The sequence below is a fragment of the Thermobia domestica genome, chromosome 1 (genome assembly GCF_964235325.1).
Source record: "Thermobia domestica chromosome 1, izTheDome1.hap1.1, whole genome shotgun sequence".
Classification (NCBI taxonomy): domain Eukaryota; kingdom Metazoa; phylum Arthropoda; class Insecta; order Zygentoma; family Lepismatidae; genus Thermobia; species Thermobia domestica.
The window spans coordinates 139,818,672-139,939,979 of NC_137454.1; the positions used below are offsets into that span (position 1 = coordinate 139,818,672).

General features: G+C 35.1%; 2 protein-coding genes across 12 annotated transcripts; one reads left to right on the top strand and one right to left on the bottom strand.

The window, feature by feature from the left end:
* Positions 1-575: 575 nt before the first annotated feature.
* On the bottom strand, positions 576-18,275 carry prel (preli-like). Its single transcript, XM_081763821.1, has 4 exons — positions 18,118-18,275; positions 15,641-15,793; positions 2,914-3,127; positions 576-1,586 (listed from the first exon to the last, which is right to left on the bottom strand). Exons 2-4 carry the CDS (start codon positions 15,730-15,732, stop codon positions 1,245-1,247), a joined length of 648 nt encoding a protein of 215 aa, XP_081619947.1. The 5' UTR covers positions 15,733-15,793; positions 18,118-18,275; the 3' UTR covers positions 576-1,244.
* Positions 18,276-18,860: 585 nt separating this feature from the next.
* On the top strand, positions 18,861-102,125 carry LOC145689601 (small G protein signaling modulator 3 homolog). Of its 11 annotated transcripts, none has more exons than XM_081763805.1 (17): positions 18,861-18,910; positions 30,101-30,249; positions 34,744-34,943; positions 37,901-37,999; positions 39,495-39,658; positions 41,252-41,462; positions 45,435-45,565; positions 55,855-56,088; positions 61,266-61,360; positions 63,502-63,647; positions 76,073-76,170; positions 82,152-82,331; positions 83,889-83,999; positions 85,633-85,799; positions 87,487-87,633; positions 95,287-95,447; positions 99,838-102,125. In XM_081763805.1, the coding sequence occupies exons 2-17, from the start codon at positions 30,181-30,183 to the stop codon at positions 100,028-100,030; spliced, it is 2,406 nt and encodes an 801-aa protein (XP_081619931.1). In that variant the 5' UTR covers positions 18,861-18,910; positions 30,101-30,180; the 3' UTR covers positions 100,031-102,125. The 11 variants fall into 11 exon arrangements, with proteins under 11 accessions (XP_081619931.1, XP_081619921.1, XP_081619916.1 ...); XM_081763795.1 differs by having other exon boundaries at positions 18,877-18,921; XM_081763790.1 differs by having other exon boundaries at positions 18,895-18,964.
* Positions 102,126-121,308: the final 19,183 nt, after the last annotated feature.

The window sequence follows — 121,308 nt, forward strand, 5'->3', positions numbered from 1 at the left end:
CAAATTTTCCAAATTCCCTGATTTTCCCAAGACTTTTTCAGTAACTTCAAATTCCCTGATTTTTCCAGGTTTTCCAGTTTTTCCAGTCGCGTAGCAGCCCTGTACATGGTTGTTGTTCACTATTTTCACGAACACGAACTATTTTTGGATTTTACAAGGGGTGGTAAGGAACTTATGGCCCACCCTGTATATATATTTCACACATAGCCCTATTTTATGTACAATTGGTTGGCTGACGTTCCTATTCAGCACCGAGGGTATTTAAGACAGGACTTACTGTTTAAAGGAGATCCTATCCACTACTCGTATTTGTAGCCGGTTCAAGTACCCCTACCGGAAATCGAATCCGAGACCATGCGTAAGCCATTTGACCATGAAGAGGTACATAAGTAATTCGTGTAATTTAAATAGTAAAATGTGGAATGCAGCTTGAATATTAACATATTCTCTTAAAGAAAATAATAACAGTCGAAGATAATAGGAGTTCATCCAATGATGGAAAGAAAATAACATTATAATTCATTAATAAAGAAAGATGGGACAAACTGAAGAGCAAAAACGTATGTGTAAAACAATTAAGAATTACTGTATTCTTTATTTTTATTGATATTACAATAACAAGATATACTAAATCACTGAAATGATTTGTATGAAACATACATAGTAATAAATGGCTTTTATTCATCAACGATATTACAAAATAAATTAACGAATTTATGATGTCTGTAATAGAACAGCATCAAAGTCTAAATGGACCTGTACACCTAACAAAATGTTACAACACATTCGTCAAGAAGAAAATAAAGATCGCTGCTAATTCTGGCAAAACTTCTATTGAATCACATGGAATTAACAATTCATTGCAATAATCTTTTTCCTATATCAGTTAACATTCTAAACTCTTTCTGCTACATGTGACAGACAACCACTCTGCAGATTTACATTCGTTCCGTCTACACTGATCAGTGTTCTACATGCTAGTAACTGAATCTAACACAGCACAAACTACTTGATTCTATGAATGTTGAGACAATATTCACATACAAATAACCCCAAAAGATCAATAATCCACCTGCCTTGCATACAAAATGCAATGTAAAATTCATTTAAAAAAAACGAAATGCACATAAAAGCAAGGCCAAATAAAGGAATCATTAGGATCTTATTAATTTTAGGAATTGGCCCTGCGTAAGCAGCTATGAGAATGATTAACAAGGATGAACACTGAAAGCAAGTTGACTAGATCATGACGACTGACACGCTGCATACATGGGCCCAGTCTTTGATTTGGATAAGGCCAGCTCCGTGGCTTTCTTCGCAGTTTCTCTGGCGGCGTCCTTAAGCATTTCCTTCTTATCCACTAGTGCGGGTGCCTGGGAAGGCGCTGACGATGGAAACATATTACTCAGTACGTAGTTAAAGCCAACGATCATCTTGCTACAATTCTTGCGGAACCTTTCGAATCCAAATGCCTGAATTGCTCGGCCGAAGCCAAATACTTGTGAATCAATCCATGCTGTACGTTCGGCAATTGTCCAACTCGAGTTTTCCTGGCTCTCTCTGTACACAACCTTCTCTATTATGCTCTGAAACGAAGCGCAAAAGTGAAAGATGATTCACGAAATACATGGATAGAACTTCACTCGTTCAATTACATATTATCTTTCTACGCAAATGTCTCAGCCTATTCTACAAATTACGCTTTTAGCACTCTGATTGGGAAATATCAAACTGGAAGATAGAATCAGATATGGTTGTTTCCATAGTCCCATCTTAGTAAAAGCGAGTATTAATTCAAGAATGGTCTTACTTCTCATCTTCCTATGTTAGGCTTGTACTTGTAAAAGTAGTCATTCGGTTGCTACCAAAGCATTCATTCCTTTAACTTACGAAAGAAAAGATTTTAACATTTGAAATTGTTGAAACAAATGTCGTGTTATGTGAATAATCGTCCACTGCTACTTATTTGCTTTACTTAATGAACTGTGCTCTTGGGTACATAGTTCATAACTCAAAACCTCATCACGTATCCCCAACTGCTGTGCCTGTTTAGGGCATCACTATACAAGATATTTCAGTTATTTCTGGAACCAATATGAAGTGAAGGGTAAGACTGGTTAATTATAGGAATAAAGATGTAAGTGCTCAAGTGTGAATGTTGTACAAACACAAAGTTTTCAAACACAAAGAATGACTCGTGTCATTTCGGCACACTGAGTGCACAAGGAGTAAGTGATACTTATTCTACAATTTTACAAGCTCTAAAACAGGTTTAAGCAACCAACACGGTTGGACATAAATAAGTAGTTAAGGCAATAGGTTTGTTTGTATAAAAACTCAGAAGTGTTGAACAGAATCATAGAATACTTGGTGCCGATTTTTCTATTTTCAGGTTTTGGAATGATATACTAACGTAATGATAAATAAGATTTCAGCTTGCATCGTACTTGCGCTTGATAATGGTTCCAGAGAGATCTGAAATATCAAATAATATCCTAAACAGGAGCGGCCGTTGGGGATACAAGGTGAGATTTCTGAGTATTTGTTTACGTTTACAATCCTATCCTAACCAAAATAAAGCCTATAATATATTTTCCCTAATCTAGCCTTTCCTGAAGAAACTAATGAATTTACCCAGTGAAAGAGACGAGGTCGATATTACACTTCTTATGATGAATTTAATGAGTAGGTAGGCATCATCATTTACGGCTGAATATATATAGTTTGATGAGATAAATGATGTTTATTAGGATCAACTTTAGAGAGACTTTTAAGTATTATTAAAGAAATTCACACCTATAAAGTGTGCAAAGTGTTGCAAATAATACGATTGAAGCCAAAAAATTGGAAACATACGAGAACAAACTACAATAGAATACAAATAAAATGCGAAACAACAGTCTAGATACTTACCATCACCCGAGTGTAGCCAATATTTCTGGTGTATGTTATTAGTAGTTTTCGTTGAGGATCTACAATAGATTCTTCGACAATTTTCACAGTACGGGAACTCACAAAACACTCTCCCCACTTAGGCACTCTATTAGTTTTCGTTAATAATCGTTTGGAAAATAATTTGTTTCCTCGAACTTCTCGTTGAATTGTGTCTTCGGATAATACATGCTTACTGAAACAGAAAAAAAAGAAAGGGTATAGAATGACGCTTTTAATACAAAGTTCGAATATTTTGGAGGTAATATATATATATATATATATGTGTGTGTGTGTGTATGTATGTATATGTATTAGACACTCTTCTCATTGTGATACAGCAACAAGTTGAAAGACTTACGAAATTCTAAACTATCCAAGTATAAGGATTTGGTTATTGAACGTATGAAACACATTATAATAATATAACAAAACTAACCTGAATAGTGTTCGTTTTTAAGTTATTTCTTAACCGATATTTCTAGTACTTACCTTGGTACTCTTTTTCGGAGATCAGGCTTAAAACTATTCTCTATGCTGGTCTTTATATTTATGTTGTAAGAAACAGTGATGTAAAAAATATATATACAAACTCTTTATATATATATATTGTAATAATTAGTGGAGCAAACCTAAATCCAATCTATTCGACCTAGATATGTCCTTTTAGTACCCCTTAAGTGTATGAATCTAATGTATTATATACAACGATATGAACTTACATAGTGTTGGAAGACATGCAACGTAGATTACAGGACTAGATAAAAAATGGTGAGATTTAGGTTTAGTGTACTAACTATTGTAATATATATATATATATTCACACTACTCTTTGTTACAACATAAATATGTGAAGAGCAGTATAGAGGATAGTCTTAAGCTTTAGTCCCGAAAAAGAGTATTCGTGGGAAGTACTGGAAATAACGGCTAAAAATACATAAAAGCGAACATTATTTAGGTTAGTTGCTACAAGGATTAGATTAATTTTATTACGCAGAAATTAATGTTCTTTAAATTGGTAAATTAATATTACTGAATCTGATGTACGGATTCTGAATAATTACAATATATTCAAGAAAGTATATTACAATCACTATAAACAAATCAAAGCTTTTAGTAACATTTATTTTTGATGCTTTATTGGCCCTCGTGGATAAGATTCGACATCTAATAGAACTGTTAATTTATATTTTCCTCCCATATGCCTAATCTGATTGGTATAATGGTTAATATAACCTTCTGAAGACACAACAATGAACGAATTAATTATCTTCAAACAGTCATTAATTGTGAGGGTTATTTCTAAAAATGAAACACTATAAATTCATAAGATAAATCAAGGTAATGCCTTTACTATTCTTACCAAGAGACACTACTACCAAATATATGATTCGTAATCAAAAAATGGTTGTAGTGCGGACTATGTTGAATACGTAGGAAAAAACAGGGTTTAGCTATACACAAAATATATTTCAACAAGAACATTAACACCGAATATTAAGCTAGATAAGAATTGAAGCTATAGGGTACATGTTCATAATGAAAGTGAAGTTTCTTAAAAATTGATATTGTTTGGTTTATGGCCTAAATTCAAGACTCTACACAATTGTGCTTATATATATATATATATATATATATATATATTCAAAGCTGCATTTAAATTCCGTACCAAAAGAGATCACAGGTTGTAAAAGATTACTACGAAGATGAAACATTGAATTTTGGTGTTGACGAAGTTAAAATGTGATTGTGGTCAAACGTATATCGGTTTTACAAAGATATATATATAGAAGCCAGAATAAAAGAACACAATTAGGGACGCTAAACATAATACTTCAGAGGTATTAGGATCATCTAAGCACTTGTGTGATTCTAAACTTTCCATTAAACACGTAGAAATTTTACAAAGAACTTCAACTGTGGAAAAATCTGTATGTGAACACTAGAACGAAAGATCAAAAATTGAGCTTAGATTAAGAACATTCGAATAAACAATGGGATTACAAAACAAGACAATTCAATTCATGAAAATTGATGATAAATTCTCTTCTCTTTTGCATCCAAAGTTACCATAAAAATAAATATAATAAGAAGCATTTTCTTTTTTCCTTAATTTTCCCTGTCTTCGGAATTTACAGAATTGTGGTCTGTAAATATTTGACGATTTTGGAACAAAATCTAAAAGTAGCGCCATCATAGTATATAGTGAGTAAGTTTGTGGATTTCAGTTACATGGTTTAATATATAACCTCTACTTTTTTCCTTTTTTAATTTGAGTGATGTACAACATTCTTTTGCAATATCAATAAGCTTTGTCTTCCTAACTTAATAAATAAAATATGGTGATTTGTGGATCACCACCTATAAGTTGGCAACCAATAAATTTTTACTATTACACAGAATGGGTGTTAACATGCAACCATCAACATATTATATTCTTCAGTGACAAATAAATACATTCAATGATGAACCTTTGACATTAGTTAACTTAGATTAGGGATATCAGTTTCTTTAGGATATGAGGCGAACATTTTGGACCAGGGAATGGTTAGGACAAAGAAATGGAAATTTTGCCTTAAATAACACATTGAGTGCAACTAAGAAAGCAATTTACAATTTTTCATTTACCCCTACACTATGCCGTAATACAGTTTTTAAACCTTTTTCACTTTTTTAGCACTAACTGTGCAATTTAAAACCTTACGGTATATGTATAAAAAAATTCACTTTATATATAAAGCGAATTATTTTATTGATGTGTCATAGGATTTTAAATTACACACTTGGTGTATATATATATATATATATATATATATAATCTGGGGAGCCGCGGTGGCTCAGTGGTAGAGCGTTCACCTCTGGTGCATGGGGTCCCGGGTTCAAACCCTGCTCCCGCCAAGTGAACTTTGTGGTGGACAAACACCGTGTGCGTGGGTTTTCTCGGGGTTCTCCCGTTTCCTCCCACTTTCTTCATTCCACCATTTCATTCATTACTCATCATCACCGTCTCCTTTAGCCTAACTGGCATAACCATGGGACGTAAAACTCACAATTTCATTTCCTGTCGTATATATATATATATATCAGGCTTCCCAGCAGGATATTGAAAAAATATAGGACAGTTTGGTTTATACAATAGAATAGTATGCTCTGAAGCATACAAAAAACAATAAATATATTGTAAGAAAAGGCTATCCTTCATTCATATGGGCAACTGGAAACAAGATTTAGATTAATACAGAATAAAAGTTTATATAACATTTTACTTTTTAAACTTAGTAGAACTGCTGTATTGTTTTGGAAAAAAGAAACTAATTGAAATAAATGACTTGATATACGAACTAACTGATTTATATTAGTTTTGCTATCTAAATAACTTGGAAAAAAATCACTGGACGAAGCAACGTTTATTATAAAAATTAATAACTGTGTAATGAAATATTCGAATCTAATTAAACATTGAATTATTTGATCAACGTATTTCCACCTAAAATAAATAATGTAACAGCATTTCATTTTTCATAGACCTTCGAATTATATATACACTTCTAAGAACTGTTATACAACATATATTTCAGGACATTTCCACTTCATAAATAATTTCCAGGACATTTCCAGGATTTTCACAATTTTTCTGCTTTCCATGACTTTTTCAGGACGTTTTCATGAAACATTTTTATTTCCAGGTTTTCTAGGACGCGTGGAAACCCTGCATATTATGTACAGCAATATTGCAAGGCGTTGGGATATGTTAATGAATACCAACATACCTGAATGCCCAGCCAATATTGCTGCACACACTGCTGAAAGAAAATGCTAACACAACTTTCGTTATAAGAGACTGGAGCATGGTAAGGTTCCTCAGCTAAGAATAAGCACATAGGAAACAGAAAAGAAGTGGACATAAGAGAATAGGAAAGAGAAAATTAAAAAAAAGAAGAAGAAGAAGTGGGGTTAGTGACTAGTCCCTTTAAAAAAGTGCTATGACTTATTTAGCATATTGCTAATATGTAGCAATTTAAATCATCACTGGAACTGTCCTTGGCTTGTATTTTTTATAATTCAATCACTGAAAAATATAGGAAAACAGGACTATCTTTCAGTTTAATGTTCCACGATTATGCCCTTTAGGCTAAAAGAGAGGAATGATTATGACAAGTGAATGATGATGGAAGAACTGGTGGAATGAAAATGTGCAGGAAATGGGAGTATCTCGAGAAAAACCATGGACATGATGTTATCTACTACAAACTTACTTGGCCAGAAATCGAACCAGGGACCCCACATACAGCGATACGCGCTCTACTACAGAGCCACCGTGGCCCCCGGGACATCGTTTGAAAATAGCTATCGTAACATTTAACATATTGAAATAATTTCGACATCTGCCTTCTACCCTTTTCATCAGTTACACTTCGAAAGATGAACTCACATACTGAAGGACTATCATCCTAATTTATCCTTTCCTAACACTGTCCACTCGGTTTTCAATAGAATAGTCCACGATGCAGTGTAGTCTTAGAAATGAACAAATACGAATGTAAGTTTTTCGACGTCTGTGTTAATCTTTCGAAGTGTGACTAATGAATAGGCCAGGAGTAGATCTCGAAAATATTTCATTGTGTTACACGTTATGAAATAATACAAGATTAGTTATTGTGTTATATTCAAATACTATATTTATATCACAAATAAAAACAGTTTTATCCAGTCTCCTCGATTTCGCAAAGGGAGATCTAAATATCTAGGGAGGAGATCATACGAGGCTTGCCTAAAAAACAACGGGACTGGCAACCCTTTCAGTAGTATACGTTGAGCAATGGGAAGCACATGCGCGAAGAGCAACCTTGAACCTTCGAGGAGAGAAATATATACATGAGTTGTCGCTCCCAGTCGGGTTTGGTCTGGAGCAGCGATTGAAAGAGAGGTGTGCAATCGTGTAGCAGGAAGAATGGCAAATGTGAAAATTGAGCAGCAGATGAACTTGAAATTCCTAGTGAAATTAAAGAAATCACCGTGTGAATGTATGAAACTGTTGCAGTTTGTGTATGGTAATAATACGATGTCACGTATGCGAGTGTTTGAAAGGCACTTAAACACTTCAGCGAGGGACGCGAGAATGTTGATTATGAACGACTGGATCGTCCTGTCACACCAACAACAGACGAAAATAGGGCAAAAGTGACTGACAATGTCCAAAAAGATCACAGGCTCAGCATTCAAATGACAGCAGACATGGTAGCCATCGATAAAGAGTCTGTCCACAAAATTCTCCACAATTTGTACATAAACAAAGTTTTCTCTAAAATGGCACCAAAAAACCTCAACAGGAGCAGGATTTCCGAAAGCACGTATGCAGTGACACAATGCCTCGAATCAGAACTGGACTTTTTAACTAAAATCGTCACTGGTGACTAGACGTGAATCTTTCAGTGTGATCCTGAAACGAAAAAATAATCCATGCACTGAAAAACTCTCATCATCGCGAATGAAAAAGGCACGCAAGAACAAATTGAAAGTGAAGGTCATGGTCATTGTATTCTTTGATATCAATGTCCTGTTCCTGATTAAATGGGTAGCATCAAGTCAGAAAGTAAACAAGCCGTATTATTAGCAGATTGCATGAGAATGCATGAGAAAGAAAAGCCCCTATTGTGGAAGAACAATGAATGGATTGTGAATCACGACGATGCTCCTCCGCATACTGCTTTGGCCGGACTTGGCACCGTGCGATTTTTTTTTTTTAATTACAAGGAAAAAATTGTTCTGAAGAGAACTCAGTTAAAGACTGTGGAAGAAATGAGGCAGAAAACGGCAGTTGTTCTCATAATGGGATACCTGAAGATTTCCACAACTGCTTCCAACAATGGCAATTTCGTATGCAAACTGTATAGAGAGGGGAAGGGAGTATGTTGAAGGAGATCTTTAATTTGTTAAGTTCGTGAGAATAAACCTACTTTTAACAACAGACCAGTTTTTTTTTTTTTTTTTTTAAAGCTAAAACCTCATATTTATTCATTATTTATGTAATTTTTTTTTTCGGGGGGAGGAGGGAATTCTAGAGCTTTGGGGAAGAAAAAAATCTCCCTTCCTAATATATTTGGATACGCACTTCGTAAAAATAATTTTGAAATGAAGCAAGGATTATTGTGCGAATCAAACTACATGAACTCTGGTAATTCTCGGGAGTGTACTTCTTCGTTCCATCTTCTGAAAGGATTGTACAGAACGTGACAGTAACTGACAAGGAAATGGAATCACTGCAGAATTTACGCAAAGAAAAATTCAACGCAGAATCAAATGACCTGAAAATCATCTCCCTCATAAGAAGAAAATAAGCTGTTCAGTGTTAAAATACTTGTAAAAGAACATACACACTCAGTTAAAACCTGACTGCACGTAAGAACTGAACAACATGAAAAATAAGATATGTGTAACCATATACGTGTATATTACATAACAGTAATCAATAACGGTAACGAATGGAAATTAAATCACTGACAGTCTATCTGAAGGAAAAATATGTACCCTCGTTATTGTTATTCACATCTTTAATCTGCATGTCTACGATCTAGAAATATAGCTTCTTGCAACTCCAAACATACAGAACCCACGTTGTAAGCCTGTAACTTTGCGTGTAGAAGTTTATCTCACAATGTTATTCGTCAAATTCAATTGCATTTGCCCCGACTCTCGTATATGAAAGTTTGCTATTCAGATTTAACTTCCCATAATTCAGTCTTGATCTCAAAACACATATCTACAAAATACATCTCGGGCTGATTCCAACTGACCCTGAAAGGATTGTGTGCATTCGTGTAAACCTCCTAAATGGTTCTGAATTTTACTAACTTTTGTTTCTACATGTTCTACACGATGGCATGTTTCTTCAGTTTGTTGTCTAACTTTGACGCTGGTCTGTGTGGCGAGTTCGATTGCCTGTTTAGTACTGACTTCAACAAGTTTGTTATAAATCTTAAGTGTTATGCCATCATATTTTTGTTCAAGGATTTCGTTCCTACGTTTACTTCTACAGTCCTAATACTTTGTTCTAATCTTTGGTTATTTTCGCGGCATTATTTTCGTACGGCATCTAGTTTATGACCTAATTCACTCTTTAGTCCCACAAAATTCTCTTTATTCTCATCCACTTTTTGTTCTAACCTAGCAAGATTCTCTTCATTTTTATCTGTTTTTTGTTCTAATCTCGCAAAATTCTCTTTAAGACGAGCAAAATTCTCTTTATTCTCAGCACGGTTCTGTTGAAAAAGTAATCTATCCTGTTAAGCAAATCTACCTCCTCATATGCCATCTTTAACAAAATAGAATAAACTATCACAAAAACATATGATTAGAAAACTTTTTTTTTTTTTTTTTTTCTTCAAATTCCTGGTTCTAAGCTGAAAAAGAAATGATGTATTAGAATATTGATCTTATAAGTATTCGAGCACCATCGGTCTCGACTCGGGTCGCTAGTTCGGGTGCCATTTATTTATATAACCGTTTTCCGGGGTCTGTCCTCCGTTGTCCTGCCAATGAGTATTTAGACCAGGACTTACCTGGGTAAGACATTGAAAGACATCTCCAAAAAGGGATTACAAAATCGTTCCAAAATTGCCCGCCGGTCTCAATAACAAGATGAGCATTAGGTACCGAGAGGTTCGGATGTCTCGCCTCGAAATCCTCACTGACAATCCAGACGGTCATTCAGACCACAACGCACACGAAAATTATTTATACATACAACAAAAGCACACTGGATTAAACGACACTATGCTTATTTATTAAAACACTATTTTAAAAAATGACGTAGTAGAAAAACAATCACAACACTCAACACTGAATATATATAATTATTTTCACTAATAAAATCACACTTTGCTTTTTCACTACACTATAGCCCTTTATCACTTTCATAAATTAGAATGGAAGATTATAATTGGGATTTCACTATAGATGCTTTTCTCACACCGTTAATGCATATGGGGGAGTAAAATCGGGATGATTCCACGAAGTAGTATGGTTGCTGCTTCAGAAAATCCTTAGAGGTCGACGTTAGTCTTCATCATAAGTATGTAGTCACCAAAATGGAATGATAATGTGGGAGGGCGCGTTTATAACTAAGACGCACTAGGTATGTGAACCTGGGATTTCACTGATTGGGGCTAGCCATAACTAGATCCTTGACTGGCTAATAACGTATGCTCCTTAGCACAACATTATGCTTGATGCCCGATGCAACGTACGTGGTTGCTGCTCACAGTTACGGAGTAAGACTCCTCGAACTCAGAGGTTCGAGATACGAGCTGCACTGATCGCCTGATCAATGTTGGCAGTTCATTCTCAAGAGCACTCAGATTAAATCACCTGTATGTACACTCATGTCCAAAATTATTGTCGCATGTCTATAAATATGTTGTTGTGGAATATAATTTGATAACGAATTCGCCCGGTATTTCTTATAATGTTTGTAGGTGCATAATCGGCAAAGACACGTATGTGGCAAACTTTATGTTAAAAGAACAGTAAATAAGAACAATAAAACGAAAATAAAACTTTCTTGTCCATTTAGCAACATTTTCTTTTACGTATTCTAATTTTCGTATTTATAATTCTTTTCCTATGAAATTTACCACAAGTATACATTTCCCGATTACACACATAGTATCAGTTTTAGAAGTATCCTACAAAATCATTATCAAATTACCGTATTTACTCGCGTAATTTTCGCACTTTTTTAGACGAAAGAAGTTTTTTTGAAACAAGGGTGCGTAAATTATGCGGAAAAAAAATTAACCACATCAGTGAAGAACATCTAATTTTTTCCCCAGTCAAAATAACACGAAAATACCGGTACACATTTTCTACAACAAACAATTGACAACAAACAACTAATTCTAAATTTGTAGAAAAATAGCATTAAAAAATTGATTAAGAAGTTTCTTACCTTAGAAATCACTCAAATCCTCGCGTGCGCAAATTACGCGAGGAAAATAAAATATACAGAAAATGCCCTTCAAAATTGGGATGCGAAAATTATGCGCGTATTTACGGTATATTCTTACAAGAAAACTGTTATAGATATGCGACAATCATTTTGGACATGAGTGTACATACAAACAGAATATAAAAAGAATTAACGTTAATTTTAGTCCACTGGTCACGACGTACATGACATTGCGATAACTTGATTGTGGGAACATTTACATAACGAACTGGCAAAACGATGTGGCTGGCGTAGTTCTGTCGCTCCTACACTTGGTGTGCTCTGAGTCACAGTATTTCCATAAATGATTGGAGAATACACTTAATTCAGTTCCAAATAACCACAGAACACAGCTTTTGCATATTAATATGTAAGGAAGAAACAGTGAGAAGCTTTGTCGCTCACTAAAATATTCTCACCACAAAGCAACGTTTTAGATATGTGATCAAAAGTATCCGGACACCAAGCTGAAAATGACTTACAAGTTCGTGGCGCCCTCCATCGGTAGTGCTGGAATTCAATATGGTGTTGGCGCACCCTTAGCCTTGATGACAGCTTCCACTCGCAGACATACTTTCAATCAGGTGCAGGAAGGTTTCTTGGGGAATGGCAGCCCATTCTTCACGGAGTGCTGAAGCAAGGAGAAGTATCGATGTAGGTCGGTGAGGCCTGGCACAAAGTCAGCGTTCCAAAACATCCCAAAGGTGTTCTATAGGATTCAAGTCAGGACTCTGTGCAAACCAGTCCATTACAGGGATGTTATGGTCGTGTAACCATTCCGCCACTGGCCGTGCAGTATGAACAGGTGCTCGATCGTGTTGAAAGATGCTTAAAATATCAATGTAGGCCTGCGCTGTGAGAGTGCTACGCAAAACAACAACGGGTGCAAGCTCTCCACCAAGAAAAACACGTCCACACCATAACACCATCACCTCCGAATTTTACTGTTGGCACTACACACGCTGACAGATGACGTTCACCGGGCATTCGCCATACCCACACCCTGTCATCGGATCGCCACACTGTGTACCGTGATTCGTCACTCCACACAACGTTTTAACACTGTTCAATCGTCCAATGTTTACGCTCCTTACACCAAGCGAGGCGTCGTTTGGCATTTACCTACGTGATGTGTGGCTTATGAGCAGCCGCTCGACCATGAAATCTAAGTTTTCTCACCTCATGCCTAATTGTCATAGTACTTGGGAGTGGATCCTGATGCAATTTGGAATTCCTGTGTGATGGGCTGGATAGATGTCTGCCTATTACACTTTACGATGCTCTTCAACTGTCGGCAGTCTGTCAGTCAACAGACGAGTTCGGCCTGTATGCTTTTGTGCTGTACGTATCCTTTCACGTTTCCACTTCATTATCACATCAAACACAGTGGACCTAGGGATGTTTAGAAGTGTGGAAATCTCGCGTACAGACTTCTGACACAAGTGACACCCAATCATCTGACCATGTTCGAAGTCCGTGAGTTCCGCGGAGCGCCCCATTCTGCTTTCTCATGATGTCTAATGACTACTGAGGTCGCTAATAACGAGTACCTGGCAGTAGGTGGCAGCACAATGCACCTAATATGAAAACGTATGCTTTTGTGGGTGTCCGGATACTTTTGATCATGTAGTGTGTGTATATGAGTGAACGATAAGGGATTTAGTTGTCCTGTTGCGTGGGAAAGAACCAATTCCCACCGAAGAAAGAAATTATTTGCGTCGCAGAATAAAGTATAAGTCGAAAAATAATTACTGTCTTTACGAAATATACAGAGCGTCCATAAAAAATACTTCTATAACCTAGTGACGGTTATACCATTGTCCCATGTCGCTTTGCCTTATACATAATATATCAATTATAAATGGGGGTAGACATCTGTACGGCACAGCGACATGCAACAAAGGCAAAACCGTGAATATTTTCTGATCTTGTTTCGTGCTTTTCAGTTCTTCATTTACTAGTCAAATTTTTGTTTGTTTTAACTTTTATTTTATTATAACCTTTGAGATATATTTTTATTATAACTGCCTTTCCCCACAGAGCACTTGCTTGGTAGCTCCAAAAGAACAAGAAAAGGAGAATGCGGAAACTCAGTCATTTTCCAGTTCACTCTTAAATTACAAATTTAGTATGCAGATATCATTCAATACAATTCAAAATGAAAGTCCAATCCAAGCTAATGTTGGAAGCTACGCAGGCAGTAGATAAATTTTGTCAATTTCTATCAATATATTTAAGCAACCTTGGCCTCTTTATAAAACAACACGCATTCAGGCAAGCAGAAATAACAACTTTGTTTCGTTTTATATGTTTAGGCTTAACATCCTTATGTAATACCGAGGTTATCAAGAACAATTTCGCTTAAAGTGACATCCGAACCGTCACTTGGTTTACAGTTGAAAGAAGGGTTGTGATTCGACCGAGAATTGAACATAGGACGCATTGATTAAAAGGTGAAAAGGAGATAAAACTAATGCACATGATTCGGTATATGGAAACGTTACCATGCAGTTCACACGATTTAAAACATTTGTCGTTAAAAAAAAAAAAAAAAAAAAAAAAAAAAAAAAAAAAAAAAAGTTTGTTGTTAAAAAAATGGTTTAAACCAGCCAACCCTGTTACGCAAAGATGTTCATCATTTGAACGTCACTTTTCAAACTAGAAATTAGCTTACATCTTTTTCACTTTCATCAATGGCATAAACAGTTGTATTAAACGACAAATTACAGCATTATCTAGCACAGCGTTTCCCAACCGGTGTGCCGCGAGGAAATCGAAACAAAATTATTAATTCTATAGCAACCAAATTGGAAGACATAGGAAAAAATGTATATTTTTGTATTTCACATTAGTATGAATTTCTACCATGGAAAAATTACTGCAATTGTAATATATTATTCTACATCTATTACTGTGTAGCAGACAGTATTTCGGCTCGTATATGTTTCCACGTTGAGCTGCTATGTTACGCTCCAATTGAGAGTCATACTAACAACGAGAAATGGACGCACTTGTACTGTACGCGTCAAGTAAACGTTCGTAGAACACTCATTCGCACGTGAATGACATAACAACACTTTGTTGTTCAACAGCTGTGTTTTGACTTCGACGCATCGCAAGCTGTGTGATTGCAATAAATATGCACCGGTTTTGGTCAAAATGGCAAAATCAAAAGTACAAGACATTTGTTTTTTTGTTCGTTATTTAGTGATCTTCATTCTTAGTGAAAGGTTGGATACAGTTTGCGAACAAGAAAGCGTATTTTTAAAAATTTGAGTCCTATATTTCATTGCAATTATTTTCTATTTTAAAATTAGAATAAAAAATAAGCATAATGAATTAGCATAGGGGAAAAGCAGTGATCGAGCTTTCATCTCTGTGAGAAGGAGATCAGTAATCACAGAAAAAAATTACCATGGTATTTTATATTTGCAAATAATAATAATATCTATGAGTGTGTCGCAAGAATTCAAGTTATACCCGTAGTGTGCGGCAAGTTGAAAAAGTTTGGGAAACGCTAATCTAGCAATTTACCCTACAGATTACTTTTACTTATTTATCCATTACATATTTGACGAACATTGTATATTACTGAAATGAATGACCAGTTAATGATACTAATACAACTACAAATAATGTCTGCTATTAGTGTATAAAAATAAATAAAACTTCTAATAAACTACATAGTCTAATTTAACACTAAGGAAAACTGATGCCTCTTACCTTTCAGGATTAGGGTATCTCACCCAGAAACCCTGCGCGACTTGGTCCCATGTGAATGGAAAGATGTGTGTATTCTCAAAGAACTTTACCATTACGAAGGGTAAGGTGAAAGAGTCAAGCGATTTGGACAGATTTCCGTGCAAACAGAATGTGCTACAAAGAGAAACAAAGTATTTGTCGTATTTTTTACATGGAGAAACTTACAGACTAATGAAAATGCTTTTATTAATCACAAAATTTAGATTCCTTCAATGCAACAGATGTTCATAATTTTAATTAAACGGAAACTGAATACGAAGAGAAACGATAGGTCTATGACTAAAATAGGCTAATTGAATTAAAAGTTTTATAACGTGATGGTCGTTGACGGATGCATAATAAGTATTAATGTTCTAGTACACACTTCTATATAAACAAGCTCCTTTTACTTTAATACTATTATTACTAATAATAATATTGTGCACAGCATGGGAGTTTTCCGTGTGCAGAGATCAGCGCGAAAAGAAATGGTACAAATCTTGGCTCGGTTGCCCACATAGACGCAAATAAATTAAAAGTACTAAATGTGTACCAGAGATCAGTTTGGCGACATGATTATTGCTACATGACATATCCCTCCCTGTGCATTGTAGTGCTTTATTAAAGCAATACAATGTGCGGTACTTAAAAACTCATTTCTTTACTCAGGAAATTCACTCTTAGTACATTAAAGTGTTTATTAAGAAATGAGTCACATTACTGGGAGCTTATTAGTTAGTTATAGTTATAGATACGCGTTCAAAGGTATGCCATTTAAACGACTGTACAAAAACATGAACCAACTTGGGCTAGCTAGCTCTTAAAAGCAAGAATTGTATCTAGTAATCAAATCAGGGCAGGAGCACAGTTGAGGGATCCGCTCGGATCGAGTCTGTAAGGAGCAGGCATATCAGAGATGGTGAATATACGCGTGAATAAAAACAATGGAAAAAACACTGTGTTGCTACGCTTTACGTGACGCACACCTTTGGGAGATCTTCATCGTTAGAGATTAACTCTACTTTTGATCGGAGAATGAGGTACAATTATTTTCATGTGTGTTTCTATAGTTTTTTTTTTTTTTTTTTTTTTTTTTAACCTCTAAATTTTAAACCAGAAATGGGAACAGGTTGAAACTTGGTCAGGAAGGCTGTTCGTCGAGCTGAATATCCGCAATATTAAATTCAAGATGGTGGCGATACGACCACTTCCGATATTCATCCCAAAATCTTTTGGAATATCAAGAGTGTTTTCCCGTAGTGGACTAACTTCAACAACGACCACGCAGAAAAAACGTCACGGAAGGCTCTCCAAAGGTGTCATCATAGCACATGACAATTCCTCTTTGTACATCATAGGTGAAACAACAGCGAAATTGGCATTCTTAGGCTTTACAGTTACCCATCCTATTTGTCTCACCTGCTACCCTTTTTCTACCACTTGTTTCCCATTCTTAAGAAACACCTAGGGTAAACTTTATAAGACACGCTCCAGCTGCGCATCGATAACTAAGGCTTTTTTAAAAAGTATAGTAGAGTAGGGTAGGGGTTAGGAACGGGTTAGCTTAAGGTTAAGTAAGTTTTAATTCCTTTTCTTAAAATTATTAGTGTGTAATTTCTCGTATACCTGCTGGAGCGGGCGTTGTCAAGTTAACCCACCACCTAAATTGACAATATTTGGTGTTCAGGAAGAAATTAATGTTACAAGTGAGTTGGTATACAGGCACTTAGAAAAATATTTGCATGAACTTTAGATGTTGCAGGATATGTCGGAAGTGCATTGACTTACAGCGGGAAAATATGAGTATTTGGGTGTCATGTACTATCACTCCCAAATCCGAGTATTTTCAGCTTTTTAGCTCAATCTTTATCAGCACCCCTTTCATATAATTAGCAATCATATGCTCAACTGAAGTTACATTTACAGGCACTACATTTAAATAGGGTCTATAGCGATGCTTAATAAAATATTTACCTTAGTGCGGTAACGCTACGAATTATGTAGAAGTACATTACGTATCACGGTGAATATATATTACACTAATATATAAGTACGTAAAGGAAACCTAATACGTTAACATTTTAGGTCTAAAGTAAACTTGCACGCTACTAACGAAATTTATTAATTTGAATTATGTTCAAATACAAAATAATTCAATTTTAGCAATTCATGGCCATTACCTTGGAGTTAGCGTTTGGCCTTCGCACTTCCGCTTTTAAAGTTTTAAAAAGTTTTTTCAGTTATTGCTATACTAATCTTTATACAACAGCTTATATTTCAAGTTAAGATTAAAAATGCAATATAAATAAATCCACAAAACAAATTACGTAACGTAAGATAAACAAAAGCTATTCCGACAGGATTATATTTAGCATTGAAACACATGGTACGCGAAAAAGGACAAAAATTGCACTTGATTAGAAAGTTTGATCTTGTTGAGATTTTTATAGAATTCTTACCAATTAATTTATCTTCATTCTAATTTAACAGAATGTTAGGAAGATGATATATGCATGCAGAAATCCAATCTTATTCACAATCACTCATCCTCACTTACGACCACCATCGGGAACGTATGTACACCGTTGTACACAGTGTACTACGAGATACGCATCTCTGAACCAAAAGGAACAACATGGACATACATTGTAACAATTCATCCACGCATCAAAGCTACGCAAAATGTACGTTTCAGTTCGCGATAAGTGGTATAGCAGCTGCAATTGTTTGTTCCAGCTTATGCATTGCCTGGCAGTACGCACAATTTTGCGAAGACTAGTACGGAAAATGGCTCTTATTCCTAGATATTTTAAGGGAATCGAGACTAAGGATATGAATTTTAAGTCATAAACGAATGAAGTGTCTTGTCAAATTATATTTGTAGCAGGAAAATTGATTTTTAAGTTGGCAGAAAACAACAAACTGATGATTTCTTTTTATTCGGTTTCAGGTCGAATGTTCAATTTAATGGATTAGTTTTATAGGATATCTGTGTGAGGATAATTAGACCCTTAATTCGTACCAACATTCATAAGAATTGTGGAGCGCAACGCAACTCAAAACGAAAAAAATATATTATAACTGATATGCCTATTATCGCAAACTAAAACACATTAATTGATTGTGGACATTGTGCTTGAGTTTACGGAGTCCTCAACTCATTATTAGTGTTTATAAAAATTTTCAAAAGGTATTAGAGAAGGAGCTAGCAACACTGTATTCTGTAAAAGGACTGTCGTTGCATCTGTCAAGGTGTCTGCAATGTAAATTTGGTGTTCGTAGTGTTGTCAAAGTATTGGATTGAATGTATTTTATTCAGTTATTTGTTGTGTTTCGTAAAAGTAGTTTAGAAATTGTGGTTTTAACCAATAATGTTAATGTGGGTAAATCATACACTTTACTATATTAAGGACGTTCTAATATATTAAGGTTGTTGCTTGTGACGTTTCTCATTTGTAGTTTGGTTAATATGAATCAAAACATATTGCACTAACAGACATTTCGATCTTACAGTACTATTCTTTGTTGGTTTTATATATGGTTACACGAACATGAGTAAATTCTTAATATGTTTGTATTCTCTATTGAATTACACACCAATAATAATAAAAGATCCTTGCACTTGAAACTGGAATAAGGGGGTGTATTGAGCCATTATTTATCTGAGCGATCTGGCTAATTTCAATTGGATAATCTTTCGCAGATGGCGGTCCAAGATTAGACCCATACGAACTTGTTCTAAACGTATTTTGTTGTTATGTCGTTTATTTTTATTTTAATATACTTTATCCAGAATTACTCCTCTTCCATTTCTGTCATTCACTGTTAACTGTTAATCACAAATCTTTTCTATTTTCATGCTTTCTTCGTTCTTAATAAGATACATATTCGTCTGTATTTTATTACTGCGCAGTATTTGTACCTTCCAACTTTTTTTTTTTTTTTTTTTTTTTTAAGTGTTGCAAATTATGCGTTATTCAGAAATGGAAACAATAATCGAGCCATTCCATGTGAAATCAACCAAATTTTCAGGAAAAAAAAAATCCTCGTCGTCTCAGAATTTGATGAAACTTGGTGTACAGATGAGAGATGATCATGCAACAAATTTGAATTCTGTACCTCCTTTAGTTTCAAGTAAAGAGTGGTAAAAGATGGACAAATTTGATTTTTTTTTTTTTTAGAAACTTCTTAGCTTCAATTGGTCATAACTCCCGTAAATATTAAGCTAGAGAGAAAAATAATAAACTATTTTGAAGAGGAAAGAAAAGCTACAAGATATGTCAGGAACAGTTATTTAAAAGTCAGATATTATTCGGAAAATCCCGGGAACATTTTGGATCAGTGATATCTCAGAAAGTGCCCATTTGATTTCCTTGAAATTGGGTATTAAGGTAGCCCCATATGTCCGGCATAAGTTTGCCGAATGTCAACTTGGCCCAAGAATGGGCCTGGAGTCTACAGTGATTTTCGTGTGTCCATGTCGGGAAAGAAACCTGGGATGCCAATGTTGCAACTTGCCAATTTGTCAATACTGGTGATGTAAGGTTGGGTACAGTACTGTTTTTCAAAGAGCTGTCCTGCGTGTTGCGAAGATGTCTAGAAAATCGAGAAATGTCCTTCTTTTTGAAATATCTTGTGAAATGTTGTGAGTTAACTTCTTTGCAATATCTTAATGTTTCATTCTTTATTCACAACATTTTGAATCACAGGCATTCTTTTCCTGATTGATGAACCGCCGTGTTCTTTAACACTCTTAAAAAATTAAGGAAGGAGAACAATAAAGAAATCATTGTTTTGCAATACCATTGTTTTTACTCAGAGGGGCTTATTGATATATCGGTAAGGTAGGAAAGGTTTCTTTTTCAACTTACGACAGTGATGCTAATCAAGTTAAGTCAAAGTTCCCTCGTGTCGATGTAAATTTTCCCTCATTCCTTAAAATAATCCCACACTCCGAAGATCGATTTAAAAGAAAGTCTTTAGCCCTACGGTACACAAAGTGCCACTGTACGTTTACACACACACACACACACAAAAAAAAAAAAAAAAAAAAAAAAAAACTTTGTCACTCATCAAAGCATTTGGAATTGTGTTGAATTCCTTCAATACTTTTGTTCAGTACTTTTTATTTTTAACAAAAAGAAATTATTAACTTAAGGTTAACTTTAAATGAAATAAGGACATGCGTATTGCCAATGCAGTAAACTATCATATACTAGCTATTATATGTGACCTACTTTTTGCTTGTCAGAATTTGGTCACCCTATGTAAGGTGTAACTGACCTAGCAGTAATTCCATTATCAGTCGTAGTACATTGCATTGACCTAAATATGTGAACATTTTGGAAGGTTTCTCGAATCATCTGGAGGAGCTCCCTCGTTGCTAAGTGGTTAGCGTACGTGCCTTTGGCGTGGGAGACCCGGGTTCGATTACCAGCGGGAGCTCATGTTGTTTGGATTCCACGTTAATTAGTAGGTCCACGTCTTATATAGCCTCGCTGTTGAAAGGGACGCTAAACTAAGATCAACTCAACTAGAACCATCTGGAACATCCTGGAAGTTTCTTTACCTGTATAAAATAACAGAGGACATTGACACTATTAATGTCAGTGCCCTCTGCTATTGACTAGACTAGAGTCTCTAGACTAGTCAAGTCTAGCTGCAACTGTCTATAGTGTTCAAGCATAGCTAGTGAGATCACAATTACTATACAGCAGATTTCCGAGTGTTAGTAATGGATAATCCCGTGATCCAGGTGCAGCATTACCTGTAACTGTGTGCATTCAAAAGCTGCATAGCTTTTCACTCTGTGGTTTCTGTGTCTGAAAGAGAGGTCGAAATGAGGCAATATTCTTCTAAACCAGTCTTTAAGAAAGAGTTAGTAATTGCAGCATATGGCTCACAAGCTGGTATTTCCATTGGTATAATCAGGGACTTTGTTACTTGCACCTATGGTGGTTTCTAGTGGCTTGCTTGTGTTCTGCAAGTCGACGAGAGACATGAAACAGCAAAGTTGTGTTTTCTAAGGTTTCATGGATCAGCACCATCCTTTGCATATCCGGACTAGCCTTTGGCTAGCTGGGGCTCCGCCCTCAGTCCCCCCGTGTTTGCTCGGCCAACGGCCTCGGATCTCTTACGTATCAACCTTTGCATCAACAGTGAATTTCGTGCATTTGCTCTTCATATTTCCTGAATTTGTCCAGCTGAGGGCTACGCCCCCACAACCCTACCTTTGCTCGGTCTACGGCCTTGCAACTCTTAAACCCACAATTCTACCGAATTTCGTTTTCTGTTTCAACTATTTGAAAGATAAGATTTGGTATCATAAGAAAGCGCCAATTTAAATAACATGGGAGTTTCTTCATCTCCCTTTAGACCTCTTAAAAACTAAAAATATTCACTTTTGGCAATTTTCCTGTGGGTTAGTCCCGGAAGGCTACAATCATGCCAAATTTCATCATTCTAAAACTGCCGGAAGTGCCTAAACATTTTGGGGTGTAAAAGACCCATATAAATAACATCAGAAAGATTTTTCAGTTCGCCATAAAACCATTCTAAAGTTCGAAATTTTTATTTTTACTGATTTACTTAGGTAGTGGTAACGAAAACATACTAGCATACCGAATTTCAAGTTTTTATTCTAATTCCAAGTACCTAAAACATGAGATTATAGGTCCAAAAAAAGATCCATTTAAATAACATGAGGAAATTCTTCATCCCCCCTTTAGCTTTTCTAAAAATTAAAAATATTCACTCTTGGCAATTTTCCTGTCGGTTAGTCCCGAAAAGTTACAATCCTGTTCAATTTCAACTTCCGACGTCAACCGGAAGTGCCCCTTCAATTTATGCCAGTTCATGTAGTTTTATATATAGTTAGGATATACCAGATATGCTCTCACGTCCTGCTTGTGACATCATCATTTCTTGTTGATCCCATAACTACAACTGACCGTACATACACACTCAGCAACAGAGAGATGGAAGAAGCCAGTCGACTCCATCAACACAGGCACCACTGACAATTGATCATTTCCAGCAGGCCAGTAATAACTAAATATTTCTTACACCTTACTCTACCAGTATTGACTAATTGGCAAGTTGCCACATTGACACCCCAGGTGTCTCTCCCGACATGGACACACGAAAATCAGTGCATACTTCTGGCCCATTCTTGGTCCAAGTTACATTTGGCACACTTATGCTGAACATATGGGGCTACCTTGGTACCCAATTTGAAGGAAATCAAATGGGCACTTTCTGAGGTATCACTAATCCAAAATTTTCCCGGAAATTGATATTGATTTCCAAGTAAATGTTCCTGGCATATCTTGTAGCCTATTCTTTGCTCCTCAAACTGGTATATTATTTTTCTCTGTAGCTCAATATTTACGAGAGATATGGCCAATTGAAGCTAACAAGATTCTACAAAAAACATCAAATTTGTCCTTTTTTTTTTTTTTTTTTACCACCCTGTACTCTGAAACTAAAGGAGGTACAGGGCTACAATTTGGTGCATGATCATCTCTCATAGGGGCCTACATGTACACCAAGTTTCATCGAAATCTGACTCCATGAGGTTTTGGGCTTAATTGATTTCACATGGAATGACCCTATATATGTAAGAAGTAAGGTCCCGATATATTTTCGTTACGTGTATGATTCTATTGTAAAATCAGATAACATATTTCTTCCATGGATTTTACAAATTATTCCTTCATAAAATTGATAGTACCCGACATTTTGCCCCATTTCACCAGATTTGATTTAGATACAGTTCCTCTCCTATTAGTTTCCGCTCTACATTTCCCTCTATTTTTTTGCAGCACATGTCCTAGGTTAGTTAATAAGACAATGTGTTTGCCACATTATGCTCTATTCCCAGTTTACCTAATATCGCATTAATAGACGAACTCATATAGTCAAGAATTTAAGTTCGTTTTTCTTCCTAATTAATTACTATACACTGATGACTTTTATTAGCTTTTTTGTTCCCTCATGGCGACATTTCGTCTGATCCTGTTCATTTCTACGTAAAATGTTATATTCCGGGGCCATCATCTGCGTCAGTTAACCCGAATAATTTTGTGGGTGAACTTTGTAATCCCCGCTTCAGTTGGTGTCCTTACGCAGACACGAGAACTTGCACTCGGTTGATTTTAACAAAATGGGTCAAACTTCCCTAACCTGATCCGAATCTACTGTAGTGTACTTACTTTACGTATATTTACCCTGTTCTATTATGCCCGTGTAAAACAGTTCTTGTCCATATGCAGCTGGAGCCTGAATTATAAAATTTATCCAGTTTTGTTACTCCGTCAAGTTCATTTTTTTCAATAAGTCGTTATCGAAAGGATTGCGTTATTTCTAAGCAATATTATTAGATGCGTCAAAAAATTGCCAGATTTCCACGTTATGTTCTACATATATATTAATATACTTTTCGTTTAGGGTTATTTTATTATTGCTTTTTTTAATAAGCCCACTACGATCCCCGTCCAATTGGTATCCTTACGCAAACATGAGAAATTAGACCTACACTCTATTAATTTTAACAGAATGGATCCAAACTTTTCTACCCTTTTCTCTATAGCGTTTTAAAGCGGGCTTATCGGTAAGCAGTTGGAGCGTCTATTGCACAATTCATCTTTTTTAACCCTAACAGGTAATGCCATTTTCAGTCTCGTACGGGAAATGCGTGTCTGTGGAACACGAACAAGTAATGAAACATGCCTTTAAAAATTACATATGTAATGAAAAAATAATATGTATCTTTGTTTGTTTTTAGTTAAGAAAATTTTTTTAAAGAATAAAACATTAAATAATATAGTTCTACAAACAAAGAAAAATAATAAGATTCGAAACATACATTTCTGCAACTAACATATTTGTTTTTACGTTAGCAAATTCTAATAGTATAAGTGAACTTGTCAATTCTGTAAACATTGTACACTTCAGGTAAATTGGTTTCTCACTTATTGCACATTCATGTTTTTGTAACTGTTATTTTCTAATAGGAGAGAGACTGCATTTTTTTTTCTCCTTTTAAGTTTCTTAACATATGATGTCGCTTATGACTATTCTTTTATCGCTACAAGTACAAAATTTCTTTAATTGCCAATTTCAAATTCGAATGCAATGCTATTTCGAAGATGAGATATCAGTATTTCTAGAGTCAATTCTTTGACAAAGTTGCATTGTCAGATTGCAGGCCAAACAAAAACAAATCTGTTAGTGTAATTTAGGTCTTTATTAACATCTGATAAGTCAAAGTTATAACATTCCTCTTTTCAGGGACGAGAGATTAATGAATACATATCAGGCAAATCCTGGATTGGATCGCCAATTATAACAAACATGTGTTTCCAGGAATATTGAAGAAAAAAAAAAATCAAGGTTATATTAGATTTAATTTTTAGGTTGCATTAGCTTTAGCAAAAGAAAAAAACAACACAACGATAAAGCTATTATTTATCATCAGAAGTTTCCAGATTCTTGTTTTGTGGCCAACCAAGTATAAGAGTCAACATTGTTCAGCTTAATGAGTACTTTTAAGAAGAAAAAAAAAAACTTCATAAATTCTAATTGTATAGATTATATTTGAAATTATAGAGCTAAATTTTTTTATGACTATTTATTCGTGCCAATTTATTAACAATTTACATCATAACAGATCGAAAGAGGAAAAAAAATTAAAACATTTGCCTCCATTGTGGTATCTCTAAGATACTTTATCAACATTTTATAAAATGATATTGTTATATTGTTTAACATATCTAGTCTCCAACATGATTCTCGAACATATCTCATTAATACATATAAAACTCATTATCAATCAAAGAATTGGCGATCCATCCACTCTACTTATGTAGTTACAGAAGATTCTTTTACTTGGGCGTTCATTGCTTATAATGTCCCTGTCATTCATCAAACAATATGCAAGTTATGCAGACATAGGCAGTATCATCGCTACTACAATTCCATTTTTCAATTCAATAAAAAAAAAAAGTACGAGTAGCATCATGTATTACTTTACGTTAGCCTATGCATCATTCGCATAATACATCTACTATGAAAGCACTACTATCAATGAAAATGGTATATATATATACAAATGTCTAGCGAGAACGAAAGAAAAGAAAAAAAAAATCTACATATGCTCGACGGGGTCCAATTACTGAAACGCCTCTTTAAAGAATTATTATTATTTTTAACTTATTATCTCTGTTTACAACTAATTAAACTTATAGAGGGATGGATACGCTCTACTGGAGAATAGCAAGTTGAAAAAAACATTCCAATGTTATTGGTTTCCAACGAGGCAAATATCAATGTAGGCACGAACATTTAATTCCGCACTGTAATTATGGCACGTTCAAAGTAAATATCTACCTAACTGAAAATAAACAAACATAGCACGAAATAGTATTTTTGTAAATAGTAATGTCGAACTCCGGAGGTATGTCCAGAGTAAAGTTCTCCCACATCGGCACAGATCTATTAGTCGCACTCATCAAGATACGATATTAACATCGGAGGATATGTTATATTCAATTTTTCCTAACCTACGAAACTAAATATATGGTGCAACGAAATGAGATCATACATACGAAATAAAATTTTAAACCACTAATGTATTACGAGATACTATAAAAGGGCACACGACAAAATAATAATAGACACGTTTGAAATGCAATTTTATCAACATTACACGTCTTGAATATGCACATGACAAAATATGGCAAACACGGATACAAAAATACATTACAGATTAATATCAAAGGGACACACGACAAAATATAGGAAAGTACGCTCACATCACAATTGTTACCGGTTCTACACGTAAGAAATGGAAATTTTATCTAACCTACATGCATGTATTACAAATACGATTAAAAGACACGTTAATATATATATCAGAGCACTCTCAAAGAAATTTCATCTTAATGTTTACGACTGACATATGAAGCAATATTGAAGCGAATGAAATGAATTAAGAAATACTTAAATTTCTCAGACACGGAATATTCGTATGTGCGTTCATGATAAAGATTTCCCAACAGAATAGCATATATCACATTGCAATATATAAAAGACACGTATTAAATTTGGAAACACGGGTAAAAGCGAATCTAACCTAACCTACATAGATATTATGGATCACACATTTGCAAAATTAGACCTAACCTAACCTACAGCAAATATTTCACAAAATAAGGTATCATCACAGGACATAATCTGAGACATAATTCAGTAATGTATTTAACATAACCGATCTAATCTAAATATTCAAAATTTTCAAGGTACATTGCCATCGAAAGGTACGTACAAAGTAAAATATTACCCTAATATCAACATACATATTTTTCAAATTTACGTAGAGGCACACATAAGATTTAATAATTCAATTATACATGCTTGTAGCATAAGTGGATAATGACGATTGACAAGCTCAGAGACGCGTAACGCCCTTTAACTTAGTTACACATCCTGATTCTTAAAGATGCCATTTGCTGAACTGCTATACTGTTTATAAGAAAAATAAGAAAAGATGTTACCCGATTATCCGCAGGTTTCACAGAATAATAGTCCTCTCGCAAAGTAGGTTTCATCTACTTGCTTATTTAAAATCGAGAGATGACTCCTTCGGTACACCGGCTACACACTCCACGAACGTAGAATATCTTTCCGGTCCGCCGCAGCAATCAGCTTCGATGAATTACATCTCCCATTCCATTACTGCATATGTCTAGTAATGGCGGAGATGACATTTGATGGCTTGTGGCCGAAAAAGGTTTTCACTAAATTTTGACTTTTGTTAGACTCCTCCGTATCTATTTCTTCCAAATAACGTCTTAAGTTAGTCTAAACCATGATTTTGACTAGGTTACAGGCCGAATTACACTTTTAGTTACAGAATTTCTAAAATTTTTGGAGGAGCTAACAAGCCATCGTTTTTCCACACTGAAATCTACTAATCCACTGCGTCATCTTACACTCGTAGCCAGGCCTCTATAAACGCGGTTTCTACTATTATATCTTTGATTATAATTCGCATAATTTTACCATAAATACATATCAATACAAGAATCTAACTGTAAAAATCATGAATTTCTATATCTATTTTAATATCTAACTTACCGAAAACTCTATTCAATAAATAAATAATTAAAAGATTATTCTCTCCCGGTAATTATTTAGAAATTGCCATAGTAACGGAGAACTTCCTTTCACCGCCGAGCCGCCATCTTTTACACTGTTATTTCCACGTATAGCGATTCGAACGCCCTCTTGCGGCAATAACCAAAGAAATCGCCATGTTAGCAGTAATATAGTGTAACAAGTGACTGTCGAGCTAATTCACAAACGAATGAAATCTAATAATAAAACTATATCAAAATATTCGGTAAGCTTTAGTTGTATCTAGTCTTACTTATACTAATTGTTCTAACATACTGTATAAACTGTAAAGAAGCAGTCACCGGTAAAAGTTAGATTTAGAAGATTTCCGAATGTGTTTATATACGTGTATCATATCAAAAATTGAGTGCGTGTATTCTTTTGGTGCCATTTCTTGTACTAACAATACAAAACAAATTAACATTAAATTAGTGTAAACTTACACGTAACGAAACTGAAAACAAATTAACATTAAATTAGTGTAGACTTACACGTAACAAAACTGGGCACAGTAATATTATGCGGGAACCAACTTCGACTTCAACCGGTACACATAACAATACGGATCCAATGTAAACAAACCGGTAATTGGTTTGTTACAAAGTAGATCTATTTACTTTTGCAGTTAGCTTACCACTTGAGTACATGAAATCAGAAACAGAATTATCTTCTTTATTTTCAGTGAATTCATGGTTCCCAGTAACAAATGAGGTGTTGATTCCAACTTGTCTGACGAGATAATTGTAAGCTCCTCTTCATTCTCGTCTTCATCTAGCCTTATTTATTTATTTATTTATTTATTTTTCAGTTCTTGCCGCAAAATTATGATTTGCTCTATTTATAGTCTTTTTCATACGTTTGCTCTTGGAGGTACTAGGGCCATCTAGTTTCTCAATTCGCAAGAATACTTACTGAACAATCTAGTAAAAGTTACAAGATTCAGATATATGTTGCTGAGAAAATTGCTTTCAAAATAAATATTACGTTCGGAAATGCATGTGTAACAGACTTGCAAAAAATCTACGTTAATGGAAATGCGTGTCCGACAGACATCGTAGATTTTTCGGAAACAGTTATAAATGCTCTCACAGACGAGACTATCAACAGTGAACAATTGCTTTATATACTTTGAAACATACTTAGAGAGCTTTTTTCCCAAGAATTCTAAAAACCCTGTTCACTCCTCTAAACCTTCCCCTATTAGTCTTCGCGACACGTGGTAGAGATTTATGATCCCTTCTGGCTGAAAACCAATGTTCCCTCAACTCCTTTCCTTTTTTCTCATTGAAGTCATCTTTATTTTTGTTGTTGTTGTTAACTGAAAATAAGAAAAAAGCTTTTTCCTTATTTCTGCCGGGCTTTAACTACACGAGTAGAACCAACTAACGCCTCTCTGCTGATTTCTTCATTTTTATATTTAAATATTATGTCAGTGACTAGTTTTCAGAATACTTCGGAAAAAAAAAATTCAGGCATGCAGAAATATATAGGAACAAACCATGATTCGACCGGGAATGCATTAAACTAGCAGAGCTAAAAGAAAGGCAAGCAAAACTACAATGGCTACAAAATCCGAGTGATATAACTACACAGAATTTCGGTGACAGTAGGACGTTAACTTTCAAAACTTTTAGAACAATGAAATGCATTTTTTTAAAAGCTAAAATTAATGAACTTGAAGATAAAAAAAGCAAAAACATTAGGGAAATGTATAAAATCGTCAACAAATTTGGTATTTCATTAATATAGGAGTTTCAAATGTTTTGCTAATTCGTAATGAGGTAAATGTAATACTACTATATGCTCAAGTACTTATTTATTTGTGATAAACATTGTTCTCTGTCAATATTTCCTAATCTACTCGAAATCGTTTTTCAGGATATGAGTGCTTTGTATCTGCTTGTTCTGCATTCTTGATAAAATAGTTAAGTATTGTTGGAGGAATAATGAGTAATGTAAAGGTGAAAAATTCTTATAGTGCTATTACTGTATGTAGTTATGAAAATGAATTGTGTGTCATAATCACAATACAGCGATTTTTCATTTTTACATCATCGATTGGTAAAGTGTTTTATTCATTAAAAACGCAGAAAAAAGACCAGTTACAAGCACTGATCTTCACAGATGTCTAAAGAAAGAATTCGAGTAGATTATGTGATATGGGCAGACAATTATATTCATTACAATTTTGAAACGTGATAAGCAGTAATTTTTGCATTTATGAAATGCATTCTGAAACACACGATTTAATGCTTTTGATTCCAGATTCTGCTAAAGTGTTCAGATTACTGATCATGTAATCATATGGATCTGTAGTCTACAGTTGAAACTATTTGGACGACACCATGGACATAGCAAAGTCTCTGTTTGGCTCCCGGCCTCATGAAGGTTACGCTGGCAAGGAAGATTACAACGTAAGTTGACATGTCAAGAAACAAATAAGTGAATAATAAGAGGAGTTTATTAAGTTTTAATGTACCTTGCGTGTTCTTCCTTTATATACACTGACCAGCTACCTAATATCTGATATGCCCTCCTTGGCTCACAGGACAGCAGCAATACAATTTGGTATGGAAGCATTGAGATCTCGGTAGGTGGTTGGAGACATGGCGAACCATATCTGCACTCACAAGTCACTTAATTCCTGTGAAGCCCGAGATAAGCTGGGATCTGACGTTCAATGTCATCCCAAAGGTGTTTAATTGGGGTAAGATCTTGTGGGTTTGGCGACCATTGCCGCAATTGAAATTCATTACGGTACTCCTCGAATCTCTGCAGCACAACATTGGTCTTGTGACAAAACATTGTCCTGCTGAAAGATGTTATTGCTAGCTGGAAACATGGTCGACATGAATAGATGTACATGATCAAGAATGACCTGCCGGTAACTAGGAGCCGTTATGGTGCTCTCCATACGCACATCCAGACCCATGTATGACCAGATGAAGGTTCCCCAATTATAATAAAGTCACTTCATCTTTACTTTTGTTGTCCTACTTTGCACGTCTTGAGCAGCTGTTCTTCTTGAAGACGACGGATTCTGATTTGGTCATCGTGATTCATGGGACCATGCAACGTTGTGTCATTGCTTTGTGGTCCGATAACAATGGGCACGTGTCTTTTCCAATCGTAGTCGACGATGCTCTGCGATGAATATTGGTACACATGTGAGATGTCGATTGCGGAGGCCCATATCTGACAGTGTATGGTGAGCTAATTACTCACACTCCTACTTTGTCAACTGTTAAAATATGTTGAGGTCTGCTATTAATTGTGACATAATTTTCATCTTATTATGTTGTACCAACATCGACAATTTACGATGCCCGAAATCTTTAATGAAACGATCCCCCCCGCACCTTGTTGTTTCATGCTGCTTTCACTGTCCTATTCCCAAATTTGGAAACCACAACCACTACTCGACAAACCGCTGTTTTCGAAATGAAATGAAATGAAATCTCTGAGTTTTACGTCCCGCGGTTATGCCGGTTAGGCTAAAAGAGACGGTGATGATGAGTAATGAATAAAATGGTGGAATGAAGAAAGTGGGAGGAAACGGGAGAACCCCGAGAAAACCCATGCACACGGTGTTTGTCCACCACAAAGTTCACTTGGCGGGGCTGGGATCGAACCCGGGACCCCAAGCACCGCTGTTTTCGAGTTGTTCATTCCAATGTCTCTGTCCATTACAATGTGTCCCCTATCGCAGGCCTTCCCAATTGTACGCACAAGCACCACAGTAACTGAAAAAGTAAAATCCCTGGCACCATTTGGCGAGTGATTTCGTTGCGATCCATGCCTCTTAGGTCAGCCCAACTTCGCTGGCGTTCAGAAAGTAGCGAGTGGTCATAATGGTTTGACTGGTCAGTGTATATCAGACTATCATTTCGACATCTTTAAAATCAAATTTCCTACGTGTATTTCAGTTTTGAGGATCTTTTTTCCAGAAACACTTCCTTCACACACAAGAATATCCCAGCACTAAATTAAACTAACTTTGGATTGACTGTTGGCGATTAAGCTCTTCACTCTACCACATTAAATTAATAAAGATATTATTATTACTTCAAATTTGGCGTATTTCAGATTACTCCATCAGAAGTTGATTCAGAATTGCTAAACACAATATAGTACATCTTCTTAAGTATGAAAAATTTAGCGAATGCGACACTCCGCAGTAATTATGTAACTTTTTTGCTTTCACCATTCATACTTAGCTTGAAGTATCGCATTTGCAAATTTTTCATACATAAAATAAAAAGAATACGAAAGGTACGTTAAAAATTATTTCTTTTATCATACATAAGTGCGTATTACATGAAACGAAAACTCTAAGGGTAGAATATTAATATATCCACTCTGTCTGACTACACTTCTACCAGAGACAAATTCATTATATAGATGATAAAATTATCAATATTTCTGAACTTATTGCGTTCAAGAATAACATATATTATAAATTAGTATCAAATGTACACTAAACGTCACCACTATTATTCTAATATTACTATGTGCAGCTGTTGTAGCTATCTTTTCCAATTTTTCTCTATAAATTTACAATATTGTTTTATGTTAGTGAGACATTATTGAAACGAGCGTAAGCGAATGTTCACCATTGGACATGACATGCATTTACCTCTCTCTGACTATCTGTTCTACGATCTTCCGTGAAATTGTATATGATTTTAACGAATCTTGATATCTGCCATCATTCAGGTGTCCCAAATAGATAGATTCCTTGAGATTGAAGTCTGTTCTTTAGACCAATGTAGGAAGTGTGCACATCATATTGTGATGAGATAAAATAATTTTACACTAAAACTTTTCGCGGAAATTATACAAAAGTCATTTAGTGCAAATGGAACGTTTGTGGTGTGAAGCACAAACGAGAAGTTTTTTGAGTTTGATTTTTGTTTTGCTTCTTTAAGCGACACGAGATTATGAAGAGTGGGATCTACTATTAACCGATCCACGACCGGGACCGGATTGAATTCAGTGCAGTTAGCTAGTCCTAAACCATCATGCGTGTACAGTAGAGGTCGTTTCCCACCACACTGTCTCGCCTCTGGGAGACAAACGATAAATAAGTATGCAAAATATTTATGGTGTAGAAACAACATGCTTAACTCGTAACTTTCAACATACTCAGCATACACGTTCAAGCAATTATCGTAGCGTGATATCAGTTTTTCCACTTCGTCATTTCAGTCTCTTGTCACTAATGTATTCAACCATGTGTGAGATCTTTGAGTTCATCAACAGGGGAAAGAGGCTTTCCAGAAAGAACGAACTTTCCTTGGATAGTTAATTTTGAGTTTAGCGTCTCTTTCAGCAGCGAGGCTATATGAGACGTGGATCTACTGATTAACGTGGAATCGGAACCACATGAGCTCCCACCGGGAATCGAACCCGGTCTCCCACGCCAAAGGTGCGTTCGCTAACCGCCTAGCCACAGAGATCACGAATGAACATTTGACTGTAACACGCATCATACTCTATTTATGACCCCTCAGTTTGTATCAGCAAAGAGATGATGTAGCCTAAACATGGACGTTGTGGGGTTGTATGCACATGATCAAGTTATGAGTCCTGAATATGGGCGACAAAATTGAGAATCTATCCAACTATATGGTGCGGATAGAGAAATTTGCGGATATCTCAATCCCCTTTCCACATATTTCAGAAGTTGAAAGTTTCTGTCTGGAAAGCACTTTCCCACTGCTGGTTTCACTCATAAATGCTTTGAAGACATTGACGGCAACAGAGTATAGTGATGGAGTAAAAAGCTGGTGTGATAAATGTTTAAATATGTATGGCGAATATGCTGAGAAGTGCAGTAAGCTATGTGATTGCTCTATCATACATCTTTTGCACACATACTTTGTTTCTTTGAGGCACCCCAGTGTCATTCTCATTGAGGTTGCAATTGATCTAAAATAAGGAGTGTATTTACCTTTTTTTTTTAAATGTTCTATGATAAATTTCATAAAAATTCTCCGGTTTTCATGAGGATACCGTGATTCTTTTGTGACTTAATAGCTGTAATCGCTGATGTAATGGTTATTGCGCGTCTTTGGTAATTGTCGTTCCGGGTTAGATTCCCGATGGGAATGCATTGAATGCTTTGCAGTGATTCAGATTCCACCTTAAATTGTAAATCCATGTCTCATATAGCCTTAGTGCTGAAGAGGAATGTAACGGCAACAACGAAACTTGAGACTTAAGAAATATTCCTATTTTTACGGTTTGAAATCAGCAAATGCGTATTTACGATTTTTCTAAGGGTAAAATTACTTTTGTAAAAAATTACCCGATTTGTTCTTTTGTTTGAGGCTTCCTAATGAGAAATATTGCTAGCTAGTTTTAAAATTGGTCCAGGATAAGGGAATAAATTCACCTCCAAGTTAAGGAAAATATTTGGATTTTCATCAAAATTCTAGTGTATTTTCTTTGAAGCTTATGAATTATGCCTATTGCTTAAGTTGAAATCGATCAAAGATGAAGGAAGTGAATTTCCCCATATTACAAAAGGCGTCTTCCGCTCTCCTTTGTTAATGCACAACACTATTAGTTACAGTATTTTGAGGGAAGAAAAAAGAATATAGGAATAAAGTTTTGAAAAGTCAAATTTCGATGGTCAACTTTGGTGAATAATTGTACGCATTGCAGTTGGTCAAGAATAAGGAACCTCGCCGTCATCGGGTGCATTGTTTCAAATATCAGTAATATAATTAGTAGATAGGTAGCACGAATATATATATATATTGACGAAATGAAATATAAATGTCAGCTTGATAAGATTAGCGTTCTTGCTATTAATCAAATTCAAGTTTTTTTTTTGTTTTTTTTTTTAATTTATGCAAAACTGAACACGATATTCAAAATTTTGTGTATCTGCCCTCTTACAGGAGAAGGTAGATACTGCTCTGTCGGAAGATGAAGGTGATAATTATCTTCCAGATATTTCAGAAGGAATTAGCGTTTTAGCAGATGGAATAGCTCCAACTCCGGGAGGACCTTTCTCCGCTCTTACTCCTTCTATGTGGCCTCAGGATATCCTGAGTAAGTTGGGTCAGCCAGAAGATCCAAATGCTCAACCTGATTACAGGTAAATAGAAATCAGTTATGTAATTGTCTGCAAATGGGCTCGTTCTCTTGTTTAGAATCAAATAAACAGAAAACTAAGCAACTTTCGTGTTATTGACCAACCTTTAATTGAAGAGAAATGAAGACATAGGATTATTCCTGATTATTATATATTTCTAAGTTATGCATTGATTTTGTACTACAGTTAAATATAATAATTATGTGAAAGTTCTTATCAGTTCCGCATCGAAATTTTACATTTTTCAAGTATGTATAAATATGCAATGGCAGAAAACTCACTTAAGAGGGAGGTTCTGGTTCAATTGTAGGCTATATTTTAACACTAGAAGGACCGGATGGGTCAATATGACCCATCACCATATTTTAATATTCCACTGTAAACGTACTTGAAATACAAAGTGAATAATATTTCAAGTACGTTTACAGTGGAATATTAAAATATGGTGATGGGTCATATTGACCCATCCGGTCCTTCTAGTGTTAACGTCCCAGATTATGCTTTTTAAGCTAAAGGAGATGAATGATTAATGAAAATGTATTATTGTAAAATTAAATTTGTGTTCTTCCATCGGGAATAGAACCCGGGACCACGTGCACCAAAGGCAGACACACACACACTTTCTCTCTCTCTCTCTCTCTCCCCTCTTTTGAACCTTTGGTAAACAGTAGTGCTCGTAAGTTTTCTCAGGTTCTTCAGTTTCTTTGCGCGCAATTTATTCCATCATGTCTTTCATAATCATTCATTTGCAAGCATGACCTGTCTCCTTTAGCTTAACAAGTATAATTTTGGGACGTAACATTTAAAATTTAATTTAATCTAAAATACCGCTTTTCAAAATAGAGCACAATTCAAATAAATAATAATAATGTGCCATTTCTGTGCTGTTTATAATATTTTTTTGGTTGGTTGGGCGTACAGCTTAACGCAGAATCTTAACCTCATGAGCCTCCACCGAGAATCGAACGCTTGTTTCCCGCACCTTTGCTCACCATATCACCACAAGAGAGCTGAAATACTATTTCGTGATACTTTTCCTTTGTATTCCTCATTGTTGATAAATGAGTATTCAGACCAACTGTGGCATCTGACGCTATGATGACAAGCTTCTCAGCAAGAAGCAGTAGCGGAAAACCATTCTCTTTTATTATGTAAAGTTTTGTAAGTACTACAAAATTGCACCAGATCTGCTATGCTCCCTAAATTAAATTTGCTTTATTTTCCCCCGGAATTAGACAAGATCAACTAGACAGAAACTTATTACAGGAAACCTTCCTTCTTTTCGATTACAAAAATCAATAAGAATCTTCGGAATCTTATAATTAAGTCGAATAGTTAAACCATTATTTCCATTGTTTTTAAAATGAAAGCAAATTTCTCCATGCAATTCTCCAAACGTGAACCAGATACAAAATTTATTTGTTGCAGTACAGAATTGAAGTACAGTATTGCGTTCTTACGAAACATTAAAACTTTCCCCAAAATAGGCGTTTGTGAAAGATTTGAGGGTCTTCACTACGCTCCTTACCACTTTATCTCAATTCATTAACACAAACGATATGACGATTATTGGAAAGTAGATCATATAATATTTTCAGAATCTTACGAAATGGAATAGATAGCCTTTCTTTACTCTCTCGTGTTTCTTTATATGTACCAGATATGCTGTGCCTTAGGCCTAGATGTGATATCTTCTTTTATGTTTCATTTTCAAGGTTTACTCAACACAAAAATTCATCGATTGTTAGAACTTTAAAACTCTATAATTTTGTGTCGAAATATTGTGAAAGATTTTTTGATACTGAACCACATTTTCGTGCAAAAATTAAGCAATTATATATAGATTTGGAGCTCTCTGTGTTAATGTTTTGAAATTAATTTTGGATTTTGATTTTAATGTGTACACTGCAAAGGATACACTAATAGCACAAATTAAAACACTATTGCTATGTCCCTTTTATATGGAATACATATTATACATATTATATTATCAGAATATTTTTTGATATTGTAAAATAATGAATTGAAATTAATATTTGTAATGCATTTGGAGAAAACAATAATGTTTTTAAATCTTTAGTTTTACGTCCCACGATTATGCCGGTTAGGCTAAAGGAGACGGTGATGATGAGAAATGAATGAAATGGTGGAATGAAGAAAGTGGGACGAACGAGAGAACCCGAGAAAACCCACGTGCGCGGTGTTTCTCCACCACAAAGTCCACACGACGCGAGGTGTTATCGAACCAGGGACCCCAAGCACCGGAGGTGAATGCTTTACCACTGAGCCATCGCGCCCCCACAATATATGTAGAAGTTTCAGGAAAGTGTTTATATTTACATTTTTATTTTTATTTATTTATTTACTTTTGTTTTGTATTTTTATTTAATCGTATTTCGATTTTTTTTTATCTTTCCTCGTTCTGTCTTTGAAGGTTGTTTATTTTACTTTCTTGCCTATTTTATTATAGAATAATGGTATTAAAAATATTATGTTAATAAGCAATTGTAGAATTGTAATCCTGTATGCATTTTACAAATAAATAAATGAAATGACCTAACTGTTATTTTCAATGCTTTTGATATTTCGTAGATATTCCAACACTCGATAATTATTATATTATAATCTGCATATTCAGATTTCACGCTTAAGGCCTGGAAATAGTTTATTTAGTAGTATTTTGTAGAAACTGCCGGGATTACTTTTTTCTTTATTTATTTTTCCCTTAAGTTATTCACTGAAATTGAAACTAGTGGTGGGCTGTGAAGACTCGTAAGAACTTACCCTAAATATTGAAAGTTCGCTTTAAACTATAGTTATAACATTTTTATTGTTATGTATAAGCAGCCAATTACGCATTAGATTAGATTTATAAACAATCAGCAGACTAGATTTCCTTGTGATTATAATGCAGTAGACTATATTATTACTTTGTTCTAATTCAAAATCTGTGTCGATAGGTTTGATGAATTCGGATTCAGAGTAGAAGAAGAAGATGGACCGGAACAGAATTCCAATAAATTACTGGGAATTCCCTTCGTAGAAGATCCGCAGCATAGGTATGGCGTAGATAACATATACCTTTTATACTGCTTATATACTAGTAAGATGTTTGTATTCGTGTCATAAAGGATTTAAAATATTGAGTATGAACATTCTAGCATACAGAAGCAGCTCTTAAGAATATGCTGGGAGTAAAGGTGAATGTCTTCTTGATCTGTTTGCATATCAATACAGAATGTATAAACCAAATTTCTCTATCAATAAAATACAAAATCCAATCAGAGACAGACAATAAAGTTTCAGAACTGATGCTGGAACTCTGTGACTCCTAATGACAGAAAATGGCTTATCCTGTGATATTCTTGTTTTAGGGACTAGAGTGCATTTGCGTCCTTCTAAACATCGGTCGTCGAAAACATCCTGGTTTTCATTGTTATGGATTCCTGCATGGAACAAAAAGTGAACATTAAGTTTTGCAGTAAGTTAGGAAAATCAGCAACAGAGACTTACAAGATGATCAGAAATGTTTACTGCGAGAATGCCCTATCTCTGGTCATAATGGACATGAAGACCCCAGAATTGGACGCCTATCAACTAATCGTCCAGAGGATAATGTGAAACGTATTTGCGCATCCACATGATTTAGGATGTACCACAGAACTTCTTCAAGGCCATCTCGAAATTGGTCGTATGATGGGATTGGAGTTTAGAATACCTTTCATCATCAAAACAATATGAGACTTAAATCTATAGCTTAGTGTGGGATCCGAAGCACATGAGTTCCTACCGGTAATCGAGCCTGGATCTCCCGCACCAAATGTGCGTACACTAACCATATAACCACAAAGGCGATCGAGTGTACCATTGAAACATTGTATTTTTTTTTTTTTTTTTTTTTCGTGGTTAATAGTTCTGATCATCTCTTAAGTTTCTTTCTGACTTCCCTAACTTACAGCAAAATCTAGTGTTCGGTTCTCGTTCGATGTAAGAATCTGACAGTTGCAACCAGCGTGTCATCGATGATCGAAACACAAATGCTCTGAGAATCGATGACATTGTTCGATGATCGATGTTTAGGAGGGCACAGATGTTCACTTTACAAATCTTCACATATCTTGCATGAGAACTGTCATAACGTTAATTTCACATGATAAACAATTTTCTGTCGTTAGCAGTTACGTAGTACCCAACGAAGTTTCTGCATATTTTTATCATAATCGTGGAAGCTGCTCCAATTGTTTCGCAGAATGAAAAATAAATTTAATCCAAGAGAGACTGCTGGGGCTTTTTTTTTTTTTTTTAAGGAGAAGAAATTATACATAAAAAAGAATTTGCATGGTTGGCTGGCTTTTTCAATTCTTTCTTTCTTAATATGCAGAGTGGTATGTGAACTAAACACATTTCAGAAATTAAATCAGTTAAATGGAATATATATAAAGTTCAGGATGAGATAATATTTGACAAAAGCTAAAATTTCAAGCATGAATAGGTGGAGTGCATGTAAATACATATCTTTGTATATTTTGAAATTAAATTTATCTTCCTTTCCAGACTTCAGTGGGTTGCACATCTGGAATTCAGCCATAACAAAGAAGTATGTGATTTAACGTGGGACAAAGTTGAAGTTCGGTTACCTCGGACAGAAAAGTTGAGATCAATGGTTCGAGCTGGAATTCCTCATTCCCTTCGTCCTCAAATGTGGATGCGATTATCAGGTAAACAATAGAAATATGAATCTCGTAAACTTTTAATATAAATCTCGTACTGTTTTTAGCGTGTCTCTGGAAGAAATGTATATTCAAAACTTGCTTTTAAATTATTGATGATGAAGGTGGTTATTATTATTATTATTATTATTATTATTATTATTATTATTATTATTATTATTATTATTATTATTATTATTATTATTAAGTATTCTGCCTTTTGATAGATTCTGGGACTATTGAGGTTTTAGTTTTGGGCCTGGAAATGTTTCTTCCATATTTCTCGATCTTCAACTTTCTCTTTTAACTCACAATATTGTCTTCTATTATTCAAACTTTCTATTCCTCGCTTTCCCTTCCATCTTTTGTTCTGTGGCGGCATGACGAAGACAATTTCTTCGCAAGATGTGTCCAATCCAGTTGGCCTTGTTCTGAAAGAGTCGTCGGTTTCTCCAGTTGATCTCGATTTCTTTAAATCTTCCATTACATGAAGAACACGTTCTGATATAATTTTTATCAACCCAGTAACATATCTGGTGCCTTTTTCTTTCCAATATCTCGTCTATATTACTATTATAGGATGCTGGCTAAAAGCGTCCTGTTCTCTCCTATCCATTTTAAAACATTTACTCTTCGTCCGTTTTATTTTCTCCATCTTCCTCCGACATCACATTTCGAAGCTCTCTAAATACTTCTTCTTTAACTTACGCAATCTCCAATGCTCTGAACCTGTTGAATGCCTTTTTGGCTATGGCAATTCTTGATCTGATCTCTTTGATACAGCAAACGTCTCTCGTCAAAATACTTTCCAGATTCTTGAAATTATCTACCTCTTCGTTCTCTTCGTTCTACTCTGACCTGTAAGGGCGCATTTCCATGGGATATTTTCATAACTTTTGATTTTTCGATGATTTCCATTCCATATAGTTTCCCAGTGTCAACTATTTTGTCTATTATCGCCTGTAGTCCTTCTTCGGTTCTAGCTATTATAACCGTATCATCTGCATACCTGATCTTGTTAATGACCTGTCTTCCAATCTTGAAATCTCCAATTCCCATTAATTCTTCCTTCATTATCATTCATTTGTAAATGTTGAATAATTGAGGGGGGACATGCTGCATTCTTGTGAAGTAAACATCTCTTGTGAAATATTCTCTAATACTTCACAAAGACGTAGTTTGGCACAGTCTTATTTATATTATTATAAATACCGATTCAAAAGCATTGAGTTAATTGCATAGGCTTATGTAAAATATTTGGAGTGACTAATGAGTATCTGATTCCTTTGAACAAGGCAGGATTCAGACTTATTTATATAATCAGCGAATTGCGAAATGATTAGCTTCTTCATAACTAGTAACTAGAACGAAGTAGTTGATCTTAAACTGTTACATTTGGTGTATCCTAATCTCTCAATAATTTTAATTTAACAAAAAATATTTTCAGTATTTAAATGATATTTTGTGGAATAATCCATACAATGCTAAGCTACATAGTATTAATACGTATGTTTTGATATGGAATTTATCAATTTTCGCTCCTCTACCTTAGCTTTTTGGTAGAACAAAAGATTACAAACGAATGTTGATATTCCTCCTTAGGTGCTCTACAAAAGAAGATATCATCAGAAATTTCGTATAAGGATATAGTAAAAGCTTCCAGTAATGATGCGCTAATGACATCGAAACAAATTGAAAAGGATTTGTTACGGACGATGCCGAGTAATGCTTGCTTCAGTAATCTAAACAGCACTGGAATACCAAGGCTACGAAGGGTTCTTCGAGGTTTGGCGTGGTTGTATCCTGATATTGGGTTAGTAAATATTTTATTTTTCTGTTTATTGTATTGGTTTATTCCATAGAAAGATTCAGAAATTTTGAGCCGATCTTGTACAAATGTCTGTACTAATACGATTCATGGAGTTGTGTAATTTTATTAGCCGAATATCCTGCATATTTCTACTATCGTGAGTTCGTAGATAAGGACCATATGGTGCATATTTATAAACAGTTAGAATTGTGCAGTTTGTGAAGGAATACTTTTTCCCTTGTGAATAATCAAAGAAAATATTAAGCATTCCTAGTCAACAGATTAATGCTGTTAACTAATATTGTGCCATTCGGTACTATTCCATCTTTACTTTAAAGTAGTTCAATTTTTAGAAGTTATATTTTACTCTTATATCTCCCATTGTATTTTTCTTCCACTTCCCTTTACTTCTTTTTCAACCTCATGTTGATCATTTTATGTTTTGTATGTTTGCTAAAAGATAAGATTAAAAACGTTGTTACATTTCCGTAAATATTTTCAGCTGTAATACAGGTATATTTATTTTTTGTCTTTCTTGTTTTCATTGAAGATATTTTTTTTCGTTCTTTCTTACAATGGTAATACTCTTTTATTTTGTCGACCTTTGTATAGGCAGATTCCATATTTTTAATACAAATTTGTATTAGTTCCAAGAACAGACAACAATCTTAACTTGCACGTGTGTGAAAGCTCAAGGTCTTCTTGGGATAAAGCACCCAAATGAAACCTCGAATAGTGTTCGAATCCCGTTTAAAATTTAAGTTTTGTCCATGATATAAAATGATAAGGATCACGACAATTTATATATATTCAGACCAAATTTTGTTCACCACGTTATTCTGTCTCTGGCTTTGAGAGTTAAGTAGAAGGGTCTTGAGTTGCGAAAACGTCCAGGATAATAGTGCAACACGATTATTTGTTATAACGTTGGATATATATATTTACAACGTTTGACCATTTACCATATTTTCTTTCTTCTTTGTGGTTGCACTTTTATAGCCCAGTCATGTTAGATAGAATTCGGGTCGAACCTTGGAAAAAGAAAGAAAGAAAAAAAAATCTGAAAATTGGCACTTCTGTTCTATTTAATGCTCTAAACAACATATCAAAAGTCCCGAACTCTCTCGCCATGGATTTCCAGGCGATTCAATGAGAAACGCGACTTATCATTGTAGTAGTTGTTATATCGAAATGGCTTGGCATACGGAGCTCTAATTAGAGAAATATATGGGCATTAGGTTCAATTACATATTGTCTTTTGCTCTTCAAACGATGCTACGATCAAACTCTATAAATATTAAAAGAAAAGCACCTTTAGTTTATTTTTCTCGCTTTGGACGCTTCGCAGATACTTAGAAAAATAATTTAAAAAAAAGGAAAGAAAGTTATCACAATATTGCGAACGGTAATAATATTCAATGAGAAAAAGCAAAAAGGCTGCTACTCACTGCAAAAAATATGTGGCAGAATTTTCTTCTACATGCAACAGGGAGAAATAAATATAATTTGGAGTTATCTTTTCACTACATACTTTCACTATTTCGATAGCAAGAACAGAAAACAGTGAAGAGCAGTATACAATGTCAATGAGTGTCTATTTCCGTGTGTTTTAATGTTAGACAGAAGATTTGTTTTTTACATATCTTAACCTTTTAACCAATATTTTACCCTTCCGTCATGTTTTTAAATCTTTACTTGAGACTTTAACAGGCCGAAGAAGGAAGTAGCATCTTCCGAAAGCGCTACCTGTTGCATGTAGAAGAAAATTCTGCTACAAATTTTTTGTGGTGAGTAGTAGCCTTTTTGCTTTTTCTCATGGAATGAAAGATTTTATGCAATACTTTAGCTTTTCATTGATACTTATTCCATGCATGTGCCACCAATAGTTGCAGAATCACATGCGTTTGGATGAAGCGTTGCGCAATTGTTCACTGTTTACGCGACACCATTGAGAAAGTTGCTGATTCCTGGTTATGTCCAGATTTTCTTCCTTTCTTACCGATATAGGTATCAAAAATTTTCAAAACGCTGTATGAAGAACAACCTTAATGTTCAATTTCATGGATACCAGAAGTTCAATTATATAATCAGCGTGAGAGAAACTTTCGAATATATGTCTGTGATCAATGGTATTCTGAGAAGGAAGAAAAGCGAAGCTGACGAAAGAAATATGTATTATTCAGACAGCAGCAAAAGTTATCAAGGATGATATACGAGGAGTCAGTCTATGATTGCAATACATACCCAGGTGCAGATCAGTTGTCTTCTACAGATACTTCCATATTACCATCTTCACTTCAGTCTTTGATACAGATAATGAACACATCAGAAATTGAGGTAGAAACTAAGAATTAAAGAAAACAAACATTTTTTTGGATAGGCTATCTTAAGTGGATGTAAATAGCATTAATTTATTTTCCCCGTTTTGCTCAGCCTCGGTGTATAGGCTCACCGGCACATTGCGTCAAAACAACTAGTAAACCTTCTTCACAGTCTAGAATTTTCTGTTTAGTATCATGAAGTTCAAATATAGAAAGTGTCAGCAATTGATTTAAATAATATCAAAAAAGGAATCTCATAGGTGTATTGTTCAACAAATTTTCGACAATGGAGACTTCAACACTCGGACAATAGACGATTATGACACGTACCCCAGTCTGGGGCGTCCTGTGAACTCCTCCCAAGTAAGATGAGAAAATGCCCTTACAACGTGTTTCGAAGTACCCTACAACCAGAGCAATTACAGAGAAAAGGAAAGTAAATATTAAATAATACCGCAAACCTCAAAATTTAGGTTTCAACGACATCACCATAAAAGACTTAGAGAGCATTCTGTCGAAAGTGTTTCATGGACTTCCGGAAGATGCAAGTGACCTTGTTGTACTCTGTCGTGGAAAGGATAAATGAAAGTGGCATTTCATAACTATTGATCGTATAAACCATAATAGACTGATGCTCTGCCTTTCATCAACGTGGACTCTGGAAATTTGAGTACTTTGTATAAAGCTATGCTGTTTGTTCTGGATATTTTTTTAAAAGAACGGTCAGCTTACTTGCTTTATTGTATTTGACCAACCGTTGTATATCAAAATCGTTGAAATGGTTGCATCGCCACAGGGAGGAAATGATAATGTTACGCGTGTGGGTGGATTCTATCTTGTAATGTCCTTCATGGGATCATATGGAAGGTAAAGGCGTAGCAGATCTGTAGCACGAAGTCTTTGCTAAGTCCTCGGTAGTTCATATGCTGACTGCTGCCTAACACACAACGAGTTATAGAATTCGCACCTATAGAGGATTTAGTGTGTAAAAAAATCGGTTGTTTCCTCCTTTCATTAGTATATATGAAATCACAACCGTCATAAGGTGCTTGGTATATAGACACAGGGTTGTCCAATCACAGCAGATGTCTGTGGTACAGCCCACGTGGCACGAGATGAGAGCATCTACCTCGATAGTGGGAGAATGGGTGGCTGTTCTGGGAAGCGGACTGGGTGCGTAGTGGTTATCGCATCGGCACGGTATGCCGGAGGTACTGGGTTCGAGTCCCGGTCCAGTTAGTAATTTTTTCACTCTTGGTGTATTATGAAATCTTTCAGTTTAACGTTCCACGATCATGCCTTTTAGGCTAAGGGAGACTCATGATCAAGGTAAGTGAATGATGAAAGAATTGTTGGAATAAGAATGTGGGAGGAAAGGGGAATACCCGAGAAAACCCACGGACACGATGTTGTCCACCACAAACTTATTTTGCCGGGAATCGAACGAGGGACCCCACGTAGGCCGCAAGTACCAGAGGTAAGCTCTATACTACTGAGCCAGTATGTCCCCTGCAGTTATTAAGGAAATCAAGACTTCAATGTAGTTGTATCTCCAATTATGAAATGCAAGGAATCTATTTTAGAAAACATTGGCAATACAGTTTGTCGCATATCTTATTTGAATGAAAGAAAATTAAATGTATTCTTGTTGCAGTTATTGTCAAGGGACTGGAATGATGGCTGCCTCACTCTTGTTGTTGCTAGAAGAAGAAGATGCATTCTGGATGATGTGCACAATTGTTGAAGATCTACTGCCTGCTTCGTATTATTCATCAACTTTAATCGGTAAGAATTCAGTGACTGTGTTAACTTTCAAACTTATGAATCAAATTATTTAAAGAGTGTAAGAGAAAGAGTGTGCTTCCCTTTTTATTTTCGAGTAACGATGATAGAGAAGAAAACATGGTAATCGTGAAAAAAAAAATCCAATTCGAGATTTCATGAGACGTATGTTTCGTACCTTTAATACCGAAAAAGTTATTTTTGAACACATGTCTGTCCGTTCGTTCATCTCATGTAAACATGTTTAGTTGCCTAGAGACCATATCGTTTAACGTTTCCGCAGATTCTCTAGGGGAGTTTTCGAATTTTTTCCTACCCTCAAAATTAATAGTTTTATGAAGGGTGAAAATAAAAAAAATTCAGTTTTCTCGAAAACGGCTCTAACGATTTTGTTTTTATTTCATTAGTAACTCTGTACTGTGGTATAAATCACTTTTCTGGGAAATGTCTATGAGGGATAGTATATTCTTTGAGATGAGTTCTTTTCGGACGATTTTCTCAAATATGACTCAGACAATTTTGTTCTTATTTCACATATAAATATTTCATTAATCACCTAATAATACAGTATAACAAAAATTATTTATCTGAAAACAAACCTGCGAAGTGTAGTTTATTCTTAGGGTGAGTTTTTCGGTTCGATGTTTAGTAGGCGATGTTGTCCATATTTCATTAATAACCTAACAATATGGCATAACTAATTTGTCTTTAAAAAAAAATCTAGTTTATTCTTTGGGTTTAGTTTCTTCGGACGATCTTCTCAAAATTGACTCATAAATAAATATTTCATTAATAATCTAACAATACACCATAAATTATTTGTCCTGAAAAATCTACAGGGGCGTAGTTTTATCTCATATAATTTTTATTTTAGTCTTGGGGCTGAGTTTATTTTCAGACGAATTTCTCAAGAAAGCTTCAGGCCTTTTCATTAAGAATACTATAATGTTGCGTAAATTCTTCCATGAAAATATCCATGAAGTACCGCGGAATATTTCTCATGCAATTGTATTGATATTTAATAAACAAATATTTCATTAATAACCAATATATATATGGCATGAGTCGTTACTTATGAAAAAATCCACAAAGTTTAGTTTACTTTTGGTACTAGTTTTCTAAAACGTCTTAATATTTTGTTTGTGTTTCACAAGAAAATTATTCACTAATAACTGCAGCATAAATGAGTTAATTGAGTTAATTTAAGGACTTAAAACGAGAAAATTTAGTGCGGTGGCTCGTACCTTATTTTCTATTTTATCACATAATAAGTACGAGTACATGCAGTGTAATAGATTGTAGAGTGCGAATTAGTATTCTTTGGTCGAGAAGTTGCGAACAATGGCCACAATTGACACCAGAAATGGAGGAAGTGGAACTAACCTGTTCATTAATAGTCAGTTCACACAGTTATGAGAACTATAAAAACTGGAAAACAGATTATCTTCTTAAGACGCCAGCAGCACCGTTACAGGATTGTCCCAAGGTGAAACAGCGAAATGTCGTTAGATTTCTGTTGAATGGAGGCGTGAAACCAGTAGAAATTGTGCATAAGAGCTCAATATGGTAACAATTGTATGAGTTGATTAGGATTTAGATTTTTGGGCTCTCAACATCTTATGGCCATTTAACCTGTTTGAGGGATGACGTCCCTCGGCGTGCACACTATCCGAGGAAAGGGAAGGAAGAAAGGATTGGAGAAGGAAAGAAGTGGCCTGGGACCTATAAGTTAGGTACCACCCCGGCATTTGCCTGGTGTGAATTAGGAAAACCTCATTCAAGATGGCTGGCCTGAAAAAGCTGTTGCACTTTTTCGACCGAGTGCCCCAACCGGAAATCAAACCCGGGACCGCTCGTACCAAAGGCGAGAGCGTTTGTGACTACGCTACGCGGGGCCACGTGTATGAGTTGAATACAAGCCCAGGAGTGAACAGAAGTTCGGAGACAACCAGTGTTGAAGATTTTCCGTGTGCTTTTTTGTAACTGGTCGCAGAAAGCAACATTCCTTAGGTGGAAGACGTGATACGTGAAAACTGCTTATTATTGTATGTGAAATTGCTTCACAGATGGAGGTAAGTGCAGGATCAGCTCACCATATTCTTTATGACGTACTGAGTTTCAGCAAGTGTGCGAATTGGATTTCGATACATTTGACACCGAAAATGAGAGAGAAACACGTTGATGTGTGCAGGGAGGTTTTGATCCGGTTATAGAGCTGATAGAGGGGCATTACTTCATTATATTGTTACTGAAGAAAGTTTTGTTCGGATTTCCATCCTTTGGTCCATTTAAAGTGGATTGAGGTTCCAAAATGAAAGATTTTTTTCGTGTATATATGTGTAATTAGTGCCCTTGTGAAGCACTAGCGTAGGTGAATTGAACTTACTTTGTTGCTAATAATTAATTTTCTACAAAAACGTATTCCGGATATTTATTAAACCATATTTCAGTTTTTGTGATTATATTTCTCTGAAAAATATACTCATTTACTTTTTAATTATACTTTTAAACCAGGGTTGGAAAAAATAGTTTTTTTTTAAAAAAAAAAAGAACAAAACATGTGTTTAAAACATGAAGAAGGTATTCAAAATGTTTTAAAACACACATGAAAAAAAAAAAAAAACTTTTAAACATTTTGAACAGTTTAAAACATGATTTTAAACATATTTCAAAATCGTGTAATAACATATTTATTAAGACTTTTTTGCTCTTGCAACCGATCTTTTCATTTATTTTATTCTCGTTAAGACTACACTATGTTGGGTACAGAATATTTCAGTATAGATTAGTAATTCACAACTTATTTCATATCACGACCTCCTTTTATTACACCCTCTTGCCAGTGACTCTCGTAAGTACTTTCATGGTTGTAATAAACTTTTTAGGTAGATTTTAAAATCTACCCACTATAGAGATTTCACACAATCTATCAATATACATGGCAAAACAAAAGTCTTTACCATCCTTGTGTGTTGAGAACGGGATGAGAGAGAATGATGCAACTTGGAAGTGATCTGACACATCAGATGGTGCTATCAAGCATCATGGCGGGCGTCTTTGATTAGTATTCGAAATTTTAAATGCAAAGGAAGTCATGTTACAGGTTTTAAGGCTAGAATTTTATCAGAAATACGCTTGTGCGGGTGTTTTAGCCCTAAAACAAGTCATTTCGGAGTTACTGCTTTAAAAGTTTTCTAGTTATGGCTTTTGGGGGCTAAGATCGCGTTTCGTGGAGACGAGTGAGTATTTTTGTGCAAAATTTAATTACTATTTCAGAACGCTGATGATAATAAAATTATTTTAAAATAATAAATTTTCGAAAAGTAATGTTTGAAGCACACTTCATGTGCTAACTTCAGAATATTTTCTGCAAGCCTACGCAATTCGTAGTTTTATAAGTCAATAACTTATTGAAGAAAGGTAATGTTTTGGGCATTCAGAGCACAATGCACCCAAATCCACTTTCAATAAAGTTCACTTTTGCTCGGCAAATTAATTCTATTTCAAAACGTAATATCTTCGCAGCCAAGAGTCTAAAACAAATGTAACTAAAACTATGCGAAAGGGCGCGGATTTGTTTCATATGACAGCCGCTAGACATCGGCGTCAGTGGGACAGGAGGGCAACCGTCCCCATGCCCTCTCTGCATTTCATATTTTGGGGCAGTAAGGCAGTTTTAGAAATCTTTTGATAAGCAAAGCCCAATAGAACAAGTTTGACGTCCTTACACCGAATGAATACGAAGGACATAAACATACAGATGATTAAAACTGAAAAGTTGCTTAGGCCTAATTTCCAGAATTTTAAGCAGGCCCGAAACTCGAAAGTAGAGCCACCTTTGGAATCCTTGGGCCAAAAAATATACAAGAGAGCAATATAGACCTATAACTCCTTACGGCCAATGGAAATAGTTAACTTATCAAACTCCGAATTTATTCGGTATAAGGACTTCAAATTTTTTAAGTTGGCTTTGCTCAGCAAAAGGTTTCTGAATCTGCATTACTGCCCCCAAAATCTGTAATTCAGGATAAGTGGCGAATGATTTCTAAGCTAACGCCCTTCTCTAGGGGCAATTATATAAAATTCTAGATTGCATCTTGTCACGTAGTTTTTCTTTCTTTCCTCTCGAGTTTGTGGTTGTGATAATATGACGTTTTCCGTCGGTGTGTTCTTTTGGGCACACCCTGTATTTATTTAACGTAATTATGCATCGTTGACTGTGGTATTCGGAGCTTGACTTGTAATCATTCCCACGCTGCAGCGTACACAATATAATGTTAATATCTTATATGAGCAAGGAGGGAAAAATTAGCCCTCCTCCCCCATTCCGTCAACGCCCTTTGTCTGGCGGTTGTCCTATAAAACTAGTCCACACCCTTTCACGTGGTTTTTGTTTAATTTATTTCGTACCCTTGGCTACGAAGATACTACGTTTGCTGAGCAAAGTGAAACTTTTCTGAAAATGGACTTGGATCCCTCATGCTCAGAGCGCCCCATATTTAAAAATATTAAAATGAGTTGAAGCCAAATTTATCCTGCAACTCAAGTTCGTTCGAAACGCATAAAATTAGTTTGTTTAGTTTGATTGACTACAATCTTGCATCAGTAGCAAGGCTATATGAGGCAGGGCTTTTTGTTTAAAATGTGACCCGAACCACTGATGTTGAAATTTTACGTCCGATCGCAGTCCAAATCTATACAGCGAATTCCGACGTCTCGTGCCTCTACCCTCAAAATTTACTTAAAAGACCGAAAATTGCACCCTGTAGCGTGGTGCATGCGTACAGATAGACGAACAAATTGAGATTAAATTGTCCCAGACACTGACGTTCGGCACTGGTGTTACAATAAGTATCACGCTTTAATGGTTAGTTACGCGGGCGACTGCCATATCTTGCGCTTTCTCGCCTGGTCCCTTCATACAAGCTATACCAAGATGTAAAGCTGTTAAGAAAATTTAGAACTGAGGTGTGATACCTCCCAACATGTCAGGTATCATGTTGCGGTAAAATTTGGATCACCCTACATAATATAAAAATTAGGACTGTAGGTAGAAGTGTATTTTCTGGTGTAATTTTTTGACTTGGTCGTATTTAGTGTCAATAAAATAAATGGCGTATCTTGGTTAGGTTAGGTTAAGTCGTGAGTTGTAGTATATTAATTTTGTGTCATATTTTCCTGTGTTTTATGATTTTCTCGTGATAAGAAATTCGCATTTCAATACTTTTAATGTCTTCAGAACATTTTCTTATCGAATTTTCGCAGTTAGAAGTCATCTATAAGAATTTTATAATTTTCTTCGTAAATTTTAGTAATTTCTAAAATTCTATATTTTCGGCCATCTTTAACATTAATTTTCAGACATTCCTTTAGATCGAACATTGCTTTCTTCTTCATGCATCATCTGACGTAAAAGAAGAGTTATCAGGTGTCAAGAGTTAATTGGTCGGTACTTTTCATCTTAAATCATGATTTGCTCATCTTATTGTTGTCGAGATTTATCAGCCAGTCCCCGTAATCGTCTTTGTGAGCAAGATGTCTTGTAAAACAACATTCATAGTGGATGACGTGGTTTTATCATTGTGAATCTTTTTCGGCAAAATAAGAAAGTTTTCGGATTATTTAAGTGGAAAGACTAGTTTAGAAAATGAGCCAAAATGGTGAACGTTGAAATTAGTTACAAAAAAGCATAAAAAGCCGAGTGACGGAACGAAAAAGGGGCAAAATTGGAATAGTGTGCCTCAACGCTATGTACAACATGAAGTATTAAAATTTTGTTTGGTGTTGTAGCTGGATCCCAACAGTGCAATTTTTTGAGAGCCGAGAACCTTTGCGGACCGGCAAAATAAGTAATCATATCAGAAATATGGTGGAAGTTGATACCTTGACTTTATGTACACTTGCTGAAACTCTGTGAGGCCGTGTCGTCCTGTTGTCCAGGTTCGATATCAAGCGGGAAGAATTGAACCCAGACCTTTCTTTTGGTGTGATTAGTCTCGAAATCCCCCTCTATAATCTGTAGATAGTACTGTGAGTATGTTGAATGTTTTGAAGATGCACGAGTCAGGTTAGTGATCAAAAGTGATTACCTTGCACATTACAATTTGGGTGACAGTTACGATTAAGTAGAGAAAATGTTAGCGATGGTATCCAATTGCAATATGTCTGAGTAATTTCTTTGTTCCCTATAAAGCTGCTTTTCCGGGCACGCACATGTAAACAAACGGCTTCCCTTTGGAAAAGGAAGGGGGTATCCAAAATTACGTATCGTGTACGATTTTAGTAGTATCTTTCTTCTCAATATCCGATGTAGAGGGTAAATAAACCGACATAGAAAATTCCTATACCACACTTTAGGCTTGCATAACATTAGATTTAAAAAAAAAAAAAAAAAAAAAAAAAAAAAAGAAATACGTACCAAATGTAGTACCGTAATCATACATACTGTAAATTAAAATGAGAATTCGGTAGTAACTTGTTCTGAAACGCTATAGTCCATTTTCTTTCATTATTATTGTTCTTATACATTATCAAAGGAAATGGAAAGATATGTAGTTGTGTATACAGTTGCACCAGTTTACTGATGGTACGGGGCTTACATCCCATCTCTGATATTCATTCATTTTTTTAAAAATCAAAGTTTTGCTGTTCACCTTAAAAAGAATTTTAAAAGCTAAATTAGAGAAAGTAATAGGACCTAGCCAGAGTAAATGTGCCCGTTGACTTTTTCCGAGACGTCCTCATCAGCTAATATATGCTGATACATATAATGTGATTTTTTTTTTATGTATGTACTTGTGTGTAGGTTAAGTTTAGGTTAAGTTAGGGTAAGAATATAATTTGTGTAAAAGAAGTAATGCAGCGCACAAAAATGAAGGAGCATGATGTCTAATTCCCTGCATTGCAGATATATACTGAAAGTTTGTTGTTAATGCATAATAATTCGCAATGAAAATAAGTAGCGGTGACGATGTAGTGGCAAAGTTGATTTGTAAAATTTTAAGTAAATATTTGTGGTGATGAATGCTTTGATTTTTACGGTTAAATACTTCGTCAGATTTAATACATTAAGTGAAATGCCAAGAGAGAAGGTGAACATGCAGTATATAATAACCAAAGGAATGTAGCATAACTGTACACATTAATTTTTATTTTTATATTTTCCTAAAATACCAATTAAAATACGACACATTCAAAATCTTTTTTTTTTTTTTTTTTTTAATTTCAAACAAATACAGAGAAAATCCAGTAATTTAGGGAAATCTAGATACGTTTGAACAGAAGTGGTACAAGGGTAGATTCAGTAAACAAGGATTTGTAATAATTACAGAGGAAAAGGTTAACAGAAAGTACAATGGTACAGATAACGTTTGAGGGGAACCCAAAAATAGACATAACAGCCTTTTTTTTTTTTTTTTTTTTTTTTTTTTTTTGTCGTTGCGCGAAATTATTCAAAATTTTCACACATTACCCCTTTTAAGTTCAGCGTTCGCACATGATAGTGGAGTGCACGAATGTTTTGTGGGTTTCCAGACGCACGTCTGTGGGGGCCCAAATAGACTTGTGACTGATTAAACTTGCAATGCATTTGGGCACACTTCAATCCAGGAAAGGTGAACGTCATACAATACACAAGTCGGATACATAATTACATTTTTATTTATTTATTTGGGTAGTTACAAGTGGGGAAGAGGGGCGAAATAAAATTTTCATAATATAATGAAAGAGATATTGTTGATACAAAATTAATTCTTGCCTGAGGTTTCCAGTTGCATCCCAACCACATCACTGATGTTAGAATTATCGGAAGCAATTTTCGAATCAACACTTTTACCATTTCTTTGGGTTTCCAGTTTTTCAAGCATTGCATTTTCAACGAACTTAAAAAGTTCGTTACTGAATTCTCTATATCTGTGTGTCTGTCTGTTATTTCCGATTTTTTCAATTTTGAACCGTGCATTTGATTCCGTGGACCGTGAGAGCTTCAAAAACTATCAGAGAAAGTGATTAAATTTTTCGCGTCACTCTTACCGTTCCCGAGATATTGGCCAAAAAGTGGCCGACTTCCAGAGATTTAAGGAACCATATCTCGGAAACCATAGGTCATAGAAAGATCATATTGGTGTTGTTCATTACGTAAGAGGATGGTGAACATTTTGGTAGCAAATAGTAACCGATGGCCACTGGTTTGGCCAATAGCCAGTTGTATAGTGGCCACCAATTAATATCGGTACCAAAATGCGTACCATCCTCTTAGGTATTGACTAACGCCAATATCATCTCTCTATGACTTACCGTTCCCATGATATTGGCCAAAAATGGCCAATTTCTAGATATTTAAGAAGCCATAGCTCGGAAACCATAAGCTGTAGAGAGATGATATTGATGTTGATCAATACTTAAGAGGATGGTAAATTTTTTGGTATCAAATAGTAATCGGTGGCCACTGTCCAACTGGCCACTGGTTTGGCCAGTGGCCACTAATTAATATAGGTACCAAATTGTTTACCTTCCTTTTAGGTATTGATTAACACTAATATCGTCTCTCTATGACTTACCGTTCCTGTGATATTGGCCAAAAAATGGCCAATTTCTAGATATTTAACGAGTCATAGCTTGGGAACCCTAGTTGTAGAGAGATCATATTCGTGTTGTTCAATACCTAAGAGGATGGTGAACATTTTAATACCAAATAGTAACTAGTGCCCACTGATTAACTGTCTACTGGCCACCGTTCCCCAAATATTGGCCAAAAAAGTTCAAATTTCTAGATAGTTTAGCAGCCATATCTCGAGAACTGTAAGTCATAGAGAGATAATATTTTGTTAATTTTTGCAAGAAAGAGAAGAAGGTGCGGATAAAAAGATTTACATCTAGAAACAATGACAGTTTTCCTTCCCGCTCCATCTCTCCATTCTTTTTAAGTTCGTTCTGGCAGTGCTCATAGAACATTCTCAGCTGGTTCATAATGAATCTTCACTCTTTGAACTAAACCAACTATTTCTTTCTTACATGTCTTGCAACGAGCTCGTATGGTCGTTTTCTTATTTGATGGAGTTTGAGTTACTTTAATAAATTTGCTCCAAATGATGTCCTTTTTTCTTCCCGTTTAACTCATGTTAAACGATTCCAGGTTGTACGGAGACTGAGAACCAACAGGTACTGTATCAACGAATGCGTGCGATATTTTAATTTCATAACAGCAGTTTAGTAAATAACCTTTTGTTTTGTTTTTTGAATACAACAAAAATTTGTTTCCATTATAATTATTTTATTTATTTTTTAATATCAGTTCTACAAGTAGTCCAATCTTCGACTACGACACTTTCTCGCAGGTTAACTGAGAAGCATTTAAACAATACAATATACGTTAAAAATAAGGGGAAAAAGAGACAAAATAAATTGTAGAGCACCACGTTGACCTGCTGTAGCCACGACAAATCAAAACATTTACATGGGAAGAAAATAGTTTTCTGGATGGGGAGCACTTTTGACAATTTTCTTTCTCTGTCAGATTTTTTTACAAAAATAAAATGAAATAAAAATAAACGTGTGTTTAAAACAAGTCTTAAAAAATACACGTGTTTAAAATAAAATGTTTAAAACGTACACAAAATTTGTTTTAAACAAAATCAATTGTTTTAAAGAAGTTTTAATCATTTGTTTTAAACATTTTGTTTCAAGCAAAACAACCTTGTTGTAAACCCAAGAAAAAAAAAAAAAAAAAAAAAAAACTAGTTCTTCAGTTCAGTAGAACTGTTAACTCACAGTTAAGGTTTTTATCTCATATATTTTTTTATTTTATTCAAATATTTTAGTGTAGATATTTATCTTTCGTCTAGCTGAAAGATTAGTTTTCTCACCTTTGGTGCAGGAAACTCTGCTGTGATTCCCGGTCTGGATGCACGTAGTGAGAAATCCAAGTTGGTAATACGGAAAGAGGAATATATTACAGAAATCAATTATATATATATATAGTCTTTTATGCATGTAAGGTGAATTTACAGTCAAGTACAACGTAAGACAGGATTGATGCTTCGTTTCAAATAATTTTAATGTAAAAAATAAATAAGTAAAAATTATGAAAAGTTTAAAGAAAAATACCAATTTTTAACTGTACTGTTTCATTCCTACGAGCTTGCTACGAGCAGTTACTTCATGCGTTTACAATGTTATAGTTATTTTCTTTCGAGGCAGTTTCCTTTATATCCCAATATGTATTACTGAATTTGTTCAAAATAATGAAATAGACTACCTGTCTGATCGTGTGTATAATATTCTTAATGTTGCAGGCATTCAGGCAGATCAAAGAGTTCTTCGGACTTTAATTTGCAACTACCTCCCTGACGTTGATTTGGTACTTAAGGAACATGATATAGAATTATCCTTAATTACGCTTCATTGGTTTCTTACATTATTTGCATCTGTTGTTCATATGAAGATTTTGTTGCGGATATGGGATTTGTTTTTCTTTGATGGTTCTATGGTTCTGTTCCAGGTGACGTTGGGAATGTTAAAAATCAAAGGTACGTTTTTATAGGAAGAAATTGGTAGTAAAATAGTAGAATAGTGTAAAGATACATTGATTTGCTAACTGCTTTTTTGAAAGTAGTTGATGTAAGGAGATAAAAGTGATGTTAACGAGAGAGTGAATTTTAAAGTTGATAAAATAATTCTCTTTAACCTTTTGATATCTTTTGACGCATATACAGGGTGTTACAAAAATTTGTCAATATTTTGGGAATAGACTCCTCACTTCAAAATAAGAAAAATGTTCATATAAACCTGTGATCGGAAGTGCATAGTTTCGGAGTTATAGGGTGCTGAAAACGTGAAAAAATGAATTTTAAGGTCCATAGTTCCACTACTATAGGACCGATCGTAGTAGGGTCAAGACATCACAGGAACTATCCAAATATCCATCTTTCAGAACCTCCGGTACTTGCACAATCACTTTTAGAAATGCTGTTTTAGAGTACTTGATCACTCTCCACTTACACCTCTGTAAAAATTGATGTGCAAATACTGGAGCATTCTTAAACATGAATATTTGGATAGTTCATATATCAGTTCCTCAGTGATGTCTTGACCCGACTACGATAGGTCTCATAGTGGAGCTTTGAACTTGTTGAAGTTAACTTGTTTCACGATTTCAGCACCCTATGACTTCGAAACTATCCACTTTAGAGCACAGCTTCATATTTACTTTTTGTATTACTTTGGTGCGAGGAATCTGTTTGCAAAAATATTGTGACAAATTTTTGTAACACCTTGAATATCCGTTATGTTGTATGTTCCCTAAGATAAGTAGATACATTCTTCGGAGTATTCTTTATTTTTGTCCGTAGTTAGGAGTCAATTTGATCTCATAATCTGATGAAAGATAAAGTAGGCCTACTCTTCCAAAATTTCCTTCATTTTTCGTCAGAAAAAGTCAAGGACAATATGTGCAAAATATTTCAAGTTGTCATATATATTTATATAGGTGAGTCAAAAGTCCCTTACCACTCATATAAAATGAAAGCGAGGTAGATAGCCGGAATTAGTAATTGTAGGGACACATTAAGCCGAAGGGCAACTTTTATGGTACATATCAGGTGAACAGCCGCCGTCTTTCTGTACGCCATTTTGTATCTCGCTCAAATAGTTTAAATGGGAAGGGGATCTTGTAATATATATGAAACAGGGTTGGAATTTTAAGAGAAACTCAGTGGTGTAATCTGATTTCACATAACGGTAATAACTTGAAACTCAGATACCTCTTACAAAATGCGTTCAATGTGCTAGCCGTGTTGCGCTATGCATGTTTACAGACGTGAAGCTGTATGAACACGGAGCAATGTCTCAGGTGTGATTTGTGCACGTACATCCTGCATCCGTCGGTTCAAATGCTCCTGATCCCTAATCTTTTCGTTATACAAGTATATCATTGCCTTTAGGCAACCCCACAGGTAACAGTCCGGTAGTGATAAATCAGGTAATCTGGCAGTCCATTCCACTTGCCCACCATTCATCGACCAGGAAATTGTTCATCCAGATACTGACGAACTGGTATCAGATGGAAGGCAGTAAGGCGTTGATGCATTTTCTTCCGAAGTGCCATTGAATGTTATATATATATATATATTACTTATTTGTCAACCTTTTTTGCCCACGCTGTTCCTACTTCTGTTATGACTAGAGACACGATTTTTTGGTGACACACGAAAAGGCGAAATGTATCAGTTTTGTATGAAAATGTTGTGTATCTAAAATATATATTTTTTCACTATTTGTTAGGCTATATAATGCTCGCTATTAAACGCGAAATTCTGTCGAATTAGCGAAATTTCCAACAAGTCTTGGTATTCCACGAAATTTACGCAAAAGTGACAATTTTTCCACGCTTTTACGATTTATTCATTATCATTATTTGCCAATTACTAGCAATGTGATGAAAATTCCCATTTTTGAGAAAATAGAACACCATGAATTTTTGAAATTTTACATGCAGTTACAAAATGAGCTCCAAGTGGTATCTACTGGTGAAGTAAATAGTGTGGAAGGAGTGTTGCGGGGTATGTTAGATGAGCATTCAGAAATCGCTGGAAAGTGTCTCTAAGTAATGTACATGTCAGTTTCGAATGTTGATGTGGAGAGAGATCCCTCTTCGTACAATATCATACCGACAAAAGAACAAATTTAACACCAGAAAACATTGAAACAATGCTTGCGTGTTATTTCCATAAGTAAACTGTGAACATTAAATTTGTTTTTTCTATTAATGTTCTCTCTCTGTGTATTTTCTCTTTCTTTAAGTGATACTTTTATTCAATGAGGATGCTTAGTGTTATTTTTTAAGAACTCAAATATTGTGTAATATAGTCATGTATGAATTCATGTCATGATGATTCATGAGTGGAAATTAAGGTGAAATACTTGGGGCGTTCAGAAATGATTGGCACTACAATTAATTTGTTTTCACAGGAACCATTTATTGAACAAACGATTACAGTTTATTGTAGAGGTATTCCCCGGCAATGTGTATGCACCGTTTCCACCGTTCCGGAAGCTTCCTTATTTGTGTAGCAACCCATTCTTTGGGGGTATCTCTCTGCCACTGGTGGACAAATGCGTGGAGTTCATCATTTGTGTTGAACTTTTTACCTCTTATGCCCTCTTTCACTGTGTTGAGTAAAGCATAGTCGCTAGGAGCTAGGTCCGGCAAATATGGAGGATGTGGAAGTACACTAAACCCTAGTTCATGCACTGTGGCAATAGTCTGGCGACTGACATATGGCCGTGCATTGTCGTGTTGGAGAAGAACGCCACGGCCCCATTTTCCTTGTCGGTGTTGTTGGATGCGTCGGCGGTGTCTATGCAGTGACCTGCAGTAGCTCTTACTGTCGATGGACGTATTGGAGGGAGCCATTCCACCAGCAGTATCCCTTCCTGATCCCAGAAAAGTCGCCACTTGTTTCCGCACGAATAGTCCAATCCGTGCCTTCTTGGGATGAGGGCTTCCAGATGGCTCCATTCCATGGACTGGCGTTTCTTTTCTGGAGTCTCGTAGAGGAACCAATTTTCGTTGACGGTGACCAGACGCTGAAAGAACTCGGTCGGATTTTCACTGTACTGTTGCATCAACTGCTGGCAAATCTCAACACGCTTTTGTTTCTGTGCAACGGTGAGGTCATGAGGCACCCATTGTGCACACATCTTGTGCAGCTTCAAATCCTCATGAATGATAATGTAGAGGGAACCCCGCGATAGACCTGTTTCTTTCTCTAGTTCATCAAACGTGATTCTCCTGTGCTCCATTATCAAATCATTCACTCGTGCAGCATTGCTTGGTTTGCGTGCAGTTGCAGGACGCCCGGTACTTTTGTTTTTTGCAGCACTGTCTTTGCCTTCTTTGAATTCGGATACTCAACGAAACACGGATCTGTGACTTGGTGCTGTGTCCCCACATACAGCTAATAATGTGTTGTGGATGTCTGAAGTATTCACTCCTTCCCTCCAGAGAAACCACACTGTCCACCGTTACTCATCTGTGTCTGCTTCATGCTGTCTTTTCTCTGTCCACCAGCGTCCTAGCACGTTGGAACAACTGCTGCTACAATGTGTTACTTATGGAAGGAAACAAAACTATAACTGGTTTGATAGTACTATAGTCTATCTTAATGCATACATCAACAAACATTTCAAACTGCTAGTTGGCACCAGTTATAGGAGGGAGTGCCAATCATTATTAAACGAACTAAATAAAAGGTAAGTAATTGTAATTGCCAGCGAAAATAGTGTTCTTACATTGAATTTTTATTCACCGATTTTATCCCGCTTTATGCATATTTTTATAACGAAATTACAAATTCTTATTTACCACAAAATCGTGTCTATTTATGACTCCTCCGTTCGAGGTATTTTTCCATCACCTCACTTTTCAGTTGTTACATCCAGGAGATTTTAGCATTGATTTTCCACGAGGTATGGCCTTAATTTCTTTTCTCTGGACACCTTCTCAGACTTCGACTTGACCACACACTCTTGCGCTATATATATCCAGGCACTACTTCAAACATGGCCGACCGCTACTCGTGATCGTACATTTGCTTTTTTCGCCCCTTCCGTCTCCCTTAGCCTAAAGGTTATAATCGTGAGACGTTAAACTGGACGATTTCATTTCATTGTTTGAAGTGTTTTTGTTTTATTACGTAAATAACTTTTCGGTTTATGTGTATGCAATTCTTTGTTCTAATGTCCAAAATGTACCATAATTTACTTGACAAAAATGCATTTGAAGCAAATTATTTATCAACTGTGAAACAGTGAAATTATTGTAAGTTGTATCATAACATTAAGTTAGTTTACCTAAATCAATTGTTTTAAGTGTCCCCCATCATATTTGATGCAAAAATTACGTCTTGTAAGCACAGGAAAACCTTACATCGCTAATGTTGCTGGATGATAATTTATCATTCAACCGTCAGGCGGATCCGCTACAGACCCAATCTGTTCAAACCCTCTATTAAAGTTATGAATTGGCTGTAGAAATGGAGATACAGTGTTGGGAGAACGCTGCATAAATAACTGAACACGTATTGGTAATTGTTGCTATGTAACCGTAACTTTTGAAGTACGAGCTCGTTCATGCTTTGATAACTTTCTATTTGTTGTAACTAACTTAAACACAAAAGTTTAAATTCTTTACAAAATCACTTCTTTACAATATTATTCACGAACCACACTATAACATATTATTTACGTCAGTCAGGTAATGCTAGTCAATCAATTGAAAACTGAATAAGTGCTAGTGTCAACCGACTTACGGCCCACGCTATATACACTGACAAATCATCTACAGTCGTTTTGATTTCTTAGCCATTCTTACATGTTGCTAGAGTTGATTACTTGGGAAATTCATTTTTTAATATATATATATATCCAACTTTGTTCCTACAAGTTTTTCCTGTACGTACGTTGTGCAATACTTATTTTGTGTTAGTGTTTTTAAGCCTTGCAATAAAATATAATTCATTACACTTGCCAGCTAGAAACTGGAAGAGCCATGTCAAACAGAAAGCAATAAATTTGAAGATTTTTAAAGGGTATTAAAAGATTAATATTCAATAAAAATTTTATTGTCAAAACTCAAATAATTAACAAGCGCTTCATTTGTTGACATTTGCAATTAAAATTAAAGTTCCCTTTGGTACTTTTACAGAGCCTGAACTGAAGGAACTAGAAAATTCTGCTCAGATATTCAACGCATTATCAGACATTCCAGGTGATATAGAGGATGTTGATAACTTGCTAGAGGTAGGTAGTAGGTAAGATACTATATGTCTAAAAATTCTTTTGGAATTTGAGAAAATAATACGCACAGTCTATGTTAGAAGGAAGGAAACGTAATCATTTGAAAAATAAAACGATGTTCTCCTGCTCTTTAATGTACCCTAGCTTGAACGTAAAGGGACTCTGTAAATATTGTAAATAATTAGATTAATACTGTTGAGTAGACAATAAATTGCCGTCTCTAATTCAGGTTATGTGTATGGTAATAGAATCTTTGTCATTATGCGTACGAGAAGATATCATAAAGTTTTAATTATTATCATGAACTAATAACAGTGTTCTATTTCCTTTCTTAAAATTTCTCTACAAAGATCCTGTGCAGAGTTGCACATTTCTCTCACCGTCTTTTGACCTATCGAAGGACGTCATTGTAGAACTGTGCAGATTGTATAGAAAACCATTGTTCCACCTTCACTATGACGTCATCTGTGTTGTTAAAATGGCAACCTCAAAGTGGATTCTTCATCTGGGAACAGCAGTCGCTTGGTGCCAGATCAGAATAGGGCTGGTGCGATAATATTTCAAAGCTATATCTAACAGCTTCCACTGACGCTACTTCAGATGCGTGAACAGGGGCATTGTCCGCAAAGAGATGGATCCCTTTGGTGAACACACCGCGACGTTTTTGCTTACCAGCATCTCGTTCATTCCTCAGAAGTGAACAGTTGTATGGGCCAGTGGTAGTACCACCCTTCTGAAGGTAGTTTGTATGGATGACTCCCCAGAAAACCGAGAGCATGATCTTATGAGGCATTTGCACTTTTGCTTTTTTTTGGGGAGGTGAGGAGGAGTGCTCCCATTCCTTGCTTGTCTCTTTTGTCTCAAGATCACATAGATAGATAAAACACTCGTCCATAGTTTTCAAATGAAAAAAAAAAAAAAAAAAATCATCTGTCGCCAAAAGTTTCAAGTAGTGACTCGACATGTCACGCCGTGTTTGTCTCTGAAGAGAAATCAGTAAACGCGGAACCCAACGTGCTGACGCTGTAGATAGGTGCAATTTTTCATGAATTATTTTCCACACACTGAGTTGAGTCCACTTTGCTGCATGATGATGTGGATGATTATTTGTTGGTTTCCTAGGATCAGTTCTCCGATTTCCTCACTGTAGTGGCGTCGTCTATGATTGATGGACTTCCAGGTCTTGGCTTATCTATACGGGACATGTGGTCTTTCGGAAATTCCTTTTCGAACTTCCGACAGTGTTATAGGATGAGAAATGACAAGCATACTTAAGCTTCATTTCATCATTAATTTCTCGGGCGCTGTAACTCTTCAAGTGCAGAAACTTAATTACGCTATGAGATTCTATCTTCTTCATTTTGCACGTTACTGACAACTTGCGCCACATGTAAAGAAAGTAAGTGGCATACGTAAATAATTTTCACTGAATCATACATGTAAGGTCTAATATCTACACAAGCCAAGTTACATTAAAGTCACTAAAAAATTCTGCGGAAAATTAAAATTTTCCGATAGCTCCTTTATTTGAAAACATAATATTGACAAATTACAAATTTATGTTATTATATTTATTATTCAAAAACCCACGGTGGTGCGGTGATGAGGAGTTTTATCTAGCAACTGGGCAGACCGGATTCGATTCCCGATGGGGACGGGAAATAATTTATCGTTCTTCTCTTGTTCCACTATGACTTAGAGATTCTTGTTTTCTGTAAAGTGAGTACCTAGGGAACGTGGAGGATAGAGGGCATCATTCTGACTACATCACCTCCTTTATGTGCGAGAACTGTGTCTCCACTCAGCCCTTGGCTTCCTATAATCTATACCAAATGAGAGAGAAGCGAGGATATTTTATATATTTCAATGTTTTAAGAAAATCGGAAAATCAATCTTTTATACTTTGGGTAGGAGACAAATAACATTTATGTGGGAGATAAGAATAGGAATTTATTAACTTCGGAACTTTAGTTGGAAGGATAAGATTTTTGTCGCTGAATTTACAGATTCTTGGAGCAATTATTTAAATGCCTGTCAGGCAGGATTTACTTTAGTTTGCGTGATTAGTTTCTCAGCTTTAGAATGGTATACTCTTTTATGTTGCATATTCAAAAGCTTGAATATTAATTCCTGTTTGTTTCCAGGTGTCGTTCCGAGTTGCCTCGTCCTTAAATGAGGTAGTAATTGAAACGCATCGTCGTCGACATTTGGCCTACCTGATGGCTGATCAAGGAGCGTTAGTTGGAAATCCTGAAGCAGTTCCTAATTTACCAAAACAGCATCTGAGCAGGTTGGGAAAACTTTTTCTGGGCTTTATTGGGTGCTTTTTGAGGTATTTGCTTGGCTGTGTATTTTATAGTACGTATAAGAAGAAGAAAGTGAAGAAATACTTATGAATGTAATAATTTGCAATTGTATTGTTTTTTGCAGAATCATTGTCAATACTGCGACAATTTCTAAATGTATTTGTCTTTCGATTTAAAACATAGTGCTACTATTAGCAACTAATAAGTTAGCAGTGTTCCAAAGATTTGTTTAATAATGCGAGCGTATACTGATAATAATTATTCATTATTATAATTAAGGAAATTACTGTACTTAATGAAGTATTCCGTACTGAATTTGATTTTGAGTAAGGTTGTCGTTAGCACGTTGGAGTGTCTTACAAGCACAAAGCTTGTATCGTGTTGTAAGTACCCTTCCCGTAAAATATTTTTTTCATTTAAATATACTATAACTAATTTTATAGTGAAAAAGTTTACCTAGGGAAAATATTTTGTTATCGTACGAAAAAAAAAAAAAAAACTACTTTAGTTTCGACGTAACTTTCGGACCTACTTCTTTATAAATTACGCTTTTCTTTACTGATTGAGTGTATTTGTTACCGCATCTTTTGACGCAGTGAAATTATACTGTAGAAACTGCCACTATTTGAGTTAGGCTTTACTTGCGGCGTGCAGAATTTTTTTTATAATACTATATGCTTTTGACAGCCTTCTCCAAAGTCTATCGATAATTATTAAATCATTATTGGAAGTTCTAGTTATCCAAACTTATAAAAACTGCACGGCCATCGCGACTTTCAAACTACAAACCAAAATGATATTAAAAGATATATATATATATATATATATATATATATATATTGATTTCTTTTTAAATTTATACAATAATCGGCTGAATGTGTTTCAGTTGGGAGATGAAAGATCTAAATGAACTCAAACTCATGTGATCTCTACAATGTTTCCTTCTACGTACTACGCGAAGGGAATTTTAATATAGTTTGCTATGACTTTTTGTAGTTATCAGTTTTCTGACTTCCTAATTTGGAATATTGATTCAAACACAAAGCAAGTAGCAATTGTTTTCGCTTAAATATGTATAGTAATTTGTAAATATAGGATTTACGACAGACATCTGTTTGAAACAAAGAAAACATTTAGATGTCAAATATTCGCATACTCATAGTGTGACTTGAAAATGAATGTTTAGGTACAACCTGTTGTACATTCTTGAAAGATATTGCATGCTTCAGTTAATTACAAGCATATTCACTGTGAAATATTTAGATATTGCAGTTACACATATAACTCAAGTAGTAATTTACTAGGGTAATACTGAAAGTTTCTAGTCAGACCAAGGTTAAATGTAATAGAATTTAGCTAAATATTTTTATATATATATATAAATATATATTTTTATATTCGCTTGCCGATTTACATATTTTTCTACCTATTGAAACAATCTCTGAAAAGAATGCTATCATATGTCTACATCTTGGAACCAACAAATGCATAATCGAAGACGTGTATTGCCTCTTCGGATATAATATTTCTTGTACTTGGTCTTAAATTTTGGGAAATAAAAATTAATCAGAGGCTCAAGGTTGAGCCTGTAAGAAGGAAGGATAAATTGTTTGTTCAGTGTCTGAAGACCTTAAAACTACTGTTTATATTATAGGAAGCGAAGGTGTATCAAGATTTATTCTTTCTCTTTGTGAAGATTTATGCTAAACATACTGTCGTACATATAGCATTAGAATGGCAGTGTTACAATCTATTCTACTGAAGGAAATGACAAATATGCGCTTATGTATTTTTCGTCTCACTTGACTGTCGTTGATGAGTCTTCAAGTAGAAAGAATACTCGCTGCGTCATGAGCCATTGCGTAGGGCTTATAGCATTTCACTCATGTGTCAACACCAGTGAGGTGGTTGTACACTGCATTAAACTCATCTTGATAGAATCTCTTACTCATTTCCTTGCACCATCGTACTTGCCTTTTTATTATTACTATTTTTATTTCATTATGTGCATGATATATTTATGTAGAGAAGATCTGAGTCTAACATAGTCGTCCAAGTGACCAACGCTGAAGGATATAGTGTAAGAATTACTGGACAATTCGTATGAAGTACCCAGTAGTGAGGAACAATTTTCCGAAGTTGGTCACCGAACTGCCATTTACCATTTTTGAACTCAGTAAATTAGTTGTACAACATGAGATCTCCATTCTCAAATGGATTTCAAAGTTGTTTTTACTCTGTTGCTTAGGAAAATTTCCCGCGAAAATCGTAATATAATTTGCTCGAAAATTTTTTCTAGTCAATTTAATTTTTTCTATGACTTCCTATGAGTTTTCCAATTTTTCTAGTCAATTATCGAACACTCAGCCACCTATGTTACTGATCACAGGAGCTTGCATTATATGACTAATGACTTTGAGTCTACATCTTATTACTATTGTCATATCTAAAAACTTTTAGTATTACCCTCAAAGATGTAAAATTTCCTTTGTTATAATTTATCACTAATTTTAGAATTAAGCACTTCTATCTATAAGTAATGTAAATAACACGTTTTATGCACTAAAAAAAAGCATGTTCATTTTTCAATAAAGAAAATCCTTGCTTGTATTGCTTCTGTAACACGTAGACTTATTTGGCTTGTGTTGCATGTCCATGCTTCTTCAAGCTTCATTTCTATTACACATTCTTTTTTTTTTTTTTTCACTTTTTATTTAAGTAAACAATAAAAGTGTTTATTATAGCTTTAATAACGTGTTTGAAATCATTTGTGTTGCTTTGCTTTAAAGTAATAATAATAGTAATAAAAAGTTATAGAGAAATGATTTTGCCTATGTATGGATAATACAAGATTTTCAATAAGAAAGGTAACAAGCCATTCGTTTTAGACAGCTATAAGTATCACTGCTTAGCAGTCATTTCTTTATGCTTGTGGTTTGTGCATTTGTTAAAAACTGTGCTTTTTTTATTTTGTTTTCCGGTGAATAAAAGTTTAATTTAAGAGATAATGCTTGCTTATTTTTCTTTATCATATGTAAAAGAATCCTAATTTAGCAAATTCCTGCTTTGTTTCACTTGCATACTTTTACTGTTCTTTCTTTTTTTTCCTTTTTATTTTGCATGTGTTGTATTCGAGTGTTACGGTGAACTAGAGAAATTTATGTAAATTAGTGTGATGTAAGATCTTGTTTCAAAATTCTCAAATGATTTTAAGTAAATTTTTCAAATCTTACAAGACAGTATCTATCGGATTCTTAACAGTAGAGATGAAGAAACCATGTAATGTCGTTAAACTTTTTGTCATTGATCATGTCCTATTAGTTTCCGTGATGCAGCCACTATCTGGCTTCCACCAGTCCACTGGGATTGTCGAAAGTGACAGTCTGTCGAAATTCTTCATATACTGAAAAATAAAAGAAAAAAATATTTAATATGTTATCTTTGAATAAGAATGCATTCTTAATAGTCGATCATAGCCAGTAGCATAGCTTTTTGAGACAGATATAGGGTGACGATGATTAACTAATGAACTATTTATTCGTAAGTAAAACTGAACTAGTATTCAACTAATGGCCTACTGTCAATAGCAAATAGATATGCATGAAAGAAAGTGATAGGTTTGGTGAATTTGTTTCTATATATTGACTCTTAACCAATGGAGCTGATTTACAACTTTGCTTTAAATTTCATCGCCTTTGCTGGGGTTTTATACAGGGTGACCGCGTGACTATGTTAAAAATTTAAGGGATGATTCCTGACACGGAAACAAGAAAAAAAGTTCAAATAAACTTTTGTGCAACGCACATAATTTCGGAGCTACAAGGTGCCGAAAGCGTGGGAAAATGACATTCAAAGCTCTATAGCTCGACTATGGTGAATGATAGAGCTAATGCGGCATGGTCACGTCAAAGACACCGAAGCTGCTGTATTCAAAAATGCTTAGGACGAGATCGTGCAATTCTTGCACAAGGGATTCCCCAAAGGAGCGTAGGGATTCCCGGATAATCTGTCAAGAAAGATGGGTCGAAACGGATACCGATGAATAGCTGTCCCAACTGTTAGCAATAATGCGTCTGTACTAAGTCGATATCTCGCACAAGCACAAAACGGCGAACAGTTTTATACGTGCCATGTGTGGTTGCATAACGCGCACTAAATAAGAATGGGAAACATGAAAGGAAAATGTGAATAATTTGGTACAAATGGTAAATACATGATATTACGCTGTCCTATCATTGAACAGACTCTTTTAATAAAAGGTAATAGTCATGAAACGTACTAAAATGTTGTAAAAGGATCACACTATTCAAGTCTTTCTTCCATGTATTGTTGTCATTGAAAACAAATAAACAGAACTGAGTGAAACAACCATAATGCAAAAGAGGTTGTTTCCTAAAAACAAAAATCACAAGAATGGGAATAATGTCTTCAATCAACATTTTACAGCAGGATTGAATGCAGCCAAGAACATCATCAATTACCTGTAAACGAGACAAATCTCCCAGTTATCCTACAATAGGTGATGGACATGGCGTCCCTCTACTTCAACACAGGCATTACAGCGTCACAGTAAGTTCTGACGCATCCGCTGTTACAACCCAGGTGCTGTTCTTATAGTATCACAGGCAGCGAGTATTCGTGCTAATAGTTCTTCTGCGTTGTCTATAGGCGTTTCATAGACAAGTGTTTTGACATGACCCTACAAGAAAAAAATCAAGTGGAGTCAACTCTGGGGAACGTGCAGGCCAATTACAAGGACCGCCTCTTCCTATCCATCTGTCACGAAACGTTTGATTCAAATACTCTCGAGCACTAGCTGAAAAGTGGGCTGGGGCGCCATCATGTTGAAAACATCCGTTGACGAACACCGAGAGGGACATCCTCTAATAACTCTGGAAGTATGTCTCGCAGGAATCTCGTATACACTGATGCAGTTAATTGTGGTGGTAGTAAATATGGATTTATTATCTGATCACTGATAATACCCGCCCACATATTTATGGCGTATCGGTCTTGGTGGCCCCTTTCCACAATTGCATAAGGATTTTCATCTGCCCATACATGACTATTATGACTACTAAATATCCCGTCTTTCGTAAAACAAGCTTCGTCGTTGAAAAGCACGTAGGAAGCAAACTGCGGATCAATTACAGAGCGTTGGTGAAACCACTCACAAAACCGAACGCGAGGTTGAAAGTCAGTTGGACGTAAGGCCTGAACCTTCTCCGGATGATAGGAGTGTAACTGTTGCTCGTGTACTACTTTCCAAACAGTATCTTGTGCTACTCCCCTTTCACGTGCTACTTTCCGGGTACTTACTGTTGGGTCTTGGGCGAAACGATCAAGCACTTGTTCTTCAAAGTCCGGGGTCCTTGTGGTTCTTCGTCTTCCTTGGTCGTAGTATTGAGGTTGTAAATTTCCCGTGTCTCGTAAGCGTTGAAAAAGTCTGGCAAACATAGTATGGGCTGGATGTCTTCTTTGTGGATACTTCAGTCGATATAACCTATCAGCTTCTCGACTGTTGCCATTTGCTTGACCGTATACAAATATCATGTCCGCAAGTTCTGCTATCGAATACTCCATTTGATCTCACATTCGAACAAGCAAAACACAAACTGCACTAAGGAACTCGTACGCTACGAACAAACCACATGAAGAATGACCTTCCACAACGCCTTCTAGTAGGGTTGTCTTATACTTTCCTTACCTTCGATTGTTTTCTACGACAGAAGGAAGAACAAATGCTTGTGATCGAACCTTCAAACTGTGGCGTACTTCAGGTGATAATACCGTCTGTGAAAACAAAATATCTTCTAAACGATAACAATATGACGACATGTTAAGCATTCTAGACAAAATCTCGGAATCAGTCCTGCAAAACATCGGAAGCAGCGACTAAAACAAACGTCCTGATAAATTGTTTGTCCTTGTTCTTTTTCAATGTTCGGGTAACGCACATTACGGCTAATGATAAGAAACGGATATTTTACTGTTGTTCTCTGGCAGTGGTCACATTAACATGGGATGGCGGAAAAATCCCCCTCTCGTAAAAAATATCTTCGGCTCGTATCATCAAATAAAATAAGATTTCTGCCTGAAAGAAAGCACCCATATACCCGGTTTTCCCCCTTAGTTTTACTTGCTTTCAATGACAAAACTACATGGAATAAAACAATGTTAGTGTGATGTTTGTACAACATTTTAGTACGTTTCATGATTATTCCCTTTATTAAACGCGTATATACGTACAATGAACAGGACAGTGTACTATCATGTATTTACTATTTGTACTAATTTATTTACATTTTCCTTTCATATTTTCCCACTATTATTTAGTGCGCGTTATGCAACCACACATGGCACGTATAAAACTGTTCGCCGTTTTGTGATTGTGCGAGATATTGACTTAGTACAGACGCATTATTGCCAGCAGTTGGGACAGCTATTCATCGGTATCCGTTTCGACCCATCTTTCTTGACAGATTATCCGGGAATCCCTACGCTCCTTTGGGGAATCCCTTGTGCAAGAATTGCACGATCTCGACCTAAGCATTTTTGAATACAGCAGCTTCGGTGTCTGACGTGACCATGCCGCATTAGCTCTATCATTCACCATAGTCGAGCTATAGAGCTTTGAATGTCATTTTCCCACGCTTTCGGCGCCTTGTAGCTCCGAAATTATGTACGTTGGACAAAAGTTTATTTGAACTTGTATTTCTTTTTTCCGTGTCAGGAATCATCCCTTAAATTTTGTAACATAGTCACGCGGTTACCCTCTATATATATATATATATATATATATATAATTTATTTATTGTGTGTGTGTGTGAGAGAGAGAGAGGGGGGAGGTAAACAGCCTTTCATTGATTGTTGGATTTTTTTGAGTTTAGCATTCTACTCAGCAGTGAGGCTATATGAAACGTGAATATACATTAAGTGGAATCTGAACAACATTAGCTCCTGCCTAGAATCGAACTCGAGTCTTCCGTGCCAAAGACGCGTACGCTACAGTCTTCGATTGAAAACTAGATTTGAGTGAGCTGTGTGGCATCAGTGATATTGTCTCCAAGTTTCAAATGTGGAACATTTTAATTATGTAACCTATCAATACTAATTCTACTAAGCCCCTTGCCATGTTCATTTCTTTACAAATGAAATATCACATACGCAGCGCCTTTATCCGCATCCGCGTCCGCAGTTACAATGCCTGCATCCCTAGATAATGATTTAACAAATATAAACAACTTGTTCCGTGCCAGTTATGATTTTAAAAATACTTTCTAACATAACAATTGTAAGTACCTCCTTTATAGTTTTGTAAAATTATGTATAAACAAAATATAGCTAAAATTATATACAATCTCTTCGCATTGAAGTCACCTGCGTTAAATAAGATGGAATAAAATCCAAGCAGACACAAATTACAATATTAATGCATGAAATAAAGGGAAAAAAGAAAAAGTATTAAGATCCTCTAATGCAGTTTTCTGAAAAAAAAAAATGTCAGGTGAGTAATACCGTACCTTCTATATAATATATGGTGCTTCAAAACAACACCAACAATGGTGTCATAGTGACATATGGTAACATCCAAAAATGCATTTTCCGTCAATGTGCAACGTGTGCGCAAAAGATTTGCTACAAGATATAATTCCCAAACATGCTCTCAACGCAATTCTTACATATGCTCTGACTTAAAGGTGGGTCCAAATTAGGGAAAGGGTAAGTCTTGACATCAGATACAGATGCATCAGCGGGAAGTTTGAAGTATTAGGAAACGCCAGCTCCACGGTTCCTCGTGTTCAACATATCCTAGCACACGTTATTCTGAACACGAGGCGTTTCATACGTTTCCTACCACGATACATGTATATCGTATCACGTGTTGTTCCGAAAACAAGACGACATGGTATTTCCTGATAATTTAGACTTCTAGCTGACGCATTCCGTATTCACTGCTGTTAAGGCTTAAATTACCTCTTTGGTCCCACTTGTAAGACAGAGCATATCTGAGAACTCTGTTGGGAGCATGTCTGGGAATTATACCCTGTAGGGAATCCCTTGCTTACACTGGATGTTGTTGAAATACTTTTTGAATGATGTATATGTGAATTTCTTTACGCAAATAGGAATCGCCGTTCCACGGTTTCTCTTGTTCGAAATACAAAGAGGAAGTGGAAATTTAAGGTCCTTGAAGAAAGAAAAAAAAAGGAAAAAAAAAAAAAAAGAGTAAGCCACCTAAAACAGATTCACATAAAATCATAGAATACAAGTTCAGCAAGATTCAAATTAAATTTGGAAGCAAATCCAATGAAACAATTTTGCTCTGGTGCTTATTAGCACCAAAAGGGTTATCACATTTTAGTAGTATTCAGAAGAATGATCAGTAAATTCTTGTCTTTTCACGAAATTCTCACTTCCGCCATTTGCAAAGAAACCAAAAGTATATCCGCAAACACTTACGTTAACCATTAAAAAATGAGAACTTTCCAATAGAAAAAGAGAGTATATGGACATTATTTGTCAACTAAATGTATTCTTTTATATCATGGAGTTAATGTACTTGTTCAGTCTACTCAATCGCGTTTCCTTTGACAAAACGGGGTGCACGATTGTTCAGTGGTAGAACCTTATCTCTGGGGCGTGGGGTCCCGGGTTCGATCCCGGCCAAATAAGTTTGCGGTGGACAACGTCGTATCCGTGGATTTCCTCGGGGTACTCCCGTTCCCTTCCACATTTTGATTTCAACAATTCTTTCGTGATCATTCACTTGCCTTAATCATCCGTCTCCCTTAGCCTATAGGACATAACGAGGGACGTTAAATCAAAATATTTCATTTTATTTTTCCTTTGACAAAAATGTGATTGGTTAAAAGAAAGTTGGGAAAGAAAAACTTAAGAGAAATCAACTATTCGCTAAAATAAATAAATTAATTAACACATGGGAACAGGATATAGTAGTGGTTACCGTGATGGATTTGTAACTGGGTTGTGCCCAGTTTGCTTCTCGTAGCGTCATGATGATTCACATTTTTCATCAGTTTCTTCAGTTAAATTTCTAGGTAGTGAAGATGCATAGCTATGTATTTGTGGAAAATATATCTAGTGCCGCCATAATATTGAAGTATTTCAGATCTTAATTTGATATAAGAACATGTAAAACAAATCAGGTTTGTATTGGATATAGGTTTTTGTTTAAGGAATGTACCTTTGGTTTTAGGGAACAATCCGTCACGGCTTAGACTTACATTTGTAGGCTTAGAATAAAGATTCAAAAGAGTATAAAGTTCAACATTTGCTTTATATGATTTTATCTAGTTGTGGCTACCGTAAGTGACAATGTAAGAATACACTGTTTCTAAGGGATGATAAATGACCACCTTTCGGTCATCACTACCAGTACCAATGCATGTGACAGATTTGGAAAAAAAAGAAGAAAAAAACTCCAGTTCAGCAATCATGATTACGTTCTCAGAAGTTCAGGTTTTGTTTGCAGATACAAAAAACAGTGAAATTTAATATTAAGGAATGTTGAGAATTATTCCGTAGTAATTTTGCTATGGACAAGGAGGGGTGTGTCACATTTTCTTCGTACATTTACTTCCAAATTGCTTTGTCTTCATGTGATTCCAGCTATTTTTGAATCAAGATTAATAACTTCGTGAGAAACAGCATGTGAGCATCATAATTTTAATGGAGTCCTTTAAAGAAAGAATCTATTTGTTCGAAATGGAACTAAATAGAACAGTATACCGGGCGTTCGATGTAGAATTCATAATGGAAAATATGTCATAAGTTGCTTTTGCATTGTTAATACAGACATTAGAATGAAATTTATGACTTTCTTTACAATAAAGATAAATGTTATTAATAAAACTCTTAATTAAAATAATGTTTGGTGCATACTTCCAGTAAGTATATTTGGGAGGATTCTTATCATAACTTCATACAGTGAGTTTGATTTGTAAGTACTGTGCAGTAAGAGATTGTACAGGATAGATATGAAGTAGGACATGGTGGTTATGATCTTTAAAAATAAAGTTAAAAGAAAAGGAAATGAATGAGCTTTTCATTTAAGAATCGTTGAACGTAAATGTGGTATGTGGCGGAAATATACAGAGGAAAGTAAGGACAGCAATTTGATAGAAGTGGTTCTCAACAGAAAAAATGTCAGTGTGGGTTTACTTCAAACTGAAAGAAATTGACTTGTTCTCATACAAAGATTAAGCCTTACTATTGAGACATTGTTATAACATCAGGCAACTATAATTTTCACTATTTAATAATAGTTGTTAAAATGTTTCCCTATATTTTTTTTTCCGAACTGAGTGTATATGTAAGATTTACAATAAAATAATTACAAACGTACCAATTTAGTGCTGTCTAGTACCTTAACATTTTGTTTACTAATTGCTATAAATTGCGCTAATTACAAACGTATCAATTTACTGTTATCTACTAACTTATTATATTCTTTTCTTCTTTCTTTCTTTATTTTATTATATCAATTACTATAAATTACACTATATGAAGCATATCAACTCGCATGCTGTTTGCACTTTAAAGCATTCTTCATTAATACCAATCGAAGTGATGACTATACACGCGATCTGTATTTAGAATTAAACGGGCTTTTCTACATAGATAGGCAGAAGTTAAAGGATCATAAGTACGTTTAAAATTATCAAAAGACGAATTATATTTTATGCGGATTAGATTTGGAAATCAAAGAAAGATTTTAATTTTTCGTTACATCATTGACTATTTTTCAGAGTATTTCCTTCGGTTACCCATTGTTTTTCAAGTTAATCGTTAATTTGAGAAACATGTCTTCAAATCAGTCGATACAATTTAGATAAATAAATATTACTACTTAATAATTAGTTCTAGAAGATTGTGAAGCAGAATTATAATATTTTTACTTTTGAAATCTTTTGAAAAATATTTTAAAAAGAAAAAAAAAGTGAAACTTGCGAACAAACTCACACTAAAACAATACATGAATGACAGGTGAGTTGATTCCTTCCCTGCATGTTCTAATTTAAAATACCTAAAAGATTTCACTCGAGATGTCTTCAGTATAAACTATTTTCAAATGAAACATGTTTCACATAAGCATACCATAATAGATCAAATCTTTGATATACCTACATTTTTTAATTAGTTCTGAAATTATCAAAGAGGTAGTGCCCCTTTTCTTTCTCTTTCCTTTCTGGAAAGGTAGTAGAAGATAGAATATGCGTAGCTATGTATTTGTGCAAAATATGTCTAGTGCTATGTAGCCGAAACTGTAACACACACACACACACACACACACATATATATATATATATATATATATATATCATACTTTTAAAATATATATAATTCTTTGGTTAGTTGGAATTTTATTAGCAGTCTTAAATTTTCCAAAGCTACAATGAATAATTTACTAGTACCTCCATGTATTCTGTGTCTCAAAGAAAGCCAGATAGAGCAATTGATGAAACGCAACATAATTTATGGTGTGGAATACTTATCTGCATAACATCTGCACCAACATAGATGTCCAATATATATCCAATCTTGGCCTTTACATATCTCCACAAACGGTCCTAGACACTTATCTATTGCCGCGTGTACCACTTCCAGTGGTATGGATGCTGTTCTCTGCACCAAATCTGCTTTCAGAGCTTCAAGATTGCGATGAGGTTTAGTTTAGATATTTTTCTGTAAAATGGTAATCAGAGGACGAAATTGGAACCGCCTCAAGTTAATCGTCATTGGTGGAGTCAGATACATTCGATGCCAGCCAGCGTTGTGTCGTATTTGGCGTGTACGCAGTTGTGGAATCTTGCTGGAATTATTAATTTTTGTATTCTAGAATTTTTCGACTCATTCTGTGGGACTGATACATAATTGTATCGCGACACACTGGTTGGGAAGCACTACCTTAAATGATACTTCTACTGACGTTGCAAAACGTCTCAGCAGTTCTTCAATATAAATATTTTCGCTGATAGCTTCCAGAGCCATCAAATGTGGAAATAACGTATCAAAGAAAATGTAAAGAAGGATACTAAATATATATGAATGACAACATAAAAAAAAAAAAAAAAAAATAGACGTTGAATATCATTCGAAGAATTTTTGTTTGTTCTTATTTTAATTTCCCAGGGTTTGCTATGTTACATACGATACGTTCATTTTTATCTTAATAGTATTTGTTATATCTTATAACACTGACAGATTATAAGTTATTATTGCTGAACTGCTGAGACTTAAATAGGAGAATCATCTAGTGTGTGTGCGGTGTACTTGCTTGTGTGTGTGTCAAATGATGTTTTAATTTTTCTGATAGCTTTACTTATTTTTATAAGATGTTATTTATTGTTATTGCTGATTTGATTTCTTTTCTCTGTATTTACAGACGTCAGATGAAAAAATCAAAGTCAATGATTCAGCTTATGCTCTTTGGTGATAAAGATTCCGAAGAAGACATTAAATCCAAGAATATCAGGCAGACAGGTTTGTTCCTAATCGTAGACCATCGTTTTTTTTTTTTTTCTTTAACAATAATTTGCAAAGAAAAATGTTACTGTCTACTACTCACAAGGGACGTATGCGAACCGTGACAGCTAGATATTTATGAAAATTGGTACCCTGACTAATTGTGGATGGCTAATCATCGTGACGATAGTCACTTGGTGCGGAAATGCTTTGTTTACCCGCTACGATATAATACATATACCAAGCAGTGACTTGTGAAACTATGCCGAGTTATACTCCCACAAAAAGCAGAAAATGAAAAATGAATGCAGGTAAGCTGATACCTACGGGAGCAGGACGCGTGACCAAGAACACGGCAGCAGTGTCGTATAAACAGTGTTGCCATCCCAATATAAATTTATAGTTTTTCAGATAGAACGTATACCACTTCATGGCATTAAAACAATTGGCATAAAACGTGAAAGAAAATATGTGAAAGGTGGGTTATCATTGTTGCCAAATAAGGGAGATATGAGGTTCTAAGTTTGAGAAATTATGGGGTCTGTACAGAGAAATGAACAATGTACAACAAGAAGAAGACTGCAGAAGGACCAAATGTACAGTAGAGAGTAAACTAGAGCATGCACAGCATCCAGTATTTAACGGGCTTGATACAGGATTCACCCAAAAAAGATTTCGTCATGAGTAGAGTTGTCATAGAAAGAAGTTCCATAAGACATTATATGGAAATGTGAACAACAAATCTTCCTGTAGCGCAGCAACTCCAATGGCGTTTGTATGGAATCAATATCTCGAATCGTTCCCAAGAGCTACAAAATGAACTGATTTGGAGTTGCAACACTAAAAAATCCTGCATATCTTATAAATCGCAGAAACGAAGTTATAGCGTCGCAAAAGAGTACAGAAAAGTTGTGGCATGAGAAGTAACAAATCTCTGACAAGAAAGTAGGTCAGAATCGATTCGCAAAGATTAATAAACTATGATAGATGTCAGTCGAGAGTATAGGAAACGTATAGTTAGCATGATGAAGATAAAACACACTGTATTCAGGTTACCAGTGATCTAGAGGTGCAAAATATTTTAATATAATACACCAATGCCTACAACAGAAAATGTGGCAAAATACGTACATTTCTCGCCCCACCCGCACACTCGTCATGACGAATCAAGCCCGTTAGTCATTGGATGCTGTGCATGCTGTGGTTTACTCGCTACTGTACTTTTGGCCCTTCTGCAGTCTTGTTGTTGTTATACATTTGTTCGTTTCATTGTACGGACCCCATAATTTCTTAATATCAAAGCCTGATATCTCCCTTATTTGACAACACTGATAACCCACTTTATGTTTATTTTCTCTCATGTTTTGTGCCAATTGTTTTAATGCCATAAACTGATCTAGGTTCTATCTGAAAAGCTATAAGTTTGTGTTGGGATGGCAATACTGCTTATGTGACTATTCTGCTGTGTTCTTGATCGCTTGTCGCCCTTCGGTAGATATCAGGTTACCTCCATACAGTTTTCATTTTCTGCGTTTTCCGGCGTTTTTGGGTATAACTCGGCACAGACTCACCAGGCTACTGCTTGGTATATGTATTATACCTAGCGGGTAAAAAGGCATTTCCGCACCGAGTAAATATCACCACGATGATTAGTGATCCACGATTAGTCAGGGTACCAATTTTCATAAATATCTAGCTGTCACGTTTCGCATCACGTCCCTTGTCAGTATATGAAAGTAATTTTACCGTATTAAAAGACTGAAAAACTTTATTCTATCGATGAACTAACTTACATTCAGTGGAAATCACTCTCATACCTATATCGCTGATCATAGTAAGAAAGTTATTTTATTTGAAGTATAATTACCTTTTTCAGCAACAATGCTAGATATATTAGATGTGGTCTTTAGTTCTGACTGGTATCAGGACTAAATGGTCTCTCACCAAGATCTACACACAGAGATAGAGAATGTACTATCCAAGAACCTAGTACTTTCCATGACGATAGACGGAAAATTAAAATACAACTAGAATACTCTGACTATAATTTTGATAAAGTGAAAAATGTTGATTACTGGTATATTGGTTATCGTAACAGGAAAACAGAATCGATTAGGTGGTATGAGACAGCATACTGAAGCTAAAGTAATTTCTTTCTCATCATCTTCGTAACGGGTTTATGCTTCGAATTCTACATACACAGTGCGGCAATTTGAAATCGAGATTGATTTCTCTCAACATGTGGCACAACTGTGAAAGTGAGCTGTGGTGCAAACAAAAGACGAATATTTCATGAGTAAGTGATACCGAGTGCATTGGCCTTACTGATTGTGACATATGTTGGCGTGGTGAGTGTATACAGGTGTTGCTAAGCTGCGTCGTGAGTTCAGCGTGGAACAAAGAGCGAACATCCGAGTTTTGTGCGCATCTGAGTAAGACTGCTGCAGAAAATTAGCAAATGTTGTTAGAAGTGTGTGAGACCACTTGTTTACCTCGTGCGCGTGTATTTGGATAGCACAGGCGTTTTAGGGATGGACAGGAGTTAATTGGAGACGACGAATATCCGGATGCAACAAGGACAGTGAGAACAGAAATTGGTGGAGAAAAGCGAGAACACTGATCGCAGAAAACCGAAATACGACACTGCGAATCCTTGCTGAGGAGTTGCAAGTGAATAAAGAAGCTGTGCATCAAATAATAACCCACGATCTCAACAAGAGGAAGGTCTGTGCCCGTTTCGTGCCTCACTCTTGAACAAATGACCAACAAAGGACAGAGTTGATTACTGCAAAGAACTGATTGCTACTGCCATAGGAATCTTAACTTCCTCCTGAATATCATTACTTCTTTAATATGACCTATCGACAAAACATCAGAATATAGAGTGGAAGGCTCCTAACTTTCCACAAGCCAAAAAAACTACGCCAGTTAAAATCCAAAATCAAGCTTTTGGTTATTGTTTTTTATGATAGTAAGGGCTTTGAACATAAAGAACTTGTGCTTGCAGGACAGACAGTTAATTCCTGATTTTACCTTGAAGTATTGAATCGATTACTGCAACGTATCTCACGTATGAGGAGTCCCGAGTATCGGGCTGATTCTCAGCGCCATCTGCCCCAAGTCACAAGGCAGTGCTTGTGAAAGACGTTTTATCCCAAAAGAGAACCTATGTGTTGTCCCACCCTTCCTATTCACCAGATCTGGCCTCATGCGATTATTTTCTGATTCCTAAACTCAAGTCAGCTCTCAAAGGTTCGTACTTTGATGACATAAGTGCCATCAAGAGGGCTATGACACGGGTTTTCAACAGCATTCCACAAAATGACTTCCAGCAATCCTATTCAGCAAAAGCGAGAACGCAACGATGTATGGATGCAGGAGGATTGTACTTTGAATGATCTAAGATAAGAAACTTTCCATGTTCACTCTTTATATATATATATACGAGGGGCATTCAATGAGTAAAGAGACAAATTGCTATAGCTCAATAAAGATTTATTTCAATCTTTCAAAACTAAGGCTATTTTTCAATATAATCACCCTTTACAGTTATGCATTTGTCCCATCTTTCTTGCAGCTTCCTAATTCCCTTGGCGAAGAAATCTTTCGATTTACCCCGAAGCCACCTTTGCACCGCTGCCTTAACTTCCTCATTGTTAGCAAATCTTTTTCCACGTAGGGCGTCTTTGAGTGGTCCAAACAGGTAAAAACCAGATGGGGCGAGGTCTGGGCTGTAGGAAGGATGAGGTAAGACCTCCCAACCCAATTCTTGAAGCTTATCTCGGGTCAGCTGGGCTGTATGAGGGCGGGCGTTATCGTGCTGAAGAATGACTCCTTTTGACAAGAGTCCACGGCGTTTGCTCCTGATAGCTGGTTTAACTTTGTGTTCTAGCATCTCAGAATAGTATAGGCTATTGATAGTTCGCTAATCTTCAAGGAAATCGCAATAGATTGGACCCTGTGAGTCCCAAAAGATGGTCAGCAGCACTTTACCAGCGGAAGGTTGAACCTTGAATTTTTTGCGAACTGGAGAGCTAGTGTGTTTCCACTCCATACTCTGCCTTTTGGTCTCAGGGTCGTAGTGATGGATCCAGGCCTCGTCGCAAGTCACTATTCTTTCAAAAAAAGCGTCTCCTTCAATCAAACTTCGTTGCGTTAAGGCTTGACAAATGGAAAGCCTTGATTCTTTATGAGCGTCAGTAAGCTGTCTGGGAACCCATCTGGCACACGTTTTTCTGTACTTTAAAATGTTCCTAATGACATTGTGAACAGTTCCAGCACATACTTGAACTTCCTCAGCTATCATTTCAACAATAATTCTTTTGTTATCACGAATAAGTCCGTCAATCCTCGATTCCAACGAAGAACCAGAAACTTCCACTGGACGTCCACATCGGGGTTCATCACCTACATTTGTTCGGCTACTTTTAAACCGATCAACCCACTTGTACACATTCGCACGGTTCATACAACTGTTACCGTACTGTCTCAACATTCGAGAAAAAATTTCACTTGGTTTTACACCTTCTGCGACTAAAAACCTAATGACTGAGCGCTGTTCTTCTAAGGTGAAATCTTCTAGAGGACTTGCCATGATGAATTGATATTTTTGAAGTTATGTTGACATAAAATTACGAAACAGCAGATCAGAGCATATCCCAAGGTTGCCAGCTAACACCCCTGAAAAAAAAATTGATTAGTGTTAAAAATATAGACTTTGTCTCTTTACTTATTGAATGATCCTCGTATATAGCTTCGGTCTCGATTTCAAATTGCCGCACTGTGTATATCAGTGAAACTAAATTTTGAAAGTTGAATTGTATTGTACTTCTGAAGAATTTGGGTCATATTCGTCAAGATTTATACACTAGATTAAGAAAGGAAAAGTAATTGTGTATTGTTAGATATTTTAGTAACAAAGTCTTGATTAAATATGTCTAAACCAGTGCATTAAATGTTCTTCCAAAATCTATAAACATTTCCTTTCGGTATATTACTTCCGTTCCACTGAAATGTATTAAAAATGCAACATTTCAAGCATAAACAAAATACAAACAATATAAAATAATATCAAAACTTTCGCAAGCTAAATTACGTATACATTCAAAAGTGAACACAAAAGTTAACTACAGAATAGAACTTAAAGCATGTTTAATCATCCAAACGTTTTTCGCCAAAATATGTAATCTCAAATGTTTAACCTTATAACTTTTGACGATATCTTCGTCGATACCTCAGCTTCTCTGGCTTCACCGTCGATCACATAGGTCACCATCAACCTCATCGTCGATCTCAGCTACTATCGACTTCTTCGTCAACCTGCTTGGCCACTATCAAATCTCAAGAGTAATTGGTTTAAGAAAAAAACAATTAATTGTTTATTATCTTCGTTCCGTCAGTTCATAGTGAAATTTAATTTATTGTTCGATTTATCTTTATGACCTAAGTAGACTGCGAGATTGGGGTAAGGGAGAAGTCTAGCCCAAAGGTTGAGCCAAGGACTACTAGCCTGCAAAGTATCTCGCAGTTTAGTTCCAATCATGAAGCTATCTGCAGATCTTACTTCCCCCAAAAAGGGTGACATACCACTTGGAAAAGAATGCTGTAAGTCTCGACTATTTAAAACTCGGAAAGTATATTGTTTGTAAGTTTATTAATCAAAATTAGGGGGGGGGGGATAACCTTTGGCTCGTAACACCACAGATATCAACATACAGATTTCGTCTACCGTAACAAAGTAAAATTATCATATCATAAATTGTTGAACAGGAACTTAAAAAAAAGTCCTTTATTTGTGCTAACCATAACACAAAACACCAACACATGAATTCAGATATTCTCTTTTATAATATTGAAACTCATGTACTCTTTATTCTCGTTTTGTAAGTTGCGTAAAACACTCACTGCTTAACTCAACTATTTTATTCTATTCTGAGATATTGAATTGTAATTTTTAGTGAGAACTTTGTTTTCATTTCTACTTCTATGTTATTTTGCAGAAATTTTGGTTGATTTAAGAGAAGCCATTTTGCAAGTGGCAAGACATTTCATGTCAGTGGATCCAAAGCATGCAAAAGTTTCTCTCGTTGCTGATTATTCAATGGAGAGTCATAGTCATGATCACGAAAATTACGTTAATGTTTCTAGGAATCGAAAAAGACGTGCGAAAGCTCTGTTAGGTAAGCACTGAAACATTACCAGTAAACACTTGGAAACAATACTATTAAGTAAATATTATGAAAGTGTACATATTATTATTGTAGGTGTGTTTGTTAAAGACATCCATTGCTCATATCATTTTCTCAATAGATGTGTTTATCTATGCTTACGACTATATTCAGAATGAAGATATCTTTGCTTGTATTCATGTTGCTGTAAAGATAAATTATAGGTTGCGTCAGTGAATCGCGTAATTTGTGTGGGGGGTGGGGGGAACCGTGTATTTCTTAATATAACATTCTGTTTAAATGCTGAGAAGTTAAAAAGGAACCAGTTCATGTTTCCCAACACAATGGCTCTGAGAAAGTGTAAAAGCTTTTTCAAGCTAACCACCTGAGTGAGGTTTTCCTGAGTTCTAATCATTCACATCAAGCAAATGCCGGGATGGTACCTAACATAATAGTCATAGATACTGCCTTTCTGTATTGTCTATACAGTAATGAATACTGTATGATCTGTAATAATCAACGCTTGTTTTGACACAAAAATTCAACAATGATTTTTATTCAAAGAATTGCTGAAACGTGTCACAAATATATTTTGTAATAGCTGCTACATAGAAAAAGCGCAACATATACATGACGTATTTATGTCGTGTTCACAGTTCAAGTAAACAAAAATGTTCACCAAAAGTGAAGAATATCTGAGTTGATGGGTGTTATTAAAAAATAAAAATAAAAGAAAATCGGTTGAATTGGCCTAATCGTAAAGTTCAAGTATAAATATTTTGAAGTAAACTTTCATTGTTAATAAAGTAAAAGGAATAAATTTAGAAGATATTGTGATGGAAGAAGAGAAATTTGTGAACATCTAATAATTTGTTTGCTTAGTATATTTCTATTTATATATAATTTTGAAAGATATACATCAGTACGATAGATTCTGAAAACCAGATTGTTTGACTACGTCTTCAACATTTATCGGCCAATACCTGGAACCATGTAGTTATAGGCATATTCAAATATTATTCTGAAGTTGGACGCTTGTATAATTTGAATTTTATCTGAACCCCAGGTGGTCAACGAAGACAAGTTCTGCTAATAGAAGCTGTAGGGTACATGTTCATAAGAAACCTGACTTACCTTGTACGTGTGTTTTCTGTCTTTAATTGAAATTTTTCGTTCTACGCAGAGAGAGATTCAACAACTGATTATGCAGCGTAACCGGACTCTCCCTTTTACATCTTCAGTTATGGTTTTTAGCTTTCGTAATCAGTTGCTGAAGACGATCTCCTTTAGATCGAAAACTGCAATTAAAGGTACAAAACAAATGTATGAGGTAAGTCAAGTTTCTTAACACAAGTTTTATTCTATTTCAATACTAACAATGTACAGAAATACTAAAATACTAAAACTAGCGCATTTTCTATTTTTTACGAAATTATTTTCTGAAAAAAATAATTTTGAAGTAAGTTTCCTCATCATTTTAAATTATTTTCTTAATAATAATTTCTAAAAATAATTGTAAGTTATATTTGTTACATATAGTTAAAGTTAATATCTTTCTCTACTTTTTAGATTTTGAGCGCCATGATGATGATGAACTGGGTTTTAGGAAAAATGATATTATCACTATTATTAGTCAGAAGGATGAGCATTGTTGGGTTGGTGAGCTAAACGGCTTAAGAGGTAAGTATTGTAAGGAAGTATCATGTAAAATTTAATACGACGAACAAATCGTTTGGGGTGAAGCTGTGATCTAAAACATTATTTTTGTTATTCAAAATGCTTAAATATAAAATTGTCAATTAATAGTCATAATATCATTAATATCATTAACTCCTATTCTATTATTGTAGGTTTTGCAACTAGGTCGGTCATAGGAATATTTCCATTTTGCTTGCTATTCGCGAATCAGAAATGTCAGTTTTTTGTTTTGTTTTGTTTTTAAGTTTTCCTTTTCTTTCTGATTGCATTATTCTTAGTATTTGGTGGACTAAAATATAAAAATAATACAATTGAGGGGGAATGTTCAAGTCAAACCGAGGCTCTCTAGTTGATAAAATAAAAGAACAAATCTCAAGGAACGAAAACTCTTAATATATGTCTGTTAGTCACTTACCGCTGCGTGTAGTACCACCACGCTAAGTTCCTTTTTTTACCTGTGGGATTGTACATCCAGCAGGGTTTGGATCCGATAGCGAAGGTTCAATTCAGAAGGCTACAGGGGAGAAGAAGTAAAGGTATAATTTTCTAGATACACATAAAGTACAACATAAATATTATCTTAGGCTATAATTTCAAAGAAAGAGGCTTACACTTAAGTGTTACATATGTGCAAATGAGCTTCTATTAGACTGTTCGTCTTCGAAAAAGATCATGGAGTTACATCCTAGAAGGCACTATTTGGTAAAACTTCAATATAATTTGTCATTCCACTTTAAAAAAAAAATGTAAATTTGTAGCATTGTCTTAAGCACTCTTCACAGTAGAAAACATTTAATTAACTTCATTTCAATAGTAGTGGTTTTATACTTACAATTTTAGACAATTAACAACAGTGTGTGATAAGGTTGAACAAGTTCTAGTATATTTCACACATGATAATAGACAAAAATATGAAATAATGTGAATAATAATAGATACCAAACTATTAATTATAAAAATATAAATTATTGAAGTGTAAAATATTGTAGCACTTTAGCAATCAAGTAGCAATTAATATTGCAGAACTTTTTAGTAATGTAGTGAACATTTATAACTTAAAAGAATTAATAAATTTTCATTATAAAATAGTTATCGAAATAACTTTTTGGATAATTCATTTCGTTATATAGGTGTAAAGAAGGTGAAATGGCACTACATGGTTACTCAAACTCATGTAAAGCCTGCACTTACATTTCAGATCTCTCTTTAAGCTTTTATTGTCTCGCTGCTGATAGAACGTAAATACAAATCTATTCTTCAATAAAGCATTTATTTCAGATTGTTAACAAGATGTTTCTTCGCATGTATTTTGTTTATTTAATATAAGAGTTAAATGGGATGGAGTTGACTTTTAATCGTTGAAACAGATAGAAACGTAGATAGGCATTATAGTTGCGTGATCGTATAATGCAAATCCGCTATGAAAGATGATAAAAGCATTGACATTGTAAACGAGTCAATACAGTTAGAACTTTGAGTGTAAATCAAGTAGGCAACTTTTGTCTGTTCTTGTAAGCTACCATATAACGATATGCACTTGAATAGTTCATATAGATCAGAAGTAAGTATTAAATTATTCACTTTTGTCTGTTGAAAGAGAGAAATGTATTTTCAGGGTGGTTTCCTGCAAAATTTGTTGAATTACTAGACGAAAGAAGTAAACAATATTCGTGTGCTGGAGATGACAGCGTGTCTGAAGCTGTTACTGATCTAGTTCGAGGAACATTATGTCCTGCAGTCAAACAAGTTCTAGAGCATGGGATGAAGAGGCCAAATTTCTTAGGTAAGAATTTAATAATTTTTATAATGTTTTAAAAAAAAATAGATCCAGCTATCATGATCCGCTTAGATTTGTATAACAGTTTAATTGACTTTACCCCATATTTAATCACTGAAATACACTGGTAGAGGCTTTTCATATTAGATCAAAAATATTTAGAAAAGATTTATTGAAATTATTTGTATTTGATAACAGACCTGCAGCTGCTTTATGCCTTTTTGTGAGTTTTTTGTAAAAATATTTTGTCTTTTATGTGTTCAGATGTTAAGCCTTTGCATCGTGAAAGCTTAGATTATTTATTAATTTTGAATATTTATGACTTGTAGGTGTTCATGAAGTGATTATTTTGATTTTCATATTCCCATACGGGAATTCACTTATACAAAGCGAAGATTGTAAGTATAAACGCAAGGAAACAGATTATCAGTTATTACTGATAGTTGCACTAATATGATAAAAAGTCAGGAAGTTTTCAAATATGAGTACGGAAGTTGAATATTTCATTTCATTTGAAATCTTATTCTACAGACAGTGCATGACAGGAACATTGTGGTATGAAAAGAAGCGTAATTTGTAGAGATCTAATATTTAGCCAGGGCTCCATGTTAAAAAAAATATATATATATGTGAATATACATACGTATTTTAGATTATTATTGTGTCATATTCTATAAAATTCCACATCTACACTCACGAGCAAGATTTTATAAAGCAAATCTGCTTCTTTATTAAAGAGTATATATATATATCTGTGGCTTGGATCTAAAAGGGCCAATATCACTTTTTGGCAAAAATGAGGTACTCTTCAATTTTAACGTCTATAAATGGATGTTTTCTTGTGCAAGAAGAGCAAATGTCAACACGAAATAGTTTGGAATATACACCATTCGTGTTAACATTTGCTTTCCTTGCACAAGAAAATATCCGTTTATAGGCGTTAAAATTTGGCGAACATCTCATTTTTGCCAAAAGGTGATATTGGCCCTTTTAGATCCAAGCCACAGATATGATCTAGATATTAAAAGTTAGATAGAAATCACATACATTCATTTTGATTTGTTTATAATTTTTTCAGTAAATTTTCATGTGGATCATTATAACCAGTATAACAGAACTCAATTCGAAACACTGCTAAGTATTCAACAAGTGAATTTTGAAATGCAACAAGGATAAAGTGTTTCAGTCTATTCTAAGAGTCTAAAGCGATATGGACTTTACGAAACATTTCATTCACATGACCAGTCAGATTAGCAATAACTTGTGTACCAAGATTTTTGACACTTTGAGCAATTAGAAAATATGAACCGAAGATAACTGTCTCTGTATATTTTAGTGTTAATAGTGTTCAGTAATTTCTGTAATAATTTATTTGAAGTTCAGTGTTCCCTTCCAGGACAGAGGGTATATGAGACATGAACAAATGGTTCTGTCGTGGTTTCGAACCACATATTCTTTTGGTGATTGAATCCTGGACTTCTACATGAAAGACAAGAATGACATCCATTTAGCCACAAGAACTCTTTAGACAAGAGTTTTTTAATACTGCTTTAATCTAACTACATGCCATATTTAAGTGTTGTAAATACTTAACTGGGGCGAAATGTACGCTGTGCATATGTTTGTATATTTAAATAAGTTAATAATACCTATGTGAGCATATGAAGATTCATGTTGAACTTTTCTTCCGTGGAAGGTGGTCCTTGTCACCCATGGCTCTTTATAGAAGAGGCAGCTACGAAGGAAGTTGAACGAGACTTCGATTCTGTTTATAGTCGTTTAGTTCTTTGCAAGACATACCGATTGGATGAAGATGGAAAAGTTCTTACTCCTGAAGAGGTAAGTACTTATGTGGTTATATAGAATGAAAATAAAATTAAGACATGCAGTCAGCTAAGATCAACGTTATTTCGAGATTCATTTTCAGGTGTGTCAGTTGAAATTAACATCATTATAGACGTCTTACCATCACTAGCAGGTCACATACTGCAAATTGAGAAACTTCTATGTCCCATCCTGTTGTCCTCACTTAACCTTTTTGTTTTGTCGTATGAATATCTTCAACAAATTCTGAGAATGTTTTGATATATCCACCCTTTATAATCTTATTGTTTACTCTTTTACCTTTTGTGGGGGCACGGTGGCTCAGTGGTTCACCTCCGGTGCTTAGGATTCCTGGTTCGATCCCAGCTCGCGCCGTGTGAACTTTGTGGTGGACAAACACCGTGCTCGTGGGTTTTCTCGGGGTTCTTCCGTTTCCTCCCATTTTCTTCATTCCACCATTTCACTCATCTCTCATCATCACCGTCTCCTTTAGCCTAACCGGCATAACCGTGGAACGTAAAACTTAAAGATTTCATTTCATTTTCTTTTACCTTTTGTCATATTCCTAATTTCTTTTTATGCATTGAATGCTCAAAGTTTTTTTTTTTTTTTTCCTTTCTTCGGTCTGAACCCATATTTGCCTTTTGTTTGTTTGTTTGGTTGCTATTTCTTGAATTAGTGCTTCGAGTTGAAAACGGTCCGAGGGGCAAATATGTAACCATTATTAGAACGCACTTAATTCTGTATTTTTATTTAATACTATACATCAGAAATTGCTTTAAAATATTTTGTCTTCACTGTACAGTGATTATTGGTTAGTAGGGACATAAAATTATAAAAGTATAATTTATATTTTGATCAGGGTTGATATGTTTAAAACAAAATGTTTAAAACAAGTGTTTAAAACATGTTTTAAACGGGGGCTGTTGTTTTATTCAGTTTTTGTTTTAAAAGTTTTAAACAAATTGTTTTAAACGCGTTTTTTTTTTTTTTCGATGATGGTTGGACATGTTTAAAACAACTGAAATATCAGATTGAAGAAGCTAATTTAATTTTCTAACAAACAACCTATCCTCCGCAGGATTTGTGCATAGAGTAAATTACAAGCAGAGTTATATTCTTATTATAACAGCAATTACTAAACGAAATTCTGCACATCAATGTGCGTATAATTAAACCAACAGAAATTCAAGGGAAGTATTTGAACATTTCTTAATTTCCAAGAATAACTAAGGGTTAAACACACTATACACTATTCTAAGATCCAAATTCACAAATTCAAAACTTGAGTATTTTTTGATCACTATCATTTCCATAATAATGAACATTTCTCACATCATAAGCTAGAAGAAATACTCTGACAAATACAGTACAACTCATAGAAAAGAGCAGTGACTAGCCTACAAGGAGCAAATGACTTATTTTAACTGAACAGTTTTCAAGATACATCTCTATCTGCAACATGGATAGCTAACAATGATTAGTGTCTACAGCATAACAACACAATTAACCTTTAGACGCTCGCCAGGGATTTTAACAAAATGGTAGACTCTCACGTTCGGGGTCTGGTGACCCTCCTAATTATCACAGAGTCATGATTTATGCACAGTTGGAAAGCTTATAGACCACAGATTCCAACGAGGTAACATTCGTGAAATTCCCGCCGTATTTGTAGAAACGAACATACATAAAAATCATTAAAAAATATGACAATCTTGACTTGCGGGGCCTTGGCAACTCTTGCAGTCACTTGCGTTGACAAAATTATGCTAATGTGTAGGCCACATACTTGTGACAGTAATATAAGAAAGATAGCCATTGCTGTCATTGCGTAATGAATTCGTTTTATGTAGGAAGTATTAAAAAATGCGCAGAAAAAACATTCATTGAATTAGACATTCTCTCCCCTCCCCCACGACAGTATCACGTCCATATGCAAAACATTTTTGCTGCACACATTTATTGGCATAACTTTGCCATTTTACACAAAGACATGCTAACAAAAAAAAAAAAAAAAAAAAACCAGCAACATAGAAAAAAAGAGTGTAAGAGTAAAACTATTCCGTCAAAGCTCGTTTAATTGCTCTTTCAAACATTGGGTAGCTCGAAAAAATGTCTACATCAGTTGTTACTTGATCATGTATACGAACAAGAATTATGCTTCTAGATCACTTCAGTAAAATATATCTTGCCTTATATGGAACCGTTCTGAAACTAAATGTAAATTAGCCAAATTTTTACCCCCTCTTCCTCTATAAACACAAGTACATATACAGGTTATTATCATGTAGGGGACTACTTCATTGCTTCACATACTAATTTTTGTGGATGTACCACAAAGGGGAAGGAATGGCCTCCAAAATCTAATGAAAAAATTTATGAAAAATTTAAAAAAGAACTTCATCCTCCCTCTCTCGGCACGAGGGAGTTCGAGCGAGTTTTCATTGAAACTCGACTCGACTCGAAACCGACATCATTGAGCTCGCCTCGAGAACTTTGCTCGAAAAATTTCCTCCAACTCGACTCGAGTTTCGAGTCGAGTCGAGCCAAATCGAGCCAAAAAGACAGGAGTTTGTATGAAACCACCGCAGTGATAGATGGAAAGAAATTCCATTTGTACGTTGGTACGACAAGAAGCCAGTAAATTTGATGTCTGCATTTGTTGGGTGTCAACCCATAGGAGAGTGTAGATGGTTTCTTCAGAGAAGACGTTCAAAGAAATTGATTGTCCCTGCATAGTTCTGGTTTACAACAAGCATATGGGAATGGGCTGATTTACTGGGTCCAGTATTGCTGTTGTAGAAAATAAGAATTCGTTGAAGGAAATGATATTTTCGATTTTTCACGCATATGCTAGATTTCGCCTTAGTTTCCGGGTGTCTTTTGTATCGTCGGGTTACGATTCAGCAAGGCAAACCCTTAAGTGAAATGCTGAACTTACTTCAGTCCAGAACAGAAATTGCAGAGTGTCTTGTACTTTATAGGAAGACAAACGGAAAGAAAGGTTCAGTCGTCCAAGTAGAGACATTGAAGCACATTTGGAAGCAAATAGACACAAAGGACCAGCAGTAAGAGTACCAGTCTCAGAGGTAAGGCTCAATACCGTTAAACATCGGCCTGAAATGAATGATGAACGCCAAAGGTACAAGAAACCATCTGTTGTTCTGGAAAATCATCTGTTCGATGAATGAAGTGTGCCGCGCATCTATCATTGAACAAAAAGAACAATTGCTTCTTAGAGTTTCACACTACTTAGTGGTTATTCTGAATTCTATTTCACTGGTGAATGTGTGACTAGAGCTTCTTATATTTCACTATGTAGCATTTACTGTGTGTAAACACAATTGACATATATAGCTAAAATTTTCACACTATGTATCGTTTATGGAAGGTACAAGTTTCTGTTCAATACACAGTAGTTTTAAGATATTTATTGCATATTGTCCCATATATGGCACATACTGGAAACTTGGATTCAAAAATACACAAATTAGTTTCAGTGTAATTTCCTCGATCTCCACTGCAAAAGTGAATAAAATTTCGTAGTAGATCATTTTTTTTTTATTTCATTTTCGTAATTCATGCAGTACCTGGTTAAGAATGAATTTTATATATATCAAAAATATCAATATAACCTCTCAACTCGGACTCCTAAAAATACGAGTCTCGTACCTAGCTTTATTTATGTCTGTCGTCAAATCGTAGTCGAAAAATCAATATAACTTCCCATCTCGGACCCCCCTCTAATTTGGGCACTTATTCTCTAACAGGAAAAACTCCTATTTGTTTCTACATATTTAAATCTCTGTAACCTGGACGTACCGCTATCTTGGACTTCCAAGAAGTGCAAACAGCCTTTTTCTTATTATTTTTCCTTATTGAAATGGAAAGCGTTGGAAAGAGTATAAACGATTGAAAGAATTATAATCCCTGTAAAGATGTAGACTGATACAGCAAATAATTTAGTTAAGATGAAGATGTAAACATCGAAGAATGAACATTTCTCTTAAGACGAAGAAACTGAAAAGAACAATTCTGAAGTTTATATATATATATAACTTATCCTAAATCAAACTACATATACGTTGAGGAATTACTCAGGTACTAATGTTGCTCAGTCAATTTTTCTTTCAATATTTCGAGTGCTACACTTGGATACTTCTGCTCAGTGACAGACAGAGACTTAAATTCTTTTTCACAACAAGATCTTCGAACAATACGTAAATTTTCTCAGTACTGGCGGTCACTTGTAGTTCCCAGTAAATTGTTGGCTGCATCTATTATCTTATATATATATATATATATATATATATATATATATATATATATATATATATATATATATATATATATGCTGAGAACTTCGTTCGATATTAGAAAGACAATTGAAAATGTGTGGAGGGAGAGCAGGTTGGAAAAGTAAGAAGAAACAATCCGTACTGGCTCTTTCTTAAAGTCTTCATAGTTTTGTAAGTTGAAATAAACAGCAAACTAATTTCAAGTGGGTACAGTGTAATTCCTGTCAGTTTTTAGCTTTCAGCTATATGTTATGTGTGTGACTGTAAATTAAACAACTACTACTTTACTACTGCATAATGAAAGATGTGTATGGACTCTAGTTTGATCCTAGTTCGCGCTAAGTGGCTTTGTGGTGGACAAAAAGCCTGTACGTGGGTTTTCTCGGGTTCTCATGTTTCCTGTAACTGTCTTCATTCGAACATTTCATTCATTATCATCACCATCTTCCTTAACCTCGTTGCATAAACGTGTGACGTTATTATTTTTTTTTAAATATACATAGTTAAAGAGGGATCGTTATTTTCTTGTGGTGCTTCCATGATCATCTTATTTCGATGTCCTTCAATAAATGTAAGTATACACGTACAGTATGCGTTATTTTATACGTTCAATGTAGAATAAAATCAACTATTCTAAAATACTGTGTTATGTTTACATATGTATGATACGAAATACAATAGCATATAATTTTCTAACATTAAAAAAGTCCTACCCCTCTATCTTAAACACGCCTTTAATTTGGACACATTCCTGGGAACCGCAGGTGTCCAACTTAGAAGGCTGTAAATGTGCCCTTTTAGTGCCACTTGCATATATATATATATATATATATATATATATATATATATATATATATATATTTTACTATAATTGTAATTAATTCCAGGTCTGGATATATAATTATTTACAGTGCATATTTCATTCTATTTATTATTGCTATGGAAAACGTTTGTATTCTATATCTATTTCTTGTTTTGGAGTAATAAATCAAATAGAGCTTTATTTCTTAGCATTTTCATTTAGCTAGCAACACTTGCAGTAGATAACGGTTATTTCACAAAATGCCAGCAGAGTTAAGGCAGGCAAGGTGAAATTGGGAGCGAGCTAGTTTTCTTCATCCATTAAATCTATACTTTTTTCGATTAGTTTTTTAAAGAATGTTTCATTCATAGATACTGCTATATTCCTCCTTTATAGCAAAGGCATATAAAAGAGGTACTCCATCATGTGTACAGATTCAATGTCTATGAGCCATTTGGTTGGTTTACAGCTTTGACAGCTCTCGGTAGTGGATCATTTTCTTCTACTTTTGAGTTTATAGAGGGGATTCGTGGATCAGCTGAAAGCTTTAAGAGAGGGCTGTATGTCAGAAATACTTTCCCTTAACTAATGTCAGAGACTCGGGCATTGTATGTCCATGAGATCCCTAGAGCTTTATATAGGAAATTTGGAATGTTATAGTCTTACTTTTTGCAATATCCTCCCTTGATATTGCAAAAGAAAAATAGGCTTTTTTATATTTTAAGAATTTAGTAATGGAATTGAATAAATTATGTTTTTAATTCTACTCCGTTTATGGAAAATAGGTTATTTTTGTTAACTAGAGATCCCAGTTTGACTTCGTGTAAAACTAGTCTGTTTTCGGACTAGCGGCTAGATATTATGTTTTTATACAAATTCTTGTAATGAGGGTTCGAGTCCTTTGAGGTGAATTGGCAGAAAGACTCGACTTTTAGTGTAATATTGAGTCCGCCTCTTAAGAGGGGGAGATTTCGGACTTCATAGTGTTCTGTTTGTTTACCTCGTGTAATTCATGATCATGAGTGATGATCAATTGTCTCAGATGGGAGACTGCTACCTTCACCTTTTAACCTGTTATTCCTTTAACATAAATTTTATCTAGCATCCTTTATTAAAAGTGAGTTTCTGTCTTCGGAAGCTCACATGACAGGGACGTAGGCCAAACGCAAATCAAATGAGAGAAGCCATGTTTTCAAAATTAAAGTTTGAGCGAACTGCTTGGTAGTAAACGCATGGAAGATCAAACCGTAGCTCTGAATAAAATTGGAGTATTTTAGTAAGTCTTGAGTCTGGAGTATTTTCTTGCCAATGGATTTGAAATTTGCATTTATTACAACTGCTTTTATCTTAACAGTGGGGTTAGACCACTAACGGTTGGTCAGAATACACAATGAGTAATCTGACAAGTGTTAAGAAACGAACCTATTTCAGAGTTATCAAAGCATCTTCGAGGAGCCAAACATTCGGTGCAGAATATGAGTGTTCTTTAGCGTACTTTCTCATTAAATACAGATAAAGGAAATCTGGATAGAGATTGAAACAGCATATTACTAACTAGATCAGTAGAAACGAAAAACAAATATTAGCTTTAAAAACTTTATTACATATATTTGTGATATACATAATTCATTCTTAATATATTAACTTAAAAAATTCGTGTTATGGTAGCAAATCCAAAAATATGATAATAGTGTGACTTCGCTACATTGACCACGCAACGATTGAAATAGGTCTCTTGGCAAGTAATTAGGACTTTGATTCGACGATAGAAGAATCGATTTGTTAATAAATTTGGAATCTATAAAAAAGACACATAAAAAAAGATATTAGTTTAGTTGAACAGTGCACTAATCTTTGTACATATATTAAAATTTTTTTTGTATATAGTAATATAACAGGAATAACTAACGGTTTTCTGGAAACTGCAAGTTACCATCAGTATTGTTAAAATTTACGCAGTTGTTCTTAAATTTTCATTGTTGATTTTTTTTTTTTAATCTTAATGTAAAAAAGGACTTAAGTTTGTATTCGTCCCTGAGGGGTACCTGAGTGTAGCACTTGAAATATTGGAAGAAAAATTGACTGAGAACATTAGTGGATGAGTAATTCGTTATATTATAATGTATTCCATACGCTTGATAAGTAATTGCATATACATTCTTTATTTTATATACATTTTTCACTGATTCTCTTAACTACACTAATAATATCTCTTACTCCTACTCCCTCCGTAGCCCAATTAAAGAAAAAATATTACTCTCAGTAATGTATGTGTGTGAAGGATACATTAGCCAATAATGAAAGAATTTTCTTTTATTGAAATCACTAACTCCTTTTATTATAGTGTTATTAATGGTAATGAAATCTGTACACCAAGGAGAAATTCGTGCCTTTACTATCATTCCAAAATATAATTTTTAAAAGTAAATAATCTTAACAGTGAATAACTGATTATACAGTAATTTTAAATATTCTGTTTTTAAATGAAAGCTATACCTTTAATGCAAATCCTTGTTACTTTTTATATAGTATTGTTATTTCTTAATTGTCTACTCTATTGTTTTGCAGTTGTTGTATAGATGTGTTCAGGCTGTGAATTTAACACATGACAATGCTCACGTCCAGATGGATGTTAAGTTACGAAGCCTTATTTGCCTTGGACTGAATGAGCAAGTGCTTCACCTATGGCTGGAGGTCATTTGCTCGTGTGTTGAAGTTGTGCATAAATGGTAATTCCTTGTTTTCTTTTTAATTAATTAACTTTTTATTATGTGGTAAGTGGAAATTACATTTTTTTTAAAATAATAATGATAAGAGAAAAGCATTGTTGTAGAAGATAGTTAATTTAAACTGGTGAACTTAGCATCTTTCACAAATGGCTCCTGGAATTTAAGTAAAGTTGTGAAATGTGTAAGGCATTACAATTGAAGTTTCGAAACAAATTTATGAAATAAATAATGATGTAAACTTCTATCGACGTGAATTTCGGTACCATTAAGAAATTTTAGCCAAAAGATTATTTTCCCCCTCCCCACTCGAAGATCTCTCAAGTAGCTGAAAAGTTATCTTGATAGCCTGTTGATCAGGGGCGGATCCAGGACCTACTTCTGGGGGGGGGGGGGTGAGTTGTCATACTGCTACTTTTAAGGGCTCCAAAGTTTGATATGGGTTGTATTTATATATATAAAATAAGAAAGCTTCCTCTTCTGGGGGGGTGATCACCCCGATCCCCCCCTGGATCCGCCCCTGCTGTTGATTACTTCCTGGGTTCGAATTCCGATGGCATTAGAGTTGTCATTTACAATAGAACTATTTAATTTCAGTTCTTCCTATAGAAGTGTAGATTAGCGAATTTCAATTAGGATTACTTCATATGTGTTACATGGACCATATGTGTTACAATATTTAATCATCATTTACTTGTACTTCTTATCGTCTCTATTACGATATTATTATTATTATTATTATTATTATTATTATTATTATTATTATTATTATTATTATTATTATTAGTAGTAGTAGTAGTAGTAGTAGTAATAATAATAATAATAATATAATTCTTACTACTACTACTACTACTACTACTATTATTATTATTATTATTATTATTATTATTAGTAGTAGTAGTAGTAGTAGTAGTAATAATAATAATAATAATATAATTCTTACTACTACTACTACTACTACTACTACTACTACCATTATTATTATTATTATTATTATTATTATTATTATTATTATTATTATTATTATTATTATTATTATTATTATTATTATTAGTAGTAGTAGTAGTAGTAGTAGTAGTAGTAGTAGTAATAATAATAATATAATTCTTACTACTACTACTACTACTACTACTACTATTATTATTATTATTATTATTATTATTAGTAGTAGTAGTAGTAGTAATAATAATAATAATATAATTCTTACTACTACTACTACTACTACTACTACTACTACTACTATTATTATTATTATTATTATTATTATTATTATTATTATTATTAGTAGTAGTAGTAGTAGTAGTAGTAGTAGTAGTAGTAGTAGTAGTAATAATAATATAATTCTTACTACTACTACTATTATTATTATTATTATTATTATTAGTAGTAGTAGTAGTAGTAGTAGTAGTAGTAGTAGTAGTAGTAATAATAATAATATAATTCTTACTACTACTACTACTACTACTACTACTACTACTACTACTACTATTATTATTATTATTATTATTATTATTATTATTATTATTATTAGTAGTAGTAGTAGTAGTAGTAGTAGTAGTAGTAGTAGTAGTAATAATAATATAATTCTTACTACTACTACTACTACTACTACTACTACTATTATTATTATTATTATTATTATTATTATTATTATTATTATTATTATTATTATTATTATTATTATTATTATGGATGTGCCACTTTCTGGAAGTAATTGTGGGTGTTGGGAAACTACTTCTTCGGGTATATTAAACGATCTATAAAATATTTTTAGGTTACTTAAGTAGCGACATCTTATACTATCATAATCATAATTTTAACCAACTACGGTTAGTATTATGCCTTATGCTTGGAATAGTGTTAATATAATCTAATGTACAATTACGATAAAAGTTTTGCCCCATATCCAAGATTCAATACATATAGATGTAGCCAGTAATGTATCGCTCAAGTTTTTGGTAGGCATGCGCACAACCATTTTCAAAAGAAAAAAAAACACGTATACTCATCTCTTACTCTACATTGCATTCCTGATTTAAAGTGAGTATACGTTTTCCCCTTGTTGATCCGCGTCGGGTAACTTCGACAAGTATCACATATCGTGTCATAATTACTTCTCTAATCTACCTTTCATTTTTGAGTGACGAAAGGGTCAAGAGATATGGAGTGAACTCAAGTTTATGTAGAAACTTGCATGTAGAATGAGTACAGTGAGAGAAAAACAAGTTTAATTAACAGAGTTCTGTAGTTGGCTAATTGTTCACGGAAACCGATTTATTCTCGCTCTTCCCGGTAGGAAAGCACAGAAAATTTAATTTCTAAATCACTCATTTTCATTAATCATCCATCTCCCTTAGCCTAAAGAGCATAAGTGTGGGATGTTAAACCAAAAAAAAAAAAAAAAAAAGTTTCACTTTTATCCTCGCAGGTAAAGGTTTCGTCTGTCGTTGTTGCAGATGAAATTTCTAGGTCTCACTACTTATAGTAATTGTGTCTTTCTCTTGATCTGATGTTTTGTCTGTTTAAAATACGAGGCTCATTCAATAAATAATCGGAAAAGTGTAAAAAAAAATCTAAAATTCGACCGTGATTTATATATATATATATTTATTTATTATTATTATTATTATTATTATTATTATTATTATTATTATTATTATTATTATTGCATCATAGAGCTGAAAGGAGGCACCGTAGTTGAGTAGTTAGAATGTTGAACTCACGTCTGCGTGGTTCCGGGTTCGATTCCCAGCCGGTGCTTCCCAATTTTCGAAGCCACGCAGTTCAGTCAATCCTAACAGACGACGTTGGAGCTGCTCAAGCCCACAAAAAGGGCTCTTACGTCAAGTGGTGTGGGTTATTGTAGAGGTCATAGCTGAAGCTGGCATGTATACGTCGCACATGGTACACAGAGAAATAGTTACACAAGCGGCAGCACCCTTACAGGATTTCACCAAACTGGAGTAGTGGAGTATAATTAGATTTCTGTTGAGTAAAAGCGTGAGACCGATAGAAATTCATCGCCATATTAGTGTTCAATACATATAACTGTAATTCGAACACAAGTTTATAAGTGATATGAGAAGTTCAAACAGACGTCCAGGCGTTGTAGTCACGAAAAGCAACGTTACCGAAGTGGAAGACTTGATACAGGAAAAGCGGTGTATTGTTGTGTATGAAATTACTTCAAAGTGGAGGTAAATGCCCACCAGAACGAAAGATGACAACAATGGAATTGAGATATCCTTTATCTCCGAGACTGAAGGTTCCTTGTGGAACACTCGGTCAGAATAGTGTTAACACCTTTTCAGGCCAACCATCCTGAGTGAAGTTTTTCCTGGGTTTTCCTTATTCACATCAGGCAAATGCTTGGATGATGTTAAAGATCCCAGGCCGCTTCCTTCAATGTGGCCCGCGTAGAAATATAATTCCTAATTGCTATCTCCCAGACCGAAGAAGGTGCATGTTCAGCGGAGTGCTGGAAAAGTCATGTTAAAATGTTTTGGAACCACAGCGGGCCGATTTGTGAGCATTACATGCCTAGACTGAATATAAATGAACAACTTACTCAAGTCTTTCGCGTGAAAAAAAAAAAAAAAACTGAAACCAGTCATTCAGCAGAGAAGACGTGATGTGGTGTCCAGTGATGTGTCTGTGCTCCATAACAATGTGAGACCACACTGCCAGTGCCGCATTGTTTATCACCGAGAACCTACAGTTTGAATCTGTACCCCATCCTCCGTATTAGCCCGATCTCATACTTTCAGTTTTCCAGAATGACGAGAAAGTCCAGTGAAATCTGTGCCCTTGTCAAGTGCTGGCATAGATATATTGAGGTAGGGGGACGCTATGTTGAAAAATAGTAATGTAGTTAGTTTGATGCTTGCACTGAATATTCTGCAGAAACACATTCCAGTTATTTACCGAATGAGCTTAGTATTATATAATTAATCCTTGAAGATGATTTTTTTCTCATGGTTAAATCTTCGTAATGATCTAGATAAGCATCCGTAAATAAAGCACAAAGTGATTTTGTACATTATAGGATGAATCTGTGTGCAGTGTTCGTTTAATATGTTACAGAACACTGTATGAAATGAAATGCTGTACTTCAAAATAATTTCCTATAAGCATTGTATTCAGAATTAAACGTATAATGTTGTTTTTCTAACAAAGAAAATTACTTCCTTCTTCTCTTTTAAAACCTTTATTTTCATCGGAAGATGAGATATTGTTGAATATGTGTTGTGTCACTTGGAAGTTTTTGTTGCAGTTCACCCTATTAAAACATCTTATTTACATTTGTGAGTAGAAGTCGTATAAAAGAAAGTTCTTATTTTTCTTGTAAAATAATGTTGTATGTAACTCATACTTTTTTCCTGAAATATTTCAGGTATCATCCATGGAGCTTTATCAACAGCCCAGGCTGGGTCCAGATCAAATGTGAACTCCGGATTTTGTCTCAGTTTGCATTTAATTTGAACCGCGACTGGGAGTTGCCGGCCAAAAAGGAACAGTCACAGCCACTGAAGGATGGTGTCAGAGACATGCTTGTTAAACACCATCTCTTCAGCTGGGATCTCTAAGTTTTATTTTTGTTTCTAATTTATTTAATTTTAAGAAATGATGATGATAACTTCTGTTGCAGAGATGTGTGAATATATGATATAGATTCAAGCTTGTACTGAGGGGGAGACTACTCATGCTGGACAAAACATCTCTTTAAAATGTGGCTGTCCTCCAGTGACGAGAATGTGCACTTTTGGTGCAAGTACACGTAGTCGCAGGTTCAAATTCGGTTAAGAGTACAATTCCCTCAAACACACACGAGAATAGTGGTTTGAATGCCACTTTAATACTAAGTCCTATCCTTCATAGCCTCGTAATTGCATAAGGGCGTAAAGCAAAATCATGTTCATTAAAATGAATAAAATTCCATTTCTGTTCTATATTTGTACTTCTGTTTTCTATACGTATTTCTAATCATGTGCTTCACTCACACTTTGTTTTGGAACTTAGTAAAGAACTATCAGTACTGCAAACAAGATGTAGAAAATCTGTATTTTTGTATATGATTCTCTGTGTAGTTAAAAATGATATGCTATCTCAGTATAAAATTACGAAAAGTCCTGCCAAATACAGACCACAATAACCGATCTGAAAGGTGCTTGATAATGGTGTAGTACTTATTGCTGGTCTGATTGAAGCAAATTAAACTAAATCCCTGCTCGCATCCTGTTGGTGCTTCTTCGTAATTTATACCAGTATCATACGAATACTGATGATTGAGTCAGTTTTCCAAGTTTGTAAGCAGTAAGGCATAGGTATTTTTCATGTGATTGTAATGCAATAATTTGTTTGCAATAGATCATTTTCAATATACAAAGGGTAATTCATAAAGTTTTAATTATCATCTCGAAAAAAACAAACTGTGATCATGAAATCTGGTGATGGTGTTGGTCCTTCTCTACATATTCTCCCTTAAATGCGACGCATTTTCCCCAACGATGGATGACTTGGCGGAGACCTTGGTTGTAAAAGTTTTCATTTTGACTGTTCGGGAAATGTTGCTCCTCGAAAATTACCTCTTCGTCATTCCAGAAATGTCTATTACACAATGGTTTCCTCATCCATGGAAAGAGGAAAAAAGTCACTGGGTGCCATATATGGAGAATGCGGGGATTGAGGCAAAATTTGATAGCCCAAAGAAGAGTGTGGCTGTAACCTGTGGAGAATGAGCTGGGGCGTTGTTCTGAAGCAAAAGACCTTCTTGGACAGCTTCCCTCGACGCTTCGTCGTGATAGCCTCCTCGTCAGGAGATTTCAATAATATGCTTCTGTAATGGTTTGCCCCTACGAGCATAATCTGTTAGCGCCATCCTGTGGCAGTCCCTGAAAATACTCAGCATTACTTTGCCCGTCGATGGTTGAGTCTTCACCTTTTTCTCTGATGGTGAATCCACATATTTCCACTCTTGCTGTGGTCCTTTGTTTCGGGGTCATAATGGTACACCTAACACTCGTGGTGATTAGACGTTTAAAGAAGACGTCTGGATTGGCTGACACAGCTGCAACATCTCCCTGCCGGCTCGATTCGGTGTGCTTTTTGAGTGAGTTTGAGCAGTCACGGAACCCAGCGGGCGGCGACCTTTGTCATGTGTCAAATGTTATGCAAGGTATTGAAAACTGATCCATGACTGATTTTCGTTTTTTTCACTATCGCGTCGGTTGCGATACGCCGATCTGCGAGTACTAGGGTCTGCACTTCTCTAACGATTCCTGGTTCTTCACAGAGAGATAATTTGCCATTTCATTCTTTGTCATTGAGACTTGTCTGACCACACTGAAAGTGTCTGCGCCACCTAGCCAATGTTTCATATGATTGTACATTCTTGCCATATACTTCCAGCAATTCAGCATGGATTCTTGCACCGTTCTTTTCCTTCAAATGGAGAAAACGAAGTATCGCACGATACTCCTCTTTATCAAAGGATTGCGCAATTTTGTTTTAGCTCTTCTAGTGGTGTGCAACAGTACTGTGGTTGGGCATTTCAATGTGTACCAGAACTACAGACATGTACACCTTGTCTCAAAAAGGTTGAGCGCATTCTTTACTGGTGTTTTGAGGCAATAATTTTCTAAGTCCAGCTTCGGGTATCTTCGGGAAAAAGTAAGCCAGGTTCGAACCTCCAAGCCAGCCTTTGCAATCGGGAAAAAGTTTGCAGATGTGTTTTTCTTCTTTTAAATATAATAAGACTTGTTACCAAGTGTTTAAAAAAGCAACATTGATTGAAATACTTAATGATACAATATTTCGAAACCTTTTTTTTTTTTTTTTTTAATGTCAGCACATGCTTGTTTGCCATTTAGCTCTCCATACGTAATGGAACATTTAAATACATTAAAGAATCTTTCCATATGTAAAAGATTGCTCAAAGTTAAGAAATAGAACATAATTATCGCCTGAGTACTAAAATAAAAGTCAAAGTAGAACAGAAACAGCGTTTGTAATGGATATGAATGTCATAATTATCTTGAGATCCGTTATACATCGCTAGAAGCATAATTCTAGAAGTCCTTGTGCTAGCTCATTGGTAAGCTGTCGGTTTTCAAATCATAAGGTTGAGAGTTCGAATCCCGTTTAGGTTGATCCTTTTTTTTTAAATTATATTTTCCGCAATGCATGAAAAATTATATAAAATAATTACATTAGAATACATAAGTTGTGTATATATAACATAATCATTGCAGAACATAGTAATTATTATGTTTAAAATATAACATCTGAGATAATTTTCACAGTAGGTCGGTATTATATATGAGGATGTAAATACAACTTAAGAAACTCGTTCAATAGCAATAAATAAATCATGTAGTGTATTTATTTGCAGCTATTTGTCATATAGAGGGTAATTCTCAACATTCATAATACAGAATGTCATTTATGTTCTTGAAAAGTTATTCGATGCATAAACAGAAGGTATAAACAGAGAATCCAAAGTCGGAACGCTCACAAAAAAATTCATGAACCCCAAAGGTCACGTGAGTAGACTGGAATTGTCCTTATGAAGCATGCCACAGCAGAAAGTCTTTACATAGATTTTCAATTCAATTCCTGATATATGCTTTTGCAATGTGGAAATGGTGATGCCTTCAGTCGCTCTCTCTCGCTCGCTCGCTCGCTCACTCTCTATTTATACAGAATATAAAAGTGGATTTATGTGTGTATTTCAACATAATTCTGATATATCTAGAGCAATTTTAACTATATTTCTTACAGTCTGGAAAAAGAGTACTGTCGGGATACATATAAAAAATGCTAGAAACGGGTCGATATTAGTATCGAATCCATAGTTTCGTGGTCGCTTAGGTGAATGTTTCTACTTTCAATTCAAGTCCAACTAAGCTCCCATTAGCACCCAGGGTGGTTACGTAGCGACATAAAGATATCGAAATCATTCGATATTAGAATCGAATCGTAAGTTTTCAGCGCCGCTAACAGTGCAGCATTTCCCATTAGTCCACAATAGTCCACATTTTACATTAGTCCCATTGCCTAGAGGGCAACATATTTGCAGAGTGCAAAGTTTAAAACTTGAATAATATTTTATTTTTTTCCGTATGAAAAAGTTATAAATCAAGAGAAAATATACTATTTCACGAACAATCCTCTTTTACTATTCTAATATGTTTAATAATAGCGTAAGAAATCTAATAGTAATTCAGAACATGTTTCACAGTTGTTATTTTTTGTTACATAGTTGTAGCTGTAGCATGTAGTGAGTGGAATTTAACTGTAATAAATTCACTAATTAACCATATTCGAATTAAGTTTTATTTTTAAGTTCGGGATGAAGGGGCGGAGAAATATGTAGTTATTGGGGGCACCGAGCTTTTCTACATTTTACTTTCAAGATCTCCATTTTTCTTTTGTCATTTGCTCCTAATAAAAACAGTTCAGTCACTTTTGGATTGTCATAGGATAGTAGGAGTTGGATTTTGGAATGCAGCCTGTGAGATTCTAGAGGAGCTAACTGCTTGAAAAAGTATTTTTGAATCATCTGTAACATATGAAATAAGGATATGTATCATAAAAAATTGAAAGTAACTATGTCTGCGTAATCATCACGGTCAAATTGCAAAGTCAAATAAATTGACGTTTGGTATATAATCAGGCTCCAATCCCAACTGGGAAGTTATCATACGCGTGTCACTTTCATTATAATACATATCCTTAGGGGGAGTAGAAGTCCGAATTTTTGCGAAAAATTGAGTTGAGTTGAGTTGAGTTTAGCGTCCCTTTCAGCAACGAGGCTATATGAGACGTGGACCTACTGATTAACGTGGAATCCGAACCACATGAGCGAAAAATTGAGTATCTCACAAGCCGTTCAACTGAGAGCTGAAATTCAGCATATAACTCTTTATTAAAAATAAAGAGAATATGTCCTGGCATTTTTTAAAATTATCTTTTATGAGCGGGGGGACGGGGGTGCATTTTCTATATATTGGAAATTGGTAGTGGGTTGATTTGTAAAAATAATCGAAAACGATTGATATTAGTTGAGAAACAGATTGAGTAATGCAAATTAAAGTTCTTTTTGAATTTTATACCCACTGCTTTCTATTTATAATTGCTGAAGCTGGTGTTTAATATATGGAGCGTTCCGAGCATAAGGCAATCAAGCCATAAAGTTAGAGAAAAATGGCCATAAAATTTGTATTCTAAACTTAATTACATGGGCATTTTCAATTAGTACGGCATGCTTAATTATATAGAAAATTAGTTTCTCTCTCTCTCTCTCTCTCTCTCTGTTTTTTTTACGTTGGTCTACTTTTCCTTGATTTGAAACTTTCAAATTTCACCCTATTTTCTACTGAAATGTGTCTGTAAGGCAACAAAGAAATAATTATATATGATAAATTTAAATTCATTTTAATTTGGAAGATGAGAAACACTTTGCCATTATATATCGTAAAGGTCAGACCCACCAGTATTGTAACAGAGAGGTGCTTGAGCCATTAACGGTAGAAATTCAAACTCCGATAAGTGATAATTTCACAGTCTTGTTTTATTACAAGTGTAACCTCTTTAGCCAATGGAGAGGAGGACGTGGGCCATCGGTCAGAGTTGATGTCGATGGGTTTTGGTGGGTCGGAGTTGGTCACAATGGTTCAGAGTGGTTCATAGTTGGTGGTGGGCCAGAGTGGATCACGATGGTTGATAGATCAGAGTGGGCCAATGGGGCATTTGGGTGGTGGGTGATAGTGGGTCATGGTGGGTCGTGGATCAAATTTTCATTGACCCACACCATCTCTGGTTAAAATTGTACTAAAGATAAGAGGCACCGAAGATGCATGTCGGCTATTATGCTCAAATTTTGCTCATGGATAGTACTCCACCAGGAAGCAATAAATCTGAAACGGTTCACGGTATCACCTTCTAGAACTCGAGATGTAGGGGTTTGTCTGATTGGCTAAATTAAGACGTCAATGATTTATCCTTCAACAACCAAGCTTTTTATGATCGTTTCCGTGGGGAAGTCAGAAGAACACGTGCCTAGTAATCGTAATATTGATAGTTTGCGTCCACCCCGGGTATTTGTTTTGTGTTTTTTGATTTACCTAAATATAAACAAATCACACATATAGGCATTTTGACATATTTTGGGAGAGTAATTTTGTGGTTCGTTGGCGTTTCATCGCGTTTCTGCTGCTGGTAGTAAAGTTTTCAAAATGAAACTTGGGCCACCACGGATCGTCGCTGCGGGGCCACCAATTTCTGGCGAGAGGTCAATAGTTGACCATCTGTAGTCCACCGACGCTTACAGCTTAGAGTGATGAACGATGTCTTTGCCTTGTAGAGTTCATGACTACCGACGTCGGCAGTCAACTAGCTTTTAGTATTCCTTTACTAACCATCTATTGTTCATGTTTGTACACGGTGTTGTCATAATAATAATAATAATAATAATAATAATAATAATAATAATAATAATAATAATAATAATTATTATTATTATTATTATTATTATTATTATTATTATTATTATTATTATCATTATTGTTATCATTATTGTTATTATTATTATTATTATTATTATTATTATTATTATTATTATTATTATTATTATTATTATTATTATTATTATTATTTGTAGTAATAGTAGTATAATTGATGATAGAATAATTATTGTCTATGTATTGTCCAGGTAGGACTACACACAGGATTTTGCTCGTTTTGGTTCGACTTGACTCTAATCCGAGTCGAGTTGGAAGATATTTTTCGCGCCGAGTCCAAGAGTAGACCTCAAAGATGTCTGTTTCGAGTCGAGTCGAGTTTCAAAGAAAAGTCGTTCGTGCCCATCCCTACTAATGAGAGCTTAATCGGAGTTAAGCGAAATTGAAAGTCTCACTATTTATCTAAGCGACCCCGAAAACTATGAATCTAATATCGATCATTTTCTACCAATCTTTTATATGTATCCCCTTCCCATTCACCATAGGTAACCCGACAACACTCTTTTCGAAACTATAAGAAATGTGGTTAAAATTACTCTAGGCCAGTGGTTCTCAATCTAATTCCTATCACGATCCCCTTTTATCACACGCTCTTGCCAGCGACCCTTTTATAATTTGTTTTATAATAAGCTTGTGTGGGATTTTTAACATGCCTATTTCTATAATAGTAGAATCCATTTTTTTGTTTATAGTGAACAGTGCCATGGAAAATCAGCGCCCGGGGCGAGAGTATAGTACGATGTCACCGTATATATGAGTGACGTCGACAGACTAGCTACGAAGCGCCACCATGGTTGGCACGAAGCTCAATAACATTTTCAAAATAAACCCTACCTTTCCTTAATTTTGAGCACATTTTATTAGTTTTTTCCTTCTATTTTACCCATGTACACATGCACTTTCCTAACATGAGTAACACACTTCCTCCGAAATGTGTGGCCCCTTTTTTCGGCGCCCGGCACTGACAGTGGATACAGTAACTGTAATATCAATATTCCCAACGACGAAGGTGCTGGTTCAAGATGGATGTTAAACTCCTTCATTGAAGAGGCCATTAACGTATCCGATCTAAGCCCACAACTTCTTGACCAAATAATAGAATGATCATGCGACAAGTCTTTGCAACTGGTTTTTTGTAACGAAGACTTGGACAAGTTCTGCCTGATGAGGAGAGAAGAATATCCTGGTCTGGGGATTGCTGCTTTAAAAGTAATAATTCCATTTGCTATATCGTACTTGTGCGAAAGTGTGTTTTTTATGGTAAACATTAAAACAAAGATAAGAAATCGCTTATCAGTTGAAAGTGGCTTGATAATGTTCGTCATGAAGATTGAACCGGACATTGCTGAACTAGTGAAATTACACCATGCTTAGGTGTCTCATTAGGTTTTAATTTTAATTGTATTTCAATGTGCAGGTTTTGTTGCATGTGTATTTTTCTAGTATTTCTATATACAGTTCTCATTAGTTTTATATCATACCTCTTTGATTTAAATTCATTTTTAAACAACTCTACTAACTAACTAACTCTATGGCCTATGGAACCCGGAGGTTCAATGCAGCGTTCACAAAAGCTCTACACTGACTTCTATCCTTAGCCAATTGGATCCAGTTTCTACTTTGTATTCGTATCTCAGCGAAGTCCATCTAATATTGTCCTCCCATCTGCGCCTAGGTCTTCCTAATGGTCGTTTTCCGATTGGTCTTCCAGTCAAGATTTTGAAAGCGTTTCTACTTTCTTCCATTCTAGCTACATGACCTGTCCACCTAAGCCTTCTAGACTTGACGACCCTAACAATGTTGGGTAAACCGTATAAATTATGTAGTTCCTCGTTATGAAGTTTCCGCCATTCCCCATTCCCGTTCCTCTTGGGTCCGAATATTCGTCTAAGGATCTTGTTCTCAAATACTTTCAGTCTATGTTCTTCCCTCAAAGTAAGCGACCATGTTTCGCAACCATACAGAACAACAGGCATGATTATCGTTTTGTATATTTTAAGCTTCAAATTTCTCGACAGAATTCGCGACGACAAGACTTTGAACCGAATAGTAACACGAATTCTACACCCTTTGAAAATGTTCAGTAGACTTATTTTTTATTGTTCTTTACAGTGTGTATAAAAAACAAAAGTATGCCTACCAGAACAAAATTAAAAATAATATTTAAAAATAATTTCTGGTATTAGATTCTAACTATATTTATCTCTTCCGCCTATCTTCGCGATCCCCTAGGGGCCGCGACTCCCAGGTTGAGAAACCCTGCCCTAGGCATACATGAGTTATGTTGGAACATACATACATACACTTTTATGTGTATAAATGCAGATAAGAGAGAGTTGAGAGAGAGCGATTAAGGAATTACCGCTCTCAATCTCTTCACTTTACTTTTGCGATTCGCGAATTTCTTACGTGACAGTTTGGGGCTAGCTAGTTTTTTGTCTTGGACCACGATCCGATTTTCGATATGCTCTACCTAAATGCTGTAATGCGAATATTGAGAAGTTATCTGTGATGAAAGTAGCTGCAAATAAATACATTACATAACTTATTTATTGCTATTACACGATTTTTTAAATTTGTATTCAATATTCACACATAACACACCGACGTTCTGTCAATACCTCAGATGTTATATTTTAAAGATAAGAATTACTTATGTCGTGAAATGATATGAATATATATATTCAATTGATATATACAACTGATGATATGAATATATATATTCAACTGATATATACAACTGATGAATTGTAATGTAACTATTTTACATAATTTTCATGCATTGAGGAAAGTAGAATATCATAAAAGAATTTCACCTGAACGGGTATCGAACTCACGATTTAAACGCTCGGTGGTGTACCACTGAGCTAACATGACCGCTTTTCGGAAGCTGCTTCTGAAATATAACTGAGCTCATACGTAAATGCTCTTTTCCGTATGGAAATCACAATGACGAAACGAGAGTGTGAATACATAGTCTCGAAATATTGTATCATTAAGTATTTCAATGTTACTTTTTTCTACACTTAATACCATTTCAACATGTCTTATTATATTTAACAGAAGGAAAAACATATCTGTACATCGTTTCCCGATTACTAAGGTTGGCTTTGGAGGTTCGAACCAGCAGCTTTAGTTTACTGTTTTCCGAAGATACCCGAAGTTGGACTTCGAAAGAGTTTGTCTCAAAACAGCTATCATCATATCGCTCAATCTGTTTGGTATATGTTTTTATACGTGTAAAGTCAGTATAACAATTCATTCTTTAAACAGCTTTTCGTATGTATTAATATTCCTTTATAAAAACTGTTTTTGATATTATTATTACGGCACACCATTTTCAGATTTCTTTCGCGAGTCGTTGACCAAGTCGTTCCCCACCAGCGTTGCCAGACTCACAGCTCGGAATTATTCCAAAACCTGATCGAACTTATGCTAGATTCGGTCAAATTATGGTAGATCCTCATAATTACTAATTCAGGAGTTTAAAAAAACGAAGTTGAGATACGATAACGTAACTTAAAATACACAGAGAGCAAGAATGCAATACTTCACGCACCAAAATTTTAACTCAGCTAAATTAATGCAGTCGTTGCCAGACTCAATGGCGTATATATCGTATAAATGAATGCAAAGTTTTTGTTTACATATTTTGAAAGAAAATTACTTCGCAGCATAAGGGGAGTTGGGAATCGTCTGCTAGGGGGGGGCGGCAGATTTTTGGTCGGTCTCGGAGCTGTCATTTCAGGAATAAATATGATCATGAAGTCAGAAATAAAGATGGCGAAGTTGTCAAAAAGTTGGGGGGAGAATGGCCCCCATGGCTCCGCCCATGCCTCGGAGTTAAAGGATTAGAAAACCCTGGGTGGAGCCACAAAAAATCCCAAAGACGTTTCGAACTTACTTCGGAAAATAAGACTGCCTGTATGGTTTACCGACTGTATGAATCAATGGAAGAGGATACATTTCTGCCGTTCTTTTTCTTCCCACGACCAACTTCTTTCTCATCTCCAGATTTTACGGCTTTCTGATAAACTTGCTGAAATTGTGCTAGATTTGGGCAGGATGCTAAAAGCAAGATGCTAGACATGCAAATTATGCTAGATCTAGCATCATTATGCTAGATCTGGCAACGCTGTTCCCCACAATAGGCGTGTCGTGCAAGTAACCAATCACACGTCAGGTACTAGCTTTTACCTATTGCTTCCTTCTCACAGCTCAGAACATTGGTAACTATGGATAGACGTACAGCAGTAATTACTTTATGGGAGTTGGAAGGTTATTCTGCAACTGCAGCTAGCAGGCGAGTAGGTGACCCGGCCTCTACAGGAAGGCGATGGATTCGGAAATATGGTGCTACAGGTCAGACTGATAATTTACGATCTCCTGGTCGTCCGCATGTGTCAACCGAAGCCCAAGATGCGAGATTAGTAAACGAAGCCCGGTTGGACCCACTAAGGACGTCTAGACAGCTAAGGGAAGTTTCTCTCTTTCCTGGTAGAAAGCATACAGCTCTGCGAAGGCTTCGTCATGCTAGGTTACGTGGCCGTGTTGCTGCCGTGAAGGAAAAACTCTCAGACGACCACAAAATTTACCGTCTCGCGTTTGCACAGGCGAATGTGGGTCTCAATTGGGAAAACGTAGTTTTCTCAGATGAATCCATATTCACAACATCAAAGGAGGGACGCCGTTTTGTGTATCGTCCGAGAGTCACCCGATATGACCATGGATATGTGGCTGCTTGCAATCGCAGTGGCCATGTATCTATTTTATGTTGGGGTTGGATTTCCAGTCGCGGAGCAGGACAGCTTCATAGAATTGAAGGACATCTGGACAATGCTCAGTACTTAGACATTATCAGTAATATCATGGTGCTATCTGTACGAGTATTTCAGCCTGATGGTGTAATTCAGTTCCAGCAATACCAGTCGCCAATACATACTTCCCGTGTGATTCAGGAATGGTTCGCAGGGCATCCTGAGATTGATTTAATCGACTGGCCGCTCGTGGAGCAGACCTCAATCTCATGGAAAATATGTGGGCAGAAGTGAAGCGTACTCTAAGGGAAAGTTGGCCTGAGGCAGATCCACCAAGAACTCAGGATGACCTGTGGCATCTTGTTTCCGAAGCATGGCTGGAGGTAGGGGAAGGAGATAGATTTGTCACCCATGTAATAGATTCCATGCCCAGAAGAATGGAGCGTGTAATAAATTCAGAAGGGTCTTGGACACAATATTAATGTCCCCGCCTTAACTCCCGAAAACAGCCCTTTTCAGGGCTACCTAAACGCTTCTGAAAATATTTCTAGAAATAAACCACTCCTTGTATCCGATTTCTGTGCAATCCTACTAACAAAAGAATGATTACTAGCTGTAGGCTTTGAACTCAAGACCTCTTTATTGTCAAGTCCGTACTCTACCAGTGAGCTAACATGAACACGCAAACCCAACCTGAAGAAACACGACTTTCAATTTCTGGTATTCGATGACAATGATGCTCATATACTTGGCAAATGTTGTATTCAACTTGGGATATTCCGCAACACACACACACACACATACATAAACAAAGCGAAAGAGAGAGAGAGAGAGAGATGAATACACAAAAGCATATTCAACGTATTCGAATGAGACTCTAAGTAACGACATTCCGTTCTAAAGAGAGTTTGTGTTTCTTCCCGTGACGTTAAGGGGATCGGGAAAAGTTATGTGTCTTGAAGCAGGATACGACTTTGGATACTCTGTTTATACACTTTCTATATCCGTAGGAATATATTGTATTTCACGAATGTAAATGACATGCTGTAATGAGAATATTGAGAAGTTACATCTGTATGACAAATAGATGCAAATAAATACACTACATAACTTATTTATTGCTATTGAACAAGTTTCTTAAGTTGTATTTACATCCTCATATATAATACCGACCTACTGTGAAAATTATCTCAGATGTTATATTTTAAACATAATAATTACTATGTTCTGCAATGATTATGTTATATATACACAACTTATGTATTCTAATGTAATTATTTTATATAATTTTTCATGCATTGCGGAAAATATAATTTTAAAAAAAAGATCAACCTAAACGGGATTCGAACTCTCAACCTTATGATTTGAAATCCGACAGCTTACCAATGAGCTAGCACAAGGACTTCTAGAATTATGCTTCTAGCGATGTATAACGGATCTCAAGATAATTATGACATTCATATCCATTACAAACGCTGTTTCTGTTCTACTTTGACTTTTATTTTAGTACTCAGGCGATAATTATGTTCTATTTCTTAACTTTGAGCATTCTTTTACATATGGAAAGATTCTTTAACGTATTTAAATGTTCCATTACGTATGGAGAGCTAAATGACAAACAAGCATGTGCTGACATTAAAAAAAAAAAAGTTTCGAAATATTGTATCATTAAGTATTTCAATCAATGTTGCTTTTTTAAACACTTGGTAACAAGTCTTATTATATTTAAAAGAAGAAAAACAAATCTGCAAACTTTTTCCCGATTGCAAAGGCTGGCTTGGAGGTTCGAACCTGGCTTACTTTTTCCCGAAGATACCCGAAGCTGGACTTAGAAAATTTTTGCCTCAAAACACCAATAAAGAATGCGCTCAACCTTTTTGAGACAAGGTGTACCTGCAAAGGACTGAAGATTAGTTAAGTAACTTTATTTTCACGAGATGATAATTAAAATTTTATGACTACCCGTCGTACTAATAAGTGCTAGGATGGCAGCATTCTCATCTGACTTTTAGCAGTTGTAAATATTGTTGTTAGTGGTGTCTTTGAAGTATTTTGATATGAAGCTCGGAATAATTTCACACATCTCTGCTCGATTAATGTTTTAATTTCTTCTTACATATACTGCTAGTCTGTATCTTTTTATTAGATTTAAAATATTTATTGCGATCTCTTATTTATGAATATTAGTTTTTATTTTATTTTTCTCGAAATTCTTTAATTTTACCAAAAGTGTTGCAACTGATGTAATTTTGAAACATCGACGTGTTTTAACAAGAAATTTAGAACCGTACGAATATAAAATGGAAAGCTTTTCAATGTTCAATTTTATAATTTTATATAAAATATATGTATTATTATTACAAACTTATGTAAAAGGTGGATGGGGAACAATAATATATAAGTAAATAAATAAATCTAATGTAGATATAATATATACTAGAAGTAAGTTATTAGCTAATTTATTGTTAAGCAAATAAAAGATGATATATGTGAAAAAATGTAATATTGTGACTATATGCCATGAGATTGTTATGTAGTATGTGTGAAATATTGAGTGATTGGCGCATTATATTAATGCCAAATGGCTGAACGATATAAATAATTTTTCTTACAATATTAGTGATTGTTGTGGTGATGGAAAATTATTAATATATGTATGTTCCAATATTGTTTGTTGAACAGTTGGTTAAATTGTTTGTTTAAATCTTTTTTCGATTTTTCTTAATCAGTATTTTCTTTATTTTCTTAATGGTAGCTTAAGTTTGTTTATGGTGACGGTGCACGTATGTTTCAGCAATTATGACATTATTATTATTACTGTTATTATTGCAACATTATTCTGGACCTCATGGCTATGTTATGAAACTTTAGTTACTTCAAAACACCCTCTTGGAAGAAATATGAGTGAAATTCGAGACGTGATATCTTATATCAAGTAAAAGAAGGAAAATGAAATAAATAGGAGTCGAAGAACCCTTCCTTTCACAACTATAAACTGCCAGATATGTGCAAAATATACGTTTGAATCACCGTAGGTGGAAAACTACGAGATCTAGCTCGATTATTTCGAAAAATTATAAGCTAACTGGAGTTAATTCGATACTGTCTTAATGTCCTCGCTAGCCAACCGTGCGCTACATACAAAACTACTTGTATGAGATTAGATTGGGGAAGTGCAGAAAATTCTTTCATTATTCAGCTGTTTTCTCATATATATTCCACAGTCTTCACGCAACTCTCAATTAATATTTAGACAGATATCTTCTTCCTCTTATTATTATTAATAATAATATTATTGTAAATGCTTTAGCGTCTCGTACCTATGAGAAAAAATGTTTTTCATCTTAGGTTTATTAAAAGTTTTTATTGCCTCCTGAAAATTTAGTGAAGTTATTTTTGTGCAGGTTGTATTAATACTTTATCGTTTTCTGAATAATAATAATAATAATAATAATAATAATAATAATAATAATAATAATAATAATAATAATAATAATAATAATAACAATCTGTTCGGTGACATGTTAGTTACATTTTATGAAACATGATCTATAGAGATTTTTCTTTTTTCAATTGAGACTGTTGCCAGATTTTCAAGACAAAAAATCGGGAGACATTTGCCACTAAATCAGTAAGCAAAAGAGCAGAAATAAATAAATAGAGCTGGCTACATCGCAAAGTGTTAATATTAACAATTAAATTTGATGGTAACTGTGTGTTGTTCGAAGGTTACTAGAATAACCGAACTAAAAATGAAGGAACAAGCTTGCAGTAGTAGAGCCCTCATCTCTGGTGTTCAGAGTTTCAGGCCAGCCATCCTGAGCGAGGTTTCCTGGGTTTTCCTCATTCGCACTAGACAAATGCCGGACTGGTACCTAACATACAAGTCCCAAGCCGCTTCCTTCCTTCCCAGGGCTGTAGTCGAGGGTACAGGGCGGTACACCATGTCCCCTAAATGCTTGCAAGAATGAAAAGTTACGTAATCTACAAGCAAACGTAATGCTTCAAAATCTAGTGCGGAGTTTTCTCACCCTTGGAACAATGTAAGTTAGAATCTTTCGTGCAAGAAGCAGAAGAAATCCCTCCCACCTTTCTTGTGTCCAGCCGCTAAATCAGGACAGAATTTAGAACTTCAATCTCATTTCCTCCTGCCCTCCCCGCTGGTCTAGTGGCTGGCACGTGTGCCTAGTTACATGTTGCTCTAGGTTCGATTTCGGTGGGAAATCATAAAAAAAAAATAATTTTATAATCATTCTTAAAGGGCATAATCCTGAGACGTTAAACTATAAAATCATCTCATTTCTATGAGAAAAAACAGAAAGGCTATTACTCACCTTCTCTCATTTCTATTTCCTCTACTCCTGCCCACCGCAAGGAGATAGAGAACGTATTTTTGTATAGCCACAATTTTGAGTGTGATTACATTTTACGTACCGCAGGCATATAAAGGCAAAATGTTAAAAAAAGACAAGCCAGCATACGTGAATAGAAGGTACCGTCAAGCATTGTGACTGTGTGTTGTCAAATCTTTCCTAGACATCAATCATCGCTGCAGATTCAATATTAAACTATCTAAATGTGTGTTCGGTCGTTCCTCATTCGTATACAGGAATAATTGACCTTAAAAAAATTTTTCTTCATATTAATTAGGAATACGTGAGACTTTGAGTGCCGCCCCCTGTTGCAATTATCAAACGTGATTTAAAGATATCTTTAATTCTGTTTAAATCTTAATAATGAATCTTTTGTGAAGATATTTTTCATGTTGAAATGCGTGTATACATTTTAAACTCCTACATTTAGTAATATAAATATAAAAGTATTCAGCAAGTTGTTACATCAGTCGTGCCAGGCCGCGGGACGATTGGCAACTCTATTTGAGATAGTAACACATCAGACATTTTTAATCGTCAACTTAATATTTTTCTTAACCCATTAGAGACGAGCGTGGCATATAAATACACATCCAATAGTTCCGTTAAGAACGGATGTGGTATATAAACAGCATCTGGACGGAGAGGACGGTATAGTTTATAAGCTTCATTTGCGTTTGATAAATAAGTCATTCAGTACCCAGTTATAGGCTTGGATAGCTTTTATCGCGTCAATATATTTGTGTGTCTGAAGGTAGACGTCCCAAAAGAGTTAAAGCAGGAAATGTCTGAATATTTCCCTTTCTTTAAGAAGTATTTCGGCATCTTATTGAAAAATTTGGATGCTCATCAATACAGTTGCTTGAAAGGAATTGGAAGAAGCTTTGGAAGTATGTAAAATATTTTAAATGTTGGTGTTGGAGATAATGAGCAAATTATAGAGAGAGTTGCTGAGATTAGCATGCTTTTTTCTTTTGTAAAAGTTAAAAATTAACTTATCTAACGAACACTTATCACTAGTAGAAACCTGTTACTATATAAAGTATTGTTTTCGAGCAGTATCTTGCTTGTTGCCAGTAAATGTACAAATACAATATGGATTTGTTCTTGTGCTAAAAGGGGAAAAGTGTGTACATATAAAGGATATATAAGTAAAATAGGTAATTAAAAGGAGAAAGAATAAGATGGATAAAATGTAAAATTCCGGTTTATAATTAAAGTAGATGAATGAAGAAAACATGATTCTTTGAAATGAATAAGAAAGTGTGTATTCGTGTTTGGAGCTATCCTAAACTCGTCACATTTCGTGAAGCATTTAACACTTATTTACTATTATTTAATTTCAGAGACTATGTTGCTTTATTGTTCTTAATTTATATGTCAGTGTGTCCTTCTTTTAACGTAGTTCAGATACAGATCTCAATGAGGGTTCTAATAACTCTTCTTGTTCTAAGACAAGGAGCTTTCAACATTGGCAACACACTGGTTATTAGCTGCAATTTAGTCACATCAACATCCGTTTTATATTTTTGGGTCTTCTTGAAAGCTATTATAGCTTTTGAATAAAGACCTTAAACCTTATCTATCCAGGTATTAATAGTTTAATTTTCAGCTATTATAGCTTTTGATTAAGATTTTCAATTTTTAAAAAGTCAGGAATGTGTAAATTGTAAATCCTCATTGTGCGTCAAATAACCATTTTAGATCGTTGTTTCATCATATACTAGGATTAATAACATAAGTGTATAATAGTGTTGAACATCCTTCAGTATATTTTCCTACATTTCGTAAACAATAATAGATGGGTTCATAGTTTATGCTACTAAAAGTAATCTAATGCACTTCCATGGTCGTGCTTACGTGCTGTCTTCCATGTATTTTCTGGCATGAATTTGTGGTTTACTTTAAGATTGTTGTTATATGTACCAAATAATACCGAAGTATAATACATCTTCAGTTATAATTAATTGTGTTCCGTTATGTTTGTGTGGACCTTACCCGATACGTTAGTTCAAATTATGATTCAACAAAGCAAATTAAAAATGCAATCAAAAAATTAAAACTTAGTCATATTGATATTATTAAAATGTGTTATATATTTAATACCTTTCATATTATTAAAATGTGTTATATATTTAATACCTATCAAAGGTGAGTTTGTTGAAATTTATTGTCCCTTTCCAGAACCGAGGTTATGTAAGACGTGGATCCATGGGCGGAGTTAGGAATTGTCTCCTGGGGGGGAGACCTTTTGGCCGGTCTCGGACCTGTGGAATACTTTCTAGACGAGTGTGGAGTTAATATGAATAATTCATTTTTTTGTCAAAAAGTTGGCAATGCCCCCATAGCTCCTCCCATGCATGGATCTACAGTTTAAGGTTGAATATGGACCACCGTAATGGGTTTAATGCTCTCCCACCGGAAAATGAATCCGGAACCACGTGCACCATAAGTGCGCGTGCTAGCCATTAGGTCAGTGGCAAAAGTATGTTAACATTACTTTTCTTGAGTTAGCACTAATTAACATCATATTCATTTCAAAATGCTATAATTTTGTGTGTATTAAAACAATGTACTCCAGACTAAAATCATTACGTACTTCTTATAAAGTACAATGTACAAGTTAACGTAATTGGTTGTTGCTAGATTTGGCTGATCTTGTGACTCACTGAATCAGAATTGTTTATGCAGAAACAGAATATGTACCGTTGTTATACCTCACCGTTGATAATGTTTTTATATATAATACGTCAGTGTATATCAGAAGAGTATCATTTGTATAATTGCATAGACACATGCTATAGTAGTATGTACATTAATAAGTCTGAAAAAGTATTTCAGTAAGCAGCAAAGTTCGAATTTGTACAGTTAATTAATTTGTGGTACACTCGTATTACTTCTTAACTAGCGAAAGGCTGTTGAAATATATAATTGTTTAAAGCAAAATCAAAGCAAATCAGGAAATACTATTTCATTCCTAATGCTTCATAGGAGCTGGGACCAAGTGTTGTGTGACTTAGTTATTCTAAAACTGAACTGGTGATGTTTGTATATTGAAGTGATGTTCTTTTTCTGGAGTGACCGTTTCCCTCCGTAGGTGGCAGCATGATATCTTACTTGTGTTCAATAATACCACTTGGCAGTGATTTCATGTAACTGTTTTCTAACTATTTGTATTTAGATTGTAAAGAAAAGGACAATTAGTGTACTCTGCTAGCAAAATTGATGGATTTCTTCAAATTTGTGCTGTTAAATTACATATATGAACTAATTTGATGTTGCACGCATTTTGAGTCATATATAATGAGAGACTTTGCAGTATTGTACTTATGTGACATATTTCAATGTGCTCATGGTGATACAGTGTAAGACTTCCATTTGTGGAAACATGTACTACCATGAGCAAAATAAATGACGCGTCTCTTTATTTTGAAGTTTTTTGAAAATATCTCCGTTTTCTTTATATGTTCGAAATTTCGGAAGGTTTCCCCAGCAGGACAGGTTAATAACAAACCCGTTTTTAATATTTGTGTTAGATATTAGCTTAAAATAAAGAAATTAGAAGCAAAAAACATTAAATCGACAGAAATCTCGAGAATTACCAACTCTGCTAAAGTGGGAAATTTTCAAGAACGCGAGGGAATTCTGCAGTTCAACACGAAGCAGCGACATCTATGTCATTGAGAGAAGCGTGGATTAGATCTACAAACGAAAATTTTAACGAAATATTTCTAGTATGTCTTATTATATGCATTATCAGCGAACTCCAAATATATGAATCTATGCTAAGTATTAACGTATAGATAGTGCAAATAGTGGAAATTACCTATGGAAAAAGACGAATTGTTAGCCCAATCGTAATGAAAAATCGTCTTTACTGTAGAACAGGTTCAGCTTACGTAAGAGAGCAAATAGCTCAGTTAGGTAAAGCAACGAGTTTGTATACCGAAGGTAGACGGTTCGAATCCCGTGGAAGTACTGTTGACAGTTTTATCACTAAGGTTATTTTATTTATTTTTATTTGGGAAAGAATCAAATTGTAACATATGTGTAAAACTCATGACGATACCAAAAAAAAAAAAAAAAAAAAAAAAAGAGAAAATATAGTCGCATTTGCATTAGTCTCTCTAATTTTTGTTTGCAAACAGATTCGTAATTATTTCCCCTGTGCTCACTGATGCATAACGAATGTTTTCCAGTAAATGTTAATTCTAATTTGGAGAATTTTATAGTTTCACAATGTTTCTCACTACATAGTCTTCTATTTACGTGTTTGGATATTTTGATAACAGATTTCCCTATTAAATGTTTAATTTTCTCTATAAATATTTGTCTTAAATTGAAATTGTTTTGAATTTACTACATAAGCAAAGTTGCCCGAAGGAGGGGAGCTCAAGTAATAGATATTCTACGTAAAAGCAACCTATTGTAGAATGATGATGCTTCTTACCTTCAGCACATAATCTTAACGTTAGAGAGTCAGAGAGAGAAAAATCCTGGTTTTTCCTCCTCTATGACCACCCATCTTAAACCTCTACATATCATTGTTCGTCTCACATAATTTCGGCTCTCCAAAGACATTCATATTTATTATTATTATTATTATTATTATTATTATTATTATTATTATTATTATTATTATTATTATTATTAATGAATATGCCACCCTTACATAATGTTGTAACTTTACACATCTTAGTTTAAAGTGCTTTCTTTAGTAATAATTTGAGCAACCACGTCACAAAATTTAAAATGTATGAGGGGGAACGACGTTTTATTTCCCCTCCTCTCTTTTCAGCACCCTCCAACAGAAGGTATATAATTTCTGAGAAGCAGGGCAGACAAAATAAATAAGAAATATATTTAGAGCATCCTTTCCTCCTTCGTGAATGTAATATAACGTAGCATTTTTTATTCTACTGAAGACGACCCTAGGCCGTTATGGTTAGGTAACAAAAGAAATACCTAATATATTTATAGCGCCCCTTAACTGTAATATTACCTCTTCTTTATTTGTTCGAGGCTTCCCTACACAACCAAGGGTGACAAAAAGAATAGGAAAAGTGTCTAAAGATTACAAAAGACTTTATATTTTGTCAGAAGCAAGGCAGTATATACACAACATTGCTTTCGTTAACAAGTGTTTCACCCTTGAGTCGCTTATAAAATTATGCAGAATAACTTTTGCCGATCATTGTTCTAGAGGGATTTGTCCAGGATGGTTTGGTGTCGAGCTAATAACGATGAGTATGTTTATTTACATCACTGTTAAAGAAATAGCAAACTTTCAGAAAGGAACTTACTTAGGAAACAGATCTTCCTTCTACTTAGCCAGAGCCCACTCTGAAAAATTGCATCTGGCATTCTGAGTGAAAGTTCTATGGGACTATTAGAAAAATATATTCCCGTTTTCACGCTGATGGTAGAATTTCTTAAACAGTTATTGAATTACGTTCGAAGGGTAGGCGTAAATAGCGCCCCCGCAACAATATGGCGTGGGGACCGCACAAGCTGCAAGGCCAAAAAATATACAGAAAGTACGCAGAGGCGGAGCAGGCCAAATTTTCACACTGGCAAAGTGACTTTTTGGCGCCCTTCCCCTAGTAGTAGAATATATTTTACATTTTATCATAGTGTTTTTAATAGTTTAAACCAGGAGCGTCATTTCAGATTTTGCTTTGGGGGGGGGCAACACCTCTTGATATAAGTAAAATTTCGCGTTTTTCACTAATTTACTACTATTCTAATGATAAAATCTATATACATCTCAAACTCACGGGGGCAAATGCCCCTCCCTGCCCTCCCTAAATGACGCCCCTGTTTTAAACCCATTTTCAAAAAGAAATCCATTACCTAGGAAAAGTTCACAAAGAATATGGCCCGCTATAAACAATACCAACTCCACCCCCCCTGGTCTAGTGGCTAGCACGCCTGCCTTCTGTGGTACCGGGTCCAATTCCCGGTGAATTACTGTTGAACGATAAAAGTGGTTCGGATTCCACTATAATTAGTATCCACATCTCCCTTGCCCATTAAGGCATAACCGTGGAACGCTAAACTCAAGCAAACAAACAAACAATACTTAATTCCCGGCACTCTTTATTCTACATGCCATCTCTCAATTTTTCGATACAGCCCCCTTAGTACTATGAAACTCTCTTCTTCCATAGTGAAATGGAAAAAGATCATATAATTGCCACTACTTTACAAGAAT

Coding starts and splice junctions, on each gene's coding strand:
- prel (XM_081763821.1), bottom strand. CDS start 15,732: ATGGTAAAGTTCTTTGAGAATACACACATCTTTCCATTCACATGGGAC. Junction 3,128..15,640: donor AGATACCCTAATCCTGAAAG/GTAAGAGGCATC, acceptor TTTCTGTTTCAG/TAAGCATGTATTATCCGAAG. Junction 1,587..2,913: donor TTGGCTACACTCGGGTGATG/GTAAGTATCTAG, acceptor GCTTCGTTTCAG/AGCATAATAGAGAAGGTTGT.
- LOC145689601 (XM_081763805.1), top strand. CDS start 30,181: ATGGACATAGCAAAGTCTCTGTTTGGCTCCCGGCCTCATGAAGGTTAC. Junction 82,332..83,888: donor ACGTGCGAAAGCTCTGTTAG/GTAAGCACTGAA, acceptor TCTACTTTTTAG/ATTTTGAGCGCCATGATGAT. Junction 85,800..87,486: donor TGAAGAGGCCAAATTTCTTA/GGTAAGAATTTA, acceptor TTTTCTTCCGTG/GAAGGTGGTCCTTGTCACCC.